A 107,384-nucleotide genomic window follows, 5' to 3' on the forward strand; every position below is an offset into this window, starting at 1 on the left:
GACGTGTTCGCATCACATTCGCATGTTCATTGATAGAGGAGTAGTCATGCTGCCATGCTGCCATAAAAGAAGTACCTTGACCTTGGAAAACCAAAACACTATCCCACATCAAGAAAAATTAGGACTTGTTCACTTTTACTTCTGGCCATGAAGAATATATATTCTCATAAAAGAATAGAAAGCGGTGAAATGTAATTTGAGTTTATAAAAAATTATTATTATGTGGTAATTAGTAATTTATTTGCTGAACAATGCATAACTTAAATCTATCTGAAATGTATAAAAAATACTAGTACTACAAGCTTTGCATTAAGTTTGTTGTGCTTGAAATTTTGAGGCATCAAACTCACCATATCAAAAATATGTTGGGCGTTGTGTGGTCAAGGTGAATTCAAGGCTGAACCCTGCTAGTGATTTCACACTACATTTGAAAACCTGTTTCATTGCTCATAAGCCAATGAAATGCTGGCTGACCACAAGTATGTGCTTCTTGCAGTGCATTTGTCACTCCTCCAGGTATCTCGGTGGAGCGTGTCTTTTTGGCAGGCGTAGCTTTGCGGCTTGTGCAACTGTAAATTCTTGTATGTGCACCCGTGAACAGAAGTGTATTGTCGAGGGATTGCGTGATAAAACACATTTTATCCTCTGTCTGTGAATGCAACTTGAAATGAAAGACTACATCCAACCTTGGCATTACGAATTATCTAGTGCACTTGCCAGCTTCCATTTATGCATGTTGATTATGAAGAAACTCTATTTTTTTTTTTTTGGTGACCCTGTGGTCCATATACTTTTGCTCGTGGGTTTACTTTAACAAAACTTGTAGTAAGAGCTGTTACAGTTTTTGTAGGTAGGATGTGTGGTTGAATATTCAAAAAGATGTTTTCGATGCATCAGGACATGCTGTGATGATAACGCACCATGTAAATTATTGCAAGGTGAAATATTTCGGCTGCGAAGTGCAGCCGCTCTGTCCCTAGTATATCGCTCAACTTGAGCAATGGGTGCAAGCGCAGTTGTGGCACATCCGCCAGTGTGTAGTTAATTTACTCATGAAAAAGTAGGAGGGGAGGGGAGAAATTGCAAACCTTCCATTAGCACTGACCTTTACAAACTAGAGGGGCCAAATCACAGCACAAGTGCATTGCTTCAACTCCGCGTGATGTCTGTCATTCATGTGTGGTTTCACTGGCGTGTGCCGAATGAAGGTGTAATAGCAATCTTGGTAGCATTGCTTGGTTTTATACTCAAATGCTTGCACTTCAAGCACCCATTTTTTTCCATATCTCAAGCCCTCGATAGCCAACAGCCAATCTTGTCAGGTGACTGTGCTGTATGCATTGAATCAAGCAGCAACACAAATGCCAAAAGCTCGTGCAGCGACAGTCTCTCTCTCTCTCTCTTGGCTCTAGGAACATGCATGCATGTGCTGCTTAATTTTTAAAGGGATACTTTCTTAACCTCTTCCTGTGGTATGGGGGTACTTATAACCTGTCTAACCGCTATCGACTGTGCAGGTGCACTGGCGCCAAAACGTTGGGGCTCCCACAACAAAGGAAACCACGCGACAAGGTGTTACATATAGTATATATGCACACACATATGGTGGTTGGTTTCGAAGAGGGTTCCCTCAGCAAAGAAGCCCAATGCTCTAACCATTAGCGGTGTTGGCAAACTTTTTTTAATGTGTCGCTCGACAAGAAACGTCTCTAAAGTTCCACTAAATTTTGCTGCAATGTCACTAAAATTGTCGCTAGCACTATTAAGTGAACTTTAAATAATGTAGGCATTTTGGAACACTGTAACATGATTTTAGTGAAGCAGCACACTCGGAAGAAAGCACAGTCACACAAACATGAATGATGAGAATATACACAGAACCAGCTAATGTCTTCATCATTCATGTTTGTGGGAGAGAGAGAGAGAACCCTTTAGTGAAAGGCAGAGATTTTAGCCGGCATATAGACATCACTGACATCCTACTTTGCGTGGGGAAGGGAATTGTGGAGAAAAAGAGAGGAGAGAAGTGCAAAAGAAGGGATAAGTAAAAAAACATTGGGCTCCGAGTTTTCTGACTCGTGGGCAACAGCTTGCAATGGTAGAAGTAAAGTTTGTCGAGTTGACCAACGTTTTAAAAGTATGTAAATAAATAGTTCATCACATGCCTCTGTTGTGTGAGGCAGGCTAAAGAGCCTAAGACACAGTCAAATGACAAAGGTCTCTGTGTAAGTGAATGCATGCAGTGTTCATGGAATGCACGCTCATCGGCATATTCTCGACGCTCAAACAGGATCTGCTCCACGGTTTCAATTGAGCCGCAGTTGTTGCAGTGTGGACTTGTCAGTTGACCGAAGCGGTACCAAAAGCCGTTTCCATAGGCGGTGTTCAGGCAAAGACGATGACATAGAGTTTCGAAATGGCGAGGAATGCTAGATGGGAGTCTGGATCTGAGATTTGGGTCAATTGAGTAAAGGAAATAGTAATGTGTTGGCAAGCTCCAGAGCCGATCCTTTTCTTCAGAAGTAAATGTTTTAGCTAGTTGGGAAGCATCAGATCTAGTGAAATAAATCTGCTTATAGTTTTGGTGCTGAAGACTTTTGCATGCCGCTTCATCTGCTTTTTCGTTGGCCAGAATACCACAATGAGCCGGTGTCCACTGAAATGTGATACAGTGGCCTGATGCAATGGCCAGCAAGTACGCAATGTTGAAGGAAACAGGCTGATGACTGTTCTTTTTTTCTTTCTTTTTTTTAAACAGACTGGCTCAATGTTTGTAGTGCTCCTTTAGAGTCAGTGAAAATCGCTCATCGGTCAGGCGCTCGGCGCAGTATATAGAGGACAGCTTCTTTGATGCTGCGAAGGTCTGCTGTCATTGAGGATGTCCTCCACTGCAGCCGATAAGGAAGTATTTATCTTGTTGAGGGCACTAAAGGCCACAGGAGGAAGTCTCCCGAGTGGTCCAGGCATCAGTGTAGATGTGGGTGTGCTGAGTATATTTCTCGGCTAAGTAGAGGAGAATGGTCTGCAGCAGCACAGCCTGTGGCATGTGATCCTTTGTCCTGTTTACAACGGGTACAAACTGGTTTGTATCTAAAGGTGAAAGTGTCCAGGGAGGAAAGGTCAGAGGCAGTAATTTCTGTGGCTGAATAATCGGAGGAAGGGGCAGCATTTGCATAGCTTGGCCAAAGCCACACTTACTGTGTGTTACGTGGACGCGGTACATTAAGTGCTTCTTCCCTAGAAGCACATGCCGAGGATGGGTACGCTTTGTTTCTTGGGAAGCGATGACATCTAGCGGTAGACATCCTGCTTCTGCTACTGTTCCCAAGGCTGAAGAGCCCTTCGGGAGGCCCAGGCGAAACCGCAGGCAGTTGTTTTGCATGGCTTCCAGAGTCCTCATGTTTGCTAGTGATAATCCCTGAAGCACCGGTAGACAATAGCATAATGTGCCTTCAATATAGGCTTTTTCAAATAGTACCATTGATCGGCACTTGAGCCCCATTGTGTTCCCGCCATGAATTTGAAAACTTGCAATGCTACAGCAATCCTCGCACATAGTTTTTTTACCTGAGGTGACCAAGAGAGATTTCTGTCTATGACAATTCCAAGGTATCGCTGAGACCATACATACGGCAGCAGTCGTCCATTGAGTAGGAGCGGATATTTGGTCATTTCCTCTCTTCTGAAAGCCATAGCTGTGCTTTCTTCTGCCAAAAGGTGAAGACCTCTATACATGGAGAGGTTCAGTAATGCTTTTTGAAGTCATTGTTGGGTGATGTAGCGCGAACTTGATGCACCCCAGATGCAGATACCATAGACATAGATTGTGATGTGTACTCCTCGCGGCAGGTTCCTTGTCCTGTATGTGTATTAGGGTGAGATTGAATAGGAGTGGGCCGAGCACAGCACCCTGGGGTACGTCCATCTCCACTGTGTAAGAGTGTGTAGGACCGTTCGGAGTACTCAAAATATTTTCTGCTCTGTTACATAGTTTTCTATCCGCTTGTATATACTTCCTCTGAGGTAAAGATTAGCCAAAGCTGCGAGAATGGCGTGGTGAAAAACAGAGTCAAAAGGGATACGCCCAGCGTGAATGTCCTCTTCAAGTGAAGAGAAGAGGGCGATGACATTATCAATAGCAGACCTGCTTTGGCGGAAGCCGTTTATTTCTTGGGGAAACTTATTATGGCTTTCAAGGAACCATGTAATACGTTTGCAGATAATCTGCATATGCTTGCCTACACAGTTCAGTAGGGCTATGGGCCGGAAAGTTGCATAGCTTGCTGGCTGCTTAAAAGGCTTCAATATCGGCACGATTTTTGCCATCTTCCATTCCTTTGGAACTTCACCAGACATCCACGAAGAATTATAATATTCCAGGAATCATAGGCAAACACACTACTTTACTTTATTAATATATTTCCATAACAATGGATGATGACAACTGAAATTCTGCATTTACTTCCAGATTGTAAGGTTACAAATCAGCACGGTCCAAAAGAACATGATTAACCTGATTTTCTCTAGCACCGACAAGGCACATGGTATACATTATCCCTGCAATCTAATTCTCGGCACTCGTGAAAGAACTAAATTCTCCAACATGCATTTGTGTTGCTAACTCAGCAATAAAAGTTATGTGATCTTTGTACATGTCAAATACTGTATTCCATCCCTTGATCAACTTAAAATCTTCGTGTACATGTATTACTTATCTGTACAAAACGCCATGAGAAATGGAAGGGGTGTGTTCAGATTTGCGTAACCTAGTGCAGCTGAATGTGTTCTCATATAAATGTCTTTTTAAATCTGTTTTATTATTCACTTGCTGCATTCTAAATCTCACCATAAAATTTACTGCAGTAGGTCTTTGTAAATTCATTTACTGCCACACTTGCGGACATCCACAAATCGAACATGTTCAGTGAAACTACAACACCCACAGCATTAAAACCAATTCAGATCGGTTTTATACAAAAAAAAGAACATGCATCTTGTAAGCACAATGAGAAGCCCATGAAGACCAACGTAATGTGGCACAAGCATAATGTGAAGACCATCGATGTGACAGCAACCATTGCCAACATTACTAGAAGTTGACCATTGCCTCATTATGGTCATAAAGCACATGTCATAACATTTCCAAGGTTTACATGTCGTTTTTGAATAATAGTGTGTTCCAGAAGGCCATTTCCTAAGCAATTTTCCTAACTCCAAAGTCACTAAAATGTTGCCATCTGTTTTGTAATGTCACTACAAAAAAGTTGCTAGTAAGTACGAAAAAAAGAAAGAAGTTGGAAGGCTATATAACCTCTAGCAAAGTTTATGAAAGAATGTTCTTGAGCGAGTTAAAAGTGAGAATGAACTGAAGTCACACCATGCAGCACTCTATTACATAATTTTTTTGCCACACTATATTCGGGATTGGCCCACATTTTTACACTGCACTACTATCAGGACTGGCCCACATATTTAGACAACACATACGCACAATGACATGGTGTCAGGGTATGATGGCCCGGTGGGCAAGTAAACGAGGGATGGCGAACTTGACGGGGGCATCGAAGGATGCTCTGACAAGTCTCAGCGCAGAAAACAAAAACATTAGCAGTGGATCTGTGCCTTTAACCTCACCAGGTGCTACAGTCAGGGTGGATGACAATTCTAGAGTGCAGCTCTCTGGCACCCGTTCCTGCAGTGAGCATCGGCATCGGCATAACTGAGCAAACGAGCGTAGCGAAGAATGAAAGAGCAAACACGGAGCTAGTACACTCTATGCGGAGCGCAGCAGGGGATGAAAGACACAATGAGCAAAGCAGCAGAGGATGACGCAGCCGAACCGTGAGGCGGAAAGTGGAGGAGAAGGGTATCGCGAAAGCGTGACAAGTGTAGTGCGGCAACAATGGGTACGAGATGGCACCAGAACAGGGCGCATTGTCTGGATAAGGTGTCTACGGCTGCTGCTGCGAATTGTGCCCACGCGTCACCCTCGCACTGCCTCTCACGATCTCCAGATTAACGAGGCAGTCGCGCCACGCTTCGCATCGTTTGCAATGTGCTACACTAGATGAATTGTCCACACCAGCCAATATATGGTGAATTGAAAATACAAATAAAGCTCCACTCAAATTTCGCAATAGGGGTTATTATTATTATTATTTTTTTTGCATTCCAAAACCATTTTCTGATTATGAGGCATATGGTGGTGGGGTACTCCGGTAATTTGGACCACGTGCTGTTGTTTAACGTGCACCTAAGTCTAAGGGCATAGGTGTTCTCGCATTTTGCCCCCACCGAAATGTGGCCGCCGTGGCTGGGTAGGGAGTATAGAATCGTCAGTGAATTTTTTTTCCCTTTCATGAACCTTCTTCCAGCTTGTGATCTTCCGCAGAACTGATTTGCTATATTTAGTGTCCTTGTGTTTCCATGATTATCAATTTAGCATCGCTCTAATCTACTAGCCTGCTGGTTAGCTCAGATATGCTAGAGTGACCGCCCCAGAAAGACGTTGATCCCGGGTTCGATCCCCCAAACCAGGACAAATTCTTCAACTGCAAGGCGAGAAAGTGTAGTTCAACATGCAGTTCAGTTGCTAACTCAGCGACGAAAATTACGTGATGATGATGCCTGGTGCTACAATTGGGTGGATGACAATATTTTCCTTTCACACACACACTTGTGCGTGTGCATCCGTACCTACACATACATACACACACACGGCATGTGCTGCGCCCGCCGGGAACTGGCTTTGCCACTATAAAATTGTGTGCAAGGAGAAGCATACTTCTGCAAATCTGTCGATATATATATATTTTTTATTTGCTTAAGCCAACCTTAGCTTTTTCTATAAGTGGTGTTTTGTGGCAACTCGATGTGTTGCGAGTATAGTAATTGCCTTTGGACTGTACTGCACACATCGCCACCCCCCTCCTCAAGCACGAGCCCTACCATGAGCCGTGGAGTGTTAACTTGTGGGTTTGTAGAGTCGCGTATGGGAGAAACCAACTGCAGAGAAATGTTTCGGAAGTTCTTCATTCAGCAAGGGGCGCATATCAGCAGCACGGTAGGCACTGATATCTATAGGCTATACTTGATCAAGTGAAAATGTAAAGGTCAAAACGAGACTGGTTTTTTGCGCAATCTAACTGCGAGCTAGGGATTCCAAAGGATATTTTAAGGACATTTCGAGGATTACATGAAATCGTAAGAGCAAAAGGTTACAGCTGACATGTCCGCTTGTAGAGTTCTGAATGTTAAGTCCTGAACGTAAAGGTGCCGGCGATCGCACCAGCTGACTATCCACATCAAGCGGCGGTCTATAACGCCATAAGGTGTGGCGGTGTTTCTGCGCGTTCAGTACGTTCAGGCGGTAGCTGCCCATCAGATTTGGCAAGGCCAGATAGGACGGAATGACGTTTTGCGGCAGGAGGAAGTGAACGTTGCTCGGTTTCTCCTCGACACGTACCACGTCATGAGCGTCATCTACGGTTCGCTTGACTTGCTTGGTGATGGTCATGATGATGGTCCTGACAGCGTGCTGGATGGCGCAGTTGTCGACCTTCTTGAACGAAATGCTCAGCAAGTCATGCAGGAGCTACATCGGTTCCAGCTCGCTGACAGCGCTCGCACAGAACACTGCTGCGTCCCCGCTGTGCCAGCTGTCGCTACGGTCCCAATTGGTAAAGGCATAGCACGACGGCCGCCACAGCCACCACGAAGGCCAGCGAAGCTGGCGTCGGCAGTTCATTCTCAGAGTTCAAGAGAGCGCGGAAGATTTCCCTCAGTATTTCAAGCGGTGAATTAATGTGAAACTTGCTCATCTCGCCAAAAACTTACACCAGCACCGAAGTAGAATACAGTTGGTTATTGCAATATTAGCTCGGTGTTTTGCCTGATTGAGCTCTGCGCCACCAGCTGGTAGCTGCACCGTGCAGGACGTTCGCATTTACGCCTCCCAGTCCGCTTGCACTTACCCAAATATCGGACACGCTAGAACTGTATACAGCGTGTGGGTATCGCATAACATAGCATTCTTGACACGAAAGTTGCGAGCGCAGTGTTAAAGTAAATGCAGACAAGCTAATTGACAGTTGTAGTGCTTGGAAATTAAAAACATAAGATCCACAGATCGAATCCTGGCCACGGCGGCCAGATTTCTATGGGGGCAAAATACAGAAAACAGCCGTGTTGTTAGATTTAAGTGCGTGAAAGAACCCCAGATGGTCCAAATTTCCGGAGTCTTCCCACTATGACATGCCTCATAGTAAGATTGTGGTTTTGGCCCGTAAAACACCACAATTGAAATTTTTAGTGAGCCCCAAAGGGTGTAAACTCTTTTTAGAATGCACAAAAAATGCACACACCCTTTAAGGTGTAGTTTGACCCCACAATGATTTTTTTTAAAATATTTATAGCCCAGAACTAAATAGCACTGGTGACGTCTCAACCACAGCAGAAGTCTATTCTTCCAGGAATTTCCTTAGGAAGTGGGGGCTCGTATTTGATTGGAGTAGAAGGAAGGGTGAAATTAGGCGCCGTTGCATGTAATTTTATTCTAGGTATTCTGGTACACAGAGTTGTCATTATTATTATTATTATTATTATTATTATTATTATTATTATTATTATTGGGCCGTGTGTGGTGTGCCCAATGCACATGTGTTCAGCTACCAGTGCTTTGTGCTCTGCCTCTTCGACCAGTGTGAATTTCTCACATGGAACCATGGATTGGTGGATGGAAAAACTTTATTGTGAGTCCTGAGATACGGGATCATGCATCGCACAGCGGGCCACTCCCACTTTGGGACGGGCAGGCTGAGCCCGGCCACCACATCGTGGACTCTCTGGACAGCCCAGATTTGGTCCCCGCAGTCAGAGCTACCATGATAAAAAAAAACCTCGGCCTTGGCACGGGGTGTCTCGGCAATGGACAAGTAGACAGGCCCTTCAGCCGGGAAGCCATTCCAGGAGTAGTATCACACATTGCACAAGTGGCTAAGAGTTTTGAGTTGCGCTAAAGGGCCCAACCACATAAAAATAAAGTTAATTCCTAATTCAAAGGCATTACTTTCACAAAAAATGTTAATCTAGAATATAGAATAGTGCAAGTGAGTTCGTACAGCACACTAGTGCAACTTAATGCAGCTTAAAGCTTATTGAAGAGCTATGCACTCCAGTGGCTCTGTAAGCCACTGCCAACTATAAGCTCACCGGACACAGAACACCATGAAGAGTAGAAATCGTGCAAGCTTTGGTCTCTCCCGTTTTCCCCCATATATGCAAATCTTTTACTCTTGGCACACAAAGAAATTGAGAAACGCCAAAAGGATGGACGTCAAGGGCGCGATTGGGAATTGTTGAAAGGTTGCGCTGTGCACGATTGGCTTGGGGCACGCCAACTTCGTCAGCCGCGCAGTGGGTGTGGCCTAGGCCAATTGTGCGCTCCATACAACAATCCCCGATCGTGCCCAAAACAACAAAAAATGGCACTGAATACTTATGTTTGCTCTTGTCCTTTTAGTGCTACAAGCCGGCCTGATTCACTGCCTTGCTCCTAACATGTATGCACTTGCCTCCCAATTTATACCAGTGCCTCCTAGAGCAAAAAAAAAAAAACAGTTTTTCAGTGCCCTTTGAACATTCCACTTTAAGTCAGGTTAATTGGCATACCAGAGCTCAGCAATGCACATGTGTCTTGGCTGACGTGCCTGTGCTGCTCCGCACAGCATGTCTTGGTTTTATCATTCAGCTCATCTTGTCATTCATAACAGGTGCTAATTGTTGCATTACAGAGATGTAGTAGTTGTGGAGAGTACTAGAACTACCATACCTTAGCACGTAAGAGAATAGTGACATTACTCGACTGTCATGTAGTATTGCCTTTATGTTTTGAAACATTTTGTTACATACTCGAGATTATTTTTGCTTTCCTTTAGTATGTGTGCATTATCTTCAAAGAATAGATGTCATTGCTCAGTTACAGTGAAAATTCAGGCAGGCAGAAATTCTGGTTCAAGCTCTGCTGAACATTCTGTTGCATCAGTGATGTCTTAGTCCTCATAACAAAAGTTGTCAGTTTTTTTTTTTCCCCCTACGGCAGTTGAAACGAAACCTCCAAAGACTGATGAAATGAACACAGATACTGCTGCAATTCTGGCCAGCACACACGTTTATCATTCACTTTATTTGCAGCAAAGTGTACAATTCTAGCAGAGTTAGCATTCAAGAACCATGACCAGTGATATTTGGCATCAGATACCGAGTGACCAAATTTTAACCACTATCATAAATACACATATGGCTGATCAAAAGATTTGTGCTTTTTGCACAATGGTAACAATAGACCTTGAAGCAGTACTCAAGGAGGTACCTTGAAGCAGTACCTCCTTAGGCAAGTGCATAAGCACCACACATGAACACTACACAGGGTGCACAGTTAAAGGGCCCCTCACCATGCCCCATAGGAAATTTTGGTTACATGCTGGAAGTTGTTACATGTCCTTCAGGAATGTTCTGCCACAAAAATTTTTCAAATCGGCTCATTAATAGCCAAGATAGAACTATTTCTGTGCCGTGAACCCATGATTTCAGCAGGCAGGCTCCACTGCCAAGCAAGACGCTCTCTCCACTCGCCCCGTCTAGCCTACGCAAGCAAAATTCCTTCCCTGTGTTCTCCCATACTGGACCTCGAGGATCGCGCGACGCATATGTCAGAGGCCCCACATTCATTTTTTTTTTCTCCTCGCTTTACTTTTTCTTTTTTCGGCACTACGCACTTTCACTGACGGCGTTGCACGCGAGCTGTTGTCTTGTTCGTGCAGCGCACGATTTTATGCACAGTGCACAAGGAAACATGATTAGTGGTATAATTCAGTGCTACACGAATACTGAGGCATAACAAGCAGATTGCAGAGCATGATCACGCACTGGAACACGGTAGAAAATGGCATAGTTTCAGTACCTGCGCACTGGACCACACGACCGTGGGAACAAGCAGACGAAGCGGAAGTACATCTCTCTTGCTTCGGTGTGAAGTAAAACAAAAAACACACAGACATTCTGTTTGTGTGTTTTATTATTCCTCTAAACTTCAATTTGTCAATCCAAGCAATAGATCGCACAGATAACAGATGTTGTGTTGAATAAGTCTTGAAGGCACGTGTCACCATGAGTGACACGTGACTGTGGACACGACTACGTAGGCGCAGGGGCACGACTATGTCACCGTCTGCCTTGGGACGCGGCGGCCGCGAGGAGAAGGAAAAATGGCGTTCGGTTTGAAATTTCAGATCTTTTTGTGACACATAGGGATGTAATACTTTGCAGACATGATCGTTATCGTGCAATGTATGCTCTGCGCTTGTCAGCTCAAAATGGCCAGACCTGGTGAGGGGCCCATTAAAGCAAGTGCAGCAATTGCACAAGACCACATATGATGTGTATACTAAATCATACCCTGAAAACGTAACAAAGGAAATAATGAGACAGGAGCAGCTCAGCCTTAAGAGACTCGTCACCATATGCCCATATTCCTTCAAACTCAATGAATCCCCTTCCCAAATCTACACAACTGTGCTAAGCTGTTACAAAACTTGCAGACACACACAAACCACGAGATTAACAAAGCAATAGGCGACATGCCAGATGTTACAAACACATCAGCGGCACACTGCGAAAATTCCTAGAGTAAGAGTAATAAATAAAGTATACACAACAGCTGAAGGTTGCACAGCACACTAGGTTAACACTGCATACTCACTTCGGCATCATCACAACCATGCTTCAAGTGTAAACTTGCTGTCCGTTTTACATTTGAGATCGCAAGATAGGCAATCCTGAGTAAATTACTTGGTGTACAGAAACTGCAGTGACTGTCAAAAGTACACAGGCATGTAACTGGAACCATTCTCAGAATGTGTAGAATGGCTCCTGGGAACAGCATTTTTTCTGATGCACCCCACTGCAAGAATGACTTATCACCCTCAACTTCACAGGAATTTTTTGCACTGAACAAATAATTGAACTGATGGAGGCCCCTCTCTTCCTTCTTTTCACGTATTTAGAGCAGCATGCTGCCTTCTACTTTACCTTGCACCAACATACACCTCTGATTCTCAGCAACAAGCATATGCAAATGATTGAAAAAACATTGAAGTCAGCCAAATGTAGAAGTTTACTTTAGGCTTGCTTTAGGTGCCACTGAGCTGTGAAGTAACCACCTGCTCAAATCAAAGCATGTTCACTGGCCACACCATATGAGCACTGCTTTAACATTTACCTTATTGTACTAAAATTCTAGGGCTGTATGTTCCAAAACCATGATCTGATTATGAGGCACACTGTAGTGGGCAATTCCGATTAATTTGGCCACCTGGGGCTCATTAATGTGCAACTAAATCTAAGCACCTAAGTGTTCTTTATGCATTTTGCCCCCTATCAAAATGCTGCAGAGGCAGCTGGGATTGAAACCTAGACAACAAGCATAGCAATGCAACAGCATAGCCACTAATTACTTTGTTGCACTAAGCCTTGCCTATTAGTCTGGCTGTGGGTGCTCACAGAGGAGCTGTGCATTTGCAATCTGCATTGCATACATCTGGGAGAAACAGGAAATAGTGTGGTTTCTCAGAATTGTTGCAAGGTAGTGAAACTCCTCAAGACCCAGAAATTTACAAACATTTACTCTAGAACCCGACAATTACCGCAACCTAGTAAGTGCTCCGGTCACATGTGAGTGACTTGTGTACTTTTGGCAATAACTGCTTATGAAGATATCAACAGTTCCTTTACAAGAAATGTTAAAAAAAAGATACAACCAAGAAAAATCATATGAGCTATATGAACAGTATGTACAATGCTCTTTGTTAGCAGACACACAGGACAAACATCTGTAGCAAACAGCACACATGGAGTAAGAGATCTGTGGCATAGAGTCTTCAAGTGATGAGCAATTATTTGGGCTAACAACCTGGGACAGTGTTCGTGTTCGATACATTGAGTAAACTATCAAAGCAACCAGAGCTGTAGTCTAAATTATCGGCCACCATGGTATTATACTTAGTTCCTCTTACATATGGTTCCTCAGTATCTGTACATTCCCATTATGTGTGCAAGTTATGGGCAAGCATGAATTAGGGTAGTCTTAGCTACTTATCACAGGACGGACACAAGCTCCCATCCTTCACCTGAAAGTGCAACTAATTTTGCTCATGCTGACTATATACGTCTATGCAGTTGCGACTGCATGTGTGCCAGATCATGCATAGCACAGAAGCAGTACATGTCAGGAACCATCAACAATCATGAAAACTCTAAACGTAAAAAAATTAAAAAACCTTAAATACAAAGCACACACATTAAACATAACTCGGATCATACAAGCGAAATTCATCCACGACCATAAAAATGCAGAGACAGAGAGTTCTCAAGGTAAAATTCTATATAACTACTCACTGCCTTTGTGTGAACTCAAGCATATTACGATTCTGTGCAAGCATAAGTTTTAATGGTTGTATTTTATGTGCTTGGATGACAATTTTTTATCCTAAAGCGATGCATTGTAGCCACTACTAACTTGTGTGAGAAGAAATTATGGCACAGTACTGTATGCCTGTAAAAAGCAACAGTGTGTAAGTGGAACATTTAGTTTTACATTTGGAAAGCCAGAACATTAAGATGCTACAATATTTTTTCTGAAAGCCGCCCAATTTGTCTGCATGAACTACCCATAACTTCTGCTAGATATTTGTCAACACTTAGGTGAATTTCCTAAGAATCCTTTTCATTTGCTTATGACTTCCTTCTGATGTCCTCAAAACCTGTACACCCGAGCAACACAGTGATCAGGGCCCTGCTCTCCAATAAAGAAACTCTGAAATGTAATCATCCGTACTTAAATAATCATCATGTAATTATGATCATTCGTACCTTCCTCAAGCTGTCCTTGCTCTATTGTCCCTTTAATACTGAAATTCATGAAGTCAACAAATGCAACAATGTGCTATCATATTCATTTTATAACTCTGCTGTGGCAAAAACTCGTAAATACAATTTATGTAATGTTAATTACAACATTATCATAGTAGACGCTTGTGAACTATGGCTGCAATGTAATGTTTTGGCCAAGCGAACAACATGCAAAGGTGCCAGGGTGCACACCCTGTAATCGCAGTCAGTGTTCACGGCTAAAATATTTCAATCCCAATGGACTACAGTCCTGAAAAACTTTCACAAATGGCACTTCACCAAGGCTAGTAACAAACTCTGAGATTTAGAGGTCCCACTGTTGCGAGTTGAGTGTTCCAGTGACATACAATTTTAATTGCCATAGCTCAGTCTCGTGTGAATGGTGTAATAAGTGCTAGCTGCATGACCATGCTTGAAATTAGTTACTTTTTCACAATGTATGTCGCTCTATATTGGAATGCAATGGGTACACAGTGCAATTTGAAGAGCACTAGGCTGTTCTGAGACACCAATACTAAAAGTCGCACTGCTTGTTACATATAGAAAACTTCTAATCAACCTATGTTTTTGTAAGAAGAGTGCTGAAAAAAATGCTGTGAACACTTACAGAATGTAGACTGGCTCTTGTGGCCGTGTAATCTCTATTAGAATCTCAATGGTTTGTGTAACTTTTTTTTCTCCCTGGTTACTACCGAAACCGTGCATGTACAAAGGGTCACATTTCGAGATGATGTGAATGCGCTCCTCCCCGCCCTACCGTAGGTGACATCTATGGTGACTACACAACGTGACAAGTAAATTTCAGGTATCTCAGCATGTCAGCTTTGCCTTTATATACTTCTTTTCCACCTATTGGCAAGTTTTAATTTATTCACTGATTGATGGAGTTCAATATCCCAAACAACACAGGGAATGTGAGGGATGCCATAAAGAAGTGCTCCATTTGAATGTTTACCAAGCGAAATAAAATAGTACACGAATGTTCTTGCACTCCACTCCCATTACTTAAAAACATGCTTATTCGTTGTGCTCATGTATAAACCGGTTTATGTGACCTTAAAGCTTTGCACTTTGCATTTTGAGCTAAGAAAAGCATCTCTGCATAAGCATGCACAAGACATTAAACTTCTTAAAGCATTGTCAGCCAAGATACCAGAAGGAGTGAACAATTTGTCAGGCTAGTAGGGTGATACTTTTGTGTATTTGAAGGAGCGTGTAGAGGAAATTGGGAAAAAGTAAACAGGGCAAATGCCACTCTTGTTTGTCTGAGCTACATCTTGTAATTTTCATTTCCATCTTTGAATCCAAGCTTCTTCAATAACTTCTTTGACAATGAATTGAGAAAATAATCTGAAAATATATGTGCTTTTTGTGCAGTGAACTGATTCAGTTAGATTCATTTCATTTCTTTCTTTCTTAATCATGCAAAATTTGATGGTATCAATATTTTCTGATGTTCCATAAGATCAATAATGTAACTGAAATTCTGCTGTAATGCAAGGTAAAATGTTTATTGTGGATAAATTTATTTTAAGCCATTAAAATTTTGCATAACTGCAACATAAAAGTAAACGACAACTAAATGTACAGTACGGTTGGACTTGTGAATTTACTTCAGGCTGAACAGAAAACATGCTTGAAATTAGAGAAGTATGCGGAGTGCCAGTCACACTTTAATATGTTGTCTGTCGTAGGGCATAGTGCTTAAATGATGATAAATGCTGGTTTTAGGAAGTAACACTTCATAAATGTTAGCAAGGAAAATAGTCTACTACTAACACTACCATGGTGGAAGGCAAAGTGCCTGAAGCAGACCATCTCAAATACGAGTGCAGAAAGAAAAATATCATGGCCAACTACATGCTACAGGCTAGTAGCCATCAGCTGTAAAGCTGCCATTACACTGCTACTCATTACTGTAGTTACAACAGCTAGTTGTACCAGACTAAATGCCTCTTCTTCACACTACAGTCGAACCTCGATAGAATGAAGACCGATATAACGAATTATCGGATGCAATGAAGTAAATCTAAAACGTTTCTCAGTGATATTAGCATGTAACAAGCATATGCTTATAATGAGTATTGTGTATAAGATACAACAAATGTATTTTTATGTCAACTGTGGCTTCATTAAAATGATGTTTGGCTGCAGTTACTCTCAGTGTATCAGCAACAGCTGAGCAGCAATGCCCATTTACTTGTTCAAAAATAGCAAAATAACAAAAAAGATGTGTAAAGCCTTACTTGCCATCACCAAAACTTGGTGTTTTGCAATAGCCGCAATGCATCTTACCTTTATATGCATAGTCCTGAACACATTTGCTATTCTTCAGCTTCCCAACTACTACTACAGACAGCATAAACATTGAAATGAGAATACGACCATAGGAAAGATGTAAACACTGGCTATCAAAGTCAAGGCATGCTGTATACGTGAGCAAACAGTATTGTAGAATCTTTGGCATGTCACCATGGGGACTATTCGAACAAGGTAATGCGTTTGCTGCTACACATAAAGAAAAGCATGGCTTCAAGGAAACAAGCTGCGGTAGTACAGCAAATCAATCTTGGAGCAATCTCGTTACTTCCTCAACTATAGCTATTCGGACTTCAGTTAACCTATGTCATGAGCTAGTGCTTCTAAAAAGGTTGAAGTTAGTGCCTCTAAAAGGGTTAAAATTTAAAACAGGAAGTATGCAATCTTGCAGTTCCCGAATTAAAAATGGTTGCAGCTGCTTTCTTGCTCACACACTTAGCTAAAATGCTAAAGTGTTACGGCTAAAGTGTTCGATACAGAAGGTCAGTATACTTCATGCAAGGGTTAGAATAATCTAAACAAGGCTGTTATGCTAAGCACAGCTTCGTCATTCTGCTTTGGACATCACCTAAACTATGGCATGCTGACTGCAGATTTAAAACAAACAACAAATTTGGCAATGGCATATGTAAAGCTAATAAAGCATTACAGTCTACATCAATAAGACGTGCCCATACCTAACCTTACTACGTAAAAAAAAATCTTTACAAAACAATGTGTAGCAAGGAACTATGATGCCTAAAAAGAAAAAGCTGATTGCAGCCTTGACAGAGAGGCCCCTTCTAATGTCTATGGCTAAGGTAACTTCAAACATATTTGTTCACCCTTCCCAGTGTTCCTAGACATTGCACAATCTTGTGACAATTCCACTGTGTAAGGGCATCACCTCACAGAAGGCAAAAGCCAGCATTGGTCAATTTCCTTGCACAAGAAAACAGACAGTGTTCACAAATGTGCAGGCAAAAGGGAGGACGAAGAGAGGCATTACACAATATCACGCACAACTGCCTAAGCAACCAAGGTGTTACAAATGCTTGCTCAAGCATGCACTTGTGCCATTCAGCACATTTGCAATGAAATGGAGAGAAGGAACTCACTAGGGACAAAGAGGCCGCAGCTTCGATGAAAAAGCGTATCGGGGGTCTTTTTAGTAAAGAAGCGACTTTGCGTGATACTGCAGTCTGTAAAAGGGCTTGTTTGCACTAACACTATCACATCTTGACCACTTCCTCCGTGGCACTAAGTGGCAGGATCTGCACATTGGCAGCAAGGGAGACGGTTTCCTCTCAGACCGACACACTTTAGTTGAACTGCACGCTATAAAGAGTACTGTGAAAATTTCGTATAGTACAACAAGCAGTTGTGCTAACTGCACTAATACTGCATGACAAGCAGAAATTTGCTGTGGTGCACGTAACTGACATGTGCATGTGATGTGCAGCAGCTAGGCAGCATCTGTCACAATCATTGCAGAAAATATTCACCTGCCCATATTTTTTTTTTAATTAACATCTTGCGACTGCTGACTGACGAGCTGGTCGAAACCAGGTGGTCAACTGTGGTGGCAAAATAAGAGTGCGTATTGAACGTACAGCAAAGGAAATGCCATGAACTAAAACAGCCTCTGAGAGCATTTTTGAAGCTAATGGAATTGAAGAGCTCAGCCCCCATACCACTGCTCATTACACCTTTGGTTCGTAACTGCTGATAATCTGACAATGTATTGAAGATTGTGAGCAGAAGGTATGATGACCTGAGCAAGAGGCCAGCCATGCTTAGAATGGCTGCATTATTGTGTGTTTAATGGTAGTTTCATCCAATGTCAGCAGCGCTGGCCTGCCAGTTAGTTCATGCTTGTCTGATGAGATGTTGTAAAACTGACCTGGCATGCTCGGCTCACTTGGTGTAATACAAGTGTATGAAGGTAGCTTGAATGTTTGATGGGGGTTAACGCCAGTAGTAGCACACAGGCTATGAGAGATGCAATGCTGGGGTGGTACAGGTTAATTTTCGCCCGAAGCATGGTGCACAATCTTTTTGAATTTCGTGCCCACTGGAATGCAGCTTACCCTCGAATTTGCTACACATCATTGATAGCTTAGAGACAGTAAGCGTTACATAAATACCATCACTTCAAGACAATCTTGCTTTCCTGATGCATTTAACAAGAACAAAATAAATTCCGACAGCGAACAAAAACACCATGACAATCATATAGCTTGCACTGCTGTTGTAAAATACCACCACTAAGGGTAAGCAAAGTATGCAACATACCAGGTTACAGTCACATAAATAGTACACAGCATTCTAAATGCCTGCATGCAGATTACATAAAAAATAAAAAAAGTGCATAAAGGCTGTTCTGTATAATCGAATGTATTGAACAACAATAAAGACTGAAAACGGTGCCACACTTGACTAGTATGCACTGTTACCTTCAACCAACCTAGGTATGCATACTGTGTGACTGTTAGGCTGCAGCCTAAGAAACAGTACATATCCAGATGTGCCCCTGCACAGACAGTTTAATGTGCAAGGAGCTGATAAGCTGGCATATTATGCATGGAAAATTGCACCAATTTACACTGCCCATGGATCGCTGCACAAGTTACATCACCGTGCCCATCACACAAGCATCTGTAGGAATTCTGATGGGCCATGAGCCAAGCCTTGCTCTGGGGACATAACAAGGCTGCGATTGCCTAAATGGAGTTTGTCCTTAAATAGATAACACAGCTCGGTGAGAAAAAGACATCGTAGGTCAAGCCACATTTTCAAAAAACATTTTTCGTGTACAACATAATTGAAGTAATACTGTGATGCTGAATGATGTGTAAAATCAGGATCAATGTGACAGGAATAACACTGAAAGAGGGCAGGGCAAGAGAGCTTTAACAGAAGAGTACGCAAAGTAAGAGAAGGATGCCAAGGAGGAGGAAAAAATTTATTTTTTCCTCCTCAAGTCAAGGATGAAAAGACTAGAAAAACATTTCAAAGAGACGGCGCGAATCCACCAAACTTCCACCGTCTCTCGAGAGTGGCACCGACGCCTGTGACCTCGAGCGGGAACAGCGCGGGAAACTTGGAGAGGAGCACCTCGACGTCACATGGCTGCAGAGCTGGCTCCCGGGTGTGCACGTATGACCACAGGTAGTCCAGACTGGCACCGTCCGGATGCAGATGCAGGAACATGGACACCAAACCTGATGGGGCCACAATGGGGCACTGTTATTTAAGGCGTTTAGTGCCAACAAAAAAATGCTCCAAACTCACACATTTGAAGTATGGCACGTAAAGCGTCAATTCAAAAGATGCCTACGCTTTAGACAAGACAGAGATACAGGGGAAGATTGAGAATTGAACTCATCAACAGTTGTCGAAAAGGGATAGGGTCTCTGGAGCCAATGTTATGACAAGGCTACCTTTCTTCTTGGGGGCCCTGTTGAAAACTTGTCCAAATGTTGGCTTCAGAGAGATTTCCGACACTATTGATCACCTACACTCTAGTACGTAGGAACATCATTATGACAAGCTAAAACAATTTATTGGACACTAACAAAGTAAAGCTATCACACACTTTCCTCAGGCGAATTTTTTAAGTTGTGGAAAAAGAAAAAAATGCAAAACTTGACATTGCACTAGTCATGAACTATACTCCGCCTCACTAGTCATTTGCAGAACTGTGGCAGCTGCAGGACTACTTAGCCAATAGGAAGATGGAATGCCCCTCGAGATGTGTTCATCCACACAGCACAGTCTGCTTACCACCACAGTGATTTGTGGTATACGACATGCATGCGCAAAGGTACTAAGACGTCATGTATCGCTGTAATGTATCATGTACCAAGCTAGAACAAAACTGTCTAATCCCAGCCATAATCAGATAGTTACGCCTTGAACAATATTCCACTGCCCAAGGATACTACGGCATGCATGAAGTGGCAATAGGGGGCACAGAGCAAGAAAGGACATGTTTGCTGTCTGCAAAGTGAATGCCACGTTAGCTAAGAAAATGGGTTGGCCTCTCAAGTAGAGTACGGTTTGCTGCCTCATATTTCTTAAAGGGACGAGACAAATGGAACTGCTACTGTATGAAAGTGCTCTATATGTTTTTTGGAACTCGTATTTTGAAATGGCAGTTCTCAAATCGTAGCACTGTTCATAAGTGAGTCCTTAAGCAAATTAGAAAGTAGCCTATGGCAATCTCTGCACCCAATTTAACAGTGAATAGTGCATATAAATTGGGGCAATATAGTAAATTGATGCCCTCCAAGATAGCTTACTCTCAATTGGGCAACATGTACCAGGGAGGGAAAAAAAAAAGAAAGAATTCAAGGAGCTAACTCACAGGCTAAATTTGTAACACAAATAACATGTACTCGCTTTTGTGTACGAGTTGCATAGATAACAGCATATATATGCAAAACTTCTACTTATCTAGCTTCACAAACAGACAAATCACTGATGCAAATCATGGTACGTCATGATGGTACTCACCAATCAGCTTTGCATCCTTTTCAGTGATTCTTATCCCTGCAACCTGAGTAGATGAGGACACTTCATTCCGCGAACCAGATGCTGAGCATGGTTCTCTCTCAGGGCTTGGTGTAGAGCCATTTTTGGATGACCGCAACTGTGCACACAAAGGCCACCAAGTGGCAGTTTAGCCACATTGTAACATTCAAAACACCTGTTACATGCATACTTTCCGACACCATCAACACCGATGACCATCCAAACCAATGACCATTGAAATCCACAAGAGAGAGAAAATTATTCACAGAAAGGCAGAGAAGTCAGCATGAGCTATAACTTACTCTATACTGCTACTTCATGCCGAGGAAGGGGGATAGAGAAGAAAAGGAGGGATGATGATGAAAAGAAGCATATACTATAAGTCCGTTATGTTGCAGCTTCTCTAAAGTCATGTGTCTAGCCCAGTGGCTCATGAAAAGGTTAGAGCTGCTTTATAATCACAGTTGTGCTGCTTCCATTAGTCCTAGGACCCAAAACAAGGTAATCAATTAATAGTATGTTATCAACATGAATAATTAGGGAGGTCAGCTTCTGTCATTCTTGCACATATGCAGGACAAACTAAAGACACGTGCAAAAACTTCATGGGCTACATCGTGTGACCTAGCTGAGGAAAATCAGTGGGGCTCGCAAATTTCAATGGTCTTCAGTTTCAATGGCCTTTGAGGGTCTACGCGCTATAGGGTGTAAGGCAGCCAGCTGCATCACTACCAGTTGTGACAGGAATTCAAAGGTTCAAGGGGGGTCTATGCAGCAGCTTCACTGAAAACTCTTTTTTAATTGCCAATGAGTATTTTGGTCCCGCGGAAGAACCGACTGCAAAGGTGAGCTATATGGCATTTATATACCTGTGCCTTACCAGCTGATTTATTTTATTACAAATTAAATAAAAATTACTTTGCAAAATGTGTTCAGATTGTTGAACGAGCCATGCTAGTAGGCAATGAGAGAACCTGACTGAGAGCAGAACAAATACTGCCTCCTTACTGCACAGATGCAAGCATTACATGCTTGGAATATGCATTCTGCAGGCAGGTGGAGCCATACAGTTGCTGCAGCCCAATTCGAAACCAAAAACTGAGCATAAATCCACTAGTCTGAGTGTACGTCTTGATTGAATCTACATCCACCATAAACTATCTATTCTTGATAATCCCCTTGGTATTTATTTGCAGGTACCAGTGTGCACAGACAGGGCTAACAGACTAGCAAGTAACAAGACAGATATTGATTGCATGGTAAAACACGTTGCCATTATAATTCAGAGTTTGGTCGATTGTTATATTGAAATGAATTAGAATGTCACATAGTTTTTCCTCCTAAGGCTTTGTAGTTTGTGAGAAAAATGCAGTTTTTATCCCAGTCTGTGCAAGAGCGTATTAACACTTTCATGCCAAAAAATATAATGTGAACAATGGTACATGTGGTTTCCAACCCACATGCAGTGTGCAGTACAGCGCACTGAGAAAGTGCAGACATGATTTATGTCCAACCCTAATCCACCGCAGCCATTGTTCACTGATTCTGTGCTTTAGATTTGCGAGGTGGAAGAAAATTCGTGAATGGGAACACTTGTAAATCGACAAGAAGCTACAAAGAAATCCCATATGAGATTCCATATAGATGGTAGACTGCCATGGAAAGGCATTGGTCCCGGGTTCAATTCTCGGACTGGGGCAGATTTTTCTTCAACTGCGAACCTTTTTAATGAGAATCCCGCATGCATTTTCATTATAGCTCTGTGCTACTGATGGGTTGACGACAATCATTATTTTTCAGGAATCTTTCTCCACCTTTTGATTTCCGCAGAACTAATTTGCAATATTCAGTGTCCCTACACTTTGAGTTGTCGATTACTTTGGGCTCTCTCTGTCATTTGCTGCTAGCATCCTGGTTAGCTCAGATGGAAGAGCGATTGCCTCAAAAAGGCACTGGTCCGGGTTCAATACCGAGACGAGGACGAATTTTTCATCAACTGCGCAGCTTTCTCTCTGAGAATGCCCTAAAGGTTTGCTCTACAGCTTCATGCTACAGTTAGGTCAATGATGATTACTCCCTTTCATGTCTCCGAGATGTGTCTTTCACTTCCTTCATGTGGATTTGAAACCGCAAAGGAACACAATCGAGCCTTGACATAGAGTCGAACAAACATAACAATATTCAAGTGCCAAGAAAATCCCATTGTTATAACTGGCTTGCAAGAAAAAAGCAGATGGGACAAACATTCCAACACTGTAATTCAACAGAAAGACGTACAGTCGAACCCACTTACAGCATTACTGGTTTTAACAAAACTCGATTCTAACATTGAGCGGCTGCTGCACTGTGAACTTTCGTGTGTGTTCTGTGGTGAAATAAACTGCTTACTATAATGCTCCCATGCTACATTATTGGCTATAACAATCATATCTGGTTACTGGGTATGTGAGCTAAAAAAAAAAAAGAACGCAAAATCCCAGGAAAGAAAAAGTGGGCCTTTGTGCCATGCATCCCGCACGGCATGCCTTTGTCCCATCACATCACTGGACTTGCGTGCCCTTCTCCCACCTCCTTTCCAGCCTCTCGATAATGTCCCAAGGCAAGTCAACCAAGGCGTGCCATGCGGGGTGTGTGGCGCAAAGGTGGGCGTGGCAAAGCGGCTCGCATGTGTTTCCAAAGGATTTTGCATTCTTTTACCTTTCAGCACACACACCTAGCAGCCGGATTTCATTTTTATAACCAATAACGTGGCATGAGAGCATTGCAGTAAGTGGTTTATTTAACGATAGACATATACAAAAGCTGACTGTGGATTGGTTGACTGGCTGCTCATTGTTATCCAATATACTGTTAAAATTAATATTGTTATAACAAAGTTCGACAGCAATAAACAATGGATTATCGCATTTTACGAAGTAAATATAAAATGTTTATGGCTAATATCAGCATGTAATGAATTTATGCTTACTACGAATACATATCGTATATAATGAATATATTTTTGTGTAGGATGCGACTTTGTTACGAGGCTTGACTGTACCGTGCTGCTCTCTGTCCTCCCTTCAGTGCACTGTGACAATATATGGCAGCTGCACTGTGTGTTCCTGCAAGAGAAGCAGCAGGTGTCTGCTCACTTTTTCCAGTTCTTGGAAATCCCGTGCACGCTGCTGCTGAAGGCCCTGCAAGGCTTGCTGGAGCAAGTGCAGCTGCTGGTCACGCTGCTCTTGCTCGGCCTTGAGGAGCTGCGCCTCATTGCGATATGCCTCCAGCTGGCACCGGAGGGAGTCGCACTCTTCTTGCAGGGCCAGTCGCGTCGCTGCCGCCGATTCATCTTCTGCAGCCAGAGCACTGCTGCCATCACCTTCTGCATGCAGAAGGCGACAGCACTCAAGCTTTTCGTAGAAATCAGGTACGAAAGTGGACGACTGTTTTAGCCCTCCTTATATGAAACAGCCTAGGAGACAAATGGAAAACGAAAAAATACTTTCACGGTTTCAGGTTTCACAGTGCAATAATACTCAACTGCTTCTACACAAATGGGCCTCATTATTTAACCTACCTGACAGAAACTGCGAGGACTCAATCAGTCAACTGTGAAAACTCGGTTATACCAATTCACCACAAAGGTAACCTTCTACAACCCACACAAAAAGAGAGAAAAAAGAATGAGTGTACCAGAGACAGTGGCTATATACCTGCAACGACAGGTGGAGGTCAGGCCCACTTTTAGCAAAAATGCTTTCAAAAGAGACCACAAGGGGTTCACAATGTGTGACGCGCCTCAATGTGTGACGCGCACAACCTACAATCAGGCATTGGGAAACTTAAAAAGCAGGCAACGACACTGCCAAGAACCCGTGCAGACTGGTTATCGACAGTGCAACACCGACAAAGACACGAGACTGTTGTTACCTGAGCCACTCTCCGATATCTTGGCTGCCTTTGCAGGCGGTGGCTCGTCCTCATCACTCAGATCCATCTCGTCTTCCTGGCGTTTGTCCAACACATCAGCCAAGTGCGCAGACTTGATTTCCTGCAAGGAGGGGCCAGGACATGAAATCAGGGGACAGCCATCTTTACATGAGAATTGCTTCCATGAGAGCACACGTGAGCGTAATACCAGAGCTTTTACATCTGCACAATCCTTTATCACACACACGTGAGCGTAATACCAGAGCTTGTACATCTGCACAATCCTTTATCACACCACATTGCAGTTCCTGTGCCAAGCTCAGAAGAACAAATTACGTACAGTCAGAAGATCTACACTGGGCACAACTACATCGAAAACAACTGCACCTGAACAAAGGTTTACTATGGGTACATGTACATATAGCCTGCACTTAGTAGGTAGCCATACTAAAGACAGGAGGCAGTCTTAAAATTAAAATCAGCCCAAGTTCGGGCAAACAAAATTTAAATTTTTACTGCAGCTACTTCTTTAAAAGAAATTTCCTAGCTTGTGAACTTATAGCTGCGACCGTAATACACGCCGCATAAGTGACAGCAAGTGAAAAGTTACAATATTTAATGTTCTGATATGTTTGTGCCGATTTATTTCTATATTACTGTTTACCCTCTTTACTCAATGCTCTTTCCGTGGGTCCTATAAGGTATTCTAAATAAATAAATAAGTAAATAAATAAATAAATAAATAAATAAGATTTTGAACATAGGTCTCATTTTATCATCTGTTTTGGATAACAGTGAGATATATTATGGCAGGTATAAGCTAGTAAAGTCTACAGAGACCTATAATACACAACTAGCAAGACATAGGAGTTCTATGAAACAGGGGGGCACAGTGCTAACTGCGGAGAGGCTGCCTCCCTACTCTTCAGAATACTTTTTTCTCATAATACATACTTCAAACTGTTTTCTTTAAAGGCCCTTCACATCTGCGTTTTAACTGCAAACATTAATGAAATGCAAACAAACACCGCAACTAATGCAGTCAAGCATGCTGTTAGTCAAAATATATCATAGCACCCATCTTATATGCACTATATCTTGCTATAAAATGGTTTAAAGAGGTATATGCAAAAAGAAAGGCACAAAGGTATTTCTACGAATTTTGGCATGCAGTACACATTATTGTTCCGTAGACTAAGTTAGGTTCTCACTCAACAAATGGCACATAATCTGCTGTGCCAAGTGCCCCCCATCAGTCATAAAACACCATTAAATATTGCACCTGTTCTTTAACATTTATTTTGCTCAGATATAAAAAAAATTGCCTGGTGGATAGATAGTGCAATTCCACCTGTTCAGGTGGATTACTTGAACAGCACGACATTTCTAGAACAACAAAGTCCAATTATAGTTATTTAACCGAGTTTCACAAATAAAATCTGTGCTTTGTTTAATTCAAAGCTGCAACAGCAGAATAGAAGCTGGACTATGCTGAAGTTGTCTATTTTGCAGAAACCTCAAGGCTAGCACCAATTTCCTAATTCTGTCCTGTTACACTGTTTCACCTATTGCTTCCTTGAAAAGCCTCCCTCATACACTGTGGGCAAAAGGTGTATACCAACCTATATCATGGCACATTTTAGGGAAAGATATCTCAAAACTCCTGTTAGTCTCAGGAGTAATACTAAATGGATTCCCATTAAGAAATGAGCACCTCAAGGCAATGTCAACATGTGCTTTAATATAGTTAAATGTTAATCACTGGAACGTGTTAATTATGGAATGGCATGCTGAAATTTGTGATGCAAAAAATGTCCACTTCTATAAGTAATCCAGCTGAACAGGCAGTATTGTGCATTCTGGCGTGCTATTTTTTAAAAACCTTTTCGAAATCAAACACTCATAATCTACAAGCTGCACCGTGGGTCACGAGGGATGCAGTAGTGGTGGGTGGGGGCTATGAATTAATTTTGACCACCAGGGGTTCTTTAGTGTGCACCTAAAGCACTGCGCACGAGTGTTTTTAGATTCCTCCCTCTTTGCAATGCAGCCGCGACGGCCACATTCCACAGAATAGAATGTGGCCATGGCAGCCGAGAGTTGAACCTGCAACCTCGTGTTCAACAGGAGGACACAAAAGCCACTGAGGTGCCACAGCAAACAAACAGATGGTATACCAAGCTGATCACATAACTAGAAGCTGAAGTGCCTGATGAATGTGCCTCCTGAATCTGATTGATGCATGATGCGGATGAAGGCATGTGGAAGGGGGGGCTATACATTGTGCACCCTTTTCTTATCTTTTGCTAGCACTGTTAAAAGGCACATGATATTAAATTTTTCTCTTGTTTGCTGACACAATGTCTCCGACACATTCGTGTTCGAATGCAATGCAATGTTCAAGTGAAGTTTACCTCTCTGCATTTTGTAAATTAGTTTAGCACCTTTGCATAGATAATTCCGCATTCTACGACATCACGATGTGGCGGTGCTCGACCTTCAAGGTGGTGCGGCCATCTAAAGTTTCAGTTTAATGCTGTTTTCTGACATACCAAGCTTTTTGGCAAAAGTCACCCATTTGCTTCCCCATAAGCACTCTCTACCAATCTAGTTCAACCAAACATTTTTCTCTATATTTCCCCGAAGACAAAGCAACACAACTTGCTGAATTGACAATGCCAGCACTGACATAGAAACTGCTTCAAAGGGCTTATGTGTGTTTTGATTACAGGGCTATTAACATACATGCAAATACCCAACCATGCACACTCACTGTGGAAGTCAGCAGAAGGTAATTGGCCATAGCTTACCTGATCTAGTTATGCCTTATAGGTCACACAAGGCAAATCACCTACTGCAGTGCAAGCAGTGCGTTTAGTGTAAGCACATAGGTATGCACACAAACACATACACAAAGCTTCATGCTATACACACAAGGCAGCAGATAACAAATACACATACACAAAAAAAGAAAACAAAGATAAAGAAAATCAGTTTCTGATCCTGCGATCCCTTTACTTAAAGAAGAATAATATTGTGTAAAGCATACAATGTAAATTTACTGCCAATATTGAGCTGAGCAATGCCTATAATGATCACTGCCAGATACATCTCGGGCACGATCCATTCAGACTTTCAAGGCATAGAAAAGTATATGTGATTCTAAGAGTTACTAAAGAAGTAACGCTAACGTCCCACTCAACTTAATACCTGACTTTGCACAGGGACCATACTTGTAAGCATTCTCTAATACCCTGTTATAGCATGAAAACTCTATCAAAGGTGGCCTAATGCCACCATGAATTCAGCTACCTTCTGACCATCAGAATGCATAAAAAATTTCACAACAACAATGTAGTACAATATACAAACAGCAATAACTATACTCTGTGACGGAAGGTAAGGTGTGAAAACATGGACACAAGAGAAAAGTACCAGACAACACAAACACCAGCGTTTGTGTTGTCTGGTTCTCTTGTGTCCGTGTCTACATGCCTTATCTTGTGTCACAATGAATCCCTATAACTAGCTCAACTTTCTGTGGTTCTAAACTATTCTCTATCGCTTAACATTGACAGATATCTCATGTTTTATCTTACTAGGCCAGACATTTGGACAGATTTTATTAATTTCTACAATTTTTGTTTCTAGCCTTTGATTTGCTGGGAAGATTGAAAGATACCGGAAAGAAAGTCACAAGGACTCCTTGAGTAATTTCTGAAGAAAGCAATATACTGCAAGAAATTTATGTCCTCGCTATTTTGAAACCATCCATGCAAACATAATGTTTGCAAGCTTGATTCGATGTATTGCAGAATAAACTTAACTGCCAGAAAGATCTAACTGCAGTCTATCCCACATAAACTATACCTAAAGCTTTGTCGAGCATTATCGTTAAATTTCCATATCCAGCATGGTTTTGGGCTTCTAAAAGAGTCGGGATTTCTCAAGAGAATCCCAATACCTATGACTAGGTATGTCAGGAGATCACCAGCTCCATTCTTGGTCAGTTACTTTCGGGGATCTTTTCACTTTTGCGTGATGTGACATGCAGTGTAGCAACTCCATGAAGAGGAGGACATCCTGCCCGCTGGCTTATCCAATGAATATGCATTGAAAGAGATATCCCCAAAAGTGACTGAATGAAAATGTGGCCCCAGGACTGCTTTTTTCTCCCGCTACAAAGGTCTGTCTATGTCTGTCAAGATATTTCAAAGTTTCTGCTTCTATTGGTAACCTGGGCAAACATGATATATTACGAGTCTGGTGTTAATCCAACATGCCTCACATCTACTGATCTGCATCTTATCATCACTCACATATTTTTTAAGTATCTTTCATTCTGAGGCATGATGTGCATCTGTCATGTTTTTAAGAATGCTTAAACCTTGCCCACCTTTTCATGCTATTGCTGTGTTGCATCCCTTTCTGCCTATGTGCCTTTTGACACTTTCACACTTTCAAACAGTTATTTCATGACACTACTGCCAACTGAGGCTTTACCGACCTAGGACAAGTTAGTGTTCAGCATAATCATATAGCTATGCGCACGCTTACCTCAGATTGCTTGCGCCAGGTATCAATGTTCTTGCGCTGGGCTTTGGTGAAATGGTCCCAAACCTTCTGATGACTGGCCATGGAAAATACCTTCTCAATTTGTCCCACTAAGCATCGCAGATCACAAGCAGGGAAATGGTTCATAGATGCCAGCCGCAGTGGGCAAAGAAGAGCAGGTGGGGACGTTGGGCAGGGTTGAAAGGAGAAGGGGGGGAACAGAGTGAAAATGATGTTATGAGGATAAACAAAAATGAAAGAAAAAAGAATGAATACAGAAAGATGGGGAGTGAAGTGGAGCAGAGAGAGAGAGAGAGAGAGAGAGAGACCAGGTATAAGAGGATGGCAGAAGGGTGTCTACACTTACCATCACCTCATAAGATAGGAAATTCCAACGACCAACTCTACATATACTTAAATGTTCCTCCAATCTGTTCTTCTCAACTTCAACTCCAGAACTTTCTAAATAAATTTATATATTTCAAGATGTTTCTGTGTCATTACTTCAGTGCATGTGGTTTTGTACTTTGCATTGAATGGTTGTTTCATTGCACTGCCATACATTATATTGCATGTGTCTATTTACACTAATTTTATGCTTTACTGCTAGCTCTTCTGTGCATTTGCTTTTCTTGTTGTAATTAATAATCAAGGGTGCTCCTGCCGTCTGTGACTTTTAGAACCTTGTCTGTGTATCAGATGCAAGTAGCTGACAGTATATTGAATAAATAATAATAAACTAAAAAAGCAACACAGCCTTTTGATTGAGGTAGTCACACTGCGTCAGCAATGCTCCACATAGATTCTCATTCAAAACTTTTGTAACCTGGCACTCACAGCATCTGCCCAAAGATGGCAGAATATAGACATGCCTCTCAAGCAATTCCGAAGTTGTAGGAATGGTAGAGGAGCATTATTTGAAGCACAGTGTACTTTTTCTGGCCAAGAGGCAATGCTGTCTTACATTCAATTATATTAAGTTGAGGCCTGTTTGTGGGAATGCGGGGAAAGAGAGCAGGCACTACATCGGCCCATTACCTAGAAACAAGACATGAAATGGTATGCATGTCAGTATTACATTAAATTGGTCTTTATGGTACTGCTGCAATTGTTACAACAGAGGGTTGAATATGGGTAAACAGGGGTACCAATTTGCACTATGCATAGCTGACTAATGATGGTGGTTTCTGTGCGAGTTTTGCCTGCAGTCATCCCACGTCTTAACAATTGGTAAGCACCAGAAAGACAACTGGAGCTGTTGACTACCTCGCACAACGCTATGCTTGATGTACAACCATAGGCATCACTACAATTTCCTTACTTTCATGCATGCTCTCAGCTAGAAAACAATGAAATGCTGCTGTAAGTAACGCAAATTCCAGTTGTCAATTTGGAGCAACTTTTTCTCCTTCTCGTATGATAAGAATGTCTGTTTGACTTGCTACAAAAGTCCATATGTTGTTGGTGTACAAAATAAATAAATAAATAAATAAATAAATAAATAAGAAAAGAAAAAGAACTTGCATTTATTCCTACATTTCACTGTTTGAATAAGCATGCCTTCTCACTGACAAAGAGAAACTTTTTTCTGTTTCAATCGGAGAAGGTTATGATGATTGATCACAAAGTTTTGTGCCACATAATATGTATTAACAATGAATGTCGGGACAGTGTTGCATAGAAAAGGGCAGGTTGGCCATTGCTTCAGAGGTAGTTAGCTCCAACAATTATGCTAAGGAGCTAGGATAAAACCAAGAATGAGGGTGCTACTTATCAATGTGAGAACAAAAAGAAGCCGTTCTCCATCACTTTGAAGCAGAGTGCCAATCAGCAGCACAATCCAAATCCTGTTCTGACATGAACTCTGGTATTACAATGTAGGTTGCACATTGAGTGCAACAGCACATGAAAGTCGTTTCGAGCATAGGGAAATAAAGAGCCCACTTAAGATATTATCTCGAAACAAATCATGACACAAACACTATACCTACACCAAAAGTCAGTTTAAGGTTGTCACAAACCACAAATGCCATTATACCAAGCACTAGATTTGTTAAAACCGTGAGTCTGCAACACAGTACCCGCATGTTCGCACTGTTTCTTTGCCAAAAAATATAGTATGATGGTGCGTGCTGCTCAGTTTGCATTCTTTATGTTCAGTTTATTGGCCTTTTCAGAACTGGGAAACATGCATTATGTGCCGCTTCTGTGAAGGCACCTAAAAAATGTAAAAATGTGATGAGTGTGAAATAAGTGCCTGCAGCAATGAGTGCCCCTTTACTTCAGCACCAATAATATACTATATCTTGGCTGCAATTTGACCTGCTGCTGATTTGTTGTCATTGTGTTCCTGTGTATCATGAAGCAGAATGGTTATAAAACTGGTTTTCTATTGATGGCTTACTGTACAGAAGGCAGCAAAATTAACTGACAGCAGTGCTGGCTCAGCATTTTTGTGCTTTCTTGTGCTGCTTTTTGTCTATCGGTAACCTGAAACATTAAGCGCTCACAGCAGCATATGTGGCTTCCGTATGGCCCAACAGGTCTTACGTCCCTTGTGGAAGCTTAATGTACTGCGTGAACAATGCACGCTATGTATGTGGATTCCAAGCTAATGGATGCCGCACATAACAGATATTTTACAGCAAATGGCGCGCTTTCAGTTTAGGCAGGTCACCTAATTGCATGCAGTTTATGTCCAGAACTGTGCATGCCAGTGGTTGGCTCGGTAATGCATACTCCAAATATGTTGTCTCGTTTGACAACTATCAGTGCAATGAAAATGCACCTGCATTTTTCACTTACCTTGCGACAGGTGCAGGTGCCAACATTGCTGAGCTGCCGTGCTACAGAATGCCAGTGTCATTTCACGTACTTACAAATTTTGCTGAACAGAGGTGAATTCATGCAATGTGGCTCACACAGCAACAACGTACAGTGCTGTCAGAAATACCTAAAAGCTTACTCTTACCTCTCGTTACCAACAGAAAGGAGCAAGGCCAAAGTATTATACTACAACGTCAGCAGCAAGTGCATGACTAAAGTACACTGGCTTGAAGTATGCGCATATTCTAAGCTGGTCATATCAGAACACACACAAATCATTTTTTGATGCAATGCAGCATCTACAAGCATTTCCTATTGAAAATAATTATGTGGCAGTTAGTGCAACATAGCTGCAAGAGCATTTGATCAATCTCGCCATTCCTGGCATGTCTGGGCAATCTTATGAAATTAAATTTTTAAGCTAAAAAGAAACAATAAAATGCTTCTCCAAGATGTTCAGTAGGACATAGACTGGTCGATTTTAACATGTGTGCAGTTAGTTCTCCTATACATGTGGACTGGAAAATGAACAAGTATGACTAATGATTTTCAGTTTTGTCTGATTTGATTTCAGTTTCATTTCAGTTTGATTTCATTAGACGCACTGTTTTTAGTTCCCTTCTTTTTAAAAAAAGATATGGGTCAGAGCTGATTCAATGCAACATACTGCTCTTACTGAGGAAGCACATGAGTACTAGGCTTATTTTCATGAAAAAGCAGGACGTTTTTTAATGAAAGAGTTCTACTTGTGCGTGAACCTTTAGGATGGCTGTCCCAATACCTTGCTCCTATCAACAACACTTGAATATTACTGCTGTCAAGACAACACAGACATAACTAGTACATTGTAGTTTGCACAGGACAGGCAGACAGGCAGGACATTTTTGTTTTCTTTCATCCGATAGCAATGACATTTTACATAACTTGCTGAAAGTGGGTGTTTTCCACATTTGCCAGGCAAGCTGGTCAAGCATAAATGCCAAATACATAACATACAAATCTGGCTGCAAATTGCAATCTCTGTGTAAAGTCCATGCACTAACAAGTGAGCACTGAAATGTGAAAAAATCCTTCGTTGTTACCTTAAGTATTCAGGCCCCTATAGTAAGTTCACAGCGTGTGTGAAAGAAGAACGACCACCGAACATACAACTTACGTTGGACAAGGATCCCCTGGAGCCTCTGGGCAAATAGGACGCGGGCCTTGTCCAGCGCTTCTTGGTGGTCCTGCTTCTCTTGGAGTAGGCGGCGGATGTGACCATTGGCTGTCTGCAGCATTGAGTAAAATTGGCCTGCATTGCGCTTGGTGCACTCTCCACGGTCCAACCACACCGTCAGCACTTGCACTGCCTTCTGGAAGCTTTCGTCCCCTGCAAGATAGTGCACAGTCAGCCACCTATTCTTAACTGCAGGCACAAAAGCTAAACAGTCAAAAGCTCGTGACTCCATACACATGTGCATTGTTGTCTCTTCAGAAGAGATGTTCATTTCATGATGATAAGTACACCAGAAAACGACACAAGAATATAAAAACGTGAAACTGTGTTTACCTATTGTATTTGTCATCTGTGGACTGATCATCGTGAGTTATCTTGTACCGACTGAGAAGTCTGAACGATCACAGTAAGCTGCTCTCAAGACTTCATCTACAATTTAGCATTCCAGGGACGACGCGCAGCTCAGTCACACTACAGTTACGTCATCGCAAGGAGGACATCCACATGCGCAGACTTTGTTGGTGCCCTGTAGCTGCGACTAAATCAGTATTATGTAACAGGTGTGCCACTATCTATGCAGTTCTTAATGCAGCTAAAATATTGTTAACTTCGTATGCAGTTTTTTTAAGGTTTGTTTTCCAGCCATAAATCAATACAGCTGACAAGCATAAAGCAAGGAATATGGGATCAGTTGAAAGCTTATTCCTAAAACTAAACCTTACCACAATACCCTAGGTGCAGTCAGACCACAAGGTTTACAAGTTCCACATTATTTAAGAAACCTTCTAATGTCAAATTAAATAGGTGAAGTTGAGAGAAAGAATAAATACAGAGAGCACATCCACACATTCTCTGCCACAGAGACAGAGGCGCCCCGCAGCTGTCTACCTTTCAGACGCTCAGTGAGCTGTTGGGCCTCATGGTCTGAATAATGGACCACTGGCGGCGGCGAAGGCGGCCGCAACCGCTCACGGTCCAACCGCTCGCGGTGGCGCTGTTCACGCTGCAAGGCTCGCTGGCGGCACTCCCACTCGTACTGGTCATCTCGTGCCTGTGCAAAGTCCACGTGCAGCCGTCCAGTGTGGCTAGCCTCCTCTTGGTCTCGAATTTTCATCCGGTACCCTGGACCAGTGAAATTAGCATTCAATTGATTATTGCTGAGGCGCGTCACCTCGCTGGTATGGTTGGAGGTGATAAGAGGCATACTGAATATGCAAACATGAATATCTTTTTTTTGTGTTTCTGCAGAAAGCAAACACCTTTCCTTCCACTAAGATGCTTATAAAAGAAAAGAAAAAATTGAGTAAGAGACTACCTACACTCAGGCACAATCAAAGACTTAAAATTTAAGTATACCTAACAAAAAAAGTGGACACGAATGTTATCACAGAGCGTTCTGTACTATCTTGTTCAGTATGAGCTGCAATATGTAAGCCGTGGCTGGAGTGCTCTGCCGGTCGAGTGGCACTAACATGCGACACTCTCTAGAAAAATGTTCAGAGGGTTTTGCCATTCCACCAATGCACATACCCCCTTTCTTTCCATTGTCTTCTTTCTTCGTAGAGCTATAATACACTGTTTGAAGTAGTAGCTTAGCGCAAATAAAACCACGGACACAAGGAAGACAGACAAACCACGGACAGACTTGTGTCTGTGGTTTTATTTGCGCTAAGCTACTACTTCAAATATGGACGACCAACTAGCCCAACAGTCATCTCTACTATAATACACTGGCCCACTGAGCAGCATGGACGTGCTTAGCCCTTAGCACAGAATGCTTCATCATGGCAAACTGCTGCCCTAGCTTGGTAACTATTCTGGTTTTTTTTCACTCTCCTTTTTTTTGTGTGTGATAGAGATATAGGCCTGTTCGATTCACTTGCACCATCTGAACCAGTTCACCAGGTGCTGCAGCCATTCGTTTTATTGGTACAGCAATGGTGTCCTCTGAACCACGCCATCCATTTCTAAAGGTGCAGGGCTGGTTTACAATTTTGCTGCATCCTCTCTACTGCCGGTGCATTATTAGTACTTGCAGCATGCACTAAAAACAGGGACACAGAAGAGTGATGAAACACTATTCTGTAATAATAACAACACAGATGTACCAATTCGCCCAGCTAGCTACCGTACTAAAGTTGGTGCAGACATAAAGACGCAAAGCAGTAGTGCAGCAGACGACACAGCACACGAGCACAGGCACAGTTAAAACCCCACTTGTGCACGTCTGCCGTGTTTACGCAAGCGTAGCGTCACAAAAGCCAATGATGCCTGCTGTTCAGAACCTCTCAAACTTACACATAACGCCAGCACAGTGTCTGTGCCTCGGCATTCGTTTAGAGTGTTGCGTTGTGCCTGCACTACAGAAATCTAGCTACACAATTTGTTAACTTCCTGTGCACTGTTGTGAACTGGTTCCCAGTGGTGCAGGTAAATCAAACGAACCTATAGCTGCTCAGCGGACCAGTGTAAAATAATTGCTCCACAAAGAAAATAGATGACAGAAAGCACAGGAATATGCACGTTCCTAGAATGGTTAAACTTTCTCCACTTTCTTTCTCTAGAGAGCACTCCAAGTCAGCGCCACCAGCTTGGTAGGGAAGTCCAGCCATGGTTTGCACGCTGCAGCTCATAGTGAAAGTGATACAGTCGAACCCAGATATATTGAACTCGAAGGGCATCATGAAACAGTTTGCAATATGTCAATAATTCTAAATATGATATATGCCTATCTGAAACTTATCAGAAAACTCTGCATGTCTCAGACAGTCTCCTGAGAATGTGAAAAGCTGCAATTTACGAATTCCATGCCCGGAGCCACTCAGTGAAAAGATCTAGTGGCATGCATTTCTTGTGGGGCGCATGTATCGGACCGGGAGGCCTTTTGCATGATTCTTGAAGAAATGTAGCGATCCTCTTTTCGACTACAAACGGCCACAGGCAGTATGCTTCCCTGCCCAGCGTTAAGTTCGTTACACTATTAGTATGCTTCGTCGCATTACATGGCTGTGATCCAATGAAGCTTACTTCAGCAAATTCGACATTATGGAGCGGAAATAGGACCCTTTCTGCCCGAGTCCTCCATATTTGGAGACATGCACCTTGCTAATTTTTCCTCCATGGTATGTACTGCCCTACATATTCAATGCCTTGACAGCATCTGCCAAAACAGCGCCGTTTCGTCACCGCGCTGACCAAATTAAATTTTTTATTCATAGTATCCATTGAAACATCCGCTATCTATCCATGCGATCCTTCTTTGTAAGCACGGAGGAAGGCCATACTTCTCTACATTATAGCTACCGCGGCGTCCCCCAGGGCGGTGTACTTAGCCCCGTGTTATTCAATCTAACACTAATTGCTCTGCTTGAGCACGTGCCAGCCACAGTCAGGGTATCAATGTACGCGGATGACATCTGCATATGGGCATCTGCAGTAACACGCCTACAGCTGCGAGCGAGAATCCAGAAAGCCGCCACACAAACTGTTCTCTACCTTCGTAATCGAGGCCTGGAAATTTCCTCAGAGAAATGCGCACTAGTGCCATTTACGCGCAAACCCATGGCCAACTACAGTGTAATGATAAATGGCCAAATAATACGACGGGTCCGATCGTACAAGTTCCTAGGTGTAATAATCGACAGGGACTTGTCATGGAGCCCACACGTATCATACATGAAAAAACGGTTAACAGGCATCTGCCACCTGTTCAAGTTTTTCGCTGGCAAGACCTGGGGAATGTCGCCAAGTGCGATGTTGCAACTGTACAGGGTGCTTTTCCTAGGATTACTGCGATACAGCTTGCCAGCAATAAACAACACTGGCAAAACAAATCTACGCACAATACAAAGTCTTCAGGGTCAAGTGCTCCGGATCTGTCTAGGCCTGCCTCAGAGTGCTTCAACAGTGGCTACGATAGCAATCGCTGGAGATCACCTTGTCAAGACCCACATTGAAATTGAAGTGCTCAGGACCCATATAAGGCATCTGACCAGGACTCCTCGTCACCACTTGGCCTCCCTAACAGCGGACAGACCACACACATCTTTCAGCCGGACGATAAACGCATATGACGAATCATTGCCAGCTTGTTTTACCCCGGCTGCGAGACCTTCGATTCCTCCATGGTGCCTCGCTCAACCAAAAATCAACCTCACAATACCTGGTATCTCGAAAAAAGCTGATCTATCATCGCCAGCCCTTAGACAACTCACGCTACTACATTTGTACGAGAACTACCGTGATTCTACGCATATTTACACTGATGGATCTGTCCTTCCAAGTAGCACCGCGGCGGCAATCGTCATACCGGCGAAAGCTACAACAATCAAGTTTAAGACGACCCACGCGACAACATCGACGGCAGCAGAGCTCGCAGCGCTCTTTACTGCCCTTCATCACATTGGTGATGAACCACCACATAAATGGACAATATTCTGTGATTCGAAGGCGGCACTGCAGTCTCTACTGTCACCTCTACGACGTGGACCACACGAGCAACTAATATTCCATATTACAGAGACTTTGCAACATATAAGTGAAGCAGGCCATGAGATAACCTTTCAGTGGCTTCCAAGTCACTGCGGGATTATCGGCAATGAACGGGCGGATCACGCTGCCCGCTCAGCCCATACTGAGGAGCGCTGCGTCCCGATTCCTCATTCTAGACCTGACGCAGCACGGAAGCTCCGCCTACTTGCTCGGCAGTGCACCGCGTCGCAATGGAATGAGCCACATTTAAGAAACACGCGACTGTACTCACTTGACCCAACATTAAGTCTTCGAGCGCCATCACAGCTTCGCCGTAGAGACGCCACGCTTTTATATCGACTTTGGTTGGGCGTTGCCTTTACTCAAGCCTATGCATTCCGCATAGGGATGACCGACAGCCCAACCTGTGACCACTGCGGCCATGAAGAATCAATTGGCCATATTCTGTGTGCCTGCCCGCAGTACAGTACACAGAGGGCATGCCTTCGCCACGAACTTGACAAACTGGACGACCAAGCGCTATCCGAAAACAGAATTCTACAACATCGAAAGGACCTACCGTCACAGAAGACGGCCGTGCAAGCGCTATTGCGCTTTTTGCGATCTACCGGCCTGAGTGAACGACTTTAACTGGAACGCCTTTTTGTGTGTGTGCCTCCATGTGTGCGTGTTTTTTTTTCCTTTTTTTTAGCGTTTTCCTCTCTGTCATCTTTCTAACCCCTATCCCCCATCCCCAGTGTAGGGTAGCAAACCGGAGACTCATATCTGGTTAACCTCCCTGCCTTTCCTCTTCATTCTCTCTCTCTCTCTTTATTCATAGTGAACTGACCAGAGAGGGCAATGGCACGATCCACTTGCTCTTCTGTCTCAAAGCGGATGTGGCAAAAGTTCTTCTTGCTCATGCGAACAGTGGTGATAGTGCCGCAGTGCTGGAACACCTCCCGCACCAGCTCCTCCGTAGAACTCTCAGGCAGGCCACCCACAAACACTGTGCGACAGCCTGGGGGTCGGTCTCGCGTGGCTGGTGGTGGCATATCTGCAAAGTAGAACACATGCCAGCAGTAGACAGGTGCTTAATATGCGCCACATTTATTAATACATGGGCTGTGTTCCAATACTAGCTGTAGACAGCCAAATAGACAACAAAGCAGAACAGTGGACATGTTTAGTCTCATTCCAATTCTGACGAAGCTGGCAAAATAGCGTCACGAAGACAACATTGTAGTCAAAACCATGCAGGCTACTTTGCTGTCCGAACAAGATGGCAGCTGTGCAGAATGTTTGAAAACACAACGGTAAAGTCACCTGTGTACAAAAAAATGTAGTCACACTTTTTTGTGCTTTTAATGTACCGTATGGACTGTAATATAGGCAGAACTATTAAAAATAGAAAACGGCACAAAAAGTCAACCCTGTCTTGTATACAGGTCATTTCTTACAGCTCTTTTGGACACACTTCTATAATAAAAGTTTGGGGGGTCAACCAATATTCTAGTCCACCTTATATTCTGGTTTTTACAGTATGTTACATTGTGTTTTTCAAACATTCGCACATGCAAAGTGTTCAAATACTTAAGTACAGCTATACTGTGTGCTTTTTTTTTCAGCTTTTTCTTGTCGATACCCCATGTTGACAAGGAAAACACACGTAGTGCAATGCTTAGTGTAAAGTTTCGAAGGACACAGTTATGCATAAATATTGACCATGCAGAGTGAGGATCATTGCAGTGCCGACTTTATTGATTGCATGTTCAAATCATCATTTTGCAGCACTTTGGCAATGATACTATGGTCGTGCAAGACAGCTTCAAATATGTGTTACAAGAAAAATTAAGTCAAATAGCATTGCTGGTGCTTCATTTTGCTTAGATGACTTATAATGTAATCATCTATTTTGAAGAACCAGCTATAACGTGGCCTTTTCCAACTCCTGTTTACCCTCCCATAGGACTCCACGTATACGTGCACCACTTATACTGTAGTGCAGCCACAGGAGATGAAATACCGGTTATAATGCGGCTTCCATGGAAAAAGCCCACAAAGTGTGGCAGCAAGTGTGCTTTTCAGCGAGGTGTGCTGGCCGATGGAAGGATAGAGCAACAAGAACAATGCGAAGGTGGAGGTGACATGGATAAACCAACGAAGAAGCAAAAACAGAAAAGAAAAAACAAAATGGTGGCAGCGCGATCGTAGCGGAGGGGGTTGTGAGGTGGTTGTCTAGGCGACGGAGAATCCTTTGCACTGCCACAGCGATGTGCGCTCCACAGTGAACATGACTTCAGTTCGTGTACGCCTGTTGCAATGCATGTCATTGTGAAGCGCAGATATCATGCGTGCAACCTTGGCGTTGTTTAACTGGTGTTCCACAAATTCAGTGCGCAGTGTTTAGGCTTTTATGTTCACATGCGAGCTTCCACCGTTCCTATCAGTACACACATTAACAAACTTGGTAGGTGTTCACAGCATTTACCGCAGCTGATCGTCCAAGAAACCAAACTCCGCTTCACATGTGCTGCTGTCAGTTCAGCCAGTTCAGTTCAGCGTTCGTTCTTTGGCAACTGCTTCTCGAGTTACTTCAGTGGCGACGAGGCTGCCCACCACCGGGCCGTGCCTGCTCCATGGCGGCTCACGCCGGACCACCGGGTTTCGACGAAACGGAAGACAGTTGGGATGCCTACCAGGTGCGTCTGCAGTCTTACTTTGAAGCCTATGATATCGTCGACTCGAAGAAACGACGAGCCCTGCTAACGGCAGCCTTAAGCACGGCAACAGTCGGCATAATAACGGTACGGTGCGCGCCGGCGAAGATTCAGGACCTTACCTATGAGAAGCTGCTTGAACTGCTGGCAGAACACTTTGCGCCACAGGGCAACGAAATAGCGGAGTCTTACAAGTTCTTCACCAGATGCCAGCGTCCCGACGAGTCAACGAAGGACTTCATTGTGGAAATTCGGAAGAAGGCCTGCAGTTGCAACTTTGGCGAAGCGCGGGACAGGATGCTACGAGACAGACTTGTTTGTGGTCTACGTGATGCCGGCGTTCGTCGGAAGCTTTTGGCCAGACCTTCGCTGACGCTGAAAGAAGCCGAAGATATAGCGTTAGCAGCAGAGATGGCAGCTCTCAACGTTGATCACATGGAGAGCACACAGGATTATGGCGACGTCCATGCCGTGAGGAGCAAGGTGCAAGGTCAACCGTATTACCACAAGACTCATCCGAGCACTTCTCGACCAAGCGAAGACGTCGTTTGCCCGTGCTGTGGTAGCACTAAGCACAAGGCAGCAAAGTGCAAGTTTCGCCGGGCGGAGTGTTTTCGCTGCCGACGTAAAGGGCACCTAGCTAAGATGTGTGTATGGAAACAAAGGGTGGCCCTTTGTGAGAAGCATTCTTCAGAGAGCGATGGCAACGAACTTTGTCTAATGAGTTTGTACACTACGTCGGTAAACTTGGTCAAGCCTGTGGTTCGCACCCTCTGCTGGAGCGGAATTCCGCTGACAATGCAAGTGGACACCGGATCGCCTGTCTCCATCATTACGTGGAAAACATACTGCAAGCATCGGAATGCCTGGCCTGCAATCCGCGAGACGTCCTTGAAGTTGTCCTGCTTTCTTGGCAAGCTGCCCGTGAGGGGTCAGCTGAAACTTCCGGTCGCGTACGCGGGAAAGACCCTAGATGCCACTCTAACCGTACTGCAATGCGATGGCCCGAACTTGTGCGGGCGAGATGTCATCAGCGCATTTGAGCGTAGCGGAAGGCCCGTCTTAAGCATTCTCGGCGAGGAAACCTCCGGTGAGCAAAATGTCCCTGACAGTACTTTGGTTAGCGCACTCTTAGAGGAGTTCGGCGATTTGTTTACGCCAGGTCTAGGGCTAATTGATGGCCCCGCAGTCCATTTGCGGTTGCGGGAAAATGCGTTGCCGCGGTTCTGCAAAGCACGTTCTGTGCCGTATGCAATGCGGGAGCAAGTGTCAAATGAAATAGACAGGCTTGTTAAGCATGGCATTCTCTCGCCTGTCGACAGTGCGGAGTGGGCCACACCTTTGGTTCCCGTTATCAAAAAGAATGGTTCCATTCGGTTGTGTGGTGATTTTAAAGTGACCGCAAATGCTGCATGTGTCACGGAGCAGTACCCATTGCCAAAAATAAGGGATATCTTTGCAAACCTAAACGGTGGTGAAGTATTCAGCACCATCGACTTGAAGGATGCTTACAGTTAGCTGCCGCTTGACGAGGAAACGAAGAAGATATTGGTTGTAAACACTCCGAAAGGCCTGTTTTGCTTTAATAGGCTTCCTTTTGGTGTAGCCTCTGCCCCTGCGATTTTTCAGAGACGTATGGATGGCATCCTGCAAGGCATTCCGGGCATTCAAGTATATTTGGACGATGTGGTAGTCGCGGAGAAACGCGGCAACTGTGAGACGCTGCGTGAAGTTTTCAGACGTTTCCGGCAACACGGTGTGAAGCTGAATCCGCAGAAATGCAAGTTCCGACAAGCAGAAGTTGAATTTCTGGGACATCGTATAAATACGAACGGATTGTTACCTAAGATGGACAACATTGCTGCAATAATGGAAATGCCGAAGCCAACCGGTGTTGCGGAACTACGGGCGTTTTTGGGCTTCGTGACCTACTACCACTCATTTCTGGGAAACTTGGCTACTGTTCTAGAGCCACTGCATGAACTGCTAAGAAAGAACACGCGCTGGCAGTGGGGAGCGAGACAAGATAACGCGTTCCGAGCAACAAAGCGGCTGCTAGAGGAAGCTAAGTTCTTGGCGCACTACGATCCAAGTAAGCCGCTTATCTTGGAAACCGATGCGTCGTCGTGTGGCGTCGGCGCAGTGCTATATCACAGAGTAAATGGGCAAGATCGACCAATTGGGTTCCGGTCGCGAACGCTTTCAGCTGCTGAGCGTAATTACGCGCAAATTGAAAGAGAGGCATTGGCAGTTGTCTTCGGGGTTACAAAGTTCCGGGAATATCTGCTCGGGAATCATTTCACGCTTGTGACAGATCACAAACCTCTTCTGAGCCTTTTCAGCCCCGACAAGCCCGTTCCCGCCATGGCCGCTGCCCGGATTCAGCGTTGGTCCCTCTTGCTGAGCGCCTACAACTACAAAATCCAGTTCAAGCCAGGAAAGACGTTGATTCCTGCAGACACCCTCAGCCGTTTACCGGTGCGGCAGGAGCATAACAACACTAAGGCGGCAGAAGATGACGCTCGTGAGTACGTTCTTCTGACCGATCACCTCAATACCGGTCCTCTGTCGGCGAGTGACTTGGCTAAAATGACTGTTGACGACAGCGACCTCGCGCAAGTCCGCAATTACATTCAGAATGGCTGGCCACGGTACTTGCAACCGGCTCAGGAGCTGTTGCGCGTGTACATGCACAGGAAAGACGAACTGACGTACAGCCATGGAATTGTGTAATGGGGCCATCGAGCGGTTATTCCAACAAGTGCGCGGCAGTCAATGCTGCGTATGCTGCATGATGCACATCAAGGGATAACGGCTATGAAAAAATTGGCACGTTCTGTTTTCTGGTACCCAGGGCTCGATCGGGACATTGAGAAGCTGGTGAACGCGTGTCCAACATGCATAGAATGGGGCAGCATGCCTCCTGCCCGACAACCCGTGCCTTGGCCGGACACAGAGGAGCCATGGTCTAGGGTCCATGTCGATTTTGCGGGTCCTGTGGAAGGTAACATGTTGTTGATCGTGGTTGATTCCCATACGAAATGGATCGAGGTTACCGCCATGAAGACCGCCAGTTCGGCAAAGACAATTGAAGCACTGCAAACTATGTTCAGCCGGTTCGGTTTGCCGAGGACCCTGGTAACGGACAACGGGCCGCAGTTTACTAGTGAAGAGTTCAGGACATTTATGAAGCGCAATGGCATCGCTCATTTGCGGACAGCTCCCTACAAACCGCAGTCTAATGGCCTGGCGGAAAGAGCAGTACGGACTGTCAAACAGGGGTTAAACAAAAACACACGCGGCAGTTTGCAAGCTCGGCTGGACCACATTCTTTCGCATTATCGGCGCACTCCCTTGACAAATAGGCAAACCCCAGCTTCTATGCTTCTCGGATATCAGCCACGTTCTTTATTGCACAACGTCGTGTCACGACCATTCCCTTCTGCAGGTGCGTGCAACAGTGGCCAACCGCTGAGCAAAGACGTCTGGTTCAAGAACTACGGAGTGGGTGACAAATGGAAACCAGGCTCGTTAGAGTCCACCGAAGGCTCGCGAATGGCAACGGTAAAGACAGCAGATGGGGAGCAACATCGCCGCCACCTCGACCAGCTAAAAACCAGGAGGACCAGCGTGGGAGGAGAAGAGATGGAACCCGAGGCCCCCGTGCAAGCAGCAACGACTAAAGGCAGCCAGAACGCAGCGGCAGACTCACAGTCTCAAGGACACGACAGCAGTCACAGTCAGGCTCAAGTAGGCACCGACATTCGAACGCCGTCAGACGGGCGGGCCGAAGCCGAGGTTGCTACCAGCGAGCCGCAAGTGACTGACCGGGCTGAAGTGACACTGCGTAGGTCGAAGCGGAAGCCCCGGCCCCCGGACCGCTTCACTCCTTAAGGGGGGAGAATTGTTGTGAATCAGCATGCGCCGCTGACACGTATTTGTTTGTTAGATTCACCGGCCATGCCTCTTGTGAATCGGCAGTGGCTGCGGCTGACGTCATAAGATAAGGACTATAAAAGCAACACTAACCTTCAATAAAGCGTTCGTTCTTTGGCAACTGCTTCTCGAGTTACTTCACATGCCTAATCACTAAGTAATCGTCTACGGGTACAAACATATCAAGGGCAAGGTTCCTGCAACAACATGCCAACCAGCACCCCCACCAGCTAGGTCTAACCAGTGCGTCTAGTCAGGAGTCGTCGACCAAAGTTGCGGATTGGTTCCGAGTCAACGAAACATGTTGCAGTGACCGTATGGCACTCAGAAAGCGGAGGAACCACCTTCATAACGAAAGTGAAGGCATGAGTGGCACGGTCAATGCTTGAATGGCGGCAACTTCGTCCATGGTCGCCATGTGTAATTTGACATCATACACACACTGATCAGTTTGTGAAATTGAACAAGACACTGTAAGGTGTGTAAAATCTCAGTCACTGTTCTACTTTAGTTGTGTGCTGTTGGTGGCAGTGTCATGGGGAATTTCAAATGTTTGGGCAGGTCTGAGAATTAGTCGCTGACTTACTTTCCTCTTTGTCATTTTTGTTATTGCTTTTTTGTTGTTGCGGGTCCTTGGACATGAACGTTTAAACAGGCACAAACATCCTGGTCGCATGCTTCAATTCTTGGAAACACACGGCTGCTGTGTCTACGTGTTTTGCACGTGTGCAAGCAACTTTTGAAAAATATTTTTTAGGCTATACTGCGGTTCAGCTTATAGTGTAGCTATTTCGCAACTACGGCGCTGTAAGTGGTCCGTGCCGTCTTGGACCACCTTCGAAGCACTGATGGAGGATTCTGAAACCACCAGTCAAATATGTTATGAGCATTTCACCATGGCAAAGTGCTGCAGATGTGTTCAAGCCTAGTCTTTTAAAGCAAAGCATTCCTTGATTCTTCCTTTGACTTTCCCACTGCTGCTGCTGCTGCTGTCTGGAACACCGCATCAGGGGGTGGTTCAGAGCATGTGTATACATGACAGGAGCACGGCAGAGAAGAAAGACGATGCGAGAAACTTGTTTGGACCTTTGCACCACCTCAAATGTGCACAATGCCCTCTGGAGCTCCCTGGGCATTGCCACATTAGCCTCTTGATGGCTGTAATTATCTGTGAACCCCACAAAAGCACTGCAGAAATTGCAGTGCTCACTTTTCTACTAACATGCAAATCCAGAGGGAAACTAGATAGTATGGTAGAGAGGAGGGGGGAGAGGATACAGGGAATGGGTAGAACCGACGCAGTCGCAAAATGAGTGAACAACAACATTGCCACTTTTGCTCCCAGTTCCCATAAAAGGGGGAGAGGATTGGGAAAACATGACATGAGAAGGCAAGGAAATACTACTATAGGCGCAACAGCAGTTGGAGGCAAACTGGATAAATTTAGGTTCAAGGTATGGCACGGCACGTTTCTGCTATTTCTGAAAAATAAACGCCAAGCAAGTTTGCCGACCAGATTACTTACACAGGGTGTACACAAGCAGAGCCGCATTAAAGCGCACCATAGGGTTTAGGCGACACCAGACACCACAGAAGCGGTCACACGTCAAATCAACACTGCTATGCCTGCTGCAGTAGCTTTGTGGCTATGGCATCGCTCGAGGTCATCGGCTTGATCCCGACAGTGGCAGCGGCATTTCAACTGGGGTGAAATAAGTGCGTTCATGCACTCAGATTTAGGGGCACATTAAAGAACACGGTGTCAAAATTTACGGCGTGCCTCATAATCCGATTGTGGTTTTGGCACATACAGCCCCACGATTCAATTAAAGTTTAATACTCCTGACATGATGCGATGTGCCATGAATACGAATATGCTCAACCCTTTCAGAGGTTACGCAGTATAGCGCACAACAATGCCTCAAGCAAACACCTCCCCTTGTGTGTTCTGTGTACTATGCAGACAAACAGCAGTAGTGCACACAAAGTAATATTTAACATCGACTCACCCCTGTCATGTTGGATTAAGCATTGAAGAAATTAAACGTTTGCCATCAACATCACTGCAAATTATCATCAATCAAAGCAAACAGCACAGAAAGCTTCATTTACATCGACTCCCACAGTGTGTGGAACCCGCATAATTTCTTTTGCGCGCCTAGAGCACAACTGTAGGTTTCTTTACTGCACTGACACCTTAATGTAAAGAAGAATTAACTAACTTTCGAGGTATGACAAGCCATTCTCAATGCAGGCGAACACTCACTTGGCTTCGGAGGGTACAGGACGCAGCTTGGAAACCTCAGCAGCTCCTTCACAGGTGCATTTGGGCTGAGAACACTGGCTGGCAATATTCCAGGCCCAATTTCAGGTGGGGGTCCTAGAAAACCAAACTGTGGGCACTGAAAGGAAGTGAAGTGCTTTGCAGTGTTTGCAGCTGTTCACTGCTGCTGCTGCTGCTACATTTAGCATAAAATCATGTGCGATACATGTCTCTACAATTCATTTTTCCACAAAAACGTGATCAGTTGAAAGTATTGTCCAAGGTTCTTGTCCCCTCCATACAATCTCCAAATCGTGTATGAAAACAAGCACCATGCCATTTATCATTCACAGTTTACTACACTGATTTCCACACGAGTGACAACACTAAAGGCAACCACAAACAACTTAGTGCTCTTAGTGTTGTCCTTCCTATGGCTACAAGCACAGTGAATTGAATGATGTGAGAATGTACGAATAAGCATTGGTAATGCATATTGAATAGAAGAGTGCAAATAGATGACAAGAAAGAATGACAGAAGATGAAGCGCTGACTTCCAATAGGATCTTATTGCAAATGCGGTGTGCAAACACACACACATGCACACACACACACACACACACATCTACACACATGCACAGTTGTACTTGGATATATCAAAATTGTGCAAAACGAACAGCTGTAAAATCCCCTTGAAAATTTTTGTATAAAATTTTTATTTTATATAGCAAACTATTGATATATCTAACTTTTTCATGATCCCCTTTGAGTTCAATATATCTGGGTTCAACTGTATATATACAGGGTGTCTCACGCAATTTTTAAAAAGTGGTTAACCGCAGCTGAATGAAACCAATGACATAGTTTGCCGTCATGTGGCGCTGTTTAGAGCACTATTTATATTCCTTTTAATTAGTTAATTAAGTAAGATCAATTATGCAAAATTTTTAATATTCACTTTAGGGCCAAGTTCAGGAATTACCGATCCAATTTTTTGTGCCAATACACTGCAATAAGATAGCGCAGGAGTGCAGTCATGTGGTTTTATTTCATATTTTGCGGGCTTTCTTCAAATGCTGAAAAAAATCACCACACAGCATGCACGTTGCCACAAGAAATTGGATCGGTCGTTTCTAAATCCCCTCTACAACATAACAAAATGCACTTGGCCCTAAAGTGAATATTAAGCATTTGACGCCACTGTATTTTTTTTTTCCGCCCCTTTTGAGACATTTATTGCGAGAAATACTGTACTGCTCCCCTTGCAACCCTCGACTGGTTTCAGCCATATTTTTGTATGCAATCTCTTGTCTACAACACTCACAACGCTTCTCTTGGACACACTTCAACTGTGACGCACTACAGCGACACGGGCTCCCATTCACCACTGCGGCAACGACCATACCATGTGTCTCCTATGGAAAACCATGTGATTAGTGAGTATATACTGTCGACAACCTGCTTTGCTGCCAAATTGTTAAGCCCTCTTACAGTCCGTGGGTAGTCATGTAATATGCACAGCACCTGTGGTGGTCAGCCACATTATTAAACACAGCAAATAAAAACGAAACAAAGCAAGCAGAGAGAGAGCAGGAAATAGCCAAATGAACATGCGACAATTAGGAGACATGAAAGAACCACACATTAAGGTTTCTAGTATTGCCTTTGTCAGCACTTTATCTTGTCTTGTCCTCCCTCATCTTCGGTTTACACTGCTTTATTCCGTGAACGACATCTTGTTAACTAGCCCCAGTTGATGCCTCATTGCATGGCATTTATGTTTCTAGTAAAACTGTCAAGGCCATCTCTCTTTTTTTTTTCTTTTTACTGCTTGCTTACCTGGCTGTAGCTGGAAACCACTCCCATAAGGGCATGGTCTCCGGGCAGGCCAATAAATGGGGGCACACCCCAGGGTGCGGGACTGCCCATAAGGCTAGCCAACGAGGGGAGGCCAGCTGCTCCTTCAGCCAGTCCAGCAGCAAAGCTCCCAAATGTTGCTCCCACAGGACGTCCTATACAGATGCATGCAAGTTTTTCATTGTGAGCACTGATGGCTGCATGGCAGCTCCTTGGAAGTTTCCTTCACCCAAAAATAAACACCACCAAAGATACCATTAGACATGTTCGAATATGGGTCATCAAAACAGAATTGAATACAAATCCAATTGTCAAGGTAATTAATCAAACATGTATGCTTTTCTATTATCTTTTGAACAGTAAAACATTAAGCTTACGTAAGCCACCCAAAGTTTTTTTTTTTTTTTAATAGTGAAGTGAAGCTGGTATGCGTACTGTGATGTGATTGCATTTCTGACTCCTAAATCAACCAGAACATAAGTTGCTATCTCTTTCTAAACTTAAACTCACTTAAAATAACTTGGAACGAGTAAAGGATCCATCAGAGCTAGCACAGGTACAGAAAGGCTTCAACTGTTTATTTTGTCAGTGATGTTATTGTCAGTTTTAATGACCATGATATTATTCTGAACAATAATGAACACTTAATTAATAATAATTAATGATAATTAACACTAAGCAAAAAACTTAAGCAGAAAAATTATAAATGCAAGTTCTCCTTAATCCTTCACCTGAGCCACTGAAACAATGATGAGGTTACAAGAAACTTTTTTACCAACTGTCACAGAACAGTATGGCTGGCTGAGGTACTTTGATTGGCTGGACCACAATATTTTCTAAATTAATTGAGGGACTCGGGGTATACCAAGTTGTGCAAGAAAACAGGTTGCCCAGCATTATCTATGCAGGACAATTCCCTATGGTTTGTCACTAATATAGCAAAGAGAACAGCTCTTCATTTGGCAGGTAGCTGGCACGTGCAGCAAGGTATGTTGGGGCATTCATTTATTTTTACCTGCAGTGTCTGCCACCACTGCTGTGAAAACTTTTCATGTGGAAAAATTTGTTATTTTAGATGGTCTGAAATTATTTGTGTAAAAAAAAATAAGGTTTCACTGTCCTTTGGCAATGATAAGCTGTTGCAAGATGTTTTATATTGATATATTTTTACCTCCAACATTCATCTGATACTCAATGTGGATCTCGATTACTTTGTACTGTTGCTGGAAGCCTAAATTCTTGTGTGTATTCAAATCAGATTTGCAAAACATTCAAGAACCAGTAACAAAATTCAATGCTACCTGCTTGTTTCAAATAGTGAACTGATACCTCAATACTATATTCATTGTTTCAAACATCACAATTTCTGCATGCCCATGCAAAGGCTTCTTTCTTACAATTTAGGTGAAGAAGGTGGGTTAGCGGATTTGGCATGTCAACACTGCTTCTCCACCGTGCTAACAAATAGTTAACTGCCATCAACACAACAGATAGTGGAACTTTCATGAGCTTTTAACACACTAAATTCTGCATATTCTATATATTCTGCTACCTCAGGACTTTTTTATCTGTACTATCAGCATAAATTCGAAAACAAACATGTGAAAAGTGGCCAGCATGCTTTGTCAATATTCGCCTGCATTTGTAACAGCAACTTAATTCAGGCTCTTAGGCACATATCTGAAACTACATAATTCTCATAAACTGGCTGTAGAGCAAATGCCTATTGCAATCCCATGTAATTGCATGCAACAGGTGTATTTCTCTCCTGCTCACATTTAAGTTTATGCATTCCTCTGGACCACTAAAAAAGCAATAACTTCCTAAGAATTGGCAGATTCTTCAGAAGCACAGCTCTCTTGTAACTCTTCCCACATACAGATCATATTTCTGCTCCTTTTAAGTGGGCTGGGTGTCCCTGTTTATCTGAGGTACAGTGCAGTCCACTGCTAAAGGGAACATCCCAATACGCAGTTCTCACTTTGCTGGTGTTCTAGCTGCAAGTTCCGGCTGAACTCAAGTTGACGAACTGCACAAGGGTGGAGAAAAGCGCTAGCATCACCAACCACAAATCATTTTCTGCAAATTTAGGCAGCTACACCTTTGCCAGAGGGAAGAAATTGCATGTGCTCTACTTTCACATCTTTCCTTCAACACTGTCACGCTATACATAACACTATACATAAGCTTCTGAGTACACGGGGAATTTGGCAATGTCAATAGATTTCACGCTGGAACAGGATGGTTATGGTGTGAACAAATTTTGCTCTGTGAAAGAAGAAAAACTTTCGAATATACGGTTGTTGTGCTAGATATGATGAAAGAAGGAAATTTACGTTTGAAGAAGGAATTTACGTTTGACCTATACCAAAATTATTTTGCAGCAGTCAACATTATCTGTGCATTATTTTCCTAAAGACAAACCCAAAAGCACCAGAGACAAAAGAGGCACAGTAATACAATTTTCATTGATTATATCCTATCGCCACTTTAGAGAGGAGCACATATTTAAGTACATGGTCATTAACCCTTTTCGTGTCATGTTTTCTTCAGAGTTGACGCACCTACGCAGATATTTATATTTCTGGGATATTATAAAATGAACAAAATGGTTTATTTTTGGTTATGCAGAAGGAAAAAAATGACAAGGATAATGGCAAATGCTCTCTTGGTATGGTCCTCACATTCCTATCTGATGTCAGTGACACTGAAAGGATTAACCTGGGCTTACAGAAGCTTTTAAAAAATTAAAAGAAAACAAACTGGACAAAATATCGAAAGCAAAGCACGCGTAAACACTGGCACGTGTCATGCAAAATTGGGGGCAGCACAAATGCGAAAGATAAGCCATTAAACGAATGGAAGAGTACCATTGTGTTTCTTTGCGTCTTCATTTCACTATTATAATTAACCATGTCACCACAGTACAACTTCTTCAGCTGTCCTAATTACTTATGCAAAGCCCATATGTCTGTGTCTTCGACCACTTTATGGAGCCAATGATATCTATAGGACGCAAATGTCGAAGCATTGAAAGATGATCGCCAAAGAAAACTGATATATATTAAAATATACCAGCTTAAAACATATTCATATACGCTGCAATGATCAAGACATAATTTCTTTTTATGTATATATATATATATATATATATATATATATATATATAACGAGAACATTATTACTATAATCTTACTGTTTACGTTTTAAATATATAGTTAATTTTCTGAAGCAGCTTTAGCACGTACCAGTCAGTAAAACATATGCAAAATATGCATACGCGAAACGCTAGCCATCGCGTCTGCTATCGGTACGTTAATTGCAGTTTAATCAAACCGCCGAAAAAATATGAGGGAGGAAGGATGCATGCAAGGGGGAATTGACCAAATTTACTCACAGCGGTGCAAAATCTGATCGCCAATCGAACACGAATGCTACTCGCGCTTATGCACGTGAACATAAAGACATAAAGAATCAGAAAAGCACGCGAGTTACTGTGCGCGGACACCACCTGGCGACCGCGTAAACAACACGCGCACGGCACGATGCGGACGACTGCATGTAACTTGACTACGGTTAGGCGATCGAAACTCTGCGCCAAGTGTAGAAGTATCGCGCTCTTTAAACCTCCGTTATCCGCGGACTCGGTTGGGTAGATCGTGGCACCGGTATGCATACACTGTAAACAGCCAGGTTTTCGCACGCATCTTCTGACACGCAATCGAAAAAAAAAAATGCATTCGCGTGTTTGACAGTTACAGCTCTCAAGCGAGGAATGAAGCCGCCTTTGAACTTGATAGAGGCACCGCATGCGTAAACATGTCAGGCTCACCGAGCCCTTCGGGAGCCACAGTGGTCTTGATTCGTGCCGCAAACTCCAGCGGCGCATCGTTTGTGGCCGGATCCACCGTGCTTGAAGGCAGGACCGGGGATCCCCCGCACACCGCCGCTGCCGCCGCCGACATCATCTATAAACAGATATTCAGTGGGCTATTTTAGTAACCGTGTAGCATGCTGCGGGGACGGGAAGAAGTGGGGGTGGGCTCAGCGTGCCGAAAGCCTTTTGTCATCTGCGGATGCATCAGTGCGCGTCGGCGCAGCTTACCTCTATGCGTCGATCAGGCACAAGGCAGCGGTTACTCGCGAACGCTTCTAATTCACGAACCCATCAGAGAGCATGCGAACGCCTGAAGGTCTACTCTTGCTTGATCAATATCACTTATGCCAGCAGACGATCAAGCGCAGTTGAAAACTAAACTGCCGCAGGAAGCACATCTGATACGCTGGTGTGACCGGCTGCCGCGTGAGAGCGCGCTCTACCACCCAACTTTTATTTTGCGAGACTTTTTGAAAATAATAAACCAAACAAAACAACTGAAAAGTTATTTCGATAAGGCCACCATACATACATAATAACTATATGGCATAAAATACTTAATAACGAGCTTGTATTTATTTCAAGATTCGCTGCGCTAAGGGCACCCCAGCGACCAATCAGCTAAGCACACGATATTTTTGTGTACAAGCAGTCGACATCGACTCGAGCGATGAGCTGTACTTGCGCTCGGGCAGCGGGATAGAAATTATGGTCTAGTATTTATTTTAACAAATTGTATCCTTCGCGCGCGCTACGGCCAAAATGACAGGCTATCCTTCGGCGTACCAGCTCGTCTCCTACCTTTACGTTCTCGCCTGGACAACGAGACGTCTGATCGGCAAGTATTTTTTTGCCGTCCACTGTGGTGATCCACCATCCTTACAATCGGATCGCACACTTTGCAGGCCGGCGCTTGCCTTGGAAGGAAGCTAGCTTGCGCGTTCAACTCTTTTTAGCGTTCGTCTCTGCTGCTATAACATTGGACGTCTTTCTTCTTTGGCATCGTCGTGGGTTGAACAGTGCGTTTAAAAGTTTGATATCGTCAAATCAATCGTGCCTCAGCGTGCGTCTCGTACTACATTTTCGGTACGTGACAAACGATAGGCGGCGGAGTTGCATCACCGCGTGCGCGCGCCGTGAATTGGGACGTCCGACACTTTCGCCGGACTTGATCGCCTTGGAGAGCAGTCGTTTTGGTGCACGTGTTTTAATATGTGAGATTACGGACATGTATCCGTGCGGAAACTAGGTGGCATGCTTGCGTTATCCCTTGGGCTTTGCCCGCGAGGCACTTTCAGCTGACTCGGCCCATTGATTGTGCCTTGCAATTCTTTACATGCCGCACAGGTGTTGCGGGCATCACACAGGCGGAGATTGAGGGGCATCTTGAGATGGGACGACAACTCATGTCCAAGGGCCAGTACGCGGACGCTTTGTCTCATTACCACGCTGCCATCGGTAAGTTCTTGTGGCTCACGAACGCTGCGTCCCTACAAGTGTGTATGCGTTCATCCTGTCTACGTTATGATATCTTCTTGATGATACTGGTGTGTTCATACAATTCGTTCCTGCCGTGCGCTCACTGATGGCCGAGACGCAGTTTCTGTTTCCTGCAACGCATTTTTTACGTGTCGGCTATACTTACAACTTTGCCGAGTTTGGTAGCACACCTCCTTATCAGATGCTTGGTCACCCTAAAAGATGATTATGGGTGGCAAGCTATGCATTAACTTCCAGCTGTCTTCTGCTGGCCTCAAGGTGTCCTTTAAACGAAGTTTTACCCAGAATAAAACAAAAATCTAAATTACACTTTTGGGAATCCAACGTGTCCAACTTTATAACCATGCATACCGAATTTTGAATAGGCAGCAGTTTGTCGTATTACATATAATTAAATTGTTGTTATGCTGTAGTCATGCTATTTGAGGGACTTCGTGTGTTTAAAGCTTTCGTGGTACCAGAATATTGTCAGCAAGTTTAATTGTGATGTCCAATGAACACTGGTTTTTAAGGACAGAAATTATTTTGCTATGGATAGGATGGGTGCATTGATTGCATTGCACTATAATGCAGTAAAATTAAGCTAACTTTAATATTACAGCTCTGCTGCTTATTAGTCCATAACAGCTGTAATAATGGTTGCCTTTAGTTCTTCGTGTGAGGATCTGCTATCACTTTAATGCTACGCGTGTGCAGGCTTCCTGATGATGGATTGGTAACATCTGTGGACGTGGTAATGCTGATGTGTCACTACTGAAACATGACTACTGACATTTTGCGGAGTGCTTGCTATTCCCTTGGCCACAGATTCCTTAAAGAAAAGCAAGTAGTTGGTGTCATTTCATACTATTTTTAGGGGATCATTGTTTGCTAACTTTAGGGCCTCTAACCTTTCATTTCCAGGTGATCCATTTGGCCATGTTGTTTTTCTGAACATTTAGGCTTAGATTGCTCTGCTCATCATCATTCTTATTGCAGATGCGGATCCTGATAACTACCTAACTTATTACAAGCGCGCTACAGCTTACCTGGGGCTAGGCAAGTCCAAGTCAGCACTTGAAGACCTCAATGAGGTCATTGCCTTGAAGCCAGACTTTCTTGCTGTGAGTATCCAGTCGCATTGCATTAAATATGTCATCTCCATGTTTATAGGCAGTGTTCCACACTGGGTGTCGTACAGTGCCCGTTTAAATTGAACATTTTGTTTTCTCCCTCTTTGTGTGTGACACGTAGGCAAGACATCAAAGGGGTACAGTGCTCCTCAAGCAAGGAAATCTAGAGGAGGCCCATATTGACTTTGAGTGGGTGGTAAGTGTAGTTTCTTCTTTGTGTGTGTGTGTTCTCCCATTCTTTGTGAAGAATAAACAGTGTATGAAAAGCAGGTAGATATATGCCTATGCCTGTGTTAATATTGTTTTGAATTGTTACCTGCTACGTGGGAAGTTGTGAATAAATCTTGTGAAAAATAGTCCAGAACACACATTATTTTATAATGAACACAGTGCACTCAAAATGATAGGAGACTTCTCTCACTACTAGTGTCCCCATGTAATGTTGCTAATGCACTTCGTGCACAAGTTAATGTCAGCACTTAATGTTCAAGTCTTAACCAAGCCATGTATGGTGGCCACTCTTTGCTATCTGATGCTGCCATGTTTAGATGCAGATGGATGTGTGGGCATAATCATCTTAGTGCAAGGAGAGGCAGTAGCAATGCTTGTTACTTTTTATGCTGTGGTGGCAAGGTCGACTTGCCTAAAAAATTTTGGGGGAAGCAAACTAGTTGGAGCAGTTTCATTCATAACATTTATTGCATGTCCTTGACCCTGAGCATTATGAAGCAACTGCTAGTAGACACGAGAATGTCTCCATGCACATCATTTTGTCATTGTCATCATAAACATTTTGCATACTCATTCAGTGCTCACACATTCACCTGGTGTTTCATGCTTTCTAAATTTTTATGTGACAATGGCTAGCTTATGCATGAAGAGCAGCACAAAGCAAGTTAAACTAATGATAGACCCAGTGTGTCCAAAGGAATAGTCATCTTAAGCTTTCAGAGATACCAAAGCACTCCACATTATAGGGAATCATAGTTCCAGACATGTTCTCTGAAGCTGTAGTGCTTGCCGTTAGAGTGGGTAAGTTAAGATCGCTGATGAAAGTTGCGGCATTGCTTTGATAGTCTGGCACTGTTTCCTACAGCTACGGCTAGACCCAAACAATGGTGAGGCACATCGGGCGTACATGGCCATTGAACCTCTGAAGCAAGACATTCGTGTTGCACAGGATATGATTCGTGACCGAAACTACGTGGGAGCTATTGAAGTGCTCACCAGGGTGATTGCAGTAAGTGATTGGTTGTTCTTGGTTGCCTTTCTCACATAACACATTGCAACTTGATCACTGTGCTTATTTACCCCCTATACCTATGTTTTCTTTTTCACTACAAGTAGTGTAACAACATATAAATGTAGTTATTGCATTTGCTGTGAACAAAAGCTGTCACTTGTGAAAGCTTTGAGTTGTAGTGATTATTCTGGGAAACCTTACATTGGAGACTACTTGCTTGGAAGCCTGTAGATAATTTATTTATCCTTGTGTCCAAATTGGCATTAGTTATCAAAAACATTGTCATCCTTCACAAGTCTCTCCATTCCAAGTGTGTTTGAAGAAGATAGATATTGCGAGCATGTTCAATACCCAACAGCAACTTTCTGTGGCAGCACAGCTAAAGCTAAGCGCGTGCGCACAGCTTCTGCTCTTGTGTTACTATGCCAAGCAGTGCCGATGTCTTGTTGGCGATTTCGATTTCAGTGAGCCTGTTTTTATTTGTTTTCATGTGAGTGAACTTGGTGTATAATTGCTGTCTGTGAAATAGTGCTAAGGTAAATCGGATGTATACTACATCATTTTCCAAAAGCGAACGTAAATGCCACACTGAAGGAACAAATGGCTGAGCCCTTTTCTAAAACACATTACCTCAGGGTGACTTTCTATTTTATGCTAAGCCGTGCACTATTGAACTGAATGTCCAGCTGCATGAAATGCACTGCATTAATTTATACGACAAGCGATGTAATATTTGGTATTTTAGAGGAGCGTAGCAAGTGCTTTATTAAAACAAGCATTTTTATTGTGACAAATCATGAGCCATTCCACTCTGCGAAGGTGGATGACCAGCAAAGCTGTGCAGCACATGACATGTTGCACAGAATTTATAAACAAATGTACAAACACATTTATTGTCTTGATCATTGGTCATCGTGGCAAAAGGTATGCACACACTAATTTTTATACATCTGGATTCATTCATGTTGTACATTTGTTATATGCATTCGTGTTTTGATTTCACAATATATTGAGACCAAAATCACCGCACTGGCTGGTAGTGGGCCAGTGCCACCAGTGCCTACACAGAGGGAGAGGCAGTATGGAAACGCTAGCATGATGAGCGGCATCAGAGCCAGTTGTGGAAGAGGACGATGAAGGCGCGAGCGATATATCGAGGCAAAGAATTTGAGACCGAAATCACTGCACCAACTTGTAGTGGGCCAGTGCCACTAGCGCCTTCGCAGTGGGACTGGGGAATATGGGAACGTTGGCTTGATGAGTGGCAACGGAGCCAGCTGTGGAAGAAGACAACTACAACGAACATGCGAGCAGTGGCACAAGTCATTGCTGATGATGATAGTTTTGCTCACACACATTTGTTGACACAAAAAATGCACGGAACTCTAGCCATAAGCAGCTTCACTGTAAACCTATGGCCCATCCAGGAACTGGGCAATCAGAAATCCTATGTAAAGTAGAACACACATTTCACAAACTCCATGGCATACAGTGTCGGTGTTCTCGGTAGTTCACTTGAAGAACTTTAATGAGATTTCATGCAGTAGGCAAGAACCGTGTTAGCGTCTACAGGCAACAGCATTCCTTGCGCAGGTCAAGCACACTGTTTTTGCACAGTAGAAAAAAACGTTGTCACTTGCATAATAGACATTGATGCGTCTGTTGCTACAGGTGGAACTTTGTGAAGGTGTCTGTATCCGTGAAGTTGATCGCTGTCATTGTGAAGTGCCAGGAGTGCTGACACCTCTGGTACAACACTGCTACATGCGAAGTCTCTGTAAAGTAATTATATCCGTGGCAGTGAGCAACCTAGAATACTGGTCCTGTGTGCCATGAAAATATTGAAATGCACATTTTCCTAATACTGCTTCTAATTGCACAATTGTGCTTCCACCCCTGGTGGACTCGCCATATGTACACAGACAGGTTGCCAGTGTTGCGGTAGCCATCACCTCCTCACCGAACCAGCAACGCGCTTGCGCTAGTGGCGTCAGCTATACACATCACATCTCCTTTCTTTGTAGTAGTATGGAGCTAACCAGACACTCCTCAACACAGCACTGTTTTCATTTGCTCCTGATGAGTTTATATCAGCTATCAGCTAACTCGCTCAAGTTTTCTGCGGCCCAGCGAAGCCATCAATGTTTACTGGGCAAGCAAAACCAGGCAATGCAACGTAAAGTGAGAAAACTAGGAACAGCAAGAAATGCAATGCCCTTTCTTAAGCAAGCTTCTTATTTGTTCTGAAATAAATATTTAACAAAAAATATTAATTGGTCAATTTTGTTTTACACTGCGTAACTTCCATAGTAATTTAATACTATGTGGTTTATTGTCTTGAGATGGACTTGCTTAAGAGGCCAATGTGGTGATGTTTCCTCTCACTCTTTACTCTTGTGGTGTCCTAGGAGTGCCCATGGGATGTGACTCTTCGTGAGATGCGTGCACAGTGTTATGAAAACCTTGGGGACTTGATAAATGCCATCACTGACCTGCGGCCCACAACGAAGATGGTGCCAGACAACACTGTTGGCTTCTTGAAACTTAGTAAGCTGTACTACAAGCTGGGAGACGCTGACGAGTCTCTTAAGTGAGTGAATTTTGCCTATTGTCCTTGTCTTAATTTCTCCAAACACTTGCATTTAATGTAAGATAGGTAAGAAGGGCCCTAAACGGGTTTGGATCACATGCAATCTAAGCGTCCACAAAACCATTAAAGCAGAAAACTTTCTCTCAGTGCTCTTGCACGTCATATCCATCATTGTGCTCGTATTCTCATCTACACTTATGAAGTGCTTTCTCAGGCTTTTGTGGAGATGTATCAGTGCATTGTAGCCTCGCGTAGCAGAATCAATTTGCTTCTTTTTCCGATCCTGATCCTGGTTGTGATCCTATGAGCCACCTTCCATGAACCACTGGTAGAGCCTTCCATAGCAGATGTAATAACCACAACTTCAATGGGTAGCAAGCTTGATGAGGCTGACATTACCTGTAATGTTAACAGGTAATGGTAATGGTAACACGTAAAAGATAACTTCCAAACCTTTCTCAGTATACTGGACGCTTTTCTCAAGCTTTGCTAAGTAACTAACAAAGCACCTAGAGGGGAAACTTTGCCTACTGTAGCAGGAATGTGAATGTTACCTAATTCAATGGAGGTGTGCAGCTTAAGCAGTGGTTTTTTATTTTGGCTAATTATGTCCTCTCTTCATGCAGGTTGTCACAGCAGCATCGTTAGCCTTCCACTTGCTCCCGCTCATTGACATATCCTGTTCTTTTATTGTCTAATCCAGTGTCATTCGAGAATGCCTCAAGCTTGACCCAGACCACAAGGACTGCTTCTCACACTACAAGAAGGTGAAGAAGCTGGCAGCACAACTGCGTAGCATCCAGGAGCTGATTGGGCAGGGCAGCTATGATGACTGCGTCGAGAAAGGCAAGGCGGCATTGCGCACTGAGCCTGACGTGGCCCAAATAGTGCAGCATGTCAAGGGGCGCCTCTGTCACTGCAACAGCAAGGCAGGCCATACCAGTGAGGCCGTTGAGGCCTGCTCTGACGCCCTGCGCCTGAACCCAGAGGACACACGGGCCCTATGCGACCGAGCAGAGGCCTACTTGGCGGATGGGCAGTATGACCGCGGTCAGTGGGCTTCCCATTTCTTACACACAAGAAAGTGAAAAGAATTTTAAGTGCTGAATGACTACTATTGTACTTCATGTTGGGAAATACAGTGAACAAACTTTTTTTTTTTTGTACATTCCTGATAGTACGTGGCACTGCAATGTACCCGATAGGGTCAATGTATAATGTCTGAAATTCTAGATGCTGAAGCCCTTTGTCGTTTGATTTTCTGGACTGTTTAGCATGACCTTAGTTCCAAAAGCACATTAATCGAAGCTGCCTCCGCTGCCATTTTGAGTATCTTGCAGCCTCGAACCAGTGCTTTCGCAGGCTTATCCGCTGACAGCCATAGCTTTCACCGCAGCAACGCTAGGCCTAGCTGCTTTGCCGTTCCCTAGCAAGCTTCCTGCTGTTCGGTGCCATATTTTTCATTGAACGGATTTGCCACTGTCGGCAAATGGCACCGGCTCCGCCTTTATCATCCCCGCTGATAGCTTCGAAGCCTGTAAAACATGGCAAGGGGGAAAGTGTTGCATAATGTCGGTTCCCAAACGTCAGCTTTGCTGTAACTGTCGTCTTACACAGTGAAGCATACTAAAGATGGAAGGGGGGCCACTGCCTTGGGGCACAATATTCCTTAATTATACGCATGTGCGTCTGTTGTCTCCTGTCATGGTACAACCACCAATACACCTAATAAGTGTACTGGCAGGCCTTCAGAGCTATTTTGGACGTGCAAGTGGCAGTTTGAGCCCTTGGGGGCAGTAAAAGGCATGCATTCATTTTTTCGTACATTCTCGTGGCCACTAGGGAGTCCGAAAAATCAGACATTGACTGTATAGGTTAACAGTGTCAGGTTAAGCTTAGTTAATTCCAACTAAGCTTAACAAGCAAGCTTTCAAGCAAAAACTTTTTAGCATGTGGAAAACACAGGCTAAATTTTTCATAAAATGTCTGTTGTTTCACACACCAGAAAAGTTCAGTCATGTTTGCATGAATGTATGACACCGATCAATAGGGTGCTTGAAAACATTAATTTTTGGTTACACTGCTTAGTAAGCATCCTGCTTCCCTTGTAACATGAAGCACCCTAGCCCGGTTAGGTGGTGATGCAGTTCATACCAACCCTCTATATTTGCAATGTTTCGCATCCACTACTTTGATAATGTGACAGATGGTGTAATTGCTGGCAGTTCTCTGTAAGATTAGTTCTTTCTGCATGTATATTAGCAATACCTGCCCCTCCTGCTCCACTACTTTTTTGCAGCATTCTCTTGGCAGAAGTCTACCAACCCACCGTCTGCCTTCATAGTGCTAATGCTTTACATTGTGCTTTCTTGTGTGTAGGAAGCAATAATGCTTCCGAGATGCAGATGGCACTCTTGTATGCCTTGCCTTGCACTCTTGTATGCCTTGCCTTGCACTCTTGTCAAAATAATTGGATAATTTATCTTAATAGTCTTTTCATGTCTAAAGCAATCGTGGGTTAATTATTCATATTGGAAAGCATACCTCACATTTTGAGAACATACTCTAAGGATAAGCTTTCAAATTAGTAGCAGCTGCCTGTGAACACGCAATTGTGAGGCAGGTGACATCACAAAATGATGCATTAGACATCATGAGCTCCTCTAGGCCATTGCTTCACTGGTAGGCATTGTACATAAAGAGCCTGTATTCTCAAGTGTTCTATGAATGTCATGTGCATCTGTGGGTAGATATCGAGAATGATTTTGTGCTCCCTATTCCGCACAGCATCCCACGACTTTCAGCAAGCAGCCAACATGGACGAGAACTCGTGTGGACCTGAGGGCCTTAAGCGGGCTCAACGGCTTGAAAAGCAGTCGCAAAAACGCGACTACTACAAGATTCTCGGGGTGAAGCGCTCGGCACAGAAGCGAGAGATCCTGAAAGCCTATCGAAAGTTGGCCCAAAAGTGGCACCCAGACAACTACCAGGGAGACTCCAAGAAGGAAGCGGAGAAGAAGTTCATTGACATTGCAGCTGCCAAGGAGGTGCTCACTGACCCTGGTTAGTGTTTTTCTCCTTTCCCTCATTGCTCATTTGTGAGAGGGCCATCATGCTGGTGTCACGCTCTACAAAAGTAAATGAAATGTATTTCTTAATTTTGGATACTTGAGTGAGAGCCCCAATTCTAGGTCAGAATACCTTTTGTTTTGCAATTATTTCATTGTGGAAATGTTTGAGGATTCTTTCGTTGTATGTGCACAATTGTTGACTCTTGCATGCCAGTGAATACATCTGTCCATTGCAACCTGTAACAACAAATGCCTCATAGCAGAATGTACAAACTGCAAAGTTGTCAAGGCAAGTACAAAACACATGCATCTCTTTGTGTGCTAGTGTACATGGTGCATTGATGCTTTCTCTTTGGGGTAAGCATTGCATTTTCAGTGCAAAGCAGGAAAATCTGAAATGTCATTCTTGAATTGAATGTTCTTGTGTGAAGCATCTTAATTCACCACCGACCAGTCTTCTTGTTTTCATAGTGTTCAAACTGGTACCACTCTATTCAAATTTCACTTGATTGTAGTAGAACAAGCATACTAGGCAATAAATTGCTCAAAAGTGCATGAATGTTTTTTAAAAGCATCTACCACTGGGTGAAAGACTTACTGTTGGGTATGAATCAAAGAGCCATGTATAATTATGATGCCATCTTTTAACATATGCAGAAAGTGCAAGAGGCATCATTGTTTCACTTATATTTTTGTTTCTCATAACTGCAGCCCTCTTTTACATTTGAACATCCTTCATAACAACTCTCAGAACAGCTTTATACTAGGTGCATACTTCATGTAGTTTTCGCTTAGGTGGGCTTTTCTTTTTCTTCTCTCATAATTCATCAATATAGTGCATGGAAAGTGCTGGGCCTGTAGCCAATTCTAGAGGAGACCCATTGTGTACAATTTGTGTTGCATCATCAGGGAACAATGGAGTGTGTAACACACACTGTGAATGTAGTGAAAGGGTCAGATTAAAGACATGTGCTGCTTTGTCCACCTTAGCATTGTTCTTCACTTCATCTTTCTTCTTATATTTCACGTTGTCTTCGTTGTATTTTGCATTATAGCATTGTTGTCTCCCCACTCCTCTTTTTTCTTGCATTACAGAGAAGAGGAAACAATTTGACAATGGTGAGGATCCTCTGGATCCAGAGTCTCAGCAAGGCAAGGGCTTCAACCCCTTCCAGGGTTTCAACCCTTTTGGCAGTGGCTCAGGTGGTGGCTTCACCTACAAGTTTGTCTTCAACTGAGGCCTGACAGTGCTGCAGGAGGAAAAAAAAACACGTTTTCCAGTGTTGTGCGTGTATGTGACCTCTTCAAGGTGTGGCGTACATGCAACGGTGATACTAGAGAGAGAAGTACTGCAGCAAAAAGAAAAACAAACCTGGATTTTCAGACCGGTCGTGTCATAGACTGCTGCATACTGGAAGGGGCAACAAGTGTACAGACTGTGCTGCTCACTTCGCACTTTAAAAAAAAAAGAAAAAGAACGCCAGTGTATGCACAAAATTCCTGCGAGACGGAGGGATAGTGCCAAGTGCCACCATCGCAGCAATGTTGTCCTTCCAAGCTGTTCATTTTGTAAATTGTTTTCTTTTAGTTAGTTCCATGGGAACACGTTGCCATGCCACAAGTAAGACTTTTGAGGAGTCTGGTGGCCTGTGTACAGTTAGATCTAATTAAATTTTAAGACAAATTAGTCACTGTGCTTTATAATAAAGCAAGTTGATGTGACTTATACTGGTTGTTGCTAAGGCTGTTTAGTCTGAGCTGTCGGTGTGTGTGGATACATTTTTTTATCGCTATACCAAAGGCAGCTATTAGAAGTATTTGTATTAACTCCAGCCAATAGGCATGAGAAAGCCACGTTACACAGAAATCTGAAAAATATATCTCATTCAAGAGTAAATTAGTTCTGTTGTGGGTAATTGAAGCTGCTAGCAGCTGCTGTGCTTCATTACTATAAGTTGTCACCCTGTTACATTGCCCACTTAAAAGCGGCTTCTGTGCATGGTTGGAGGAAGAACCATTTGATTTCTTCAATAATACTTGAATACAGAAATGTTTGTTATCTCTTGTATACACACACAGGCACTGACAGATCCACAGGGAAAGCCTGACCCCCCTTCCCCCTTCTGAGAATGACGACACCTTTAGCACTGAGTGTACAGAGCCTGCAATGACCCCTCCCCCATTCCTTCCTTTTCTTTACACCCTCATATTGTGGATACCTTTCTTTTATCACCGCTTCCGCCAGTTTTTATCTAAAATGCTTAGTAGGTTTGTCGTGGTACAAATGCATTTACACAACATTTACATGAACCCGACAAAGTTCAGTTGACTTGTTCAGGTTGAGAACCGGTCGATCATCATTGAGTCATGTTAGTGCAATTTGCCTGCAAAAGGTGGGTTGACTCGCCCAACCTGCTGGCCAGAAGCATATACCGTATAGACTCATGTAAGGACCGCACTTGTCACAATTTTGATGACGTGCAGCTCTTGCACAGGACCAAACCTTCTAGCTGAAATGGTGCCGGCACAGCCGGTGACTGCTGCACAACCCAGATGTACCATTGCACCAGAGGTCACGCAGCTCTAGCCATGTAGTGGCCTGCGGAAGTAGGCAGAGTGTAAAAATGTGCCAATGCACAAGTGGCATCAGCGCACCGGATGCAATCGCATCTTCATTAGCAATTCTTTGTCCAAATTTTGGGCTGCCAAGTCAGGGGTACAGCCCTTGCACGAGCCTATACAGTAAACGTGGTCAAGTTGGACTAAGCCAATGCAATTTCTCACTTGACATGCTCACATCAAGTTCATGTAAACGAAAGTATAGTTGCCTGCTAAGAACTACTACACCCGGTGTCATTTTCGGCAGACTAGTGAAACTCCTCATGAAACCAGTCTGTTGAACGCGGCAACAAAATTGAGTACAAGAACAGACAATGTGCACCCATTTGGCTCTGTGCCCAAACTGGTTGTGCCAGTTAATGTGAAAAGCACCATCAGTGGGTGGCTGCAGCGATGTATTGGAGAGAAGCAGAAGTAGTGCTTGGACTCTTATTAGGAGAAATGTCACGAGAAAAACATATATATACATATATATAGGTTTATACGTATATACCTATACAGTACTATACACGAAGATGAGTTTTATACTGAAACTAATATTTGTGCGCAAGATGCACATTGTCCGGAGACGTGTGCTCAAAGCCACGTTTTAAAGCAAGATGCTTGTTTTCTAATGTAGCAGCCTGGCAGTGCACGGCACCATTATTTTGCGGCATTCTGCACTGCTGTATGACAACCACTTGGTAGCATATGCCTGCCATATTTTCAGGCCATCATTGCTGCAGAAATACGCCTCATGCCAAAATAGATTAGCAAGCATAAGGAAATTTGAGTGAGCCGCCACTTTCCACAAGATAAGCCCACTCTGAGTTAGGATCAAACCCCTGGAAATTTCTTTTCCCCCCACTTCAATGTGCACAGCTGGCATTTCATGCTGCATGTCGTTTTACATCGTGTACCCGAACACTTGCTTTGCAGCTGTAAATGAAGGTACGGTTGTAAGGTTGTTTTTAATGTCCAGTTACTGGGGGCGAGCTCCACCACTGGAAAAGGTGGCGCCACCGTCGGCGTGACTTGGCGTGAGGGATCACGTGGACGCAGCGGCTGCTTCGGAAGCGCCGAAGCGAGCTGAAAACGAAAGTTTCATGTCCCACCTGCGCCACGGTTCTGATTAAGTGGTGAGGCTTTACCGCCTTGGGTGTCTGCTTGACAACATTTGAAAGTACTAAAATAGTAGTGGCTGCCTTTGGAGGCGTGCAGCATCATAGGCTACTGCTCGGTGCCGCTGTGCCGGACGTACGCAACGGAGCCCGGTGTCAGCCTTATTCACACGTAGCCGCAGGACAAGAAGCTGCTTGAAGCTTGGCCTGCGAAACTTAGAACCGGCGGACAGCCATCGGCTACAACTCTGGTATGCAGCGAGCACAGACGTGAGGAAGATTTCTGCTACGGCGCCGGGACTGCGATGTTCAGTGAGTAGCAGAAAACGCGTGCTGAGACGCTCGCCCGCGCCCGGCTAATGGCATGACGGTTTGGTCTATGAACTTGTTGATGCTAGGTACTGGAAAGCTCACTGGGACGGAAAGGCGGCGGTAAGACGCACATTTAAAAAAAAAGGCATGACATATGCTCATGTTTGTGTTATGAATTAATGCACTGGATTACGAAAAAGAAGCAGAGGGAAATCGCGCGCTGAGAAGACCGATGAACATACAGTGCGACGCAACTTGAGAAATAATATTTGTCCAAGAATTTAGAAGACAGAAAAAGATTTAATCGTCGCGACGGCACATCACATGTCGCCGTAGGCGTCGAAGTCTCTGTAACGAAATTATTTTTCAACAGTTCTGATAGCGTCCACACAGCAATGGTTGCTATAGTGTACTGTCAAATGCTCGCATGCTGCGGCCTAAAGCTCGCGGCACGGTGCAAAAACGCGCTCACAGCGAAAAATTCTGCGCGGACATGCATGCAGACGCGCAGTCGGTCGCCGCGAACCCGTGCGATCGCTACATTGAGACTTCATTCTGCTATGCTCAGGTTGGTTATACAGACAGCCCACTATATTTCACATAGTTTGCTCTCAGCGTTTGCCTACCTTTCACGTACGTAAGAAGCCGGTTCACGAGACTCCATCGCGGCGATCGGGCGCTGTGGCGTTCACTGTACATATTCAGTAAAGAGATAGCGTCTGTAAACCATTCTGTGCTTTCAGTTTGGCCAAGATTATTATTTTGACAGTAAAAACCTTCCCTCGTTTTGATAGTATTTACATAACTTTCCTGGAGGGCTGCCGGGTGGTGTTTTTATTGAGGTGCCGTAAGATGAGCGCGCCGCGTTATCCCTCATATTAGGCAAGGGAGGCGCTTCCGACAGGTGGCGACTCCGTAAAGCGCACCGCAGTGTCCACGCGACATTACGGAAGAGGTCGACCACCAAAACAACACTTCTGTGCCCGCCGGAGGGTGAAATAGAAAACTCACGTGCACTTAGATTATGGGGCACGTTAAAGATCGAACCTTACGGTGTCAAAATTATTCCGGAGTCTGCCACTATTGGCGGCGAGGAGTTACGGAGTCGCCATCTATCGGAAGCGCCTCGCTGGCGTAGTATGAGGGATCACGCGGCGCGCTCCTCATAGGTTTTGCTGTCAGCGCTCACTGAAAACACCACGCGCGAGCTCTCCCGGACATTTCTGTGAGTACTTTCGAAACGAGAGAAGTTTTTTACTGTCTAAATAATATTCCTGGGCAAACTGAAAGTGCAGAAACGTTTACAGACGCTATCTCTACCGAATACGTACAGTGAACGCCACTGCGCGCGCGGTCGCCATGACGGAGTCTCCCGAACCGGCTTCTTGCGTGAAAGGTAGGTAAACGCTGAGAGCAAACTATGTGAAATATGCTCTTGTAGTGTTTGTATAACTAAATGGAGCGTAATATAATGAAGCCTTAATGCAGGGATCGCACAGATTCGCAGCGACCGACTGCGCGTCTCCGTCCGCGCACTGTTTCGCTTTCGCCGCGTGTGTGTTTTCGCACTGTGCCATGAGCTTTAGGCCGCAGAATATGAGCATTTGACAGTATACAAGCAACCATTGTTGCGTGGGCGCTACCAGAGCTGTTAAAAAATAATTTCATTGTAGAGACTTCGACGCCTACGGGGAACTGTGATGTGCCGTCGCGACGATTTAATCTTTCTTCTTTTATGCGAAGCATATTACGAGAGCTCAACCCAGCTCCTCAGGCGCGGCGGTGTCGCCTTGAAACCACGTGACACCGTGACGTCACGACAGAGGAGAAGTGGCTTTGGCTCAACTCTTGCAAGACGGGCCCCAAGTAACCACGGATATCCGTGGGACGTCCACCATAAGTCCCAACGTCCATCCATCCGGATATCCAACACGGACGTCCGTGGGACGTACATGAAAAGTCCATATCCTGTTTGGATGTTCGAAGGACATCCCACCGGGATGTCCATGGGACATCCCATTTTGAACGTCCGCTGGCTGTCCATAAATAGGCATGCCCAGGATATACACTAGTGAGTTATATATAAACTAGCATAAATATATTGCCGGAAATTTTAGTTTGTTCATATTATATCTGTTTATTTTTGTTCTCTATCGGACACAGTTCATTCTTTTTTTCAAAGCAAAATAAATATATTTCCAACTTGATATAAATTCTGCCCACTTTAACATCGCAGTATTAAAATACGATTTTTTTTCTATCGGTGGGTCATACAAACAATTTGTAGTTTGCTTTAAAAAAATGCTTGTGGATGACTAGCAGAATATATAAGCGCCCATTTGAAGCCACTTATTCGACCTAGAGCCAAGCACTCAAGTTACCCCTCATTATGAAAATTTCCTGATCATAGAGTTTTGGTCCTGACCTCCTAACATGTAGGTTCAGGTTTACCATTGGAACAGGAAGTAAAACACGTTGTTGGGCTAGTTGGTGCATTGTATTAAGAAAAAAACCAGCAAAAAAAAAAGACGGACACAGGAAACATACACAAGACAGGCCTCTTCCAGCCTCTTTCCTGTCTTCTCGTATGTTTCCTGTGTGCGCCTGTTTTTGGCTGGTTTCTTAAAACAGGAAGTTGTCTGCAGTGTTCAATTGTGCATACAATAATATCATTATAGGTAACAAAAACAAATCTCAAAGGCTACGCTTTTGGTGGCTGCATGCGTTGAAAGCGATTACGAAAGCTATAATGCGTCAGAGCCGCCATGCATTGACAGTAATCTCAAAGGCTATGTTATTCTGGCGCCGACAGCTTTAGCAGAAACTGAAAAAACTCGAAAATCAGATACCGAATATTCCCAGAATAAGTAAATATTTAACTGTGTAATAATAGAATATTTTAAAAACCTATTTATGTTTGCGTAGATGCACGTGGAAGTGTTAGAACCTTGGCAAAGCAGAACGCTGCAGTCATCCAATCCAATCCAAGCTCTAGCCATCGTCGCCACGCCATTTTTTCATTCTGCGATCGTTTTAGGGCAGCGGAGCAGCGTTTGTCACCTTCCGTGCCTGCCGAAGTCTCCTACTCAGCTACCAAGGTATGACAGCTACATCGATTTCTTTTTTAATTCGTTTGGGTATTGAAATGTGTTTTCTTCACAGGTGCCAGGATGCCTAGACTGCGGGAGAAGCCGCACGCGCGAAAAAAGAGCGTCGCTGGAAACAAAGACGATATTCGAGGACTTCGGATCTCGCACCGGCAGCCAGCAGTCAACAGCTCGAGAATTCGCAAGTCTAGAACTGTGCAGTGGCGCGTATACCCCGCACGCATGCATTAACATGTGCGGTCGGGCTGTCCCTGCAAACATTTGTACGCCTTGTGATGTTGGTCGCTGCACCGAGGCGACATCGGAAGTTCAGGACGGTGGTTGTGACACTACGCTCACTAAGGACAATGTGCCTTGTTTCCCTGATGGATATACTCTACGTGACGCTTCGGATGGTTCACTTCGCTGTGAGAACGGAACAGGATCCCTTAGGAGAGGTGTACGCACAAGTCAATGCGGGTTTTCTGGTAAGCAGGACCCCGGAGTCTACATTTTTCTTTAGCTACCGCGGACTCTTCATTGGCGCCCTTTTGATTCTCCTGGCAAAGAGCTTCTCCTGGCTAATGCGCTCATGATCAGAGCTGTAGCCGTCAGTAGCAGCAAGATCGCCTGCTGATCTCTACGAAAAATAAAAAGCTCCTTTTAAAAAAGTGAAGAATATATTAGTTGTTTTTATCTACAAGTTTGTTTAATATCGTGAGAATATGGTCACTACGGCCACGGCGGGGACATTGTAAACGAGAGTACGCATTCGATGGCCAAGTGAGTTTTAATCATTGTAAGAACGCACTACGCCACGAGAAAGAGCTATTGTTTAAAGAAAGTGAAGAATATATTGATTGTTCTTCACTAATAGTTCGTTTAGCTACGTCAGAATGTGGAGACATTGGGAACGAGAGTACGCATTTGACGGCAAGTTGACTTACGAGAACGCACTACGTCGCGAATAACACTTAAGCTGCAATACCATTAAGCATGTCCGTGTGGCACCCCGCGAATGACATTAAAGTTTAAGGCATTAGCCAGTTAATGTCATTTTTTGTGCCCGTGTCGCAGAGTGCTAGTGAAGTGATGTAGTCAAGATTAATTCCTTCATGTCATTTCTGTTGCTTTCGCTGCTTAATAATGCTAATTGATGTATTTTTGCTCTTTCTTTTTATTCCATGCTGCAAACACAAATGTCAATGCAGGGTGGGCAATAAGTATTTTTTGTTCTGCTGTTCTCTACCTTGTGTTGTGCTATTGAAATTGCAAGTTTTCTTCTTTATCCGTGTATTTATTTGTTCTTTGAACAGTACGCATATATCTGCTTATTGGTCTTTTTATGTATATGTATAAGGTGACAATAAACGTTTAATTGTATTTGGAAGTTGGTGTAAGTTCATTTCTCGTTTATTTAAAACAAGAATGCATTCAAGCATTAGACCAATGTAATATATGTATATATAATGGTCCGGTGCTTGAATGTGTCCCGCCCACTACTGTCGCTTCAAGGCATGTGTATATCTGGAATATCCCCGGGAAGACACACACACACACACACACACACACACACACACACACACACACACACACACACATATATATGTATATATATATATATATATATATATATATATATATATATATATATATCCTGAACGTCCCCTGAATGTCCATGCTGGATGTCCGCGTCGGACGTACTACGGATGCCAAAGCGATTACCTTTGGATTCCCCAGGGACGTCCCTCGGACGTACGTCGGACATTCGTGGATATCCCACGGACATCCCGAATATCCAGAAAGGACGTCCGTCGGACGTCGCCCGGATATCCGTGGTTACTTGGGGCTGGGTGGGAATCGAACCAGGGTCTCCGGAATGTGGGACGGAGACGCTACCACTGAGCCACGAGTACGATGCTTCAAAGTGGTACAAAAGCGCCTCTAGTGAATGCGGTGTTGCCTTAGAAACGAGCTGTTTCTAAGGCGTGCGTCTCTTGCTCAGGCGCACATTTCGTTGCCGCGCCGAACGCTGCTTTGCTCGACGCTCACCGCGTCCAATGCGGGGCGCGTATAGTCGCTGCCCTGTAGCCCATTGTCCTACACCCCTTGGCGGGTCGACGGGAACGCTGTCGCGTTCCACTCTTGAAGGCGAAGCAGTAATGCATGAGTTGTTTCTTCGTCTAGCCGAACCAAATATAGCCAAGCAACAGCAGTTCACCAGGCTAAACAGTGGTTCAACAACTAAAATAAAGGCTAGTATGCTTCGCATCCTGGGCTTAACCTTACCTAAGCCACAGCCATTTTTTTCTTCTAAGTTCTTGGACGTTTCAATATTATTTCTCGAGTTGCGTCGCACTGTATGTTTATCGGTGTTCTCAGCGTGCGATTTCCCGCTGCTTCTTTCTTGTAATCCAGTGTATTAATTCATAACATAAACATGACCATATGCCACTATTTTTTTAGTGTGCTTCTTACCGCTCCTTTCAACTCCAGTAAACTTGCCAGCATCTATAGCATCGACAGGTTCATAGACCGAACCGTCATCACATTAGTCGGGCAGCGGACTCGGGCGAGCGTCTCAGTGCGCGCTTTCCGAACATCGCAGACCCGGCGCCGTAGCAGAAATTTACCCGCGGCTGTGCTTGCTGCATACCGGAGTTGTAGCCGATGACTGTTTGCCGGTTTTATGTTTCGCGAGCTTCACGCAGCTTCTTGTCCTGCGGCTACGTGTGAATAAGGCTGACACCGGGCTCCGTTGCGTACGTCCGGCACTGCGGCACCGAGCAGTAGCCTACCATGTTGCGCGCCTTAAAAGGCAGCCACTACCTATTGTAGTGCTTTCAGGCGTTGTAAAGGAGACACTCGAAGCGGGAAAATCGCGCCACTAAACGAGGACCGCAGCGTACGAGGGAATTTAAACTCTCGTTTTCAGCTCACTTTGGCGCTCCCGACGCGGCCGCTATGTCCACGTGATCCCTAATAGCACGTCACGGCGACGGTGGCGCCAGCTTTTCCAGTGGTGGAGCTCGAGGCCAATACGGCGTGCCTCATAATCTGGTTGTGGTTTTGGTACGTACAGCCCCATAATCTTTTTCAAGTTTAATACTTCTACCACGGTGGGATATATGCCATATGAGGCAAACACGGTGCTCAACCCTCACAGAGGTTATGATATATGGCGCACAACAACGCCTCAAGCAAACACGTACCACTCCCTGTGTGTTCTGCGTACGGTAACGTTTAACATCAGCTCACACTCTCGTCTTAGACTAAATGTTGAAGAAATTAAGCTTTAGCCGTCAACATCACCGGTGATTATCGTCAATCAAAGCAACCAGCGCGGAAAGCTTCGCTTACATCGATTCCCACACATGATTATTTCCGCCTCCCTTCCCTTTATGACGATGACGATGAACCAATATCATGGCTCGTATTTACTAAGGGGGTAGGCCTAGAATCGGGCGGCGGTAGGTAGGTAGCTAAAGAAATTTCTTATTTGCAAATGAGAAATACAAAGTAAAACAAAAAACTATATACTATTTTAAAATAACTATAGACTAGTATGCCAGCGAGCAGCCAATCGCCCGCTTCTTTGCCAATATTGGACAAGCGCCGTGAAGTAAGAAGCAAGCAAGCCGGCCACTTCTCGATCGAGAAGTACGCGCGTGGCACGCGACACGTGATCGCAAGCGCCGACACGCTGGAAATAGAAGAAGAAAAGCACGGCGAAGGACCTGGGTATACGCGACGCGCAGGCCGTTGACTGCTGGAAAAGGCTGCTGGCTTTCAATGCAACCTTGTGAAAGACACGAGTCGGCAACACGCTGTGATGCAATGAACGACTCCAGCGGGAACACAACCGACGACAGCTCCTGGTACCCTCGGCGCTTCTTCCAGAGCTCCGAAGTCTACTCGTCGAGAAAGGCTGACTACGCCATCCTCTTCGTGTTCATATTCACCGTCGTGCTCCTGCTGGCCACCTTCGTGCGCAGCTTTCGCGAAAAGCCCAACAACATCACTGCGCCACAGCCGCATGAATTCGCTGCAAGGCCACAGCTTCCCAGCCAGCTTCTTGACACCGCTCGAGCCAGCACGAAACGAGCCGCACCGCCGCGTCGTTTTCCAATGATGCGCGATGCCGGACAACCTCAAACCGCGACTCACCTATCACATCATACCGAAACCGCGATCCCTGACGACTCCGCTGCTACTACCGACTGGTTCGAGCACACGGACGCCACGTCTTCGTCTACTGCTCCCTCCAACACCGAGTCCGAACCCACATCGGAACAGTCAACTGTGAAGGAGTCTTCCACCCGTATCTGCCACGGCAGTGGTTGTGCGCAGCTGGTGAACGAACTGGAAGTGTTGCTTGACGACAGCGTTGATCCTTGTAGCGATTTCTACCATCACGTATGCGGCAAGTGGCTCACAAACCACACGCCGCCGCGGGGATCCGCACTTGTATCCCCAAGAACGCTGCGTCTGAAGACTTTTGAGCACGCCCTCCTGAACGAGATGAAGGATGGCACAGACGACGGCTTCCTGAAATGGCCCCTACATCTGTGGCAGTCCTGTCGGCTGAAGAAGGGGGAACGTGACTCGTTTGCGAACTTCCGACGCCTTCTTCACATCCATGGTCTGGGCGGCTATCCCTACAGGGACAATCTCACGCGCGACGTGTCTGAGGCTGCGGCTAGGGTCCTGGTACATTCGGCCGTTCCAGCTCTCGCAGACGTCGATATTACGAAGCACGCTCTCAGGCCAGGAGAACCCGCTCAGTGGGCCATCAGGATAGGTCCTCCGAAGACACTTTTCCGCGATTTCGTCAAGATGCGAGAAGTGAACACCGACTGGTTTCACTCCGCCGTGGAGAGGACGCATGGCCTGCGGGACATGACACATCTGCTCAAGATAGAGCAGGCGCTCGTTGACTTGTCCGGTAGCTGGATGGCAGTGAACAACTACGTTGTGCACCCGGTGTCCGGTCTCCTAAATACGCACCACTGGAACTGGCTTCGCTTTCTGAGCATAGCGTTTAAGGGAGTGATGCGCGTCCGTAGCTCCACGTTGGTTGCGGTCAAGGGCGATCCCTTTCAGAGCGCACTGGTTGCACTGATTGAGCGTTTCGGGTCTGGCAGTGTGCTTAACTACCTGGCCTTTAGGGTATACGTTCGTTACTCGCCCTTTCTCAACCTCCTGGAGTTCCTTGAACTCGCTCTACTGGCCGGAGCGCGACTTCCCGGTTGGCAGGACGGCGACCCTTTAGAAGAGGCCGCGGACCTTCGATGTTTAAGGGTTCTGTCCAAGAGCCTGCCCGAACCATACGCTTACCTCTTTTGGAACGCAGAGCTGCGCAACCAGCGCCGCGTCAGGGATACCACGGACGCCCTCGCCGAAGACGTGATAGCGGAGGTCGTGCGTCGCGTTAGGGAAGACTTGAATCTGACGTCGCTGGTGACGAACAGGTTCCGCGACGGCATGTTTAAGCTTAGAAGGCAGGTATTCGTGCCGGAGTGGTTCGAAAACGGCGATTCGAAAGCCAACTACACCCGCCGGTTTTTCGGAGAAGGTGGCGACCGCCCGTGCCTGCTGCTGATGCACGCAGCTCTTGAAGCCTCGATTTCTAACACCTTCCTGAGGATGGTCAACGGCAGCTTCGAGACGTTCTGGCGCGGGCCGTCACTTCGCGACACTCCCTGGTTGGACTTTGACAACGGCTACTTAGCCGTTCCTCCGGCGGCCGTCGACAAGAATTTTACCAAGGATGCTTTCTTCATTCGTCACGTTCCCACGCTCGGCATAGATTTGGCAAGGGAAGCGTTCTCCCGCCTCACGGACTTGGATTCGGTCTCGAAGTTAGGTCCACCGGGTTACGTTGCGCACCTCAGGCTCGAGATGCTGGCAAGCTGCCTGCACAAGCAGTCCTATGGCAACCGAGGTCCCGGTGAAGTGGCTTCGCGAGAAGATGCTCGCGACCTGCTCGCTCTGCCGGTGGCTCTAAAGGTCTTCAAACAGAACGCCGCTCACGGGAGCCACAGGTGAGCGCTATTGGATGCTCATGTGATGTCGGCAGTCGTCAGCAAATGAAACATAAGAGCTTGTGGCTTTCGATGCACACAGCTCCTCTGTAGCTCGTTGTGTAACACGTTAAAGATTATGAAGAGGCCGTATTATGTAATAACACTCTTTTCGCGATCCAGTTGTTTTTATGCTTTTTCACTGTCTTGGACGCCGCCATTGCTGGCACCTGCCACTCGACGTGCACGGCACACGGTGTCCGAGCTGCGCCAGAGCCAATGAGAAAACCCGAAAGAAATGGGTCGTGAAAAAAGAAATCCACTTTGTACAGGCACTCGGTCGGCAGCGGTGGAATTTTGCCACATCCAGTGCTTAATATAAAGGCCTTATGCATAACGCACCCTACAGAGGAAGAAAGAGCGACACAGAACACACATACACGGCGCTAAATTTGAACTATAGTTTGTACATATCCTACTGCCAACACTGCCTACTGCAAACACCATATCGATAAACGCATGAGATCTATCCTGTGATGAACATTCATGGCATGCGCAAAATTTGCTGATAAAGAGATGGATGGTTCGTACGTGCGTCACCATAGATGGCTACGTGTTGTGCTTCACTGATTAGACTGTTATAGTGCAATGTAACTTTTTGTTGTGACAGCAATTATATGAACACTCCAGGCGCATTCTTGCAGTAGCCGTGATGTTCCATAAAAGTCCATGGGCGATAACACCGTCGCCGCACGTCGTATGCTGTGTGTGCGAGTAAAAGGACGCGAAGGAAGCCGACTTTCGCGACTCAATCTGTTGCGCGCAAAGGAGTAAAGCGGAGAGCAAACGCACGGTCTTCAGTCGCGCGAAAGGCCGTGAGGAGGTGTGAGGGAGAAGGGGGGGTCGGCGGTGTTGCGCTCCGACAGCTACCGCGTATTTCGCGACCGGGCGCCAGGGGAACTGACGATCGCGGTTCAATCTCGCGGGCGATAGGGAGGAAAGCGGGGAAGCATCGCGGGAGAGAGGTGGGGGGGCGCCTTCGACTCTGCCAACAAGTGCGCACTTTGCAAGGCCGCGCCGTATTTTGAAAGGGAGTTGCAGACGGCTCCAACTTTTGTGCGCGCTGCGTTCTCGCCGCTCTTGCGTTGAAGCGATAGACAGCACGAAGGTCACTTCGCTCGCTGCTGCTGCCGCGCTTGCTCACACCAGCGTTTTGACAAGCGAGTGTCCGCGCTCATCGACTGTGATGTGTTCATATTTGCTTGCGCGCACTGACACCATGTAATGAGGAGGGAAGATAACATTACATGGTGTCAGTAATGTAATGTAATGATGTAATAATGGTGTCAGTAATGTAATGTTCCCTCCTCATTACATGTAATGAGGAGGGAAGATAACCGATGGTCATTAAGGGTTACGGACTGGATTCCAAGGAAAGGGAAGCGTAGCAGGGGACGGCAGAAAGTTAGGTGGGCGGATGAGATTAAGAAATTTGCAGGGACGGCATGGCCACAATTAGTACATGACCGGGGTTGTTGGAGAAATATGGGAGAGGCCTTTGCCCTGCAGTGGGCGTAACCAGGCTGATGATGATGACTGACACCATGCTTGTTAATCCAGTTAGTAAGCGAATGTTTCCAAGTTTATACGACAGATAAAACTACTAGTTACTTCGTATAGCTGTCTACTAATGTGCAATCACGATCGATGCTTCGCCTTTTGGGCGAAGCTGCGACTTTTTGATGAACTTAAGCAGAGAACCGGAACGCCATAATTTTAAGTCAGCTTTCGCTGTGACTGACTGGAACTATCAATGTGAGCATTGATCAATAAGACAGAACAACATACTATACTCTATCGAAAATAAATGTACTGAAAAGAAAAGTGTGCGTGAGCTTTACAAATTTTTGACAGATGATTTTGCTTTCGTGGTGGGGTCATGAAAGTCAGTAATAACTTATTGGGCCTTCTTCTTTCTTACCATACTCAAAACGTGATCTTGTGTATTTCTGCCAATGCAATTTTCGACACATATCAGAACTTATCTCAGTTTTTCAGGTTCTAGTTCCTTAGCTGGTGAAAAAAAAAAACCAACTCAATTGAGTTGGTTTGAGCGAAATGAGAGAAATGAGCGAATTTTAGTCACAATACACTGCTTAAATGTACGTGACGTAAGTTGCAAGAAACTTCACGTATTAGAAAACTTTGCTCTTTAAAATTATTTAATTTTTTTTTTAATCGTGTTGTCAAGCATTTTAACGAAATATTGCTGTGTATAGGGTCGAACGTAGGGTGAAGGCGGAGGCGCGCGTACAACAATGTAGGGTTTTTTTCTGCCGCCGCGTAGGGTTTCTTGAAAATGTGGTTGGCAACATTGGTCGGCAGACGCATTTCTTGCAGTGAAGTGCGAGAAAACCGTCGGGTTGCTGATTTTTCACTTTGCTGTTATGTTCACGTAGTCTGTCGTTAAGGCATCTGCCAGTCTCGCTGATGTAATTAGCTCCGTATGACATACATCGGCCAGATTTATGCCATGTCAGATGTACTACATGACCACCGATACTCTTGGATCACTACATAAATGGATTAGGTTAATTAAAGAACCGCTGATTGAGACAGCTATAGTTACCGCGGACTTCTTTCTATCTTATAACCGCTCCTCCATTCTCGTCATTATCATAACCACCACCACCACCACCACCGCTGCATCTAAACCCGTCTCACAACACCAAGAAAGAATATCTGGGGTCTTACGTGCAAAAACCACGATCTGATTATGGGGCACGTCATAGCGGAAGGCACTCCGAATTAATTTCAACAAGGGGTGTGCGAATATTCAAAACTTTCGAATAATGAGTCGAATAGTGTCCTATTCGATTCGGTATTCGCATCGAATAGTCTCTATTCGTAAATGCGAATATTTGTCGAATACATTTAGAATATTGGCGAACGTCAGCCACGCCCGAATAAACAAAACTGGAGCAAAAGTGCTTTAATTTTTCACCCCTTCGGGCAAAGTATAGACATAAAACACGAGAACTTGCGTAGTGTAGCAGGCTACGTCACTTAGAGGCTTTACAAGCTTTACAGCGATCATTAGCATTCTCTGAAGAGTCGCGTGCATGCGCAGAAACTGTACTTGTTTGCTTCTAATGCTCCAGTTGCGCTTTTAATAAACAACGCTTCGTCACGTACCATGTAATGCTTGCCAACTTTAGGAATACCGCGATGTGAACACCGTTTCATGTTAATTGTGATAACGGCCGTTAATTATCCGAAGGCTATTCGAAAAGTATTCGGTTCGATTCCCTTCTGGCACTATTCGATTCGTATTCGATTCGGTCTGAAAAATCAGTATCCACATACCCCTAATTTTGACTGCACGGGGTTCTCAACGTGCATCTTAACCTAAGTGGATGAGCGTTGTTGCATTTCGCCCCCGTCGAAATGCACGCGGCCGCCTCCGGAATCGAACCCGTGACCTTGAGCTTATCAACGCAACGCCAAAACCACTACACATAAGCTACCTCCTCCGAGAAAGCTTCGCGTTAAGGACACAAACGCTGGATGCTTATTTCAGGTCCACAGGTGCTAATTATAACATCATAAAATTGGTTTTATCTTCGCACGTTAGCCATGGGACACCTTGCCCCATGGCCAAGATCACAGTGGCGTAATTGCGGGGCGAATCGCGCAGGCTCAAGTTGCGCGACTCTCGAGCGCGCGCCTACCGGACGGACCGACTGTTCTTCTACGAGTTCGCCCTGGATCGCTGCGAGTCGTACGAGGACTCCTACTTCCACCAGCGCCTCCACCACGGCGTCCGGTCTCCGGCCCCGTACTTCGTCAACGGGCCCCTGCGAAACTTTGCGCCGTTCGCCGAAGCCTTTGGCTGTCCCCGGGGCTCAACGATGGCCATCAAGAACGCTTGCGCCTTCTGAAGCATCGGGGATGGCATGGAAAGGGGCGCTTCGAACTATGGACAGAACTGAGATGCGCACGTATTGCGACGCGTTGCCCTTCGTGCTGTTGAAATGCCTTGTGTGAAGAGTCAGTCGAAGTTTGAAAACTGAAGTTCGTGTTATGTGGGCTTCCTCTCGCGTAGACACAGCGCGCTTTATATAGTATATTTGCATGGTTTTTTTTTTGCGCTACTCTCTTTTGCCCGTGTTTGTTTCCTGCGTGAAGTATACTTGGTATAACCAGGTAGGTAGACTACACGCACTTCGATAGCGGTATTTCATGCTATGCATGTCGCCAGTGCTTATATGTCCTATGGCTTCACGCTTTTCGGAACCTTGTTTCAGATGTGCGCGCTCAGATCTCGAAGGGCCTGGACATGTGGATCAACTTGACATTGAGGTTTTCCCTCAATTATTAATACGCTAAGATGTCCTTGTTCTTGGGTGAAGAGTGGTCAAATCGTTTGCGTTTTCCCTCCCACTCGAGAAGTGATTGGTACGTCACTGAACTCTAATGGTCCACTGCTTCTCCGCCCTGCGCATGCTCAGCTCCGCTTTTTTTTCCCTCAATGTCAATTAGAATACCGGATATTCCCGTTTGCTCTCTTGCCCGTGCCGCTATCTTCCAGTCTCTTAATGTTACGACTAATATTTTTCGTTCCATCGCTCTTTGCGCGGTCCTCAACTTGCTCTCGAGCTTCTTTTTTTAAACCTCTTAAGTTTCTTCTCCGCATGGTAGCACCGGTAGAATGCATTTCTTTTCAACGACAGTGGTAAGCTCCCAGTCAGGATTTAGTAAAACCTGCCGTATGCACTCCAACCCATCTTTATTATTCTGTAACTTTCGTCCTCATGATCAAGGTCCCCTGTTATCGCGAGTATTTGACCTAGATAAACATATACGCCTGCACAAGCCACAAAGGCTGTCTGGCGATAATGAATTATTGTTTATATATATGATATACATCCGCAAGGCCTCATTTGCTGTAGTGAATTCAACGCCGGTATAAGATTAACATCGTTATACGGCAGTGTTTACTACATACCACCCGATTAATTTGCCCATTCTACGTAGCTGGTGCACCATGTCAGGTAGGATTGAACCAACCAACGTACCTAGCTTCTCTAGGTGCGGTAGTATTGACCTGGAATCTTTTTTTCAGGAGATTGTATATCCTATTAGTTATTAGACAATAAAGGCACATTTTTGTGCCCGATCGAACATCGTATGTCCGATTAAGTAAAATTCAGGTCTCAACAGTGAAAATGTATCCCCCCCCCCCCACAAAAAAAAAAACAAGAAACCATTGCCACCAGTGCCCCGTTTGGATAGTTAATTGTTTGGCCCGTAAAAATAAAGCGAAGATGGAAACATTGACTACAGCAGTGGCACTGAAACGCGACACAACCACCCTGAATTTATATTGCAGGGCCAGGACTCGTCTATACACGAACTAAAACGTCAAAGGTTCTGGCTTCCCAGTCAATGTAGAAATATTTGGCTCAATGACTACACAAATACGTTTAGGCCACTGCTAAACGTTGTGGTCTCCATCTCGCGATACTACACTGGGAGTCGCCCAGACCACCGCGCGAGTCTGAGGATCCGAGCCCTCAAGAGGATCAGCTCAGCCGCGTGCGTTCTTCACTGGAGCGAGGCAGAGTGCCTCAAGGAGACGGCCCAGAGTGCAAGGAAGGCGTTTATTGGTCGACTACTTTGGCGTTGTCTAACTGCCACAGCTCCCGCAATTCAAAGGTGGCACGACAGAATCAGAGAGCGCTGTAAGACTCCGCTTTACGGGAGGATGGCTCCCAACGATATTGCTACCAGGGAAATGCTCCTTAACATGATCTTGAATTGTAGTGCGAAGTGACACAGATACCAGAAGCAGACAGAACGAGCGCTCTGTCTCTGTCACTTCGCGCTACAATTCAATATCATGTTACCGTATACCAACTCGCCCAACTTTCTATCCTTTTGCATTACAATGTTCCTTAGCTCGGCATCTATCCTCGGATGGTGACCCGGCGCAGTATACGACCACGCGAGTGAAGTGAGCCGCGTCTCTTTGGCGTAGTCTCAAAAACAGGAGCAACGAATAGGTGTGCACCCGCCTTGGGTCGAGCACCCCCGCGGTCAGCTCGAGCCGCCAGGAAAGAGGGGACGCGAGTTCCCGCCCAAACCGACCAGTCTGGTGAGCACCTGGTCTTCTCGGGGCACACAGTAGCAAATGTTGCTGAGTGGCGTCCTCGGGGGAAAGAGAGAAGGAGGGCGGCGGCCCGCCGCTGGAAGTTCAAAAACGACTTGGTTGCGATGCGGCCCTATATGCCCAAAACGTGATGCGTTAAAATGGACAAACACAATCACCACAACGCTTAGGCCACGAGTGTACGGTTATTCGATTAATTCGCGCGAAAAAAAGAAAGACGACGAAAGCTCATTCATTGTTCAAAAGATTGCAACTGAACCTGTACGATGGCTGTGCGCGGTAATGTGTGAGCATCGAAACGTATTGCCACCGTCGAAATGAACTATGTATGAGGCGTTTACTGCAGCGGGACTCTTTCGCGTTTCCGTAAGAACACTCTCGGCACCATCTAGTGCCGCCGCCGCGAAGCCTGCTCGTGGCCCCCGAAATGTATGGCACGCCAGTGCGTGCGTGCGAACGCTGAGAAACGCGTAATGCGACAACCGCTGCGCCATCTAGTGGCATTGCCGAGAAGTCCGCGCCTGGCCTCCGAGACGAGAGGCGTGCGAACGCACGCCTCTCGAGAGGCCTGCGAACGCTGAGAATCGTTCCCTCGCTTGCCGCACAACCAGTGGGACATAATGGGCGACCCAAGTAGACTAGAGGTTCGTTGAAGAGCGGCACATAACCAGTGTATTCATGGTGCAGTTAGGTAGGAAAATGGTTAGATAAAACATACATAGATACAAACATGAATACATATATAGATAAATAGCCCCCGGGAATTGCGTGAAGTACCCTAAGAATGCTAACGCATCGAAAAAATTCTGATACGCCTAGTGGGTATGAGCCACGTGGGCCACAAGCATTAACATCTATATTCCTCTCGCTTTCACTTGTTTGTCATAACTATGCAGATTTATAAATTCATACCTTTAACATACTCCTTAAGTCCGTCCGATTCTCGATAGGTGCAACTGTCTTTAAGATCATCATCATATGTTATTAGCTGCACCTGTAGTCATCATTAGCAAGGGCCCTTTCAATCTTGCTCACCATTGACGTCACCGCTTCATCCGGGCACTGCCAGGCACCGCGAGAACGCACCCAGCGCTGTCGTGTCACGTGGCCGCAGTGACAGAAGCTATCGCACCTAACGCTTGTGGCATCTTGGACCGGACGTCCGTACCTTTGAAAATGACCGGTAAGAGTGTCATGGCGTATACGATCTCCTCTGGAGGACGGGGTTAGTGGGAGTGAAACCACGCACGGCCGCTTCAGCACACGGACGCTTGAATGCTAAAGCAGGAAGTCGTGCGCAAAACTAAAATCCTTCTTCCAGGTCATCGCGTTCGCTTCTTCCTCTCTTTTTTCTCCAAATTCCACTACCGTCGATCATTCTGTTTTTCGCTAGCCCATGCAAAATAATAAGCTGAAGAAATGGCCGTATACACCCAGCGCGACGATAAAACAAGACGTTCGACGAGTATACGGTCGAATGCGGCAGAGCAGCTGCACGCCATGAAAGCTTGTTGTGATTTTCACCTGAAGCCAGGCACTGATCATAAGGGGTGCTGTTGAGAGTTTCCTGATCCCGCCATAGAACTGTGTTCGTCCGTTCGTGTGAGATATGTTGTCAGCGAGTTTGGTGCTGCTAAATTTCTGCGAAGAGAAGACAAACGATTGATCTTCAAATCAATGTAGAGAACATTTCGCTCATGCACTGCATCAATATACCATAAGGGTAAGTGTACCATCAGGATCCTTAACCTACGTGGCTCTTTTTGGATCCGTAACGTAAACGTCGGCACAGAATGCGATCCAGGGCAAAATTCAGGTGATGTTATATGTGGGATTTTATATCCGCGATTATATGCGGGATGTTTCGGTGATGGCACAATGTGTTCTTTTTTTTTTTAACGATACAGAATAGGCCATTGAAACTTTTGGTATCGACAGGTTACGATCGAAAAGTTCACCGTCTACGTTTTGAGTTTCTGGCAAGCTGAATTCGTGTTCAGCTAGCCTGCATGTGTGTGTTGTCCGTGTAGACGCTAGAAATGTTGATGTATTATGTAGCTTGCTTGCGGTTGGTATTCGGTTAACGAAAGCGATGTTCTAATCGCAAGCTTCGTAACATGGTCTTCTATTTAACTTTGCAAAAAAGCTGTGCTGAAGGTACATCCTTATGCGCCAATTACGCGGGGTGATCATTTTGAAGCTTCCCGGTATGTTTAAATATCGCCTGGGGCAGATAGCATTTTCCTGTCTTTGAGCTGGATTATTCGAAGAGACGGACATTACTAGCACGAGAAATTGAAACAAACATTGAACTAATTAGCAAGAAATCACAAATGAACTTTTTTTCATTAATTACTTTAGGACACATATTGCAATTTACGAATTGTGGCCCGTGAGTTTGCGATACATCCACCTGAAATGAATCTTCAGGATGACACCAGTTGTGAGATATTATTTCCCAAAGTGTGGGACGAAATACAATATCGTTCAGTTAGTTTTGCGTGCATAAAAGAGCGTTTTGTTAAATACAAGTGGAACAACAATGTATATTTACGAAGAGTTTGATGGCGCAAATGTCGAAATTGGTGCCTGAAAAATTTGCCTGAGATGTTCACAGCAGCATACGCTATCCGCGGACTGTGTTTTTTCGCCAAGCCTCGCCAAGCCCGAGTGTTGGTTCAGGAGCCCTTTAACAAACGTGATTCAGTTGTTTTACTTAAGATTATAAGTGCGGCCAACAAATGCATGGCTGGCAGTCACCAGCCGCAGTATCCTGGTGCTTAACTCGTGATCGCCACAGTCCTCCCAAAATGCATAAAAACTTCAAACGCAACCAAAAAGCTGAAGCAAGCACGCTGGTACCCTATGTTCTATATTTACGCCATCACAGCTGACTTAGGGTGCTAATCTAGCCGGACGCAGCCAAACTGCGCCATCTTGTATTTTGTCATTGGCTCATGATGCGGCTACGGCTTCTCTTATGTGACAGAGTCCAACATGAAGATGGAACGCTATTTTGGACATCGTCAATTTCCACCACAGTGTCGAATTCGCCATCTTGTCAGCTCTGATTGGCCCAGGGGTCTGCTAAGGTGTCTCCGATTGGCCAGAAATATGAATGCCGCCATTACAGATTTTGACAATACGTTGAAACTTTACATATGGGTCCAGGTGGAGATGGCGTATTCAAATTACGAGGTGCAACATTTCCACACGCGTGTCCGTGACCACCATGCGCATGTTGCTGCAGGAAGCATTCGCCAGGGCGAGGAAGTCTGCCTGTCGTCGGCTCCCTTCTCGGTGGACGACGACAGCCCCGGCGACGGGTCTCCGGACGGAGGCAGTCCCGCCGCCATGTCCATGGCGCCTTCGTCGCGGGGTTCTCGCTCGTGCAACAGTGAGAGCGCCCGCTGCTCAGCTCAGCGCTTCCCGGCGTTTGCCGCCAGTTTCTACGAGCCACTGCGAACGTTTTGCGAGATGCACACTATAACCGCAGCGAAACGATAGAAAGTTTTATTCGAACGATCGCTTGTATACGGTCCGCACCGCGATCACATTTCACGCACCGCGAGGTTTTACACAACTGCCTTGATGCCACCTTTTTTTTTCTTTTTTTTTGGTAAGCGCATTATTGCGTCTCTCCTAGAGGCGAGTGCGACGCACTTACAGCTTGCCTGAAAAAGAAAAAAAAGTTAGAAAAAAATTAAATTGTCCAGAAACCACGATGATGATCGTCAGTGTATGCAATTAGCCGAACGCTTCTACGAATTAAGGAAGATGCTTTCTTTTCTTTTTTTTCTTCAAGGAGTGATGCACTTGAAGGCGTATATTTGCTGCCGGGAAGGTATTTACAGGTAACCTTTTGGTTGCAAACGAGATCACGCTCCCTTCGCATCGACGCTTTTGTATCGGAGGCGAAAGCCCAACCTCGGACCATGAAAATAGGCGAGAGAGCCAAAGAAAGCAATTAGCCTGAAAAAAAGTATATAACCCGGCGGACGCCCCCATGCCCCCTCACGCTCCATGCGGAGCGAGGCCAGCACTTTGCCTTCATCTGCCGGCGCGAGCGTCGTGTGCACGTGCACGCACTGGCATTCCTGCTGAGCGGTTCTATTCCGAGTGGCACAGCCCGGAGATGGCACCCCGCCCCACTGCAAATAATTTTTTGCTGCACCACTGGTATAGGATACGCTTGTCTGAGCGGAGCGGTACGCGTAGATTAACGCTCGGCATATCATCTTTAACCGCGAAGACAGAGACGAAGATTTAAGGCGATAGGACAACCGGAGAGTAAAAAGGAACCAGGCTATTACGACTAAGCTTCTGTCCGAAATGTTCGCCCTGTTTTCTTCTTCGAGAGCATTTTTCGTCGTTGGCCAGCGTTCGTTCGGTGTGTTACCACCGGACGACCACCGCGGCAGTGGTATTCTCCGACGGCGTTCACGTATACGCCTTCAGCGAATCACCTATACTTGTGTCCCAGCTAACGTTGGCCAAGCTGTTCAACGAAAAATAAAAAATAAAAGCCTAAAAAAAACTGGTGCAAGATACGATTTTAAGTTACATTTGTGTCGACCGAACACTGTGGGTCTTAATTAAAATCGTATCTAGCACCGTGTTTTTTCAATCTTTCTTTCTTTTTTCGTTGAATAACTTGGCTAAAGTATATACCCTATATATATACATGTAGAAATAATGTCGCCATTGGTCACCATTGGTCAGGCGCATTGAGGGTCATATATTTTCATTCTCGAATAGCCGTGCATTCGATGGCGTAACTTCGTGATGTCGCATACACGAGCGCCGGGGAAATGTGGTAACGGTGTCACGTTCGCTCTCGGATTCTTCGTGCAGCCGTGAGCAACGATAGCCCCGTCCGGCAAGTGATCAGCCCACCGCCGGGCTGGAGACCCAGTTCTTGGTCGCCCTCGCGCAGCGCCCCGGACCTCAGAATCGCCAGGCCTGGTACGTACACACTGTACATGGGCGACCACCGCACCGATAGCGCGGTCACATTTAAGGGGCCAGATTTAGAAAGCTTCGCAGTTTGGAACGACGAGGTCGTTTGTACGCATGAAACCGACGCAGCCCGATATCCTGTATGTGAACGCGAATATAGTGACCGTAACGCCAAAGAGCCTACAAACTGGAAACTTCCTGCATTATCTCCACTTTGCTCGATCAAAACAACAGAATTCCTGGATGAGGCATCACGATCGCCCACATTTCATCATCATCATCATCATCATCATCATCATCATCATCATCATCATATTCTCTGTTCACTGCAGGACGACGGCCCCTTCCTGCGATCTCCAATTAGCCCTGACTTGCGCCAACCGATTCCAACAAGCGCCCGCGAATTTCCTGATTTCATCGCTCCATCTAGTCTTCTGCCGTCCTCGACTGCGTTTCCCTTCTCTTGGTATCCATTCTGTAACCCTAATGGTCCAACGGTTGTCTAACCTGCGCATTACATGACCTGCTCAGCTCCATTTTTTTTCTCTTATTAATCTCAATCAGAATATCAGCTATACCCGTTTGCTTCTGATTCAAACCGCTCTCTTTCTGTCTCTTAACGCTATGCCTAGCATTCTTCGTTCCATCGCTCTTTGCTCGGTCCTTAACTTGTTCTCAAGCTTCTTTTTCAGTCTCCAAGTATCTGCCTCCGTTAAGCAACGGTAAAATGCACTGATCGTACACCTTCCTTTTCAATAATAATGGCAAGCTTACAGTCAGGAGCTGACAATGTCTGCTGTATGCGATCCATCCCATTTTTACTCTTATATGAATTTCCTTATCATGATCAGGGTTTCCTGTGATTATTTGACCTAGGTAAACGTACTCCTTCACCGACTCTGGAGGCTGACTGGCGATCCTGAATTCTTGTTACCTTGCCCGGCTATTCATCATTATCTTTGTCTTCTGCATATTAATCTTCAACCCCACTCTTACGCTCTCTCTGTTAATGTCCTCCATCATTTGTTGCAAATCGTCTGCAGTGTTGCTGAATAGAACAATGTCATCGTCAAATCGAAGGTTACTGAGATATTCACCGTCGATCCTTACTCCTAAGCCTTCCCAGTTTGATAGCTTGAATACTTCCAAGCACGCAGTGAATACACTCTTAGGCAAAGTTACACCCTTTGGCTTGCCCCTTCTGCCACACAACAATAATCGTTATCTGCTTGATGCATTTCCTTTCTTTAACGCTGCGAGACTGGAACTTTCCAGTAACGAACGGCACGCGCGTTATCAGAAGGGGCACTCTAAAGGGTGTAAACTGTTCTATGATGATAACGCGCGTGCCGTTCGTTACTAGAAAGTACCGGGCTCGCAGCGTTAAAGAAAGGAAACGCATCAAGGCAGATAACGATTATTGTCGTGTGGCAGAAGGGGCACGCCAAAGGGTGTAACTTTGCTTAAGAGTCATAGCATTGGATAGATTGTGTCTCCTTGTCTTACTCCTTTCTCTATATGTATCTACCTACTTTTCTTGTATAGAATAAAGGCGGCTGTGGAATCTCTGTATATATATGCCAAAGTATTTATGTAAGCGGTCTGCACTCCTTGATTACGTAATGCCTCTGTGACTGCTGGTATCTCTACTGAACCAAATGCCTTTCCGTAATCTAGAGACTTTATTGTACTCTGCGGATTTCTCGATTACCTCATTAATTTAAGGGGTCTCCAAAGAGGAAAATTGTTGCACCTGTGTTAGTAAACTGCCCTTCCGCAATACCAAAAAAAGCCACTCTTTCCGCGAGAAGACGCTTGGTAAGACAAAAAAGACGAAAAAAAAACAGATGGTGGCGACGACGCTTTGAAATTCCCACACCACAACGCCGCGACTTCCCGAGTTCTTACGCCGTCTGCTCGGTCCTAATGAAATTTGTATCGGTAGAAAGTGGACTATACACTGTATTAAAGAATATCGAAAGATTGAACATTGAAAAGTTTCAAGAACTTTTACTGAATCGCAGCGACCTGAACACGACAAAATACTTTGCAATCGGTGATGTCATACTGACGTGCTGACCCTGAGGTATCGGCGCGAAATTCAAAATAGAATCTTTGACCACCATTCTTTCCTCTAATAATTCACCTACTAACGCGAAATCAACTAAAGTAGAGTTCTTTAAGACTATTCCGCCAATCTAAACTGATTCAGTGTTTTACTTTAGTGTGCTTTTAAGCACATTTTAATAGGTACACGTTCTCAACCGACGCTGCTGTCTCTTCGCTTTGACGCTGCAACATATGCGGCGCCATGAACGATGCTCGTGAAACCAGGCGAATCAACAGTGTTTTGTTGTTTTATAAATTTTATTTTCGGCGATCAGACGAACAAAGAGTATATTAGGCTGTTGTCACGCAGACGCAACCCGCCGTGCTGACTTAGCGGCTGTGGCGTTGAGCACGAGATCGCGGGATCGAATCCCGGCCGCGGCGGCAGCATTTGGGTGGAGGCGAAATCCAAAAAAAAAAAAAACGCCCCTGTACCGTGTATTGAGTGCACGTTAAACAACCCCAGTTGGTCAAAATTCACCCGGCATGCCCTACTACGACGTGCTTTATAATCAGATCGTGGTTTTGGCGCGTAAAACCCCAGAATTATTATTTATTTATTTTTAAAATTTTGACATCGACGCACACCCAACTACTGCGGGTGAATGAATACTTTCGATCCTTTCCCGATTCCTTAGGCACTGGATGTTACAAGCATTGCTCTAAACATAGACACAAACTTTGCGACGCGTGGTTTGCCTGTGGAAGCGGTGCTTTAGGTTCAACAGACGACGCCCTTAGGCGGAGAAACACATGACGCGTAGAAGTGGTATATTGGCCGATGCGCTGAAACCTTCACCTTCTTTACAGCTCCAGTGCTCCGAAAAACTTGGTCGCTTGGGAGTGCTTTCATTAATTCTTAGTTTCCCAGGTGCTACAACTACCGAAACTTGATGCAAACGCTAGGGCAGAGGGAAATTCGGCTCTCTGGCGCCCGCTCGAGCCATGGCTTTTAGTATTAGACGACATAAGACATGCGACTCGCCACGGACGACGACATCGTTCACCCGCGATTCTTTTGGGCGTCTGCCCGTCTATAGCAGGGACGGTGGCATCGCCGTACACGACGACGCGCGTGCTCGCGGCAGCCACGGCCTCAGGCCCGGCCCGCGCCAAGAGCCCGTTCTGGCTGACCTCCCCCGACAGCATCCAGCCGCATCCGCAACAGGTCCCCGGAACGGGAGAGGCCGTCGAGTCGCAACCGCAACGTGAGTGGCCCGAACACGATGGTGTCATTTCTTCCATGTTATCAATGCATGCCCATCCTACACTGAGGGAACGGCTTGTAGGCTTTTATACCAAGGAGAATCTGAAAGTCCTTGCCCCTATTTTTTTAAAAACCAAATTACGGCTGTAAATGCGAAGTCAATTTTATCCATTATTGCCAGCGGTGGACCTTAGACTAGCCCGGCTACAGCCCGGCCTTATCTACCGGTGGCTCCGCGGCACGGCGCTGCCCAGGCAGCACACCGATGGGGCAGCACCGGTGGGGCAACCCACCGCCCCGTTCCAAAGGGGACGCTCATAACATCCATCCATCCATCCATACCAGCAATTGTCCAAGCATGGCCCAATTCTGGCAGAAATTGGTATCAATTCTCAACCAATGCTGGCATATTGGCAAATTAAGTGCAACCCAATCCAATGCTGACCCAGAATGAAAGCCAAGATTGGATCAATGTTATGCCAATGCAGCAGCCTGCTAGCGTAGTACCATGTGTTGAGCCATATCATTGTCATTATTCATCCCAGCTTTGAGCCAATGCCCTTTGCATGACGAATATTGTAAGTACGCTGGCTCTAGAGTACGCAGCCATTTTTACCGCGAACCTTTTGCTAGCTGTATTTTTGATAGCAATTGTCCCCACATGTACTGTCTGCCTCAATAGTATAGCTAGGAAAGCTCGGCAGAAATATATGTCAAGAAACAGAAGTCCTCTATACACGCAGATAATAATAAAGGAATACTTAAATTCACTTTTATGACAGTTTATTTACGAATAAGTTTGCACAAACAGGCATTTTCCGTGGACCTAAATGGGTGACGCTCGATGCTGTCAGTTGTTGAAGATGGCGGCTGTGCTTCGCATGTCCGCGGCGTACGAGCAACGAAGTGTGATTCGTTTTATACGGAGCAAGGGACGAACGCCCATCGAAATCCACAGGAAAATGCCGCCTACGCATATGGGGAAAGGTGGCTCGCATTGAGAAGTTTGAGGTGGTAGTGTTGTGAGTTTGCAAAAGACATTGAAGACTTGCATAACAATGAGCGTTCGGGGAGGCCGCGTGCGTCGCAGACTGACTACAGGGACACCTCAAATTTAGTGTTGCGATGCGATAAATGTCTGAAATGGTGTGGGAACTATGTGGACAAATAGTGTACGGTACGTAGAATCGTACGTATATTCGTAATTATCTGTATGTACCTTATTTTGGCTAATAAAAAAATAGGCGCAAGGACTTTCTGATTCGCCCTCGTACTTGCAATAGGCCTTTGCCGCTTGTAAGCCTTTACGGCTACGAATCCGTAAGAAAGAGAGGCACACGAGAAGATGGAAACTTGAAGTGATCGGCAGTATTTCGTCGAACAAAGGATGTCTCTCTGACACAAGAGGACGTGTCAAAGGAGTCATCGCCCTCTGAAGGCAAGTCCCCTCGTCGAAACGTTGACTCCGGAATCCTGATACATTTTTGTTGGACCACTGTTACTCGCTTTGCGGCTATTAAGCAGTACATGGCTTATAACTCTTGACGGTTTAATTCTCGGTCCTACGTCAGGTTGTTGCCTCAGTAGGCGCGGGGAACTTGTGGGGAGAAATGAGCAGTAGCGTGCGCTTATATACTGTGTTGCTGCTGAAAGCTGCACCTGCCTCCAATCATTTATATTCTTGGCGTCGGCACTTATTTTGGCGTGGAAAGCTTTATTGCAGGTTGAGACAACGCCAACATTAGGAGACCAACATGGTGGAATCTCCTCGCGTGATTTGAAACCGTCGGCAACAGCTCTGGGCCTCAATCTGAACTTTTCACATCTGGCTTATTCCGCCGTATGGCGCCTTTTAGAAGCATTCGAAAAAAAAGTATTGCTTGCGGAATCATGAGATGGCGGTGAATTATTCATGCCATGTTTCGCCCTTCAGTGGTTCGACCACGCCATCGTTATCGTTGAGACCCCGCGACCTGTTTGACGTTTGTTGTTAAGAGTGGAATAGACGAATGTAATGAATTGGGTTATACATATGTACTATAAGCGCGCGTCTTGAAACAGTCTCCCAATTCCGCAATTGATAGTTTTAAGAACCATAAGCACTGAAGAAGGAAGTTGAATATTATAGAACATGTCCTCCGCGTGATTACCGCGTTTACCCGATTCTAACGATCGAGCTCTCGATTATAACACGCGTCCCGATTTCCATACTGCAAGAAATTATATATGCAATAAATACCTTTGATTGCTCACTCGCCAGTATATATTTTTTTTCTACTGTAAGAGAGATAGAAAGAGTAACTGCAACTTCTGCTCAGTTAAAAAAAAAGAAAATTTATAGTATCCGAGCTGCAGTTGACCGGGTACCACTCATCGTCGCTGTTGGAGGCCTCCTTTATCGCTATGAACTGCTCACATCATGTCGTCTTCGGTATATCGTTATACTATAACGCAATGAACTTCCGACGCGGGTACAAAGCTACCAGCTCATACAGCTGCAGCGACGTGCATATATATCGGATTGGGTTGCAAAATTTCGTGATGCCAATGATGACAGTTTTTTGTCGTTATTGTATATAGTGCACTCGAATCTAACATGCATGTCATTTTGTAGTAATCCTTCTTTTTTTTCGAGAAATAGTACGCATTGGAATACAATAATTACAGTACTTGAAAGTGCGGCATTCTGTTGCCTCGCGTCGGGCTGCTAAATATTCATCCCAAAAGTCCGACGTGAGAAACACATCGCACAAGGGCCGAACGCAATGACATGTTGCAGTCTGCTGCCACTCATTCGCGCTTTAGATTATGACAGTATAGTTAGCAGTGAACACTTGTTCACGAGAAGGTTTTTTACAAGAGAATAAAAATGCGATGGAGTGCATAAGGCACGGCATCACCAAATCCTGACCGGCATCTTACCACCATCGTTGAAAAGAAAAGTGTACAATAATTGCATTCTACCGGTGCTAACATATATGGTAGAAACTTGGCGATTAACCAAGGAGCTTGAGAGCAAGTTAACGACCGCACAACGAGCGATGAAACGAAAAAAAAAATGTTAGGCGTAACGATAAGAGACAGGAAGACGGTGGTGTGGTGGTGGAAACAGGGGTAGCCGATATTCTAGTTGACATTAAGAGGGGGAAAAGAACCTGCGTATCCCGCGCACTGTGAGAACCACGTGATGTAAGCGAAGCCTTCTATGCTGTTTGCTTAGATTCACGATAATTAGCGGCGAATGTGTAATTCCTTCAGCGTTTAGTCCAATACGAGAGTTTAGTCCAATACGAGAGTGGTGAGTTGATGTTAAATGTTAACTTGCGTACCCCACCGCTGTTTGTCTGCGTAGTCCACAGAACACACACAGGGAGACGTGTTTGCTGCTTGAGGCGTTGTTGTGCGTCCTTGTTCATAATATGTGAGAGGGTTGAGCATTACCATCGCCTCACATGGTACGTCTAATCATGACAGAAGCGTCAAACTTTAATTGAATTATGGGGATGTACGTAATTCAATTGATTATTATAATTGTATGTATACATACATTCGCAGTCTGCACCACGTTTCGCTGCGTAGTCAAGACGCTGCTGTTCTGCTTGACGCTTCTTTCGGGCCTGGGTGTACTAGACGCTGAGTGGATGCTTTGAAGCCATTTTGATGGCGCGTGTTTACTTGCTCCTTCTGCACACGCGGCAAACACGCTGTTCAGATGCCAGCTCCAAGTGCTCTCTTCACGCTATGGACAATGGTAATGTTTACGCTATCACAGCCCAGCACGCGACCTCCACCTACATTTTTATCGCATAGGAAAGCAAGCACAACACGTGTCACACGCACAAACTGTGAAACGCTGCCGCGACAGTGCCGGCCGGGATGCGCGGAGGCGAGCGCCATCTGGTGGTGTTGCAAAAGACCCAGCGGCGCGCGCTAGCAACACCACAGCAGCAGCAGCGCCCGAAAAGTCGGGAGAAGGTCGCGAAGAATGCATCGCTTGAAAATGGAGCTGGACAAACCACGGGAAACGCGTAGGTCAGATAACCGGTGGTCTATTAGAATTTCAGAATTTCAGAATTTCAGATCTCAACTCGAAGGAGGATCAGGCGGAACAATTGCCGGCTATGTATGCCAGGCTAACCCCGCCTGCTTCAACATCACCACCACCACCACCAGGTAATTGGAGACCGCTGGGAGAGGCCTTCGTCCTGCACGCGGTGTACATAAAAATAAGTTGATGACGATGATGACTACTTAATCTATATTTACACTGCGGCATCTTTACTTGTTGTCGAGGTCAGGCGCTTCAAAATATGGTGCAAATGGCCTGTCACAAAAGCCTAGTGGAGAAATGAGCTCAAGGTCACTGGCGAGGCGTAAAAGAACAGCACCGAGCTCTTATTGGCCTTCGAGCCGTTTCATTAGGTGCTCGACGGCCAATCGGACGTACATGCAGACGTCCAAGTTAAAGCCCTGTAGAAGAAGGACAGTGATGGCACGGCGTAAAACGCACGCATTTGTCCTCTTCAAGAGGCGCTCGTCGACTTGAGGCCAAGTCGCGCACCGTAAACTGATTATTCGGTTTTGCTGAATACGACAGAATGACGTTCCCTGTAGCTGCCCCAAAAGGAAATAGATGCTATGTGCGGCAGCTGTGACGGATGGAAATGTTTCTTTTAATGGCGCATAGTAAGACAATCGATTAACAGGTCGATGAGGTACGCGTGTGCTCTGGGTGTTAGTTTTGACATATCCGTAAAGGCTGTGCGCGGAACGACGGTTGGTAATATGACTGCGGTTGGGTCACAGCAAGAGCCAAGCAGATTTTCTGTTCTTGGGAACGCAGGTCGCTCGCGTTCTCTAATTTAAACCTCTATAATGTAACAGATATGTAACAAGAATATACACATCTGGCCTCACATACTCAGGAGTATGGTCATTTAAATTTCATATATTTCCCCTGCCACGTGTATGTATCCGCATCAGCGCCTCGTTTTCTAATTCCAAAGAACAGTATCGAGCACAGACGAATCTCGAATGTCACAGGAGACCTTCGATAGTTTCTACGCCAGTGCAGCACTATATTGAAGAATGCAAAAGGTAAAGTTTGCTGGGTCGGTGTATTGTATGCATCGGTTCCTGTCACTCTATTCGGTTCGGTTTTATTTCCTATTCACCGCACACGACCAGCTGATCGTGGTGATAATGTAGCGACGCTCGTATCGTTGACGAAGCTCGGAAAGGAAAATAGTTGCAATAGAATCGTCAACATTGTCCCTGCCCTGTGTGGCGTCTCTGCCTGCGTGGCAATACACTGCAGCAACGCGGGAACGGAATCCAATAAAGGGAGAGGAAGGCGTACGACGATCGCGCGACGACCACGTGACCGGTGTCGAAGGGCGATTAGTTATAGCAATGAAAATTTCGTGGGAATGTGAACGGCTCGTACGACGGAAATGAAATAAAACACCGAGGTGAGGTATTGGGACTAAACGTGTAGGCGAAGCATACACTTCCTGAAGCGTAGAAAGGAAGTCTAGTAAGACTTGCTGCTATTGGACGAGTATACGTTGGTGCTTTGATGTTGTGCTAATACGGCGTTTGCGAAAATCATACACAAGCAACGGACACTCAGGCAAACACAAACGCTAGCGAAAGGAAGTACGATAAAGTGGTGCTTGGTGTGCTTATGGGCTAAGTAACGCTGGGACGACGTTTTGCGCGGAGGATTAAAGCAACAATTACGCATAGCTTTTTTTTCACTCTTTCTCTTTTCTTTCTTGCGTGTCCGCCTACATAGAAATCCCGAAGTTACGTCTGGTTTCAACAAAGTAACGCGCTGTACCGGATCGGAAATCGCATACTTTTAAGCGTTTAAATGTGGGGGAACTATAGTTAGGCCAGGCCATGCTGTATCACCAAAGCGACAGAAACAACAGTTTTGTGATAGCTTCCACTTGGTGTTGCTCTCCCTATATCCCTGAAAGCTCGCGTGGTAAAGCAGCTTGACAATACTATAAACTCGCCTCTAGAGCGGCTGGCACTGTGTTTAATGGCGACGAATTTTTTTTGTACCTCTCTTCAGCACCTGGATCTGGAGACAGAGAGGACCTCACCACCGACAATCATCACACCACAGGTGACAATTCAGTTTTGAGCTACTGAGAACAATCGGCATACGAAAGCTGGCTCATACTCTGTTGTTAAGTGCTACGACAACGGGCAGAAAGGAACAGGAAAGGCGAAGTTTCCCAGCGATGCGCGAGGCCCTAGGTAAATAAATAAATAAATAAATAAATAAATAAATAAATAAATAAATAAATAAATAAATAAATAAATAAATAAATAAATAAATAAATAAATAAATAAATAAATAAATAAATAAATAAATAAATAAATAAAATCCAAATACCGGGAGCGAACACAGAGAGGGTGCTAAGATCCCAAACGCATTTCCATTCAGCAATGCATTTTCTTCGTGGTCTGTGGTCGCCAGAAAGCATATGAAGCATGCATAGAATCGCGAGACGCTATGTGCTTAGCACTAATTCGGTAATTTAAAAAAAGTTGTATCTGACGCCTTGTTGCATAAACTTCAAATTTGTATTGCAGTCGCACAGATCCACAGCTTACTATACAAAAATAGAGCTTGTCACGGCAAAACTTACTGCTGCGGCTGCAGGAAGTCAAGTCGCGCCGCAAAAAAATGTATATCGTTACCGCAGAAATATATGTCGTGCCGACGTCTATGCGTCAAAAATTTAGTTAAAACAAGAATATTCCCGTTGCTTTTCTCTTTATAAGCTAAACAATTAGTAATTACCCCGGCGATAGCGTAACAAAGGGTGCCTGCATAGAGTGGTCCATTTGTTAGACTACTTTTTATTAACATCGTTTTCATTGATTCACATCTGCGCTATCTGTTATTGCAGTTCCGTTGTAGATATGTGACAGGAAGCCATCGGATAGTAAACCATAAATATGTCGAAACACATTTTTTTGCTTCGCCACATAACTTGCTAGTGATGCAGGCAAAGCACGCTTTACAGGCGAGGACTGCCATCAGTTACGTGTGGTGGTCGTATAAACTTCATCAGGTATTGGCCTCACCGCAATTCATCACCAATGACCACTGTTGTATGAGATTGAACTTTCAATGGAAATGAAGCTCGGAAAGCTTCTAAAGTGGAGCTAAATCTTCGCGAGCAGTGTGATAGATGTAGCCTCGCCTCGCGTCATTACCCCCGATACATTCGTCACACTAGGCGAGCTTATAAGCTAAGCGGATTAACCGATTCAGCCTATTACATCTTCTAATCTTAACTGACCAATTGCTTCAGCGCACGTAGCGGGGAAATATACAAGCTTTCCCGCGATATTCACGAACATTTATTGCAGAATTCGTTTCACTTGAGCGTAAGTATTTTGAGCGCCCATGCGATGCGTCTCTTGTGAAAGGCGACGACGTCCGATTTCTCCTCGCATTCCTCAGTGCAAAACAGCCCATCGGACTATATATGCGTCCCAATTGAGTTTTTGATCATCATATGTTGAGCCACGTTGCCTAATGCTGGAGTAGTTTGTGATGGCAATGATACATAGAACATATTAATAAGCACAGGAGCTGGTCGCCCAGAGCTTAGCTAGCCAAACACGCTATTGCTGTAGCCAAGTGTAAAACATTTTAAACATTTCAAAGACACTCTGTTCACAATTTCGCTCCTGTCGAAAATTTACGCCAGAAGCAAAGTAGAACACACTTCGTTACTGCTATATTACCTTTATGTTTGTCTGGTTGAGCTCTCTGGCACTATGTGGCTGCACCGTGCAAGCTGTTCACGTTTGTGCCTCCGCTCATCCGGTAAAGCGCCCAGGGCCAGTGCGCTCGTATTTGCCCGAATACCGGACTCTCTAAAACTCTCGATTGTACGTGGTAGTAATACTTCGGCATGGAGTGACGATCGCAAATGCGTAGACGCTGGCGCCGATCAGATACCGACAGCCCGATGTGGTGCAGCCACACACCTCGCATGTTGCCTTGCAGAGGGACACGATGCCACAGTTTGACATGTTGCAGATCGCTAGATTTGCAGCCCACAGCGGAACAAGGGTGATCCATGGTGCTCAAGAAAAGAAAGCTCGAGACCGGCACTGACCACGCAGGTCGCGCGCGCGCGCGCGTTTTTTTTTTTTTTGTGTGTGTGTGTGTTTGTGTGTGTGTGTGAGAGAGAGAGAGAGAGAGCCATCGACGATGACTGTCAATGACGAGGGAATAGCCGAACGCTTGTTAGTTGTTTCATTGCGTGATTCTTCCGTCGAGACCAGCACATCTGTAGCTTGTAGTATAGGTTACTATTCATATGTGTGTGGTCTCCAGCGGTGTGGACCAACGTAAGGTCCCTAGATAAAACGATTTTATAGAGCACCTCTTAGATCAATGCGACCGTCGTCATTCTCCTTTCTCGCAGCCGCCACAACGGGAGAGGGTGGAAGGAGAAGAGGAGGGCTGTGCTTCCCTAGTTCTTCACCGCAGCACGTGAAACCTCGAGACGCCCCCACAGCTCTCGCCCTACAGCTCGTGCGTTATAGCTGGCGTTCGGCGACAAACGTGCCCCACAGCTCAGCTGCGCGAGAGTGCACGCGCCTTTTGCATCACAGCCTTTAACTGCATCGACGGAGAAAGCCCGACCGCTAGTATATACACTACCACAATAAACGTGCCGAAGAGTGAAAGAAAGCTATTCGCTTAAAAAAAAAATGGCTGTGGCTTAGCTAAGGTTAAGCCCAGGATGCGAAGCATACTAGCCTTTATTTTAGCTGTTGAACCACTAGCCTGGTGAACTGCTGTTGCTTGGCTATATTTGGTTCGGCTAGACGAAGAAACAACTCATGCAGGCGAGCGCACGAGCTGAGACCCGGCTATGTAGCTACGCGGCCGCAAGCGAGCGCACGAGTTGAGCCTCCGCTTTTGCAGCTGTTATGACGTCGTATGGTAGCTACGCGGCCGCGCGCGGCGCAGCAAGGAAGAGCGTGGTTGTGCGGCTAGTTTGCTTCACATAAAAAGCAACCAAGCGTCATGACGCGCGCTTTCGGAACGATGGGTTCTGTATTTACACTGAGTGGTCCGCGGGATAATGCGGAACGTCGTCGCCTTTTGCACCACACGTTTCGCCTTGAGTCATTTATCGGATTGTTTGTCTATACGTTGGCCGTATATACGTGAACTATAACCTCGCGTACAGCAGCGGGTTGGACAGCTGGACGAGTTGGTGATAGAGTCAACCTGTTTATGGTCTTCATAAGCCCCCTAAACCGCTACAAATCTAGTGTCATTATCCTTCTCTGCGTAGCTCACTGTAGCCGGTAAAGGAAGTCATATCTCATCGAAACAATACTTTTTTTTTCTCCTTCCAGATACGAGGTAGGCCTTTTTCTCGGAATATTAATCGCTCGTCGCCCGTCATAACTACGGGAGTTCCGCGTCGAGTATGGTCTTTTCGTGCTCAGTGCTCGCAGTGGCTCAGTCACCTCGTGGTGGCTGGTGCCCGTGGTGGTGCTGGGCGCGTGCGCAGGCCTCCTGCTGCTCGCAGTGGCCGCTCTGGGCACCACCTACACCTACCGGTCGGTCATCGCGCGCATTGCAGGTGAGTCGAAGGCCAGAAATGTCCACATTCTATTTTTTGTTGTCCTTTGGGTTTAGTAACACGAAACAGCACCTAAACAAACATGGTACGCGTCGGTAGTGCACGGCTTCAAGCTATAATGACACAGCGTCATTATGACATGTGGCTCATCAGCCTAGAGGGATAAAGCGGTTTGGAAATCACTATAGGTATGGCAAGGCTTGCTATTGACGAAAGTTCCCGTGCGGTTTCGTCATAAAGCGGATGTCCGGTTGTAGTGAAGCGGACACGACAGCCGGAAAAAAAAAATAAAGCGGTGCATCGCAGCTGCTGTGCTGCGCCACGAACTCGGGCTAAACTGTGTGAAGGATATCCTACTGGAAAATCTACGGACAGCTGCAAACATCTTTCGGTGAAAACGTTAACTCATCGGCTCGAGATCGCGCTATACCGCACAGAAGTCTTATGCATAACTTATCGCTATAATTAGATGCAGCAACCGTATGTGAAAGGACATCTTCCTGTGCAATGCTCTGAGCCCTACATCAGGAGTATAAAATTGGTGGTGTACATACTGGTATAGCCTGTTCTGGAACCTTCTCTTACATTGAGATAACTAAGCCCAGAAAGATGTTATTTCCAGAGAGAAGAAATGAAGTTGGTGCTAAGCTGCATTATCCTAATAAGCAAGCACTTGCGAGCCATATTCGAAAATATTTAAGTTCAACGGCTCAAGGAAGCATTGCAGGGCCGCTATTTTGTAGCGATGCCTTATGCCTTATTCTATGCTATTCTTATCATCCACCACACACGGCCGCCTGGTCTCGTTGATAATGTGGGCAGACCGTCGCTCTGACCACTGGCCAAGCGCGAAAAGCCTGAAGAAGCATAGAATCGGAAAAAGCATCGCTACAAAATACCGGCCCAGGTTTATCTTTCAGATGCGCCTATAGCGAGAGCTGCCTTTCTCGTAACAAGTGTATCCAGGTGAAGCCACGCGTAAAAATCACGTTACTAATGATTCCTCCTCGCATGTCCGGTGTGTTTCAACAATTCATTTGCCTATTTCAAGCATAAATTCAGCAATCGGGGAGGATGACACCACCACAATGAAGTCAGGCTGGTGCATTGCAAACAGCGCTTGTGCATTAAGAAGGTGCGTTCGTGCGCGCGCGTATGTGCATGAGTGTGCGCGTGAGAGAGAGGGAAAGAGATCTTCGTGTCTTATCAGAACTATGTTGCACAACTTCGCATCCATGGGCGCTCGTGCCCGCTTCTTCTCTATAGTCCCTTGTGGTTTTGTTTGGCAAGTATTCGTCTGCACTGCAGCTATCCATCTGCTGATATTCATATAAACGTACGTGTAGGCCTGGAAACAGTCCGTAGCCAGGTTCGGCGCTGGGCATATTGTTTCAGGCGTCTCGATATCAGCTGAATTAGTAATGACTGATGAGCATGAAATATTGCGCTCATTAATTTATATATTTGCCCGCGCCCTGGTAACCCTCAGGCTCTGAATTTATGTATGCACATATATATTTGTCTTTCTCAGCTGCGGAAAGAGCTGCGTCTCAGCATATCGGTAAGCATAGTGGCCGCGCACCATCGTGGTCTTATACGGCGCATTACAAATGCAGTCACTTTGTAAGGGCGGCTGCATTTGTCTGAATATGGAGACTGCATGCGCGCATGATGTGTTAGAAATGCCATTTGCACGTTCGATGTATTTCTCTCTTTCTTGGTGAACAATTAACTGAAGCGTATATACGTGAAAGCCTGCGACAACAACCTTTTCTTTTAAAATCGTTGTGTCAATTTCATTGTTTTCGCCTGTGTACACAATCTGTTGGATTGCTGTTGCTCAAATTTCCCTATTTTCTACAAACGATTGCCGCACAATGCTTGACGTGCATGCGGTGCAATGTATGAGCCACGTTACAGTGTGGCGGTGTAGCACGCTGAAACCGAGCTGCAATGTGTGACAATGGACGTCACACACTTTGCGACGTCACAATGCGACGTTGCAGCAGCACTGTCGGAAGATAGCGCCTGCGAGTGTTCGAGGTAAGTAGGCAGCCTTTCTGATCATGATTTCATCAAACTAGTAACTATAGTCAGTAATCATTAACGCGAACTCTTTAGCGAAGACTGTTAATATGTAATGAACCTGTAGCTAATATTATAGTGATAACGTGCCAAAATATCAAGCACGGACGCACCAACAGGTGCAGGTCACCTGTACTGAGACGACAGGTAACAAACAGATATCAGACACATGCAGGCAAAGAGGAAAGCGCGTACTGGAAGGACGTTAATTTTCACAGCTCTCGTGTAGATTTCGCTTGAAGCGGAGACACTTGGAGGTAAGCATTAAAAACTTTCTCCCGGCTCTTCACAGTAAAGTCAATATGGCTCCACAGAAAGCGCCACAGCGCAAGTTATGTAGAGGCTTAAATTTTGCTGGGTGAGAACGCCGCTTTTACAACCGGAGCTCACAACCTATCTCTTTTTTTTTTCTATATTCGTGGACGTTTCAATATTTCTCAGGTTGCGTGGCACTGAATGTTTACCGGTATTCTGCAGCATGCGATTTCTCGCTGCTTCTGTATCGTAATTCTAGTGCGTTAATTCACAACACAAACATGACCATGCATATATACCGTGCTTCTTTTAATGTGCTTCTTACCGCTCCCTTTCCATTCCAGTGAACTTGCCCAGTATTTAGCTTCAACAAGTTCATAGACCAAGCTGCTATGACATCAGCCGGGCAGCGAGCGCGGGCGAGCGTCTCACTGCGCGTTTTCTAGCTGCTACTCACCGAACATGGCAGTCCCGGCGCCGTAGCAGAAATCTTCCTCGCGTCTGTGCTTGCTTCATACCTGAGTTGTAGCCGATGGCTGTTTGCCGGTTCTAAGATTCGCGAGCCAAGCTTCACGCGGCTTCTTGTCTGCAGCTACGTGTGAATAACGCTGACACCAGGCCCCGTTGCGTACGTCCGGCACTGCGGCACCGCGCAGTAGCCTACCATGCTGCACGCCTCCAAAGGCAGCCACTATCTATTATAGTGCTTTCAAATGCTGTCACGCAGATACCTAAGGCGGGGAAGCCTCACCACTTAATCAGAACCGCGGCGTAGGTGGGACTTTAAACTATTGTTTTGAGCTTGCTTCGGCGCTTCGGCGCTTCCGAAGTAGCCGACGCAGCTGCTGTGTCCACGTGATCCCTCATGCCACGTCACGCCGACGGTGGCGCCAGCTTTTCCAGTGGTGGAGCGCGCCCCCAATAGCTCGCTGTGACGTCACGGATTGTCAGGCGGGTCCAGTTAATTGTTTACTGGTAACAATTGCTAGGGACTACGGTGCAACATAAGGAAACCACGAACTCAACCTAGCAAGCTGCGAGAACTTCTGCGCAAAGCAGCACAAACATAGGCTCAAATACGAAACAGATACTTCAAAATTTGTGACGTCGCGCTTACGTACCGGCGCGAAACACAAAACGAAAGGAAGTTAGGTTTTCATATTACCACACACCCCCTCCCCCCGAGCGAATAACCTTTGCCTGCAAAATTAACAAACGCAGGGCTTTGAAGTAATACCAGTGTAAGTCAAGCTTCTGTTATAGATGTTGGGAAATGGCAGAGCAGGCTTCGCGTGGAATACCAAGCGGTGTTGGTTTTCTTTTTGTTCCACGTCCGTAAAAATTAGACGGACTTTGAGTTCCAGGTACTAACTGTACACTTAAATTTTTAGTTGAATCGACAAGTACATCTAATTCTGGAAGAATTTTTAAACTTATTTTTCTCTCCTTGGTGAATACTATAATGTTCTTCGTCCCCTGTTTTCTTTCAGTTAGAAGAGCGGCCCTCCAAGACAGCGTTACAATTCTGCCACCTGGCTGATGAACAGCACGTTACAAGCCCAGGCAAAACACGATGCAGCTGGTGTGCAGTCACGTGACTCCGGGAAAGCAAGGACATCTCTTCAATTGCAGTGCTCCTTTCTTTCCTTTTTTTTTCCTTGCATTCTTCAAGCACGTCCACCACTCTTTCTACATTATAAATGTTCCCCTTTGTTTCCATTCTAGTGAAACAGTTGTTGCTAATTCCATTAAACACAAACCTGGTAAGCAGTATGTCATGTGCAACTTTCTACCGTGTCTGCGTGGTTTTACTGATTATGGAAATCCTATCAAAATTTATGTCAAAGCCATTTGACAATTACAGAATATTCGCACAGCACACATTAACTTCCATTACAGCCGGATGAGCGGAACGTAACGGTGCATGCGATTGGCTTTGTTGCTTTTGCAGTCAAACGCATTGCGTGGCTCTGAAGACCTTCTTTTAACCACGGCGGAAGTACTTCTAACCCTCTTATTAGAGCGGCGTATGCGCGTCGGTATCGTGACAACATGACGGAGGATACCACGCAGGGGTATTTAGACCTGTCGAACAGACAGGTTGTAAATACTCCAGGGACACTACAACAGACGCTCAGGTGGATCAGACACCCCCCGAAACCCACCCGCAGCTACAACACACCACCAGCACCACCATCACTGTTTCACTCTACTGTCGCACGTATTCTGCGCCCCTTCTCAACGGTTGGCGTGGCGCCGAAGACAGGTACTCTCACTAACCACGCTGCAGGTCCAGGTTCGATTGCCCGTGAGTGAGTGAGTGAGTGAGTGAGTGAGTGAGTGAGTGAGTGAGTGAGTGAGTGAGTGAGTGAGTGAGTGAGTGAGTGAGTGAGTGAGTGAGTGAGTGAGTGAGTGGGTGGGTGAGTGAGTGAGTGAGTGAGTGAGTGAGTGAGTGAGTGAGTGAGTGAGTGAGTGAGTGAGTGAGTGAGTGAGTGAGTGAGTGAGTGAGTGAGCCCACACGGACCAAAAAGTGGGGCAGGGTAGACAAAGAAGCGAACTCGCAGTTAAAAAAAAAGCCAGGTTTCAGAAAAATGCCCTTATCTGCACTTAACCTGGAGATCGGTCTACTTTGAGTACCTCCTTTAGAGAGAAAAGCAGAGGGCAGGGAGGTTAACCAGAATAACGTCCGGTTGGCTACCTTACACTAGGGGAATGGGAAAGGGGAAAACAAAGATGACTGGGAGAGAGAGGAGGGAAGGAAAGAAGGAAATTAGCGGTGAGTCGCTGACGCGTGTGGTCTTATTGAAATTGCTACGTCAAGTAGCATCATCACACATGAAGATAGCCCATCCAGGAGTACCATCACTGATAAAGCTGCACAGGCCAAACATCGTTATAATGAAGCTGCACATGACACGAATACATTCTTTGTAACCGATGTTCGTTATAAACGTGCACGCAGATTTCGGCGAAGAAAAGTATATCGATGAAATTTTATGTGAAACAAATGCAAGCATGAAGCCTCGATCTAACAGGTCAGCAGATGGGTTTCCTGTCACTTTCGATGGCCTGTCGGTGGCTTGCCCAGCCGGACCCCCGAGTGGTCTAGGGCAGTGTTCCATGCCACTTCCAGAGAATGGCCTCACCAATTTTCCGCCCTCCTTCACCTGGACGGCCGGCCGCCCAACTCTACGCAAAGGGCCACGCCACGTCACATCCCTGCAAGAAGTTCGGAGACCCTGAGACACTGGAACGCTCCAGTGTCACCGCCACCTACATGCCAAGGCTTTCCAGTTGCTATATGTAGACTCCCTGTGCTGCAAAGCCTGCTGGAGTTTGTGGATGCAACCGGGATCGCCAACACCTTGGCTGAAGACTGCCACCTCTCGTCTCTGTCCACAATTTACGCCCATTTTCTTCTTCCCTGACGATGCTGCGCCGTGCTCCCTCAAGGATTGCAGAACTAAGCATCTTTTCCTTGAAGAACAGTATATATATATATATATATATATATATATATATATATATATATATATATATATATATATATATATATATATATATATATATATATATTCTAAGGAACTTCTTTATTCCAGCCGAGCTCGCGTACATGACGATCAAGCTGTGTTGCTGGTGATGATACATACAGATCAAGAAGATGTACAATGGATAATATGTGGAGATGATGAATTTGAAAGTCAGCTATGTGTTGCGCTCACACTACTTCCCTCTCGCTATGGAAGCGGCCGCCTGGCTGCGCGGAAGTATTATGAAATGCGTCGAGTATATGGTTTTAAGCGAGAGACATGCACTATCTCTGTCCCACGTCAACGGTAATCGGACGGCGTTCTAAGGGGCGAGACGCGGTAATGGACGGGGAATATGTCTGCTCAATGACCGTGTAAGGTCCAATAAAGTGCGCGAGAAATTTTTCGCATAAGCCGGGAACGCACAGGAGTCCAAAGAAGAACTTCGTTACCAGGAAAAAAAGTCGCAGCATGATGAGTCGAGTCGTAACGAGACTTTGCGAGCGTCCTGGAAGATGCCGGTGTTAGGCAACGGCAGTTCGCGAGGCGAGACAGAAACTGTTCCAAGAAAGGAGCTGCTGGGAGTACATGAGTCGAAAGGAACGATACATCAAGAACGAAACTTAGTGAGCGGCCATAGACGGGGAAAAACGGTGAAAAGCCGGTGGTACGTTGTGTAGCCGTGTTATAGGTGTCACGAACGGCAGGATTGCATCCCGCAGTTCGTGAGGTCGGGGCGGATGCACACTGCAGTCATGCTGGAAAGGGTACAATGAAAACGCTCCGTCAAGCCGTTGGTCTGCGGATGGTAACTGGAAGTCCTCTTGTGAATTGTGTTAGAGGCGCGCAGAACTTCAGTAAGGATAGAAGAGAGGAAGACTCTGCCGCGGTCGCTGAGGAGAACGCGCGGAGTGCCAAGGCGTAAGAAAATGTGTTGAAAGAAATTGGCGACTTCAGCAGCAGTCCCGGATGCTAGAGATGCTGTCTCCGCGTAGCGTGTGAGATGGCTTACGGCCGTTACAATCCAACAATTGGCGTGTGAGGTCATGGGAACAGGACTGTACAAGTATATTCCAAATACCTCGAAGGCGAAGTGGGACAAGGTAGACGTTATAGAGAGCAAGAAGGAGCTGTTGTCGTTCATTTGCGGCTTTGACAATAAACGCAGAATGCAACGTACTTCGTAACGGCTGAAGACAGGCCAGGGCAGGAGCAGTGACTTCGTATTCTGTCGTAAATCTTGTGCTAGCCTAGATGGCCGTCGGATGATCGTGAAAGGCTTCGAGAACCTCACGTTGCAGAGAACGGGGTATGACTGGTATCCATTTGTTAGCATCGACGTGATAAATGTAGCGATATGTAAAGCCTCATTGTGCAGCTTGAATTCATTAAGCTGTCGACGAAGTTGGGCGTTCGGAGGTTACGAAGAACCTTCCATGCGTTGGATAATAATTCGGCAGTATGGGTCGATACGTTAATGGGACACAAGGACAGATGGTCTGTCGGGTCTTAGCTAATCGAGGGTTGTGATGGGTAAAGCCGATGAAGAGGACTCTGGACGTACACTAGTACGCAGAGGAGATGGTGAATTGTCACGATTCGGCAGAGGGTAGCGAGATAGAGCATCGGTGTCTTGATGCTTCTTTCCAGGCCTGAAGGTGACATCGAAATCTTACTCCTGTAGGCGAAGCACCCAGCGACCCAGGCGACCTGATAGATTATTTAGCGATGAAAGCCAGCACAGTGCGTTACAGTCAGTAACGACTGTGAAATGGCAGCCGTGAAGATACGGGCGAAATTTTTGCACCGCCCAAACAACAGCAAAGCACTCCCCCCTGCTCGGTTATGGTGTAATTCTCTGTATTGGTTAGTGTACGATGTTAGGAGTTGGACGATCTCGCCGCTGCCACCATTTGAAGGAGTTGAAGGTCGTAGATAGGAACTCGGTAGGAACTAGGTGAACAGGGTTTATTTATATTATTTACAGTTGAACATGAGATACATCGACAGTGCAGCGTGGCTCCCAAATGGAGCCCGCAAGACGAACATACAGCAAGGGAGCACACAGCTCACGAGTACATTTCGAGCACCACAACGAGCACACACTAGCAGCCGACAATCGCTGCTTATAAGCACTCTGCTCGACGTCATTGAAGATGACCCGCCCTTTTGGAGGAGGAGGGCTCACATACACGTACCGCACATGTTTCAGTGCTCTCCGAAGCCGACGTCAGCAGGGCTTCGTAGAAATCGGAGCCGACCCGAGTAGCGCGTCCGAGTAGCACATTGTCTTGCGTCTTGGTCGGCGCGTGGGAAGGAGCCTTCGTCGGCGTTCCCGCGG

General features: G+C 45.2%; 4 protein-coding genes and 1 long non-coding RNA gene across 10 annotated transcripts; 4 read left to right on the plus strand and 1 right to left on the minus strand.

Moving 5' to 3' along the window:
* Nucleotides 1-19,209: 19,209 nt before the first annotated feature.
* On the minus strand, nt 19,210-52,833 carry LOC135916990 (ecto-NOX disulfide-thiol exchanger 2). 4 transcript variants are annotated; one of them, XM_065450434.2, is made up of 12 exons: nt 52,658-52,833; nt 52,385-52,520; nt 48,535-48,707; nt 46,699-46,834; nt 38,627-38,833; nt 34,195-34,428; nt 33,247-33,459; nt 29,268-29,374; nt 24,711-24,831; nt 23,933-24,162; nt 20,782-20,917; nt 19,210-19,487 (listed from the first exon to the last, which is right to left on the minus strand). In XM_065450434.2, the coding sequence occupies exons 2-12, from the start codon at nt 52,518-52,520 to the stop codon at nt 19,276-19,278; spliced, it is 1,905 nt and encodes a 634-aa protein (XP_065306506.1). In that variant the 5' UTR covers nt 52,658-52,833; the 3' UTR covers nt 19,210-19,275. The 4 variants fall into 4 exon arrangements, with proteins under 4 accessions (XP_065306506.1, XP_065306507.1, XP_070388096.1 ...); XM_065450435.2 differs by lacking the exons at nt 52,385-52,520; nt 52,658-52,833 and adding an exon at nt 51,950-52,097; XM_070531995.1 differs by lacking the exons at nt 52,385-52,520; nt 52,658-52,833 and adding an exon at nt 50,534-50,655.
* A 226-nt stretch (nt 52,834-53,059) lies between these two features.
* Nucleotides 53,060-63,671, plus strand: P58IPK (dnaJ homolog subfamily C member P58IPK). The gene is made up of 9 exons (XM_065450439.2): nt 53,060-53,267; nt 53,777-53,887; nt 54,908-55,032; nt 55,163-55,237; nt 56,138-56,281; nt 58,693-58,874; nt 59,578-59,924; nt 61,662-61,937; nt 63,041-63,671. The coding sequence occupies exons 1-9, from the start codon at nt 53,192-53,194 to the stop codon at nt 63,181-63,183; spliced, it is 1,479 nt and encodes a 492-aa protein (XP_065306511.2). The 5' UTR covers nt 53,060-53,191; the 3' UTR covers nt 63,184-63,671.
* A 5,109-nt stretch (nt 63,672-68,780) lies between these two features.
* Nucleotides 68,781-70,452, plus strand: LOC139057744 (uncharacterized). Its single transcript, XR_011512996.1, has 2 exons — nt 68,781-69,074; nt 69,139-70,452. It is a non-coding gene; the product is annotated as an uncharacterized lncRNA (long non-coding RNA).
* Nucleotides 70,453-72,773: 2,321 nt separating this feature from the next.
* On the plus strand, nt 72,774-80,276 carry LOC135916996 (neprilysin-2-like). Its single transcript, XM_065450443.2, has 2 exons — nt 72,774-75,106; nt 78,783-80,276. Exons 1-2 carry the CDS (start codon nt 72,855-72,857, stop codon nt 79,024-79,026), a joined length of 2,496 nt encoding a protein of 831 aa, XP_065306515.2. The 5' UTR covers nt 72,774-72,854; the 3' UTR covers nt 79,027-80,276.
* A 2,018-nt stretch (nt 80,277-82,294) lies between these two features.
* LOC135916977 (uncharacterized) lies at nt 82,295-103,243 on the plus strand. 3 transcript variants are annotated; one of them, XM_070531996.1, is made up of 9 exons: nt 82,295-82,440; nt 84,508-84,654; nt 86,112-86,222; nt 89,366-89,533; nt 95,615-95,668; nt 97,998-98,107; nt 98,944-99,173; nt 100,705-100,734; nt 103,004-103,243. In XM_070531996.1, the coding sequence occupies exons 1-9, from the start codon at nt 82,434-82,436 to the stop codon at nt 103,005-103,007; spliced, it is 861 nt and encodes a 286-aa protein (XP_070388097.1). In that variant the 5' UTR covers nt 82,295-82,433; the 3' UTR covers nt 103,008-103,243. The 3 variants fall into 3 exon arrangements, with proteins under 3 accessions (XP_070388097.1, XP_065306484.2, XP_065306485.2); XM_065450412.2 differs by lacking the exon at nt 97,998-98,107 and having other exon boundaries at nt 99,037-99,173; XM_065450413.2 differs by lacking the exons at nt 97,998-98,107; nt 100,705-100,734 and having other exon boundaries at nt 99,037-99,173.
* Nucleotides 103,244-107,384: the final 4,141 nt, after the last annotated feature.

The sequence above is a fragment of the Dermacentor albipictus genome, chromosome 1, assembly GCF_038994185.2.
Source record: "Dermacentor albipictus isolate Rhodes 1998 colony chromosome 1, USDA_Dalb.pri_finalv2, whole genome shotgun sequence".
NCBI lineage: Eukaryota > Metazoa > Arthropoda > Arachnida > Ixodida > Ixodidae > Dermacentor > Dermacentor albipictus.

Bases quoted from the DNA above. Each gene is read 5' to 3' on its own strand.
- LOC135916996 (XM_065450443.2), top strand. From the start codon at position 72,855: ATGCAACCTTGTGAAAGACACGAGTCGGCAACACGCTGTGATGCAATG. The intron at 75,107-78,782 runs GTGAGCGCTATT...CGAATCGCGCAG, and splicing joins GCCGCTCACGGGAGCCACAG to GCTCAAGTTGCGCGACTCTC.
- P58IPK (XM_065450439.2), top strand. From the start codon at position 53,192: ATGACAGGCTATCCTTCGGCGTACCAGCTCGTCTCCTACCTTTACGTT. The intron at 55,238-56,137 runs GTAAGTGTAGTT...TGTTTCCTACAG, and splicing joins ATATTGACTTTGAGTGGGTG to CTACGGCTAGACCCAAACAA. The intron at 56,282-58,692 runs GTAAGTGATTGG...GTGGTGTCCTAG, and splicing joins TGCTCACCAGGGTGATTGCA to GAGTGCCCATGGGATGTGAC.
- LOC135916977 (XM_070531996.1), top strand. The intron at 86,223-89,365 runs GTACGTACACAC...GCCCGTCTATAG, and splicing joins CCTCAGAATCGCCAGGCCTG to CAGGGACGGTGGCATCGCCG. The intron at 98,108-98,943 runs GTGCGTTATAGC...TTCTCCTTCCAG, and splicing joins CAGCTCTCGCCCTACAGCTC to ATACGAGGTAGGCCTTTTTC.
- LOC135916990 (XM_065450434.2), bottom strand. From the start codon at position 52,520: ATGATGTCGGCGGCGGCAGCGGCGGTGTGCGGGGGATCCCCGGTCCTG. The intron at 34,429-38,626 runs GTCAGTTCACTA...TCACTGGTCCAG, and splicing joins TCGTGCCATTGCCCTCTCTG to GGTACCGGATGAAAATTCGA. The intron at 24,832-29,267 runs GTAAGCGTGCGC...CCCTCCTTGCAG, and splicing joins CCTGGCGCAAGCAATCTGAG to GAAATCAAGTCTGCGCACTT.